Source organism: Chanos chanos, chromosome 6 (assembly GCF_902362185.1).
Source record: "Chanos chanos chromosome 6, fChaCha1.1, whole genome shotgun sequence".
NCBI classification, from domain to species: Eukaryota; Metazoa; Chordata; class Actinopteri; order Gonorynchiformes; family Chanidae; genus Chanos; species Chanos chanos.
The window spans coordinates 43604602-43748780 of NC_044500.1; the positions used below are offsets into that span (position 1 = coordinate 43604602).

Here is a 144179-nt window from a genome sequence, read left to right on the forward strand (position 1 = left end):
ACCCTCCTTTTTACATAAGGAATAGATGGCGCCAAACACATTTTGCATTACCTGAAAGTATAACAAGAAAAAGGCAGCGCCGTTTCTCAGTGTGATGGTATGTCAATGTTAGATATCATACTTACACTGTCAATGGGAGAAACATGAAATCAGTTGATGAATTCCAATTTAGCACAATTTGTTTGCTCACCGTTAAGGGGACAACGCGTCACGTTTGTCGTGCTGACGTCATTTAAGGTTCGCTTATCATTTGCATTCTACTTGGTTTTCAATTTTATTTTCCTCTTGTTCTAAATACAAACATCAAACAAAACACATTATGAGGGGCAAGAAGGTAGAGATGCCCACTGGCTCATGTGCTGACCAGTGACAGGTGCAGACTGTTTGTGAGCCCAAATATGAAAAGGACATCTATCAGGGGCACGGGGGAGGACGCTGCACTGGATTCTGAGAGAGATGAGGTGTGGGGCAGATGTTGCTCCTAGACCACTTTTTAATTTTATCCAGTTGTGTTGTTTTAGTTATCTGGATCATTGAGACACTATTGTTTTTTTTTAATTGTTTTGTTTTACAATTATGGAAAAATAAATATCTGATGTATGACTTGTCTTATGTCCATGGAGCCTCTCTGGCCGTGTCCACTCACCTCACACCAATCAACGACTCACACTGTCCCCCTGAGTGTTGAAACATAAGTAAAAGAGAGAAAGAAATACATGTTCAGACGTGAGGGGAAAAAATACAAGTGGTGAATTGGGGCCACACAAACCATAACTAAACAGAGGGTAGATGACTGACCTCTTTCTTTGGCTTTCCAAATTGAGCCAAGCTGAGGCTTATCTTCTGATTGAAGCGTAACCACCCCAGCAATCAGAGCAGTTCAGTCACAAACACCCCAGCTGCTACCGCTCCCAGAGGACGGAACAGGCTAGCAGCTGGTTTCGGCTGTTGTTATGTTGTTTTTAGTTCCCCAGAGCTGGTTGTGTTGTAATATTTCTGAAGACTTGATGGTCCATTCATGCCGCTCTAAGCATCTGTCATTTTTGTTTTGCTTGTCTCTTAAGTATTTGCTCTGCCAAGTTTTGGACTACAGCTAAATGGTGTGCCACATCCTGGCGGTAATAGCCAGATAAGCCTAGTAAGGAGATGGGAGCTGGGTCAGTGGGTGGATGGAGGGGGGAGGGGGGGGTGTTATCTGGAGAGTGAGTTTTCTCAAAGACAAGGTTTGGAGCAACTTGGTAAACAAAGTGATCCAAAAAAAAAAAGGGTGAGTGGTAAGTCCCGAAAGATGTTTTTTTTTTCAGCTTGTGTACACAGCAGAATAGAATAGAATAAAATAGAATAGAATAGTTACTTTAATAGTTAACAAGTTAATTATCTTACGGGAACAGGTTATTGTCTTATTGGCATAAGATTATGATCTTGTGCGTACAAGATAATGATCTTGTAGGAACAAGTTAATATCTGCATAGTAAAGGCATGATAGGCCTATAAGACCGTGGGGGTGAGTTGCGTTTATAGCTTTTAAGAGTTTAAGTACCGTATGTTTGAAACATGGCGGCGTTCATCGCTTTATTTGAACAGTCGGTTTGCTATGTTTTTCGTGGGTGAGCTGGTTGAAGATAAACGTCTTGTGCGCGCAAGATAATAAGTTGTGCCCACAAGAAAAAATATCAACTTTCGGGACTTAAGGGGCTCCGCGTGAGCTGCAACACTTGTATTGAGTTCAGTTATCAGGATGACTGTATCCCACTAACCGTAAACAGCTCCGCTAAAAGTGGGCAGTGTTCTGCTCGGTAGCTCTCAAGTTTACGTCAGAGTATAAATTTGGCATAAGCAGATGACGTGAATGTAATTTAAAATAACAGAATACTGTCTATTCCTCAAGTCCTCAGGTACTGCCTATTCCTCAAGCTAATGGGTAATAGCTCCTGAAAATATTTCTTTGCCAAATGTAACAAAATGTGACGTAAAATGAGACCAAACTGATTATACAATCAGTTAAAACTTTTTATTGTGGTTTACGTGTGATGGAGAGTGAGTGAAACCGATGGGAAAACATTGCTGTCTATGTCGTTTCCCATAAGAATTTATTTAAATGAAAATGCAAATGTTCTTTTTATCATGCTTTTCCCAAACATTTGCTGGGTGAGACTGGGTGTGCTAAGGGATTTCACAGCCTGACAGTTGAGCTAGAACAGAAGTCAAACCATTTGGCAAATTATAATACTTTATTCACAGTCTTACAAAAAACAAAACAAAAACAAAAAAACCACACACAAACCACATACTCTGTAAACGTCACTGTGGATTTGCATGAGCAGTTAGAGCAGCCTATGATGACACATAGCAAATTCATTATTGTCAGCGTATGATTGAATGCTTATGATAATTCAATACAACACGTTCGCACTGTATGAACTAGGAAATAAATAAAGTCTCTATACTGTCCGTCCTCTTCGAACAATCACAGTGAATTGTTCACACAGTCAACAGTTCAGAAAACAACATATCATTCAAATTTCAAAAGCCGTTGCATCACACTGTGATGAGCACGTATTTTCTGCTGTTTGCTCGGATTGTATAAGCACAGTCCAAACATCTACATAAAAATTCTGTTATTACAAGGTAGTTAAAATTTCCATAGCGTCAGCGTTACATTTTGCACAAACATATGAACCATCAAACATTTCACAAGAGTTTGGGCAGGTCTTTTGTGGGCAACAATGACAGCACAACCACAAGCTCATTAAAAGCATCCACCAATTCACAAGGTCAACCACACAAACACAGCAGAAGAGATTGCCTATTAAAGAAGCGACGTGCTATTTGAGGGCATAATCAGCCTACTTATGTTTTTTTTTGTTTGTGTTTTAGCTTTTTGTTTTTGTTTTCTTCGCGTTGAAACAATCCACGAAGCTCGTGGGTATGTCATTAGAGAGCTGAGGTGTTCGTGCGTGCATGCTGACAGGTTTGTGAGTTTGCGTTCTGGCTCACGTTGTCTGCTCTTTTCACCTAGAGTCCGACAGACTTTTGAAACTCATGTACAATGAACTGACCATCGTAGCCTCTTCTGGGATTGAGTCCTTCATATCGCTCTGGTCCAGGCAGACGAAAGCAACCAATCTTTTGGGCAGTTTTCCGCTGAAGAGAAGGTAGATGCACGGATTGGCGCAACTGTTCAGACTTGCCAAGAGCATGAGGATCGTAAATGTCGCGGCTGAAATACACAAAAGAAAGCATGGCGTTACGAACTGCCCCTTAGCTTCATAAAAGCTACTATGCTACTATAATAATTTAGAAGTAAACTTTCAGTCGCTGTTACAATTGTTGCTTTACGCACGAGGTTACTCACAAATACTTGAGTTTACCCTTTCTCATCGAGTATAAATATATAGGCTCATACCGAGGTCCAGAATTCTTACTTTAAACTATTCTAATGCGTAAAAAGTAATGGACAACTTAGTATTTCAGGAATTTATTTTGATTAATCGTCAAGCTTACTTTCAGTTGGAGCGTTTACATCCCAGACAGACCACAGTTGAACCGTGAAGAATGGAGCCCAGCATATAATGTAGGCGAGTACAATCACCACTGTCATCTTCACTGCTTTAATCCTCGCCTTTGACACCCCGACCACACTGCTTGCCCTGGATGGAAGCGGATGTCTGATTCCTTCTTCTTTGTCTTGGTGCGTTTTCATGTAAAAGTTGATTTGGACTGCTCGACATATGCGCACTTGACACGCTATCACCGTCAAAACAGGCAACACAAATATGACCAGCGTTGTCCAGGTCACATATGCCTTCAGTCCCCAAGGTTCAATGAAGTTAGCCCAACAGTCAAATACTCCAGGGGCAATCTGAACCCGAGAGAAAATGAAAATTTGAGGGAGGCTGCCGGTGAGGGAGATGGCCCATGCGATGCAAACAGGAACGTTCCAGCGCGCCCGCCTTCTCTGGAATGTGACCATGGGGTTGCAAACGGCCTGATACCGGTCAATGGTCATCACTACAATCATATAAGTCGAGGCAAACATGCCAACGACTTGCAAATACTTTACCAGCCGACACACCAAATCGGGACCGATGAACCTGTCCGTTATATCCCACATGAGCTGAGGGCACACCTGAAAGAAAGCAACCATCAGGTCTGCCAAACACAGATGAAAAACAAACACACGCATTCGGGACATCTGTTTTCGCCTTCTCCACAACACCATCAGCAGTCCGAAGTTCAGGATCGCGGCGCTCAGAAAGATGATACTTAGAAGGGCTATTTCAACTTGAGCCAAATGCTCGTCTCGAGGTTGATCTCCAGTTATTTGCATTTCTAAACTTAAATTGCTCAGAGTGATATTAAAGAAAGACATTGCCGCTTTACTTTAAATTTTCCGAGTCTGAGATAAAAATACGATTTTGATATGATACGTTCAATTAATACAACAGTAATTGCCCTAACCATTTCATACTGAGGAACTGAAAACTTCAACTGAAGACCCTCTTAACCTTAAAAGTAGATTCTTAACCTACAGCACAAAAAAATCGCGTTTTAAAGGTAACGTATAGCATGCAAGCTTTCATGACATTTCAAAGTTTCCAAAAGTAAGGAAAATAAGCATTAAACATGTGGCAGTGTTTTGAGAACGGTCGACTGGATTCCACTGACAGGAGGCGGTTAGGGTGGATGGTTTATATTTGGGTCGGTGGGGGAAAAGGGAGGAGCTATCCTTCAGCACCATGCTCATATTTCCGACCCACTGTAACTCAACGTGATGCGCGTTTTTGCCATCCGAACCAGAGGAGCAGTGTTCTACCGATTACCACATGAAGTTAAACCAAAAAACAACATACTTAAATATTTGTGTCGTAATGTTTACAATAAACATTCATCCAGTGGATTCGTGCACAAAATTTACCGTTTGTCTGTATTTACAACAAAATAATTCCAAATGCCAGCGCGCGTGCGCGCACACGCACACACATACACAACCAGTATAAGATCTCTCAGACGACTGAGTATCTTACATCCTTTCTTGTCTTAATTTATTGTACTTAATGGCATTCACCGTTAGACGCGTCTGAGGCTTATGGGGACATAACAGAAAACGTGTGTCCAGGAAAAACTGGCCTTCAATAAATTATGACTATTTTTATTTCAAAATAGCATGTGAATTAAGTTATATAAGCTTCGAAACACACTGTGTAAGTAAATGAAAGAGCTCTATTTATCCAATTTGGAGTCTTGGCAGTCTTCAACCCTGGAGCTACTCAGAAATGACACTCTTCCCATGCCATTCAAAGTGCATCTTCATTTAATGATAACTGCTCATGCTGAATATTTACTAGGGGAAAATATTAACCAAAAAAAAATCACCTCATGAAATTGGATGAACCATTCAAAAAATTAATCTCAGGATTGATATGAATAAAAAATGACTAACATATGCCAACCAGCTGATAACAAGAGAAAGAAAGGGCAAACTTTCCACAGGCACAACATGAACTGAAATGTTAATTTTATCTGTGCTGAAATAAATTACAAATTGGATTCCAAAAACTAGTCAGGCCCAAAACAAACAAATATTTCTACTTGGATTCTGTACATGCTCAAAAACATTCCCAGACCCATATATGTCGTCAAAGACAGCAGAAGAAAACGAAAAAACAAAAACCAAGAGGACCGTAGTCAATTGAACTCTTGGGACACATTCTAAACCCTCCAACACCTGTGTTGCGGGGCATGTTCCCTGTAAGGTTGAAAAGGAGTATATAAGTGCTTTTTACAGATGTCGGTCATACGGGACTCCTGTTGTCTCGCTTAGATGGCCTGCATTATTGCGTAACACTTTTATGTACCGTGAAGTGAGAGGGCTGAGCGCTAGATAACCCTTGAGTTTATGGGTTGCGTATGGATACGCAGAGGCGTCAACGGTTATGACGACTGTCCGACCCCCCCCAGCGTGTGGTCAGGACGTGTTAACGGTCGCTAGCAGCTCCTCTTTGCCCATTTTGTAGTGACTCTTCTTCCAGATGTCCCTGAGGTTCTGCAGGATGGTGCCGATCTCTTTACCAGAGGTGATGCCCATTTTACGTAGGTCATGCCCACTAACGGGGAAACGAGGAATGTGCCATCTGCTCAGCTCTTCCAAGAGCTGCTCCTCACCCTGATACTTCAGCAGTTCACACACTTTGCTCTGGGCATCTGGTTCCCGACACTGCAACGAAAACATCAAGGGTTTTTTTAATTTTTTTTTTTATTTTGGTTATATATTTGTTTTCCTTATTGTAAATAGAAAAGGCCAAGCCTGTGAGAACAGTACTGTTACTCCGAATTATTACCGCAGGGCTTTCGAGGACTTTAAATGGAAAGCCATCATGCGCGGGAAGGACAGGTTTTGGATACCAAGGCCATAAAGATTTGTTCAATACCAGTTCGATTTAATGGATTTTGAAGTTTGTTTAGTCTAGACCTTGACATTAATGTTCCAACTTCTTTCATGCGGAACACTTTTAATCATGTCCTTAACAGCAAAAAAGGTATTTATGGCTCTGACTAATTTTATTATTATTTGTTGAGCAGGAACCCAACATAACCAACCAGTTCCATTCGTAATATTCTAAATGGACGGAAAAAGACTCATAACACCCATCTGTAATTTGGTTTCTTATTAACTCAGAATTTAGGTAATGGGTAAAACCAAATAGGTCACTTACATAATGCTCGAATACTGTGGGAGACAAAGAAAAAAAAAAGAAAAAGTGAACTCACATCGATGATGAAATCTGTGTAGGGTTTCAGGCTGTCCTGTTTGTCGTGATCTTTGATGAGATCCCGTCTGTGCTTGACGAGGAAAATGCCCAGGTTTTTCTCCTCCTTGGAGATCTTCAACCTCAGGTCCAACTTCTCCACGTCGTCGGAGCTGCGGAACAGAGCGGAGAGCACGGTCATGGGCTTAGGAGACCAGTTATGAGCCCGTTGCCAAACCTCCTTCATCTCCTCAACATTGCCTTCTGCTGGCAGCCCTGGGGAAAGACAAGCATGGCTTATCGGTTTAGTAAAAACTTGTCATTTCTGGCACAAATTTGCAAAAAACTCTCAGAGAGGACAAAAGAACAAAACAGAGGATTAACGTGAAAATCATCTACAGGTTGATATCGGTTAGAAGAACTGTTTAAGCAGAGAAAAAAATATAGCATATTTTTAAGTGGTCCCGTGCTACGAATGCAATAAAAAAGATAATTCATTCAACAAAATAGCACTGCTAGCAGTCAAAACTGACACACACTTATCCAACCCAAAATCAACCAACAATTGAAATCGACACTACATTTACATTCATTCATTTAACAGATGCCTTTATGCAAAGCGACTTCCGAAACAAACAGATTACAAACCTAACTCTACGCTATATCTGGGCATAGATTTACATGTCTAATAATACACTGGTAAGACTGACATCCATCTCAACCATCCGTTCACAGAACGAAATATCGATCTCGGAAAGAAACAAAACAGCCCGGATTCCTGGGGTTGAATCTGACCTATGAATGTTGCCAGATCCAGCGTGTAGATGAGCTCCAGCAGGTGAGCAGCGTGGTTCCCCACCAGCATTTTCTTCAGCTCCACCCAGATCCGCTCCCCTGAGATCCCCGCCAGGCCCCTGCCGTTCTCCCTGATGGCCTGCAGGGTTTCCGTGTCATGCTGGTCAGGCTCAGATGCCACTCGTCCGTAGAATCTGTGGCAGTGAGGATGAGACAGCCAGAGAGAAGGGACACAAATGAACAATTCAGAGAAAGCCTGATAAATGGGTAATTAACAGGGAGGAACAGATCTGGAAAAGATCAGCTAAAATCAAGTTCATTATGCTAGACAGTAACACATGCCATGTAGAACTGAGTTGATATTACGTATCGTAAGAGATTCAGGGAACTGAGGTGGAAAGTGTAAAATAATCACGCCATTTATGACAACTGTGGCTTGTTTAAAATAAAAATGTTACATATTAAAACAATGGAACATGGATTCAAAGCATTTTTTCTGAGTCTCTGTCTTTGAATTACCTGAAATATCGCAGAATTCGCAAATAGTCTTCTTGGATCCTGAGTGCAGCGCTGCCTACAAACCGCACCTTCCTGTTCTGGAGGTCCTCATAACCCTTAAAATAATCATAAAGCGTTCCATCCAAACCTGGGGTAGTATGAAAGTCATACAAAGAAGATTTAACCCACAAGATGACTGACATATGAAACATAACACACATCTGCTGGTACAGTACATTAGCATTAGCCCCCTCTAGGACTGTCTAATCCTACGGTAACAGATGGACCTTAAAAACTGTGACTTAATTATTACATTTATGATAGTTGTCCTTTCAGTCCAATGAATAGTAATAGTAAGTGTATTAATGGTAAATACACTTTTTTATTTCCAGATTTTGACAGAAGGGTTTAGCTTTGATTATTTTAGCCGATAAGCTAAACTCATTACAGCAATACCTGTTTTCAGGTAATCGTGAATGAGTATTCAAATGAATTTCAATTTTATCACGTTTTATCACTTCTTTTCTTTTTCAGGAATACGCTGCATCATTTCAGTTAGGATTTTCTTTGCTCTATGTTCAGTCCTTTTCCCATTTTACCAGCATACTTTTACCCACCATGTTCTCTTCATATCCCTTTGGCTATAACCAAAGCATTGCTGCCTACAAGTCCTTCCCCAGTACCATCTCTAAGAAACAGGAGTGACCTTTAATGTAGTACTGAAGCCACCCTATCTGTTTGTAAAGTACACACTCTATGTGTTTGTGTTTTTAATCAATCAATGTGTGTGTGTGTGTGTGCTTTTCTTTCTCTTTCCTCTCCCCCTCTCTGCTATCCTCAGACAGAGTTCTGGATGATAAGACATGCTGCAGAAGGCTACAATGACAAATCCTGCTCTGGGCAGAGAATGATGACAGATTCTCTTGTCTTTGAATTGTGCATTTGTTATTTACCATAACAATGGTAACTCAGATATTTTGGGTCAAACGAACATAATAAACAAGTCTATTGTCATCTGTGCAACTCTACAGATAGCTCTAGAGGGAACCAAGGTGACAGATATATTACCTACCAGGTCATCTTGTACCTCAGCATGTCACACCATGTGACACCATATGTGAAGGTGATGTCTGTTCAGGGGATGTTTTGTGTTACAGTCATGCAATATCCCTGTTTTCTCATATGTACATGCCTTTGTGGATCTGAACTATGAAAGTCTGTGTCAAGGTCTTTGTTAGTTAGGCTGGATATAGCACACGCTCTATCGTGACCCTGTTGCTGTGACAAGTCTTCATCTCATTAAAAACTCACTGTGCTTCTTACAAGCATTCTTGTGTCTGTCTCTCAACTGTCAGCTTTTAATCAATCAACTCGACTGACCTCACACTGGGAAGCTAATAAGTCTTACCTAAAACCTCTACGCCATCCAACATGAGTGTATAAACTTGAGGAGATCAAAGATTTACCAAGAAACATAGAGTTGATGGTGAGGTCTCTGCGTTCAGCGTCCTTCTTCCAGTCAGTGGTGAACTCCACCTCTGCATGTCGTCCATCTGTCACCACGTCCACTCGCAGTGTAGTCACCTCAAAATTCTCATTGTGAAGCTATAGTAAAGGCATAATATTACTCACAGGACCATGTGTGTATTCACACACACACACACACACACACGCATACATAAACACATCCCTTTCACACTGTGGCACATAGCAATATAAACATCACATAATATCTGAATTAAGCCAAATCAAAATAGCTTTCTATGCCAGTTTTTAACTCAAATGCAAAGGCTCATGTCTTTCTCTCTGGCAGTGAAAAGATCTTCGTCATCAGGTCTCACCCGAGCAGTGATGGTCCCGTGTTTCTCGCCTTTGTTGTTAATCATCCTGATTCCCGCTCCGCTGAACATATTCTTCATCTCTTCCGGGGTTGCTGTGGTGGCAAAATCCACATCCTCTGGTCGCTTCCCAGACAAGAGGTCCCTGACCGCACCTCCTGCTATTCTCAGCTCATGACTGTGCTTCTCAAACAACTCTGAGTGGGACATGGATGCATCAAAGATCAGCTACACAAACACAAGGGGTCTCTGACTTCAGTTAACAGTCTTGTGCTCACCGTACGTTATATTTTACTGTATAAGAGTGTCTATTTGAAGTAGTCGAATTCATACAATCACTGCTTCTTCTTTGCTTTAAAAAAACGAATGAAACGAAATATGATGATCAATTCCGAATTATCAAGGTGAAAAAAAACTAACAACAGCTCACGTATACCTGCTATGCCAGTCAGCCCATCCGTGAATAATGACTGAAACTCCGCGGTTTTCAGCTGCATGGTGAATAGCTGCCTCTGACACAATGTTCCGTGAACGTTGTTGATCAATGCAGCGCTCCGAACAATTCGTCCCCACATCTGTTTCTGAAAACAAAGATTAAGTCTGTAGTTTTCTGTAGATCGTTCAGAAAATCGCACACCACCGAGTCAGAGATCGTTAAACAGATGAGACTGTCCATTGACACGAGCAGTACAGTCGCTTAACACAAATGATGTTAATATGATAATCTTGGGGTTACGAACATCTTTACGTCTGTTAGACTGCAAGTGACATTGCTGTCACGTTTTCAGTTTCTCTTTGTCTCAAGACAGCTGAACAAAAACATTTACTGCTGATATGTACGTAACAGAGTGTTCAAACGTTATCATTACATAAGTATGCACTGCATTCTTACGATCTATGTTTAGTTACCTGAAACGGATATTGCAACCGATATATAGCATTAGAGTGCACGCCTGCTTATTTCTATGTCCGCCATGACAGCAAACATTCGTAAGAGGGCGGTAGCATATGTGGTAAATCCTTGATATCCATTGGAAGAAAATGATTTTTTGACCAATGAAATTCTTGCTTGTAGTACACCGGTAAGGCTATTCGAGTCGACCACCTCCAAAAGACTTTTTTCATTGGCTCACTTCAGAAATTCCCGCCTACCATTTCTAAGCATGAGTTTTTTAAAGTCACCAACATCGCATTAGTGATCACTGAACCACAGCAGCAGTTTACAAAAGTTGAACTTTCTTAACAGTTTTTCAACTAATATAAATTATATAAATTTACAAATATTAGCAGAAATGTTGGAGTGTTATAAATGATTCGAGATGAGTAAACTACTAACACATCAGACTATTTTAAAGATAAAAACATGCCTTTCAATGTATTACACATAGGAAATGGCAACCAACAAGCGCAACTGGCAGCAACGGAGTGCCAACAGGTGTTAGGGGATAGTTTTTGCAGTTATTTGACCGTGTCCTTCAGGGCTGCGTCTAAGGTCTTTTGTAAATAAATACAGCGTAAACCCAGAAAGTTTCTCATCTCTGTGATCATTCCAACGTCTAAATCCGCTGAGCTTCTCATCCTCAGAGGCAACGCAGAATGAACTCTGAACAGAACGATGTGGTCTAATTACTCACATTTAATTAAAGTCAATACCTCATTTATCCAGTCAATACCATTAACAGAGATCTTTAAGTGATGGAGCCAACCGTATAGTTCAAAGTTTGTTTGCAACATCAGCTGTCCGCTGGGACCGGATAGGCACATATCGCGAGATTAAACTCCAGCTACACATATTCCCTTCTCCAGTATTATTTTACCGCGAGATTACAGAAATGGAAACAGTTGTACATTGTAATGCCTGCTGTCAAGAAGTTACCGGAGTCGAAAACTAGCTTCACTTTGTAACCAGATGGCCAAAGTAGAGGTAGCACCTTTACGGTCCTGGGATGACTTCTTCCCAGGCACAGAGCGATTTGCAAAACCCGATGTTCGTGATTTACAGAAATGGAACAATAGGGTTCTTTGTAACCTACTCTATTACCAAACAAATTATCTAGCGTTGGCAATAATTGTTTTCCTGCTAGTGGGGTAAGTTGCATTCTCTTGACTACTTACTCTCTTCCCTTTTCGTCCAAACAGTATTGGTACTGACAAAATAAGATTCTCTGTGGTTAATGTCTGTAACTCATCTAGTTGTACACGCACACATATCAGCGTTGTTTTTGGTCGTTTATTTGGTTCAGGGAGTTCAACGCAGCCAGAAATGTCTTTCAGGAAATGCTTTTTTTCCGCTTTACTGCCACGAAGAAACTGAGTATGTCGAAATGTCGGCACATAACGCAAATTAAGCACATTATTATTGGATTTAAAGCAGGTAAGTATCGCGATATTTTTGTGTAACGTCACTGAGGTGTGATGATGGCAGCCACGGCCAGTAAGTAGTTGAGGTTAAATGTCACATTAATATTTTATTCCAAGCTTAAGTAAATCTGAAACATTACTGCAGAATTAGAGCAAAGCCATATGTCCGTAACCGTTGGTGCACGACACAAGATGATCGTACTCAGCAGATAGATGGGGTTTTTTTTCCTTCTGAAAAGTGTTTTGTTATTGCTTCAAACTTTGACACTGTCTCAGAAAAAAAAAACCCACAATGGTTGTAGATTCTTTCTGGTATTATGTTAGTCCATTTTGAATGTATGAAGTCAGTTTTTCTAAATATAGGTTACCACTGGCAGTGTGTTTGACCCTGATCACCCACGGTTGCTATGGGCCTCCAACTCAGTAATCTTTCCTCTTTAATGCTCTCGTCTGGGGGGTATGAGAGTATGATTAAGGAACAGCTGCAATGACACATCACTTTATACAGAGTTTCACCATCGTTTTGTACAGACAGTGAGGAAATGCATATCTCTTTAATTATAAGCGTGTGTTACCTGTTCATCTGTCTAGAAATTCATGCTAAAGTTTCAGATATCCCTTCCATATTATTATCATATAAAAACAGCACTAATTTCTAGTCACGTGGCTCATGTCATTCACACTTGTCATCTGAGGTCCCATGAGGAGTCAGTGCTGTTGAAAAGACAGTTAAAATGCAACATTTGCCCGTTGTGTACCTGGGGAAGTGGTATTTGGCAAGCACTGCTTAAAAAAGAAATTAAGTTGGAATTGATTTCAAACCTTATTATCGATCTATAAATAAAAAGTTTAACTCTCTGCCTTATGATTTTTGTTGTTGTAGTTTGAAGGTCTGACCCCTAGATGTCAGGCTTGCATTTTCCTTCCATAGAAAGACGTGGTCACAGTTTGGTGTGAGTTTGTCCTGGATGACCCGTTTCAGAGTTGTTGACGTGTCTTTTTTTTTTTTTTGTATGTTTGTTTGTTTTTTCCTGCAGACTCACAAATCCACTGGGTATGTTCATGGGTGCCACAGTGGTCACTCTGGTGTTTCTGGGATCTGTGTGGGTAGGAGAGAACAAAGCTGTGATCAAGAACTTCAAGAAACAGTACCCCTCTATGTTTGTGTTTTTGGTGATGACGGCCAGTTACTGTGTCATGTCTATGTTTGGAGGAGTCATGGTCTTCATGTTTGGGATCACCCTCCCTCTTGTCTGTAAGTTTCATGGGAGAAATGCAGTTGTACTGGTCAATAGAGAGGTGGCATCATTTGGCTACTGGCTGCACCTGAATTGTTTATGTATTGCGCATTAATAATATTTATGCTGCCCAAACCAAAGTGGATGGAAAATGAATACTCGATATACTGACAAATATTTATCTACTTAAAAAAAACCCAACCATTTTACATATACAAATGCCTACACTGAAAAATGTCAAGGAACTATGCTTATAAGAATGTATGTAACAGTGAGTGGTTTGAACTCTATAATTTCTTTTTTATGACAGTGATCTTTGCCCATGCTTCATTACGCCTCCGTAACATGAAAAATAAACTGGAGAACAAGATTGAAGGAGCAGGCTTGAAGAAATCTCCCATGGGCCTGATTCTGGAGGCCCTAGGCCAACAAGAGGAGAACCTTAACAAGATCCAGGATTTCCTAGAGAGCAAACTTAAAGAATGAAGTGGACTTGGATGACCCGTATCCCAAAAGATCACCCCTGAGGGCTCATGTGTTTTGTCCACACACTCCAAAGGCACACAGTTGACTCCAAATACACACACACACACACACACACATATACACATACATGCACATACACGCTTACTAACACATACAGAGACTCACATACGCACATTGAATATTTTGAGACAAACAGTTTTGGCTTGGTAACTTATGCTGAAATCCCTCCCCATCTCACCCACTCTGCCCACATGTTTCCTGAGTACACTGATTACAGAAGCGCTCTACTCTTTGCCCTGGATCCCAGGAAAAGAAAAACTGGATGAACGACTATCACCAATTCTGTGTGTCTACTGTACCACCATTCATAACCCAAACATTCTGACATTTCACCTAGCACCATCTAAAATAATATTCTGGCTTAAAATGACAATGTTGCCATTTAATAACTTTCAGCTAGTTTCATCTGGATACCATTTGGGTTAGCAAATGTTGTAGCAACAGAAAACTGGTGGATTAGAGTGCTACGTCCGAATGTTCCAGAACGTTAAACTCATCAGGGTGTTTACTAGAGAGGTGTTTCAGTGTAGTCTTCTCAGTATGTCATGGAAATGATGTGTAATTGTATTTTTGTGTTCTCTTTTGTTCTAAATGTGGAGTTGAGTTGAGTGACAGTTCTGTATTTTATTTGAGTTTTTTTATCATTATTATTATTATTTAATTTCATTTTATTTTATTTTTGGTGGCTGTAGATGACATCAACATCAACAATGACAGTTATTGTCATAATAATGAACACACCCAAGACGCATTGAGGTATTTTCAGGATATTGAAATATGCGTTTTGCTTTTACTGTATTTAACTACTTTTTAAAATGCTGTTTCTCTCCATTGTATTCATCTTCAGAGAGTATTTATGCAGAGGATATTGTAATTAATGTGACATAACATAATGCTGTGATCTGGGGGGTGTTACAGAAAGAGGGTTTAGTGAAAACTCAGAGTTAGTTAACTCAGAAAAAGTAGTAAACCTCCTAATAGAAGAGTGCTATGGCTAACTAACTGTGAGTTTTCACTTAACCTGCTCTCTGAAACACCCCCCCCTGTTCTCTGTCCCTGACTGTGTCTAAATGATCTGGGAATGGAGACAAGCTCATAAAGAAACAAAGCATTGGTTTATTTGTCAAGGTGATGTCATCATGGCTGTAGATCTTGATGAAGGTCATGTCTGAATAGGCTGTTTACCTTTCTGAAATGATCTGTCTTTTCTGTTAATGTTTAATATTATTCTAAAAAAAATAAGAACAAATCTATGCCAAAAAAAGCATTTATCAAGCGAAGCTAGCATTGTTTCGGAAATGATTGGGAGGTTTAATTTGTTTTACAGCGTAATTCCATGGGCTGGTTGCTTTCAAGTGTCGTTTTTGAAGGACTAGCGACTGAACCTTAAACTATGCAAATAAAGAAAGAAAAAAAAAAATGAATCCATCACGCTACGCCTTTTGTGTACGTGAGTGAGATCCATAGCAACGGGGGACTTACGGTAAAGCATTGAACTGTCTCAATGTAAATATTTGAGAAGTCGGATTTTAACAGTCTCAGAGGACTTCAAAGCAAAAAAAACCCCGAATGTGTCAGATTCCAACTTTCCAAATGATTGTTGTGACAGCACCTTAAGAGAGAGCTGGATTCTTTCTATTTCTTATCATTCGTTCCCTGCCCTTCTGTCCTGATCAATAGACACCGGTGGATTAGACCCTGCTCCTGAGTGCCGGGTTTGGGCAGATATATTTGCACTCAGTCACTTTGACTCTTCTGTTGTGTCAGCAACTCCACGCTTTTCATATGCTTTCGTTTAAAAACAGAGTACCAAATCCCTGCTCTGTTGATCTCCCCACCCTGAACTCTTTAAAAGCCCTGTACTGAGTTATAGCCTAGAAGTTTACTTTTTCACGTTTAAATATTACAGCCAATTATTCAACCTCTGAGTGCTTGTTTAGTCAGTTTTTTTGTCAAACGTATTTTTGCGAGTGAAGACGACAAAGATTTAAGAAAAGGAGGGTCTCGGGAGAGTCACGCATGCTCAGTTTTTTGGTATGTCACCCTGAGGTGTAAGAAGGGGGTGCAGAGAGGGGTGAAAACGTACTCAGGTTTGCTCAGGTGCGGAGAGGAGGGGGGGGGGGGTTGCTGAGAGTGGCGTTTTGTTTGCCATCTCAGGCTTACATGTGAAAACGTGATTTATGTCTCCTCCACAGTACTTTTCCTTCAGGGGTTCCTAACACAAACTGTTGTGCAATATGTGTGCGTTTGTGTATGAGCATTCACACACGTGCACACAGGCGCACACACACACGCGCGCGCGCGTACACACACGCGCGTACACTCACACTGGCTGGCTAAAAACTCATTTTGAAAGTAAGTCGTTTGAAAATACAGTGCAGGGCTTTGTGCGCTTCTCTTCGGCAGCTGTCTGGAGGAATCTCTCAAAACAGGCGCCTTAATTTCCACTGTAGCCTTCTGTTCTTGGTGTGGTGTCCCTTGAATAAATGTCTTCTTTACATGTAAAGCTTTCTACCCATGTGTGGCCATTTGGTGTTGTTGCCTCCAGGAGAAATGTCCTCGATCTGATTTGAGTCTGTTGTAATGTAACCATGTAATTGTAGCCACAGTAATTACACACTGAACATTACTTTGATCTGAATCCTATTATTATTACCATGAAAATTTTGATTAATTTTTGCCTCTCAGTGTTCTGTGGCAGACAACAGTAGGGAGAGAAAATATGAGCCCACCAGGTTTGGGCATGCCAACCTCCCCATTTCAGCAGGTTACATAATAAGACAATTAGTAGCTAACAAATACCAAAGCTATGAATCCGTGGCACTAGCTACAGCTCAAAAGGTTTATTAATTAATCTTCATGCCTGTAGGCTCATATCAGGGTTTAGAGCAAAAAAAAAAACAAGTCTTATCTTTTTCTGCAATTTTTGAGGCTCACCAAAAACTAAACAAATACACAAAGAAATATTCATTTTCAGAAGCAGGTTTTAGCTGAAGGCCATGTTTGACTGATAGACATGCTGTGGATGACACGTGCCCCTCTCTGTGTAACCTGACTTGGTGACAGTTGAGTTTTCAAAGGTAAACACGCCATCATTCACTAAACATTTATTACAGAGTACCGTGAGCTGACTCTGGATGGTTTTGGAGCTAATACACAATTAGAGGTTTCTCTGACTTGTCAAACACATAAAAAAAACCAAAAAAAAACCTTTGATGTGCACAGCTTTAGTTGCCCTGTGGCTACACAGCCCTCCCCCAACCTCTAAAGGTTAATGATGACATCATAAGGGATGACCTTCAGGTGTGGCTCATTCTAGCACAGCGTTTCTCACAACGACTTGAAAATGTTCTCTAGGAGTTCAGAGAGACTGTGAAGTCTGGTAACCTAGTTTTAATAGCCCAGCGTGGCCCAGAGGTGGGCCGGACGATGGTAGCATCGTGGTTAACTGAGCTGCTTACGCTGACTTGCTAGGACATTGTTGGGACTCCTAACCCTGAGGTCAGTGGTTTGAGCTTGTGTCAGGGTGGACGTGTTACACCCACAGCCTCTAAAAACAGCCTTGACTGTGTGTAAACTGAGTAAACTACATTTCGCACACGCTCAACGTCTAACCGTGCTTGACTTAAAGGGGAGCGTGCCTGCCATGCGTGTGTGTTGAGAACGCACAAATAGAGGCCCATTGTCTCTGTTAGTCTTGTGTCAGCTGTGGTCAGCCTTCCTGAAATCTTACCACAGCTGCTGTCTACAGGGGAGGTGGAGAGAGACACAAGAGAACAGCTGTAACACGTAGCCCAACCCACTCAGAGAGAGTGTGAGCGAGAGAGAGAGAGAGAGAGAGAGAGAGAGAGGAGAAACTGGACTAGACCAGGGCCAAAGTTCACAAAAATAGAGCCCTCTGTCTCTCTCTGAGGAGCCTTGTGACCCCGGCTGCGTGGGCGTCGGGGTGGAGTTGGGGGCGGTAGGGATGGGCGACAAGAAGCGCTTCAAATGCTCTGTAGAGTGACTTTTAATACTTGGCTAACAAGGAGTGCCGTGATGGAACTTAACTCCCACAAAAGACTAGAGATCAAAAGATAGGGATCAAAGGAATTCTATCTAAGCTTCCTGTGTTCTGGCTTTGCTTATTCCTATGAAATTGAGACCAAATGGATAGTACTTTTTTTTTTTTTTTTTGGGTGTTAACTGACATACTTTGGTGTTAAACGAAAATGATCAAAAAATTACACGTTGATTTCTTTTGACCAGGCAGGTTTGTCTGGGCGCAGGTTTATGCCTCCTCACGACTACAACCAGAAAACCCATATGAATGTTTGCCCACCGGAGGAAGGCGATGTTTATTGGGTAATTGTAAGGCGTGTCATGTTTCTTAAACAGGTTCTCCTGGTGTCGGAGCAGAGGGGGCAGAAACGTGCTACATTTTTGTCACTCTGACAGCAATGAGGAGAAACCTAGGCATGGTAAACAGTTCTTCATGGGTCTGTGACATTTTTGTCTTTCAGAATGAAACAGAAACATTGATTTGGGAACGCGCTGAAGGCACTTTCAACACACAAAAATGTCCCCCATGCATTCATATTGATCATATATCGATTAAAATAGCGTGGATCAATTTTGCAATGAGATTTTACCACTCAGAAACTGTCAGGCAATGTAAGAATACACTAATATCAAATATCCACACGTTACCCACAACCTAACACATGCATATTAATTATTGCTGCGTCAAAGATACAAATCCCTTCATAAATGATCTTTTAAATTCTTAATTTGGGAGACCTTTATGCTGGTTATAACTGACGATCACCTCTTTTGTTTGCAGCTGGAAAGGGGAAAAAAAACCCAACTGAATTGGAAAATATTATGTGGGTAGTTAAAATTAGATTTCTGGCTTCCATTTTTACAATACCTTAATAAATCAATGCATTGTAAGATTAAACTGCTGACTATGATTGATTAGCCCTTCTAACACTCTGCTAAATATGGACTCATGTTCTCAGAGTAACAGAACATTTCACTCTGGATTTATTTGGCTATTCATTTTAAACATCAGAAGAGTTGTGCAATGACAGCTCTAGAAACCAAGTCAGCAGATTTAATTCATTAAAACATTTTTTTTTAACAGGAATTGAAATGAATTTCAGATCAAACTAGGAACACATCTGTCTGTAGAAATTAGCATGCCCTTTTCAACGGGCGTTTCCTGAGTCTACTCAATGTTAAAGTAATCCAGTTTTGTGTAATTCGGCCAAAGAGATTTGTGGATGTTTATTAGCAATAACAAGAGCCTGACCATGACTGGAAACATGGTTCAAACCAGAACCGTTGTTGTCTTTTTTAACATCCTCAAACAGATGTTAACCATCATCTCCATAGATGCTAGCCAAAACATTTCTTCAGTGTTTTAGCAAAGCTTACTCAGCATCATGGCGTAAGTAGGGCTTTAGCATTTACTCTATAGTCTGAAACTTTGGGTAGAAAAACAACTTCAGATGCATTGCACTTAATTTAATGGACTTCTGGAAAAATCCATTAAAACTAATCACATTGGCTCAGAAAGGAGCAAATTAGCTCTGTTGATTAATTAAACTAAATGTATCTTACTTAAATCTTAAGTATCCTGAAAATCTCTGACGGAATCCTTTTCGAACAAACTCACTATGATTCCAACGCTGTTGGAGTAAAAGACCACGGTTGACCACGGTTTACAAAAGCGGTTCTGTCAAATTCAAATAACCTAGTTTGCACAGCGTAGCTGTTTCTGTCCTGCTTCAGATCAAACAGCCTGATAGCTTTAGGATGAAATCAGTTTCCTGGATGTATCCTCTGATGTAACGTTGCCTGTACACGCCACTCTAATGAATGAACACGGAAATATTTATGATTCAGTGTTTATACTTTTTAATTCAAATTCCTCTCAGTGGTACAAATTACTAAGAACCAGCTTAACAAAATCGGTTACTATATATTACACGCTTTTCAAAAACATTAAAAAAAAAAAGAAAAGGGAATTCTCTCTAAAAACGGACAAAGACGTATTAAAAATTCTATGCACAGTATAAACATATACATACAACGTTCTCCTGCGGAGAAAGAGAGAAAGAGCACCAGGCTTGTATTTCCAGCATTTTCAGATGCATTAGGCGTTTTCACTGTCTGGGAATCTGCATCGCTTTCCAGAGCAACAAAAACCAGAGCGCGAGATAAGACTGAGTGCTGAGAATAACTGACAGATAAGCAGGAAGCTTGATGAGAAAGCAGGAGTAGCATGGGGGGGGCGGGCTACTTTGTAGTTATGTACTGACTTGGTTGAATTTAGCAGAATACTGGGTTTCAGAGTTCCGACACTTTGCAACGACTGGTGCAAAGCAACATTAATGTCTCGTTTCCTTAGTCTCTCGGAGCAAGTGCAAAGCAGCGCGTCGTCTTTTAAAATGACTCCAGTCTTTATGAACACATAAAAGAGTGGGGATGGGTAAGAACAATAACAGTTGCTATTGTCTGAAGAGGGGAAGAGGAGACAGTGACTAAGGGACACAATTAGCATTTTGCACAACAGTGTGTTTACCCCAAAAAAAGAGCACTTTGTCTTTTTTTTCTTTTCTTTTTAAGGTGTTGCAAGTGTATACAACATTTGTAAACAAAATGCCAACAACCTTTTTTTGTTGTCCCCAAGAGAAAAGGTATTGAGAAAGTTCAGTAGCTATAAACAACGTTCACAGACAACATGTGAAGCTCTTTAACCTGCTGAAACCAGTTAAGGCCTCACTCCTTCATTCTGTTTATCTCTGTGCAGTGACTGCATTGTTTTGTCTTTTTTTAATCCTTCCATGAGTACTGAAGATTGTTCTGGGTCATTGCATCGACATATAGAGTCACTGTCCCAAATGCACGATGATCTCGGCCCAGTAACAAACCCTCAAAAGGCCACAGGAACTGTGTCCAAGTGCAATTCAGTTCCCAACACAAGTGCTACCATCACACGCACTCGAAAAGTTGGCGATCCAGACCATTCCGGAAGAGTTCCTCTCTCTTGGCAGGAATGTGTTGGGTTTTCTTTTGAAAAAGTTACCAAGCAGGGTTTAAAAAAAATGAATTCCAGTCAGGTAACATTCCTTAGATGTGGCAACTTCTTTCATTCTTTGGAGCCAAACAAAAAACCTTGTTGGTTGAGTAAAAGGCACATGAAAAAGTAGTAGAGAAGCCAAAAACAAAAGGTTGTCACTCCTATACAATAGTTCCTGGTTTAGAGTCCTCATGCCAGTACAGTGTCTGGTCCTCTGAATCAAAACTGTCATTCATTTGGCTGTATGCATCCACCTGGTTAACATCTACATATGACCTGTGAAAGGAAACAAGAGGAGAGGTGTGTCAGCAGTGCATTAAACAAACTGCCCAAAACCTCTTACAGCGTGTGTTATTGAAAAATTACACTCCTCTGAATGTTTTAACCCCCTTGTGTATAAACTAGCCCACCGTGCCAGAGAGGACAGGTTTTGCTAAATCCATCTGCACGGGCGGAGGGTTTTAAACCACACACGGTCACAGACAACCACAGACGGTGACTGGTCGGGGTGTGATGTGTTTTAAGCAACCGTTAAATTCGTAGACAACCATAGACAGTGACTGGTTCAGAAGTGGTCTGTGTGTCATGCCAATCAGTGGATGTGTTTTGAATAAGCTTTCTCACACTCAGAACTGCTATTGAAAGCCATTCATGTCCATGTACCCTTGTGCTACATAAATTATCTTAAGACTGGATAAAATAGATGTAAAATTGCGCGTCCTACACAGATACCTTTGATGTATATTTTCCGTAGTCAAAACACAGTCATTTGTTCAATGGAGGGTTAAAACATTCACACACCTTAAACAGACCACAGAAAAAACAGACGCTCCACCAGTCACAACTTGCACAGCAATCAAAGCAAAGAAGCAGAGTCACATGTCCTTTGTAAAACGAGACACCGATGTTTTTATCACAGACACAGCACCATAACCCCACCACCACAGTGTGCGTAGGCCATTTCAACAACACTACAGAACAGGGCAACCAGAGAGAGAGAGAGAGAAAGAGAGATTGTATGTGTGTGTGTGTGTGTGGAGAGAGACTGTTGTAGCCCACGTAAGAGGTATCCGCCACCATGGGAAGAAATTTAGCATAGACATATTGCAGCTCACCCTCTTCTTTCATGCTGATGAAATCTGTCAATAGTGTTTAAAACTCTCGTGGCCAGTAGCATTGGAAACTGCACCAAACATCTCTAAAGAGCCTGGAGCTCTCTCTCTCCTACCAGAGCAGCTCCACTCATAGTCTGGGGGATATCTGCACACGAGAGGGTCATGGATGAGACACTGTGGAGTTTGGGCTAGTGTGACAGGGAAAGTGGTTGATCAGACATAACAGTGGAATATGTATTTGTGTGTGTGTGTGTGTGTGTGTGTGAGTGTGAGAGTGAGAGAGAGAGTGTGTGTGTTTGTAAAATGCAAAAACCAAACAGACAAAAAACAAAACAGAATAGAAAAATGAAAGCCATGCAATTGTCCACTCACAATAACAAACCACGCAAAGGGAACAGAACACAAAAGCAGACAAACCAGACGGGTTTGGTTTAGATTACTTCAGATAACAAAAAAAAAAAAGCAAAAAGCAGGTCACTAAAAAAAAAAAAAAAAAAAAACACGTCAAAGACGTCAAATGGCAAACCCACACACCGGGAATAGTTACTTACTATCACGGGCTACAATTAGTAAAGGCCAGATCATGAACCCTCTCAGCCTTGCAGCTGTGAGGCCGCTGAGGACCAGAACCCATGTTCTCAACCCGATAGCGAGGAGAAGGGAGAGAGGAGTAGAGGGAGGAAGAGGAGGGGGAGAGAGCAGGAGAGTAGGTGGAGTGATGTCGGCGGATCCAGGTGCACTTTGCGTGCTGGTTGAGGCCGTATCTACGAAGAGAGCGGCCATCGATTACGAGCGTGAGAAGGGTCTTCCTCTGAAACGTTTCTTAATCATTAACCATCAACTCTGCAGAACCCGTAATCCCCGGCAAGCTGCCGTCGTAATTGGCTCGTGCTCTACTGTAAATGCAGCTCTTTGCTGGCCTTTCCAATCCCCTTACCCCCCCCCCCCCCCCCCCAACCCTCTTCCCTTCCCCAGCGCAAATGACTACAAAACAGAAAAAGATCAGGGAAAAACATCGACCCCGGGGGGGTAACAAAGGCTTTTATTGTAAGTGGAAAGAGCGGATCAGACAGAACTGTGATTCGGTTTTCTGAGATGACTCCATTCACTGTAAAGGGGCACCGGCGCTTGACTTGGCGGCTAAGCTGGATCAGGTGCAGTCTAATAAGATCAGGGTTTTAGGAGCAGAGCTTGGCATCTCTCTCACCTGCTGTGGGAGGGGTGGCTGTACTGGACTGAGCTGTAGCCGTACTGCTGGTGCGGATGGTGGTGTTGTGTGGGCAAAGGCATGTCGTATTCCGATAGACCCACTTGCCGCTGACTGTGCCAGTTCCCCGCATGACTGGGTGTGGCAACTGCAACAGAAAGTGAAAGACACAGGCAGTTAGATAAGTAATACCTCCCGACACAAGCTCATTTAAAACTGGTAGATAAGTCAGTGCAAAGTCCACAAGATACACTTTCATTGAAAAAAGGTAAAGACTAGAACCAAAGGCTGAAAAGAACCTCCAACAGATAGAGACAAACCCAAGGATAACTGTAGGGATCACTTACACCTATAAATGAAGCTGTTCTGCACACACATGGGCCAAACGGTACACGTTAAAAAAAATCAGAGAGAAAGGCAAAAACTATAGACTTGTGAGAGCGACGACACTATAAGTCTCCGGATGATATTTACCTGTGGTGTAGGACATGGCGCGGTTGTTGTAGCCGTACTGGGACGGCATTGTCCTGTAACCCATGCTGTACTGGGAACCTCTCTCATAGTCGTAGGACGCCTGTCTCTGGGTGTTCCGGGTGTACCAGCCTCGGAGCTGCTCCACCACCATGGCTTTCTGGACGCTCTTAGGAATGTGCTCATTCCTGGACGGCGGCCGACTCCGCTGTTGCCTAAGAGTGGCGTACGGGTGGTGAGACGTGCCGTCCATCTCGTCGTTGCCATAGCAACTGTAAGCGTCATGTCCACGGTAAGCGGGCGTGTGATAGGACGGATTGACGTTGTAGTGGCCCTCCACCTCGTTCTCGTAAACGTACGATCCGTTGGCGTAGGGCTCCGGCTCGTTGTAGCTGGGATATCCGGTGACGTAATAGGCCGTGCTCCACGCCTGAGGCTGCTGGCCGTGGCAGTGAGTGTTGTTCTGTGCCAGGTTGGGCATGCTGCCCGTGTTGGCGTAAATGTTTCCCTTCCGCCGTCTGTAGCGGTCCCGCGCTCGAGATCCGTGGTTGCCCGGGACGTAGTACTCCGCGCTGGACTGGCTGGTGTACGAGGAACCGTCGTCCAGGACTTCCGTGCTGTTGCTACGGCGGGGTGGAGATATGTGGAAAGCGGGTGCCGTGGGGCCGTTTTCCGCTGGGAGAAGCTGTGACTGGGATTCCAGACTGCCGCTGCGCTGTCGGAAGTGCTGCGGACCGTCATCCGACCTGCACGTGCCAAAAAAAACAAACAAACAAACAAACAAACAAAAAACATATGTGATCTGGTTCAAGTTTTAAAATACTTCGGTCACTTTGCCACTCTCGCTGGCAGGAAAAAAAAAAAAAAAGCATAGTATTTCCCTCCCTGAATTCACTGTGAATTTTGGCCGTTTGAAAGCATTCCAAAATAAGTCTGCTGAGAAAGCCCACTGTGTGGGTGGTGTTGGGTGTTGTACCTTAGCTGGATGCTGCTGTAGGCATTTCGGGTCAATACTGGCGTGGGGGGCATGCTACGGGCGTCTCGCGGCTGTCGGGACGGGGGCCTGGACGGGCTGCTGTGGGTCGATAAGACGTCTCTGGGACCGTGGTAGTGCGATTCCTGGACTTCATAATTTAATCTGAAACACAGATAAGAACAATGGCTTCACAAGGGCTGCTTCCTTTAGGTGGAGCTCTTATCGTTACAGGAACAAAGTCCGAGAGTTGGAAACAAAATAAAAATAGTAGGTTCAGATGCAACGCTTTTTTGGTTTACACCTGGTTGAGTGCCATTTGATCAAGTAACCCTAACCAAACAGGCAAAGCCTTAAATGAAACCAGATTAACTAAATAAACCCTCATCTTTAACTGAACTCCATGAATCTCCCACATCAGAGAGTAAATGGTCATACCGCTAACACCTTTTTTTTTTCTTTAATCTTTCTTTGGATATGATCCAGACCGCTTATCCTGGGCAGGACCATATGTTTTCTTTGGGTCGCTTGGTGGTTATTGTCTACGTCTTTAGCTGTCAAGCAGAAACCTGCTTATTCCTCTCTCTCTCCCTCTCTATTTTTATGGAGGGAGGAGGGAAGGGGCCGGGCTGATAAGGGAGAGATTGTTTAGGCAGCTGAGTGAGGCTGGCAGGAATGTAGCCCTGCTTCTTCTCGACAGGTTCTTACTAGCCGCTCCCCCAAGTTTCCAGAACACGAAAAAAAATGCGAAATAAATAGATAAACAAACAAATAAATACATATACTGCTGCTATATCTGCTGCTCCGGCTCAATGCCGTGGGAGAGGAGGAGCTGCCTGGCTGTTCTTACCTGTTGGAGTCCTGGTACTGTTCCGTGGAGGAGGCTCGCCTACACGCGTTGAAAGGAACCGTGAGGCCGTCTGTAGGATCCGCGTGATTGGAATACTGCACGGAGCGGGAACGTGGCCTCTGAGCTATCTGCGACTCATCTGGAGACGAGGGGAAAAGGGGGAAAAAAAAAAAAAAGTAGTTTAGAGTTAAAAGATTCATAGAGGCAGTTAACGACAGACTCCCAGAAAGGCGGGAGTGTGAGGGTTGATTTGACCAGGCCGACACTCACCGTCCTCCAGACCCAGGCTGTCACAGAGGGAGCTGAGGTCACAATCATCTGAGAACGACATACAAGCGGGATCAGCGTCAACATAAACATTGCTATCATCATCATCATCATCATCATCGTCATCGTTGTTCTCTTTACTAGTCATAGGTAAAGTTGAGTCATGGATAAGACTGTTACGCAAACTGTGTACATTCTGTGTCTGCTGGAGCAGGTTTTAACCAGATTTTAATCTTTCTCTCTACAGAGAGACATCTTATATCAAACAGAGCTTTATCTCCTCAGAGATCAATGTCCTGAAGCAGAATTTCAGACTAGAACAGACACAGTGCAACATAAAAAAAAAAAACTCATTCCTTTCCCTCTATGAGCGAGCCAATAAAATGAAGACCCCATCAGTCTGACTATGATCACACATTCACTGTTATTAAAAAAAAAAAAAAAAGACACATTTAACAAAAGAAATGAAAAACAGGATCGTACCAGCGATGATGAGGGAGGCTCTTTGCGTGGGATTCTTCCCACACTTTGCTCTGTAATGGTTTATCTCATTCTCGATATCCTGGAGTTTCTTCATGGCATCAACCAGTTCCTTCCTTCTCTTCCTCCTTGCCGTCTTGCACAGCTCAGAATCTCCGCCCAGCTTCTTCATCGCCTCAATAATCCCTCGCTGTAAAGTAAATTTACTCTCCAGCTCTCTCAAGTGAGGATCCTGACAGGAATCAACCTTCAAATCAACAAAACACTGGAAGATAAGTGCAAGGGAACCAACCTAGATCTTCCTTTATTTATTATTTTATTTTTTTCTTAACACATAGAACCATGTCCAGTGCACTTCCTAAACAGAGATGATAGACATACAAAACAACATTTAGGGCAGGTTGTAAATGATACTTGAAATTCTTTAATTTGAATAAAGTAGGACATGTATATGGGCTCTACCAACCTCATCATTCGAGAAGCTGTCGTCCAGTTTGAACGTGGTCCCCACGCGTCGGCGAATAGCGGGGGGTTTCTCGCCCGCGGACAGAGGGTACTCTTTAGGTAACTTGCCGGTCAACTCCTGAAGAAGCAAAAACGAAAACATGACGTTGAAGGACACAAGCTTCTACAACAACTGGGTCAACTGGGTATATTTAAAAAAAGAAAAAAAAAAAAGTAAGTCACTCATCACTTACGGCCTCTCTGAGGCAGATGGTTTTCAGCTCGCCTTCTTTCTCGTTTAGAAGCTCTTGAAGGGACTTCATTTTCTTCGTTAACTCCGAAATCTTTTCTTTCTTTTGCTCTTCCATAACTTCGGAATCTAAAGAATCTAAACAAACACAAAAACCTCAACACAAATTTCTTAACAGATCAACAAAGAAACAAACAAACAGTTTCACCGCGGGGTTCAAAAACCTTTAACAACCGGTGACAGTTATGACAAAGTGCAGTTGAATAAAAACAGAGATAGTAAAATACACGTATTTGCACACACCCCTCACCTGCTGAAACTAAACTGCCAGTACTGGCCATTATAACCTGGTCTCTTCTCTCCATGTTGGCTAGCTTACTGATACGAGGGGCCCCTGTGTCTGTCAGGTCAGTAGCAATGTCTCCAAGACTTCTTGTTGTGCTTAATTTAGCCTTTGGAAAGAAAGAGAAGATGTGAAAAAAAGAGAAGGGGGGGGGGGGAGAGACAGGCCTGCGAGGAGAGATCATCATGACTTAATGATCTTACAGTGTCATAAAAGTTCATTTTGTGTGATTCACACTGAGGGCAGAGAGAGAGAGAGATCTCATCAATCAACACTCAGACTAATCCCGACTGAGTGCTGTAAACCCATCTGTTTCTCTGTAGAGAAAACCACGGCTCGCTACAAACCGATTAGCATTCTGAAACACACATTAGGCCTGCCAACACACATACACAAACACAGACTAATATGCCCTTCCAGAGGAAAAAAAAAACCCCTCAATATCACATGCCAAACTATGCACACATGCAGCCACATATCCACAAAAGCAAACACACACGAGGACACACACGCACACGGTCTCTTTCCCTCTCCCTCTCCTCTGCTCAAACAGCCTCGTTCTCTATAGAAGGAATGTACTTCACACAGGAATAAGACAAACACATGTGAAAGCCTCCCTCCTTTTCTCCAACTTCTGCTGACACTTGTCTTTTTTCGAAAACAGGGGGGAGAGCTCGCTTTGTAAGACCCGTGCGATAACAAACAGAAGCTGGAGATCCCGACAGAGACGGAGCAGAGGACAGCGCATGGGCCCTGGGCCAGGAGGGGGAGTGAGGTTAGCGACAACGCTTACAGACTCACTTTACTCTGTTTCCTGTCCAAGTAGAACTGGTGCTGACTGATGGCCATTGCCCAAATGCCCTTGATCAGAGAATGGTTGGCATACCACGTGTGGATGACCAGACCTGTCTGCCCGAATGTGCGTTTGGTCGCTGCCCGCCTGTGGAGACACACATACACACACACACAGATGTTAAAATGGATGTATAATGCACATTAATTATTACTTATTTTTGTATAACTGTGAATTGCTTGAACACCTTCCTAATTCCCTCCCCATATGTATTACTAAACAAAATAAACTTAGTTATTTAACAAAAAAAGAAAATTGGTGTAATGATTAAAAAACATGAGAAAAGCTGAAAGCCGCTGACGACAGTAAAGCAGCGCTGTGGTGAGGTCAGATCACGTCTGTTTGAGTAATGGGACTGAATGAAACAGAGCTGCTGCAGCCTTAAGGTGCTCTGCATCAGTGAGTTTTAATTACGGTGGAGCTAGCCAACAGCATCGTGCTACGCTCCGGCGGCAGTGCGGCGTGAAAAACAGAGGTAATCTGCTGCTACGGCAGTGCCACACGGTACGAGAAATGCCGGCGTGAGAGAGAGAGAGTCAGCTAAACTGCCATTAGCACAAAGGTCTGAAGTCATTAAAGGGTTGTGGGCACTTTTCTCTGGGAGTCAGGTGGATGGAGGTTTTTATCGTGGCACAGTGGTTTTTAGTGGAGGTTAAAATTAGTCCCCCCGTTTTCTTCTCACCTTTGAGGGTCGTTGACCTCGACTGCAAATTTCTTCTCGCGGAAGTACAAGTTCTCGAGCTGCTTCCAGCGGAACAGCTGAGGGACGAGAAAAAAAAAAAAAAGACAGATTCTTTTGAACAGGAACAGTCACAGGGAAAGAGAAAATCCTTCTAGTAAACACGGAGGTTAAACATGACAGGCATGGTTTGATGCACAGGTGACTGCAAAACAAGTAGTGACATCTTATCATAGCTAATTTCAAAGAGTGCAGAGCAATGCAAACCCAGATTCAGGCGACCAAATGGGATGTCAATACTACCAATGCCCCAAGTAAAGGATAAAAAGAATTCACTTTACTTCCTGGTCCACTGAGGCTTACTCAGGTGAGAATTAGACCCAATTTCAATGGAGTGGCAACCAGTCAAATACTCATCAGTCCAGTGGTATTAGAGCGATATGGAGTCAAACAGCACTTGTTACTATAGCAGTGCTACAAATAAAGCCTTGCTTAAAAAAAAACAAACAAAAAAAAACTTTGTCACTCAAGATGTGCGAATGTCTCTGATAACGCACAAAACCCAATCGTTTGCCCGTGTGCTTGCGTGTCGCGCGAAAACAAAGACTTGAATATGAGGCCAATTAAGCAGAGCCATTTCAATAAAAACCGCTGGCGAACACAAAGCCCTTTCCGAAGCATGTTTCTCATGTCAGCTGTGCCCTGGAGGGAACGAGCCCAACAGAGACCGGGAGAGGAAAGCCAGGCTGCACATCTGCTACGGCATGCCAGGCCATTCTTTACAGAGCCTGGCTCCTTTTTTCCTCAGAACTCAGCTTTATTCATTTTCAATGTGAAGGGAAAAGACAAAAAAAAAAAAAACCAAAAAAAAAAAAAACCCAGCATAATATCCACCAGCATTCGCCATGCACGGGAGAGGATTTACTCGGAATGCTCTCACAAGATCCCTTCCAGGTACGAGTGATGAGTGATTCATGGAGCACGGAGCCCTGTCAATATAAACTACATACTATGCCTTCCTGACCGGAAAAGCCGAGAGAATCTCAGTCATAGACCTCACAGCTTATCACACGAGAGCTCAACATCAACCAGCTCAAACCAAACCAAGTCAAAAGAAGCATAAAAACAGCACGTCTTTGTCCTCAGTTACTTCTGTCCACCCAGAGAACGACTGCCCTGTACCATTTAAAAACTGAAAACATCATAGCCTAATTTAACAAACTACAGGTTATTACATTTAGGCATTTGTGAGCGTTAAACACTACTCTATCATGGTGGAAGACAATGAGTAAACATTTACCTGAAACAACTGACACACGTGAATGTTCACAAAATGTTCTTACCACTTGAGATCCTTTGCCTTTAAAATCCCTAGTGAGTGAGATGACTGCTGGTGAATAGTGCGGTAGACTTTCCCACAGGCTAGGAGCTTCACGGAACAATACTCTCTTGTGTACTCTAGGGCAGGGCAACAGCAGCAAGGTGAAAGAGTTTCAGTGAAGTAAGCCACTCCCCTTTCAGGCCACTCCCTCTGATATCACAATCACCTCACAGCACCCTTACCTACCTTGGATATGCCAGACAACTGTCGTCAAAATAACATCTCATTTCTCTCTCTCTCTCCTTCTCACTATGTCTGAACACTGCTCAAACTCTCCTTCACTCGCTCATTCACTAACTCACTCTCTCTCTCTCTCTGTCGTTTTCATTCTTTCTCTCCCCTCTCTTCGTGTTTAATTTCATGATCCCGTCAAACCAGCCAAACAGGTTGTAGTCACACACACACACACACACACACACACACACACACACACGTAGCATATTTGCTCCCTGTTGTCATTCTTGGGAATGAACCATTGGCTTTCACTCAGCTAGTTTCCCATCATTTAAAGTACACCAAAACACCTTTCAATAGCTACTCATTAAGCTTTGTGTTCCACTTCCTCATGCCTCTTTCTTTTTTTTTTTCTCTTCCTGCTACAGTTTAGATGGTGTTCCACCTCCCGCCGATCCACACACTTTCTGCTGTGTCCCCCTCTTCAAGCAGCTCCTTGGCCAACTATGTCAGGAATCTACTACTTCAATTTAATCATTAATAGTACGCAGACCTCTTTACAACACAACTCTTCACCTCCTGGTGAAAACAAACCTCTCCCTCTCCCTCTCACTCTCTTTCTCTCGCCCTCTCTCTGGTGGCCAAGGCCAGTTATCTACCTGACAATGGGGAATCTCTCACCTCCTATCTGAGCCAGTGAAAAATCAGCAGCCTATCTGAAAGGTCTTTATAGATACCGGTTGGAAAAATCAAGGCCACCTCTGGGAATGCAACAATACATGAAGAGACGGGGGAAAACAAAATCTGTTGGTTAATTTTACTTGTATGCAGCTATCTCTAAGCATGGCACAATACAAGGAAACAAAAGCGAGTGTTATCTCATCTTTGCATACCGGTTTGAGATATGGAGAGCAATCTAGGAATTAAATTAACACATTTAACATTAGCTCAAAAGTATGAATGAGTGGGAAAGGACTTTTCTCACTTTTTGTTTTTTTTAAAGTTTCTTATCTTTAACAATAGAGTGACAGACATTAACGGCTTTTCGACGCCTGCTTTTGTCTGTTGCTTTGCCTAATCCATTAGACTTCAGTGCTCACGTTGGACCACTGGACACAGAGCGTACTAATTAATGGACAATGGGAACAGACAACCTCCATGTTCCCCAATGACCCTTGGTCTTTCTGCTCATATGAAAATGTCACATGACCTCTGTGTACAAACAACAAATACACACACATAGACAACCCCCCCCCCACCCCCCCCCCCCCCCGCTCGCTGACTGGTGATGACATACATACCAGGTGTTTTGACACACCTTGAATTGGGGTATGTGAATGGAAATGCTCAGTCAATGAGCGGTGGCTCAGGACAGGAAAAAAACAGTCAACCTGGTGGAAATCTACTCCTTATTTAAGACTTAAAAAAACAGTTGTTTAAACGTACGCGGGGACAGGCTGTACAGTATCAAGCACATTCGGACGTGACCTGTTTAACGATGTCTTAAGGATCAATCTCTAATTAGAATGAAAAGATATGTCAGAGTTAAAAGATATGTCAGAAATGTGTCAAAGCTGAGTCAATTAATTACTAAGAATGGTATGTCGCCCCACCCAACTGATCACACACAAACACACTTCACATATTGACTGAAAGCCATTTAACAGCAGATTTCCATACAAGGTATGCAGACAGAGGACAGTTTTGGCCGAATTCCTGTGGCCAGGCAGACTTCAGCATGTTGATAGGAATTCTGCTAAGCCCCAGGGGGCTTATTATTGGCAAACAGATTAAACTGAAGAGAGAGGAGAGAGGATGTGGTGAATGAGATAACACAAGACTGACATGAGTGGTAACTTGAAGGCATAAATAAAATGACTGTGATAACAGATGGGATTGTGAATGGCTGTAATTAAGCACAGGGTTTAATTAGGTAATCATATTCAAATAGATGGACAGAGAGATAGACAGACATACAGAGATAGACAATTATGCACGCGCGCGCGCGCACACACACACACACACACACGTCTGGGTGTGTGTGTTAATGTGTATGTGTGTGTATACGTGTGTGTGTGTGTGTATATATATATATATTAGTACCAGTCAAAGGTTTGGACACACTTTCCCATTCAAGTGAATGGGAAAGTGTGTCCAAACTTTTGAGTGGTGCTGTGTATATTACACACACCCAGACACAGAGAGAGAAGGAGAAACAGTATCAGGAGAAACACTTAAACTCAGAAATAGGAATCTTCCGCACCCCCACAGATACTGGGTGCCAACAAGCACTCAACACACACCCGACGTGCAGATCCACAAATACTGGGTGTTCCACGGAGTCTAACTTGTGTGTTCACTAACGTAGTATCAACTACTCAGCCACTTAGACAAGGACTGAATGATACAAGCAGTATTGAGAAAGACACTCACTCTTCAACTTACGCTGAAAAGTAGTGAGTCATCAGAAACGTAGGAACTCAAGTATTCTTGGCATGAAATTCAACTACGGTTGCTATGCAACGTCTAAGTCATAGTACACCACATTCATACAATTTCCTGCTGGGAGTATAAACTAAATTTCACCAGACAATCAGTTAACCATTTGAAACTTTAATAAGAGTAAAACAAAAAAAACAAAAAACAACCAACAAATAAAAAAAAAACATAAACGACAAATCACATATTCACCCAGGTTTGCTGAGACATATCTCGTAAGCTCGGCATTGCAGCTCGATTAGAAACGCTTACAGCACAGGGGCTGCTGCGAAGGGCCCCTGGGTCCCTGGGAAAACCACACGTTAAAAAGCTTTTTAATATGAAACCTCCGGGAAGCCTGATGTGATGAGTGCAGCCGTGGGACTGCCCCCCTTCTCTTCCTTCTGCCCCCCCCCCACCCCCCCCCACCCCACCCCTCCACTCTCTGCACCCCCGCCAAGGTAATTGTGTTTTATTGCTTGATCAATTGTTTGGGTTGAGAGAAGCCCTCAGTGACAGGCAGCTTTGCATAATGAGCGAGGCATGCTGGGAGCAGAGGAGGGAAAGGGAAGGGGAGGAGGCGCTCTGTCCGAATACAAAGGCTTTGACAGGAAGAACAGTCAATACACGGACCGTGCCAGGTCTCTCTCTCGCTGCCGAGGGATGCACGCTTTCAAAAAAAAATAAACGTCTTAAAAGCTTGCACATTCACAGCCCTGTAGGACAGAGGCTTTAGGTGAGGGACTTCCATCCTGCGTTGTATTTAAAAAAAAAAAAAAATTCTTTTTTTTGAGACAGGCAGTGCTGGTGCACTTGGCTTTAATTCAGCTGAGGTCTCTCAGGCTCACTCCCCATGGAGTACCATAATTACACGTTTCACTGGGAGGTCTGGGCCCCAGTGTAGAAACCTCAGCCCTGTGGAGTGGGACATGCCCATTAAAACACCCTTTGCTCTGGCAGAAAACGCACACACAGCTGGCACTAACAGGGACCTAATGGATGCCATATTAGAGACAAAAGTAACAAGGGGGTGGTACAGAGACATGTCGGACACCCTTCTCATAAAAAAAAAAAAAAAAAGCCACGAAAACACACAAGCACACACACGCACAAGCACACACAGACACAGACACAGACAGTTTCATACACACAGACACAGATGCGTACGTGCACAGACAGACAGACAAACATGCACACACAGAGCAAACCTTATTTAAATCTCCTAAATGACACTGAAGCTGCAAGTAAAGTGAAATTATATCTGTCTGGATGAAGGACAACTGAGGAGCAGTGTTAATTTCCAAAACAGTTAGTAAACACTCTTAATTTGGTTACACGCGCACACACACACACACACACACACAAAATGCTTAGCAGCATGCCACAATACACATAGCACCATGTGTTGAAATAGTATCACCGAGACTGTATCTACGGGTCATTCACACCATCTTTCCCTCTTTCTCGCCTTCCTTTCCCGTCTTTCCCAACACATGCAGTCTTTGTGGACGTTATTTACAGTCGGGTGAATTATTAACCCGCTGGGGCTTTGGTGGGCAGTACAAAACGTAACAAAAGCTGCGGAAGAGGAATGAAGGCAGACCCACCTTCCGGGGCTTCTGTTTATCCTGTAGATCGTATTGGCCGATGCCTCTGTAACTCACTCCCAACCACCACGGGATCCCCTGCTTGTCCTGTGAGACAGAGAAGGAGAGCTTTCAACACAGTGGCACTTTGACTAAAAACTGTTTGCAAGGTGGAAAAAAACACACACACATACACACACGATGGAGCCAATTATCTCATTAGAGCGTCTGCGTTAGCCAAAAAAGAAAAAAAAGAAAGGAAAAAAAAAAAAAAAGATCAAATGGATCTAAAGCAGCTCAGATATCCCCACAGAGTGGTAGTCGTTTTAACACGCGTGTTTGATGTCCTCAGACACTGTGTTTTAAACGAGCAAGGTAAGCAAAACTTCAACGTGTCTGAGAGGTTAATGCAGAGAGGAATCATTCAGTTGGTGATATCTGTGCCAGTCAACACATGTTTGGTGGTCAAAACCTGGGGGTAGTTTGAAGACGATGTTTTTGTTTTTTTTAACTCTGCACATCCTGTTCATACCTTGACTTCGTAGTAATGAACTCCATATGTGGGTAGGGACTGCACTAACGTCAGATACCTAAGAAAGAAAGGGAGGGTAACCCTTATAAAAACCAAATATTTGTCACATATTAAGCCATTAATATTAAATAAGGTTACAAAGACTCCACAGTAAACCAGCCTATATCAACCAATTTGGTTTCGGTTACATCTCTAGGACAATTGATTACTTCCAAGGCCTTGAGAGAGAGAGAGAGAGAGAGAGAGTGGATTGATCAAGTCAGGAACACATCTCTCACACACCAAGAAGTGACCTTGGTCGATTCCAGTGGTAGAAAAACAAAGCAGGCTACTCTAACACTGGACAGCACGCCCGGGAGTCACGTCCCAGCCAAAGCTCCGCTCTAATCAATTACCCAGTCTGACAGAATGATAGTGGCACCTCTGTCTCGAACAGCTAGACACAACCCTGACAGATAAACCACACTGATTTAGAGTGATGAACTTGGGGTTGAATGCCTCTGGCCACACCATTCAATGCGCTTGACCTATCGCCACATTAGCGGGACCGTAATTCATTTTGGAGACTCCACTTACTGTATGATGGCCTCTCCTCTGGTGAGTCCCTTCAGTTTTCTGTAATGCTCGATCACTCTGTCTTCACTGCGGAGAGAGAGAGAGGAGAGTAAAAATGCCGAAGTTCACGTTGGTAAAGTAAGCGGCGCGGGGAACGCTGGCGCGATGGGTTAACGTGGTATTTAAATGTCGACTTGGGCACACAGGGCGCACGTGCCCATGTGTGAAATGCCATCCGACCAAATGTCCTATCAATCTATCACTCTCTGACTGGCGTCTGCTGTGGTAAACTGCACCACACACACACATGGGTGCACACAGACTCAAAAACATGCGCGTGTGCATACACGAGCACACACACACACGCATGCAGACACACGCACAGGCACCCACACAGACGTGCGCACACACACACACACATACGCCCACACAGACACACATGAACCCAGACATGTGCAGTGGTACAGCTGCCTCCACAGCTGTTTCTGCACAGTCCACATTCTCCCCCTTAGATTCCAGTCAGTTCTCTGCTCTCAATTCACCTGTCTCTGCTCTACGGCCTCTTACACTACACAACCACAGAGACGCTGAATTCGGTCGGTGCAAGAGTCCCCTCAGAAACGTTTGTTTGTTCCAGTCGTCTAGAGAACGGAGGTCCCTCTCTGCAGTGTCCCAGGCAGAACCACCGGGCAGACGTAATTAACGCAGCGCTCTGGTTAATTACAGCCATTTGAGGCTGTCACTGCAGACCAACACACCACGCATCTGGTTATGTGTGTCACTTCATCAGACGTTTAAAAAAGAAACGAGGCCTTTTGCTTCTAGGTGACTCTTTCAAGGCTGTTTGAGGTGGATGACAGTGACGTACCAATACACCTAGGACTGAGTACTTTTTAAAAAATTTTTCTTCTTCTTCTTTTTTTAAGTTCTTACCAGTAGGCTAGAGATGGGTGCTCCTTGAGAACTGCAGTGGGGAACGCTGGCAGCTTCTTAAGGTCGGACCTCGTGGTTTCGTCACTGAAAAAAAAAACATTAGTGGTTCGTTTTAAAGATGGTGGGAATACATTTCATCATAGACACTGTTTAAACAAAAAAAAGTCATCAAGACAACAAGCTACTAGCGAAACAATACATTCCCGCCATGGGTAGTTTATAATTCCTTGATGCTACTCATAAGCCCCGCCATAAAGGATGCGGTGATAATTTTATGCAGGAAGTAGGTCAGGGAAAAACACAGGTGATGTTTGATTTGAAGTAGCATCACAAGACCATTTCTCATGCGTAAAACTCAAACAGAACAGGCAAACTTCCTTCGAATTACGAGTTTGACACACGTGATCGATAAGGGAAGATGGTAAAAGGATATTCATTTTTATTTGTGCCTGTCAATATTGTCTGAACATACTGCTTGATCTTAAAACTCCTCTTCAGACAGAGATAAGATTTTGACTTCAGTCTGTGTTTTTCTTGTGCTCTTGTGTCTAAAACAGGACTTGGTTTACCCTCCCACATTTCAGTCCTCAACACGGTGGCTCTGTTGCTCAGTAACCTATGTTTTAAGTATAAGATTTAAATACAGAGTGCAATCACACCAGAGTCAGGGTTAGAGATAGCTATTTAAGTCCAATCATACCTGATCTTTTCCAAATGAGACGGACACTTGTGCTATCTCTCCACTCTAAAATAGGGTTATGTCTCTGTACCACTATACAGTAATTGACGCTGCTGGTATTTCTCCCCTGTACCAGCAGATTAAAACAAGGGCTTGTAATGATCTAATAGAGCCTGACAATTGCATCCTATCTCAGTGGTCAAAACATGGTATATGTCAGTGTCAAGGTCTATGGCGGGGCTGGCTCTGAGTCATTCAGTACACAGGGCAGAGCAAACTGCCTTTCATTAACAGATCAACAAAGACGAGCATGTCTTGGCATCGCAGGGCTCTGCCAACTTCAACAAAAGACACCCTACAGTTTTGGCACCGGTACTGAGAGTTCCTGTACAACCCATGCGGCGAGCTCCAAAAAAGGAACCGCATCGTTTTTAAACGTCTAACGTAATGAATTTTGTTTAATCATCTTATTTTTAACTTTGGAACAGGCCACGCAGTCTGCAATCAGCAAGCTGAATATGGGAAGAAAGACAAATTTCAAAGCGAAACAATACGCTGTTATACAGTGCGAGTACACACTGACGCTCTTTGATCCAATATGAAATTCTAGGTCATAAATCCATAGCCATATCTGTCCACGTGTCTCTCTCAATATACATATGAGGAAAAAAAAACCCCCACAAACACATACAGCAAAACAAATGGGAAAGGAAATGAGATTTATACTTTTATTAATCCATCCACAGTTTTCCTTATTATGACAGACAGGGAGATTTAACCATGACTCACAGCCCTCGCTTACTTTAAAGTCATAAATGTCCCGGGGTGCTGTGTGTTGATCTAAAGGTAAGTTATCACAGCAGTGTACCCTGCAGCACGATAGTCGCACTCACCTGTAGCAGTCAGCAATTCATTACAATTTCTGTGTTATCAAACGACAGATTGGGGCCGACTGCTCCGCCCATTCAAGTAAGTGTGCGAGAAAAAGTCACGTGTCAGCCATTTCAGCAGATTAGAAACGACCGGCAGAGGAGTGAAAAGGTTGAGGAGAAAAAGTCACGGGTTGACAGAAAAACGTCCCTGTGGGAACAATGTTAAACCTTTACAAACACACCCCAGCTGATTTAAATCACCGTCAGCACTAGGCCAAAGTTAGCTGTTATTTATCTAAACTATACGGTGCTCCGAGGGAATGTAGAAAAACTTGTGAGGCAAACCTCTTTTACAAAACAACGTGACCAGCAGGTCAACACGAAATGGATGACATTTAGGAAGGTAGAAACCCTCTCCTGTCAGTCCACTTAGAGCACTTTTCATAAGTCATGTGTTTGGCATGTTGTGCTACGAATTATTTTATGTGCCCATGGGAAAATATAGCTGGAAGCAGCTGACACATTATTACTGCCTCTCTGACATCTGTAATAATGTTTCACTGAAAACAATTACAATTAGGGTGAGTATTCAGAGGCATGATACTGTCTTAGTCACTGGGTGCAGTGCAGGGAAAACTCTGCTAGTACGTTGAACAAGATATTGGCTTGGAGAGAAGAAAGATGACATCACAAACGAGTACGTCGCCTGACTGTCTGCCAAGCGGAGATGTCTCTGTATGCTGGAGCTCCAAATCCACTCAGCTTACAAGGAGGAGGTGGAAGAGGAGAATGAGGGAGGAAGGTGGTTGGGTGTGGGGAGGGAGAGAGGGAGAGAGAGAGAGAGAGAGAGAGAGAGAGAGAGAGAGAGAGAGAGAGAGAAAGAGAGAGAGAGAGAGAGAGAGATGGGGGGTATCCTTGACTCCTACACGCCTAATCTCTAAACTCAGTGCTCTTTTCCCATGCGTGCCTCCTATGGAACATGTTTTATGAGGGGGGATTTGGGCACTTTTCATCCATGTGGTTACAGCAAAACCCATCTCAGAGAGGCAGAGAGAGAGAGAGAAATTTAAACACATGGTCTTGCTTGAAGCTCTCTTGCCTGGAACAGGGTGTTATCTGCAGTGATATGCTGTTTCCAGAATCAAGTGGTAATGTTGGTTTATGGTGCCCTCAGCAAGCACATAGCACAAATCACCACAATCACAACGGGCTTCTGCATGTAACCAACAGGCTATACTGAGAAGAACACATCATTTCAATAATGCATTCATACTAAACCAGACCCTAAATATCCATAAGTCTTTCCAAGTTTTTGCTTAACTGGTAATAATAAATAAATAAATACTTTCAGCTCACTCAGTCCATAGCCGATAAGACACATGGGCAATATACCAAAGTCATGACACTTCTCTGATAAACCACGGACCCTTTACCACGGAGAGTTCAGGTCAGCTCGGTGCTAGTTCTAGAACACCAGAACTTCCCTCAACAATGTTTTTGAAGGGACAGAGATCTGCACTTGCCCGCAAGGCAAACAAAACCATCAAATGCACTTGCAACGCCGACATTTTTTGACAGTAAAAAGGACCCTTTTTTTCAGCACTGAATATGACTACCTTGCTTTCATGCAATACAAAACTCAGTGGTGCATAGAGCTTTGTGTTGAAATAATGCAGCAGGGGGCCTGTGAGGGGATGAGGGGGGGGGGGGGGGCAGGGAGGGGCCAGTAAACAGGTTCAGTTATAAGCTGCTCATTTGCTTCAATGGTCAGAAAAATATTAACAGATTAACATCTCCCACTTCAGGTGGACTCACTGACTAAACAGCAACCCTCCACATCAAAATAAAATCTAATGCTACTTAATATTTTAAGGGAAACACACACACACCCACACACAATTAGCACACACAATACATTACATGTTAGAAAAAATGTGACAACAGAAAATACTGTCATAGTTTGTCTTGCAACAGTGCAGCAGCGCAAATGCACAACAATAACACCAACTAAAGTCAAATCATTTACATAAACACTCACAAAATACCAGAGTACACAACACAGCAGCACATAATATAAATATAACCTAAGCTTAGATACAACTCTTTGTAAAGGCTCAATAAATGAAAACATTACCAGGTTGAATCACAGCCAAAGATAGCAGGTCTAATCAATAGACTGGCTTGAATTGCCTATGCTAGCTCTGGTGATTGTCACAAGTGCAGCCCTAGGAAATAATCAACAGAGACCAGACCCATCATAAAAGAAAAAGAAAGAAAGAAAGGCACAGTTTGTAAACATTAACTGCTGGGCACATGCTATTCCTCCACAAGGCACAACACTCCACTTTTCTGAATATAACCTGCTAGAAATCAGTGTTTTCCAGTGTTAGTATACAACAGGATGGAAAAAAGTGTGTGAAAAACTAGATTACCGTGGACTTCGTGATTACAGAAATCACAGACTGAATATGCTTATTAACACCACTGTCGTTTTTTGACATGATCGGTCTGGTGGTGTGACTGACTCGGGTTACACCAGATTGAGTGTTTGTTCATGAATAAAGCTGATTTTAGTTATGGACAGCATTTTGGAATCTCCGTTTGGTCTTTGCTGATTCATTCACATTCACAGGCTGTGCTTTTGTAACAAATCACAGACAGCCTGCCTTATCAGGTTTCATAGCCCAACCCCCCCCCCCCCCCCCCCCCCCCCCATGTTCAGAGCGGATGGTCATTACTGAACAGTGGCTGATAAGGCAAAACGCAAAGTGTGAACACTGTGTTTAATCTCCTCTGAACACTCCACAATAATATCTGTATAGGCTTATTCCAAAAAGTCATGGAAAGTGGGTAAAAAAAAAAGTGTTACTGTATTGATATTTAAGGAAAATACAAACCTCCTACATTGTAGCCTCCTCTTACAGTACAGATGAATGAGTAATTTATCTAGAGTTATACAGACCAGAGTTTCCCATTACGGGAGAGTTAATGGACTGTTAAACGAAAGTGGCTTACCTGGCGTAGTCACCTTTGGCCTCCTGCAAGATACATATTAACAAGCATCATATCACACAGTGAACTTCTCTGTTGTAACATGGCAATACAGCAAGGATTTTTAACACAAGCCATGATAACTTAATTCGGTTATGTGCTACTTTATTAATGCACAAAATGACAGAACAAAAAGTATTGTAAACAAATTCCAACATTGTCCACAAACTGAACCTCTACGATACAAAAGGGGTCTACCGTAGGGAACTTAAGGAGCTTAACTCTCACGAGTACATACAATGCCCTCATCAGTTAGTCACACACACTGAAGCCTGTAAAATTTGGTTTCTCAAACAATAATAACCGTGGACTACTTTCGTACCTTGGGACTTTGTCGGGGGAAACGACTTTTGAGACACTTGTTATTCACGAAATGCACAGTGTTGTAGATTTCATATCTAAAAATAATAGCTAAAGTATTTAAACCTTTATGCCTCTGGAAAACACTTTTTTTCACTGAACTTTTCTTAAATATGCATGTTCCAACACTGGACTCGCTGTTTGATTCATTAAAGAAATCGACAGGGTGACGCGCATCGGTAACAGCTACATCAACACGGTGGCGCGCATCGGCAGCTGCTGCAACATGCTTATGTTTTGTTTCTGTCAAACTATGGTAAAAAAAAAAAAAAAGTGCACTTACCTGCAAAATGTAAGCTGCTAACTTGAAAATATTTTCGCTCTCCGCTTCAATGACTCCCTACAACGTTGCAAAAAAAAGATATGCAAGGGAGACATTAAAGTAACTCTGTTGCCACTGAGTTTCAGCCGAGCGTTTCAAAAGTGTTCTCTTCACCCGTACCCACAGTCAGGTTGCACGGTAGACGGAACTATTTCTCTAAAAGCTTGGGTGGCTATACTCAGCGTTATCTATTTTTCCAGTGCACATACGACGGGATCTATAGCAAATACTCTGACAAGTGATTAAAAAAAAAGATTTCTGCATACCAGATCGGTAAAGTTATATATCCATCCAATATCGCTACAGTTTTTAATTTGGACCCCCACACTGATAATGGTACAGTCTCCTGAAGCAGGTTCAACGCTCTTGTTGTTTAGCTGTTGTTTTACAAATCCTTTCACCCCAAATTACGTCACAAAATTATGGAATATCACAATTTTAAATGTCTCCTCCTGTTCGAATTGACGAAACTATAGTGCTACGTCTTCTTCAGTGATAACTGGCCACTGTTAAAAACTATTGCATAGGAGAAGATATTACGTGTGTTGACGTAAAACGATCATAGTGAAGCACTACATCTCCTGCGCCCCTTGACACTATAGTGTCTAGTATAAATCTACTTAAAAAATTATCTACCTTCTTTTGCTCTTTAACTTACACTTACGGACATTATTTAGGTTATCTGATAACTAGAATGGGTTTTGAATGTGCTCTTTGAACACTATCCGATCAAATTTCCAAACGTTTAACGGTCTCTGAGTACTCTCTGACGTCGTCACTGACTGTATGATTCACAATCATCTATGAACTCTCATTCAATATATGCGTGCGTGCGTGTGTGTGACAGAGAATGAGAGAGAGAGTGAGAGAGAGGAAGTATACTTTCTGTTCTGCTTACATACTAATGTCATTCTAAGCAGTGTTAGGTGGAACACCTAAAACCTTTTAATACAAATTCTATTTCTCTCTCTCTCTCTCTCTCTCTCTCTCTCTCTCTCTCTCTCTCTCACACACACACACACACACACACACAAATACTCATGCTTTCCTTTGTCTTGACACACTAAAGTTTCCTTATGAAAGCCCAGAATGTCAAATGGTATTTTTGAGGATTAGGCAATTGTTTGATTCGTCCAAGAAAACTCTGAATGTAGCCATTGTGTAGTGAGGAACAATGACATACTTGGCACAAGATTAAAATACTTAGTAAAGTCACAAAATTTTAGTACAGATAAAGAGATAAAAATTGCCTCAAAAACACAGTAATAGCTCCTAAAGTTAAGAGGGGCTGGAGTGTGGCCAGCCAAACCAAACTCAAACGGCTATCCTCTGCAAATGCTTGTGAACAAAAGAACTTCACGGTAGCCAACTGTGTTTTTGGCCCGACATGCTTCTTTAACACACTGACATCTGGAGGCAAAGTTTCCTAACTTTAAACTTCCAGAAAACACTCCACCCCCTACCCCAAACCCTGCCAAGCCCCCTAACTCCCTTTTTGCTTAGGTGTTCAAAAAGAAATCCCCTTTAAGACACTTAACATGTACGGCTGTCTGGAAATATCAACAAAGCATTCTCCCACAATATTTGATGTCTGAATTGTCCAACACAACAGTATTTTCTTGATCGCGGAAACTGGATTAAAGCACAGAATAGAATAGAATAGAATAGAATAGAATAGAATAGAATAGAATAGAAAAGAATTACTTACATTGCTTATACATGCTTTTGCGTTCAGGAAAAACAGTTCCACAGTGTTGGTTTCTTTGAGGAATGATACATTCTCAATATAAAACCTACATGGAAATTTGAACAAAATGTCACAGAGACTTAATTAGGGCTGTGTTATATTTCTGGAACAGCTTGGCTTCAATATATTTCACCAAACTCACAAAGCATCATTTAAAATGAGTTGATGCCTCATCTTAACAACTGACCAATTGTCACTGAAGCTCCTCCAGAACAGCATGGCTCAATGATTTCAACACTTACACAGTACTGCCCTCTAGAGGACATGCCTGTCCACATCCACAGTGCCAAAAAATAAATGTGTCATGTCTTTGCCCACCTGACAAGGAATTTGAGCTCCAATGGACCACTCTTTTTACAGAAGTTATGCTCTAGTACTCTGCGGTCAAGATGCAGCCAGTTGTTTTGACCCCTAGAGAATAACAACAATGAAAATTTCATTAAATCAAACCACAGCAGTTACAGTTTCAATAAAATCATTCAGCTAAAATCACACGCCTTTTTTTGTCTCTTTACAATGTTTCAGGGCTTGTTAATCACTGTTAAGACCTCATTCACTAGATGTTCCCTTTTTTTATTAAGTCTGATTATTTACATGTAATGATATTGATTTTTTTTAATTGACTGTTTCTGCACTCATGTCAACATCTGTTATTCTTACTCTGCAAAAGCGTAAACTGATTATGCCAATAATTTAAGGCCAAATTATCCCAAGTAATAAAACAGCTGGCAGCTGGTTAACTGCAAACACAACAAACAATTTTAGAGCCAAATAAAACTGGATTAAAAGCTTATAATTACTGTATTCGGACAGGAGGTGGTCATTCATATTTACCGTAAATCATTAGATGACACAGAACTTCAATGCTTAAATTAGCAATGTAATCAAAATACAGAGTGGTTTACTAAGGAATAATTACATGAAAGCCACATGTGTTTTCATACTCCTGTATTTTCAGTGTTTATCGGTCATAACAAAATGCCATTACTATCATAAACAAACAAACAAACAAACAAAAATAAAACAGAAAAGACAATCAATCTTCACTCACTGGAGAGTGGACAATTTCTCTGAAAAAACAAAACACAAAAACGCTGAATTCACTCAGTACTTTGAAACTACTTACGTTTCATCGGTGAAGGCAATGCCAAAGTACTCCTTCTCTTTCAGGTTAAAATGTGAAGCCACCAAATCCAGGAGCTCTCGTGACAACAGCTTCGGCTAATAAAAAAAAAAAAGAGAGAGAAAGTGACCAATGGCATGAACAGTGTTCCGAAATGGAACATATAACTATGCTCCTACGCTTACAGATTTCAGCCTTTACACCACTGTTTTAGCACAACATGAACTGTTCTCTCTCAAACATGCAATCTGCATGTGGCAAAAATGTTTAGGTTTTGTCCTTCTGATCCAGTCTGTTGTATCTGTCATCCATGTACATGTATTGAACTTAAGCCAATGAGATGAGTAAGCAAAGATGAGCAGATCTCTATTAGTAGTGATCAGTGTGTCAGCATGAGCATATGAGACACACTAAAATAGAACAAGTCAGTGGAAAAAAATATATGAACCTGGACCAAGAGTTCCAGCTTCCTGTCATCCAGCAGCAACACCTGGCACAGACGGCCCTCTGTCATCTGTGGAGAGAGAACAGACGGAACGAGTGCTATTAGTAAACATACACACACACACACACACACACACACACACACACACACACACACACACACACAGACACACAAAATACACACTGTGTCTATGGAACGCATACACACACACACACACACACACACACACACAAAATACACACTGTGTCTATGGAACGCATACACACACACACACACACACACACACACACACAAAATACACACTGTGTCTATGGAACGCATACACACACACACACACACACACACACACACACACACACACACACAAAATACACACTGTATCTATAGTACGCATACACACACACACAAAATACACACTGTATCTATGGAATGCATACACACACACACACACACACACACACACACACACACACACACACACACAAAATACACACTGTATCTATAGTGCGCATACACACACACACACACACACACACAGCTTTCCACATATCACATCATAATCCATTTCTGCCATATATTCATAAAGGAAAGATAATCTAATGACAGGAACAGCCTTTCTCATCGTGTGTATACAAAATTGAATGAATAAATTGGATTGTGTTTCCTTTGGGAAATCGGGTTTCTGTTCGTTGTTGTCCTTCAGCAGCGTTGAATCAGCTCATTTCGAACATACATGCCCCCTGGAAGGTGAGTGATCTTTCATGTACGTAATTCAAATAAATTCAATTTTAGTCTCCAAATGTAGAGAAGATGAACAATATAGGATACGCACACAGGAAAGATCATTTGAAAATGACTCTCTGATTCTATTAGTCACCAATTTGCTGAGAAGGAAGCGGAATGGAAGAGCAATAGAAACCCAGTGCTCTCTCTGAGGGTGAAACCTAAAGGAAGTGACATAAAGGACATTCATGTTTGTGACTCTGACTAAAGAAACATGTGGCCAGTAAGTGGTATGTTCTAGCCACAATGGTGGAAAGTGACGCTCAGACTGGGAGGCGCGTGACCGCAATACGTTATGAGAAAATCTGAACTGGTGTAAACTGAGGTCTGTGAAAGACGCGTTGTTCTAAACATCACGACCGAGGCTACAACAATGTTTGTTTATACTCTCTGTACTCTCTCTGTTTTCATGAGTCAATACAAAATTGTTTTTTTTTTCTCCGTAGTCTTGCATGCGCGTCCCAGAGAGGAACTAAATATGATCACAAGCAATTATAGACATGAGAAATTGTTATTTATTGATTAAGAAACGCTTGCGAAAACTTAATGGTTGGAGAGGTGGTTACAGCCATTTAAAATGGACAAGAGATGATTTTACGACAGTTCTGAGTTGATCTGTAACTGCAGTAAATTAAAAGTCGATATTTCCTGGAGCATTTCTTGTATTATTATTATTTTTTTTATTACAGTGATATACAGACATAGGTGAAATGTAGGGCTGTCCACAGCGTAACTGATTGTGAACTTCATTCTCGTGATGGGGTAAAAAAAAAAAATGATGTATTGAACATAGCAGATCAATACAGACAGCAGGGCTGGATGCTTGCTTAATTAACTGCTTCAAAAGTGTATTTCCTCTGCAGACGAAAGATTTATGCACACAGAGAGCTAAAAGGTTTTGATCTATATCCTTCCCATTGGCATTCTAATTCACATCAATCATCACCCATAGGTGTCCATAACATCCATGTACTTATGTGGTAAGTAAAGAATTTGGTACTTGGTTCTTACGTATGTCACTTACAACTATTTATATGAGCAATTATGCTTGTGTACTAATCTAAAATGAGTTTTCGTAACTCATTTTGCAATCAGAACACTGTAACAAAAACTCTGCAGATTACGCTATTAAAGAATGTAACTTGTATGGAAATACCTGTGACTTCATGTGTAACTACTACACACTAATAGCAGTCGGATGAGATGTGTTACTGCATTGTAACATCAGTCTGCAAAAGTGCTCTGACATATAGTCTATTTAAAGTCTAACAATTTTCATTCCAGGTGTTCTGTGTTTTTTCACTTACTAGTGGAAACAGGTTGTTGAGCAAAACAAAACAATTTACTTCTAAGTGAAGGACACGTACAATATTAATTAACTTTGATCATAGTGCAGGTTATTCTGGACACCTAGAGCAAAGTGGAACTTGGAGGGTTTACTCTGTAGCTGTTTGTCAGTTTGTTAATTTATTTTGCTTCAGTCATATGTTAGAAAACAGCCACAAATGATAAAGTATTCATTTATGAAAAAAAAGTTTCAGTGTTCCTATGATACCACAGCTGTCAAATGCCTTAAAACTCCAGGAAAAAAAATGAGGAGGGACAAACTGAGGATTCAGTCTGCGTAAAGCGACACGGGACTGTATGTAAACCGTCTTAATAGAGAGAATCGTTGTAGCTGTTAATTACACAAGCTCCATTGTCTAAACAGGGATTAGTCACTATAGTAACCTTTTAAAGGATTGCGGGATTGCCCTGTGTGATCCAGGCCACAGGACCCTTTTTTTTTTCAAATCAAAGAACCATTGTTACAAAGAAATGACATCAAACCATACTAACAGCACACAATAAAACAATGGTTACACTACACAATGGTGGGACTATTTGAGACTTTTTTTTAGCTATTTCTAATCTGATAAAAATAAAAAAATATTTCCATTAATACACTGAGGTGTGTTTCTATTTGTCCCGTCAGAATTTTTAACCGTCTGTGGAGGAGTTTGGAAAATCACAGGGGTTTGGAAAATTCAACAATGAGTATTTTTAACGGTACAGATTTTTTATACGACACCACACCACAAGAGCCTACGCCTTCACAGGCCTTTCAGCATTCAAACTAGAGAGAGAAAGCTGCAGCCTCAGGTTTAGCGTGAACTTTACCTCAGAGAAAAACAAAGGATTCGAGAGGATCTTTGTACTCTGGCTGCTCCTGTATTATCTAAGCTCTGTGTGACCCTCATCCCTACTCCACTGCTCCTCTCCCTAACCCCCTCCTTAACCTCTACTCATGGCTTTACGGTGGCTCATTATAAATTCACACCATCCAAACGCATCTCTTGTTGTTGTGGCATTGTGTCTGTGTAAGGGGTCAGTGCACTGCCTGGGCTCATGGCGCTAGTATCTCTCTATAGAAACTGCCCATGCAGCTGCAGTGTGGCAGAGTGATGGAGAGAAACATCAAATATTCATGTTCATATTCACAGACAAATCCATAAATATCCACAGAGACGACTCATGTAGAATTAATCTACATATTACGTGATGATACATTTTTTTTTTCGCCCCCCAAAACCCTTTAAAAATGCTGTTTTAAGTCTGGATACTGTCTTAGTCATTCTTGCTAACTCTTAACACATTACGCATAAATGCTACACATGCTAAATTGTACAAAAAAAAGCAAACAAACAAAGAAACAAAAAAACAATATTGTCCAGTAGATAGCATGTCTATAGAGTGTGGTGGGTGAAAATTGTCATCTAGAGTATTGAGTGAAGGGCTGAGCGGTACTCAGTCACACACATGGCTTAGAGAGGTCTTTGGCTGATCTGTGAGGTTAACCATGCAAAACCAGGCAGGTCATGTGATGAAGGAGAGCCATGACATGGAGGTCATTGCCCCAGAGCCCAGTGTGAGGGGCAGGAACTTCAAACAAAGCACACTCACAACCCCCTGCATGTCCAAAGTGTGCCCCCCCTCCCTCCCCACCAGACCCACCCAAGAGCCCTGTTCACCCCATGTTACACACTACTTAACCATTACCCAACATATAAACCCCCACAGGTCAACAGTTACTCCAACTTGTACACGCAATGCTCGGAGCGGAGTTTTTTCATGTTTTTTTTTTTTTTTTTTTAATATCAAACCAACACAGACTCTGAATCATAGGAAGAAAACAGGTTCCAGTGACTCAAAAGTACCAGATTCCAAAAAAAAAAAAAAAGTTCCTGTTGCCAACAACAGCAGCATCTGGAGAGAGCATTTCTATGCATTAAAATAAGAGTCAGTCAGAAAGACAGAGAAGAACCAGCTAACGATGTCATAAAATCTTAATAAAATATATTGAAACAGGGTTTTTATATGACAGACAAACGTTTGATGTTTTACTTCTAATATGTATTCCAGCTTCAGTGTGAAATGTTATGAAACTGGCCTATTTCTTTACTGCTCTCTGCCTGAGAGACCAGATCAAAAGTCTGTCCGTTGGTCAGTTTAATGACTTCCATATGACAGACCGTTTTACCAAACGTCTCCTCTCTGACCGATAGCAGGTACTCTGGCACATTCATTCCCGTTCACAGAGGCCCTGACCTGAAACACTGTGTCAATTTCTGTCAATTCACATCCATGAGGGATTATCAGGGACGACCTGTGTCAACCATATAATGGAGTTCCAGGATGCTTTTACTATGATTTACAACTTTACATCTGAAGTAGAACAGGGAGGCCACTGAGCAGAAACCATTTAAATGGTGCCAGAGACCAGGGGAGAAGATCTCTTCTGACACCTTGAGACCAAGCAGAAGGGAAGCCCCGGAGTGACATAAAAGAAAGAAAAAAAAAAACCCCTCACACACCTTAGCTACTTACTCTCTGTGCTGTATTTTCAATAAACGTTTAGACATGCCACAATTAGATTCAGATACTAAACTTTCTCAATGACACGGCAAGCATTTCCTCCCAGACGAAACAGCAGGTGGGGCTATATTCAGACGTACTGTCTCTAGGAAACATTTCACAAGCTTCTGTCACAAACCAAATGGAGTAACATATACTCTCACAAACATAACTACTTGAAATTTATAATCCACAGTTTAGCTCCTCAATAATATTTCTCACACATTCCTATGCTGCTCAGAAGTTCTTGTTGAAGTCTAAAAAGGCTTTCATCCAGATCATTACCTGATAGACCTCCCCAAGCTGGAACCAGGCTTGCAGGAACCTCCTACAGGGAACCAGACCGTCCGTGTAGCATCTCGTAAGCACCAGCTCAGCCAGGGTCCACACATACTGGCTGCCACTGGCCAAGAGGTCTTCCATGCCACACATAAAGCTTAGAGTCATACCAGTCAAACTGGGAGACAGCACGGGCACCCACAGGCTGATGTAACCTCTGAGGGCTGCTAAGTGGAGACTGGAGACGCATGGGTAGGGCACCAGTGGCTTTGCTCATAGCCCCCAGTGCGGGCCTTGGTCCAAGCCATCCCTCCCATTATGCAAACAGACAATGAGAAAGAGGTAAGGTCCTAGGGCTGGCCCAGTCCAGTTTGGCCCGGCCCAGCTGGGACGGGCCCAATTTACAAAAACCATGGAGTCAGAAATGTGAGCGCGTGTGTGACCACGTAAACAAAAGCAAACACATAAAGACACCCACAAGTATGATGAGTACCCAGCCTTTCTGTTACTCCCACATAAACAAGCCCTGTGGTTTCCATCCCTCTCCATCTTAGCAGTCTGGTTTCTTCACTTTTTTTCGCAGGCTTTTTCCTCTCCTGCAAACTACTTTTTTTATAGAGACAGTTGGGACGTTACCAAGTGCTACAAACAGAAAAGGCCGATTCCGTTCTATCTGAGGCCAGAAAGAGAAATTCTGCGTGTCTAGTGACGCCTAAAGCTTATGTTTTAAGCCCAGTTGAATCAAAACCTAAAAGTTTAGCACTTAACTTTCCTTTTCCTTTTCCTTATTCGTGAAGTAGCGCTTTTGTTTTTTAATAACTGCCAGTGACTCATTCGGGATGTGAAAGGGCACTCTTCTTTTTTCTCCCTGTGTGAGGAGCACTTTCCTCAGGACACTAGTCGTCCTGTCCAGTAAATTCCAGGCAGGAAAACTCTTAAAATAAACGCTTTGATCCTGCCTGGTCACGGCTGACTCAGAGAGACAGTGATTAAGTTATTTGACATCCAAGCATGGTCAGGGCTGGAAGACATCATGCCCCATGAAAAAAGAGCGGGAAGAAATTTCCGTGTACATTTTAAGCGTGTTACTAATCTCTGTGCCTTCATAAAATTTCTTCATTTTCTGTTAACGGATTATCAATAATCCAGGTAACGACGCAGTTTTTGCACAAATGATTTGTTAACATATACACTCCACAGGTAATTCACTTCAGTAGCATTTCACAGACAGGGATTTGATAAATTTCCCCTCAAGTGGACCCTCTGGCAAATGCTTTCAGCCAGAGTGAGCTACGCTGCCATCAGAAGAATGAGGCTATTGAAAAGAAAGAGAGAGAGAGAGAGACAGAGAGAGAGTGAGAGAGAGAGAGAGAGAGAGAGAGAGAGAGAGAGAGAGAGAGAAAGCAGTCATGCACAGCTGTCATATCCAACACTGTCTCTTCTGAAAACAATATCCCGGTGCCGTTTTATATTTATTTAATCATGTTATTTTTGGGGGGGAAGGGGCTTTGATCTCCCTGAAAATGGAGTTTGGCTGTTAAACAGAATACACTGAAAGAGAGAGAGATAAAGAGCAGAGATCAATGTAATTTGGATGAATCGTTCTTGGATCGCCACTATTCAGAGATTGACCACAGATAACTTGTTCCAGAGGGATAATTCTACACTATTAAAAAAATTACTACATCACTTGAACTTGGTATCTCAAGAGGATGAAGAGAGATCTCACAACAAGTTGGGTACAGAAAAAAACCAACAGAAACCACAAACAAATTTGTAAATTCAACTGCAGCATATCTGAACTGTTTAGTCACATCAATGCTATAAAACCTACATTGTGAAAATGGGCCAATCAATACAGACTTGTGTGTACTAGCAGCTGCATAGAGGTCTCACATTCTGAGATTCAGAGCAGAAACCACACCCATTGTTCTGGCTATTCTATAAATGCATGGCAAGCCTATTTGCGCACACAGGAACTGAAAACAAGTCAATGATTTGTAATGACGTAATACACATTGTAATATTTGGCAGCAGGCAAAATATGAAATACACATCAATTCTTCCATCTATCCAGTGGCAGTACACATACATATTTCGTTACAGTAGGAGTCTGAGAAGCTAGTGTATAAATTTCAAAATACAGACCTTGCAAAAGATGGATTTTGCCATTTAAACCAGCTTAGAGCTGGAGTAATATAAGACAAGGGTGTTCGCTGGACTTAACAAAGCACAGATAAGCTAGATTGATGGAGTCAGTGGGGTTTCTGGAGGGGACCTGACTTGGCCTGTGTGATGGTGATTTAAAAGACTGGCTAAAATAGGGCAGACTAGATGTTTAAGCATGCTCTGACGGAGAAGGCCTGCCTCACGATCAATCACTCAATGTACCGAACTCAGTGAGAGGAGTCGATGGCGCTCCCACTGGAGCAGTACGGGGATTTGAGTGGGTCAAATCTATTCATTAAGCTCTCACGTCGTCTGTCTTTGTCCGTCAAACGTGCACATACACACACACACACACACATACACACACACCAAAAACCACGGTTACAGAGACCTAACCGCGAGACTATCATCGGTAGTCATCTATCACGTGAATCTTTACTACAAATTCCAACGGAAAATAAATATTGACCTGAAAAAGGATAAAACTCTTGCCTGGATGAGAGGAGCACTTGAATAAAGTGGCCTTAAACTATCAGTTGTCAAAACATTGATCGCGTTTTAAAACAAGTCATCCACTTTTGGGGTACAACATTGACATACAGACAGTGGTTGGATTCTTGTAGGGGAGAGTGCGCTGAGATTTATGTGCGCTCAGGGAATTCAAAGAGCTGGTATCTACATTAACCACCCTCAAGCGGTAGCGTGTCTGATCGAAGGGGTTATGGCAACAGCTAACCTCACTTACACCATAAACGCCCTCAGGAAATAACCCACTGACCTCCATGGAAAATCTCTTCTGGTGAGGGTCAAAACATACACGCACAAGACAGAGAGAGAGAGAGAGAAAAAAAAAAAAAAGAATCATCCTATTGCATGTATAATGTTTCATTAAGTCAATGAGAATAACAAACGCTGTCATTGTGAAGATGAACTTATGGAATAGGTTTTAGAGACCATAAGGCCCACAGCAAAATGTGCAGCTCTCTGAAAAACCATTCATCATCATGTGTGGGTTTATCAGGCCACCCAGTCACGTTTCATCAAATCCTCTTTATTTGAGTGTCCTTAGCAGACACTGGAGAAAAAACCCAAGATGAACTCAGTTCTCTCTCAGAACACTCCTCTTTTGTTGCTGATTATTTCCACCTGTTACAGTTAGAAAATCTGTTGTAAAATCGATAGAAACATGAGATGGACACTGTAAACGGTGTTAAATCCATTCTACGGGACGTGAACTGGTATTAAAAGAGAGTGATGTAACCGCAGGGTCAGAGTCAGGTCGTTGGATAGACTCGTGAGGAAAACGTACGTTTTTTTTTGTGTTTTTTTTTCCACGTGGGAGACTGGAGTTGATTAGCCATGCGGGGCTGCTGGCATGAAGACTAAGCCTGAGAGGATCTGTTGACATCAATAATAAGGGAGGGTAAAGTGGATATGGCTTTGTCTTACAGTTAAAGACAAAGGAACATCAAGACTGAATTCCAAAAACAAACAGCAGAGCACCAGATCCGGTAGCAGAGAAAGACAATCACACACACACACACACACACACACACACAAACAAACAAACACACACACACACAACTACACATTCCCTGCAGGCAGCTGATTCCCACGTGTTAAAATGAAGACTAAATCAGATACTAATAACAAAGTGAGCACCATCTGAGTGTACTTCTCTCTCTCTGGCTCTCTCTCTCTTTCTCTTTCTCTCTCTCTCTCTCTCTCTCTCACTCACACACACACACGCACACACACTTACATATACACATCTCTCTCTCTCTCTCTCTCTCTCTCTCTCTCTCACACACACACACACACACACACTTACATATACACATCTCTCTCTCTCTGTCACTCTCTCTTGCTCTGCAGAGTAAAGACTAGTTTACAGGCTGTCCAACTAATATCTTCACACACAGTCTGTAAATCTGTATGCTGTTGGGCATTTAAAGATAAACAGAAAAGAGTTCATCATGTAAACTGAACATCCCAACATCCCTGCTGTCTCACTCTTACTGATAGTAGTAATGTCATTCGCGATCAGGTAGCACAGGGAGATGGGTACCACTCTGTCTCCAGCTGGATGCTGGGATGACCTAAGACGCCTGTCCGTCCCTTCTCTGATGTCATTCTGAACACTGCCCACCGCCGAGCCTCCTCAGTGTCATGTGCCTCACAGAGAATACCATTTATTTCATTGGTCAATTACACGGTTTAAGACACCATACCATCTTAGGGGGCTATTGTCTTTCTCACGACAAGAGTACAATTACATGCTGTTCTGGATCAAACACTACATGCTGCTCAGATGCACAGCAGTTTACAGCGTGGCCTGTAGGGGGCGTAGGATGACTCTTAAGCTAAAGGATATAGGCACAATGACGTACAGTGGGGTATGACTCAGTGTGATGATTTATAATGTGGAATTAGCTCCATAATGAAAATGCTAATGGGCTCATTATCACTCCATCACTCAGTCCCATGTCCACAGGAGGTTTTCACTTGTGATTAACCAACAAGCCTCCCCCCTCCTTTTTCTCTCTCTTTAACCTGTTTGTGTGTGTGTGTCTCTTTACTTCTTCTTCTCTCTCCCTCTCTCCCTCTCTCTCTCTCTCTCCCTCTCTGTCTCTCGCATAACAGTATGGGGCGGCTTTTGAAGGCTTTGACAGGCTTTAGTACAAATCTGTGTCATGACTATAACACATGCTTATGTCAGTTTAGAGTACCCCAGGCCAATTCAAATTCAGATCATGAACAGACTCAAGTCTGTGGAGAATACTGGAGAGGACACAGCGGCATAACTGGGCTGCCAAGAACATCATGCGTCTTTATCCCCAAGCACTGTTCTAATATTCAAGCAATTACCATGATGATAAGTGCCAGGTTAATTGGCTAAGAATAAAAGGCATGCCCTAGGCAGGGGCAACACATGCAGGCGTGATGCGTCGACAGCTGTGTGCATGTGCACGGGGGACAGCTGACAGGCTGACACACAAGTATGTGTGTATGGCAGGGAAAGGAATGCACTGTTAGCATTTTCTGTCGTGTCAGAGATGCCACACTAGTCCGTCAGCTTAAAGTGCGCACCGAACATTCCAAAATGGAACTCTTCTGATTCTGATTCTGATTCTGATTCCGATGGGCAGCGGAACAGCTGCACGCACTCGTGTGCTATCACGACGCCATGACAACCCAGTGTCACAGTCATGTCACTTACAGTCTGTAAAGACGTCGTTTTTTTCCCCCATCAAATTTTATTAGTCTCACATTTCTCTAAAATCATGGTTCATTAACGTCATAAATATATCATGTGCTATAATTAATCAAAGCCAGTTATTTTGAGTTGAACCACTGGAAAGTATGACTAATAAGGAATTTATAAAATGTTTCTTGTTTGTTTGGTTTTTGGTTTTGTTTGTTATTTTTTTTACAATTTTTAAATTTCCTTTGTTTCATCATGGGGCCCAAAATAATGCACATGCTGACTGCATGATAAACCTTCAATAGAAACACATGTGTGAAGTGAGGAAACCTTTCTTGCATAATGCTTTATTTTCAAGACACTCCCCCCCCCCAAAAGAAAGCCCTTAACATGTTGTTTTCTCCTTCCCTGAGTGTTCCCGTGAGAACAGCGTGTCCACAATAATCACAACAAAGGAAATTTAGAAATTCCCCTTCCTGTCTCAGCCTCAAACAAAGACATCCAAACCTATCATTATTTGTGTCCTGTTGTCACTACCACCGCATAAAACACACACACACACACACACGATATCTCAATAAAGTCCATGAAAAATGGGTTCAGACCCTCTTGACTAGGGGCAGCGATCAGGGGCTTTTAAAGTACAGTCGTGATTGGCTTTGTGTGTCCTGGCAGGGGGGTTCGGAGGGGGCGCCCGGGGGTCTGGTTTGCCACCCCCCGGCCTTTTGGAGATGTCTGTTGAAGGCTGGGCTTTGGGGTATGTCCCCCCCTCCTCGCCTCTATGGGACATAGCTCTGAACCCTGCTGAAGTCTGTGAAGTGTGACAAACAGTGTGTGAGCATAGCACAGATGCCACAGAGCGGGCGTGGGGTGGCGTGGGGTGGTGTAGAGCAGGGTGGGGCTGGAATGGGGGGTGGGGGGGGGGGGGGGCGGTTTGGGATGAGGGAAGTGGACGCGGTGTCCACCGCATGCTGTCCGTCTGTCTGCTTGCCTGCCTGCCCCCTCTAATAAGCTCCCCAAGGGATAGTGGCCAAAAGGCATTTGCAAAAGGCAAGAGCACGAAAAGGTAAAGATGATCGTCTCATATCGTATGCAAGAACTGAGAAAAAATGAATGGATTTCTTTAAAGGCACCGCAGGGGTCCAAAGGACAGGCACACAGACAAAGACAGAGATGGAGGAACTGAGAGAGAGAGGGGGAGAGAGAGAGAGAGAGAGAGAGAGAGAGAGAGAGGGACAGAGAGAGAGAGAGAGAGAGAGATGGACCAAAAGTGTTGTTTTAAGGCGTTTCCTTACAATGACCCACTGTCTGTCACATTTAACATTAATTAAATGTGTCAGACAGTCCTTGGTCCCTCTGCAGTACAGACAATGAGATCACAAAATGTATGCAATCTAAACAGTCATACGCGTTTCACATTTTAAACCATCATACATGCAGTAATGTGATTTATGAATTTAATTATTTTTTAATTTACTTAAACGACTCACAAAATTAAGTTCCTTTCTCTCAGTTCAAGAAGAATAGCTGGAGCTCTCACACACCCATGTGCTAAACTGCTGGTACAAGTGACTGCAATAAAAGTTGTGTCAAAAACATAAAATGTTATACTTCTGACGTTCCAAATAGAGCTTCAATAGAGTCTTCTTTTGTTTAAGAGTGTACAACACTTGTCAGCGCTCCTCAAAAATCGTTAATTTCAGCATTTGACATAGTGAAAGCACAGATTACAATACCTTTTCTCCGCTCCGATCGCTCGTTTAAATATGCGCATTTTATATCACGTCAGCGCCGAGATGCGAGGCATGTTTATGCAACACGCTCAAATCTCTACACGCTTGCTTGTCCTGATACATTTTTAATGGACTCTACAGCTGTATACATGTCAGGGTATGACTAATCTTCCAATTCCTCTTGTCATTCCTTAACTTGGGTCTGTGCCCTTCTGTGTCCTAATGTTTAATTCACTGGTTCCTCTCACCTTCTATTAAGCAACACGGGGCCTTTGCCTTACTTCCTGCTTGCTGAACGCTTTGGATGAATATTTCTTTGTTTTTTTACTTTAATAAGCGCTGTTAGGCTGTACAGAAGAACATCACTGTCGGACGACATGAGGGAGTCAGGCCTGGGGAACGGTGTGAGACTCTATGTAAGACACTAAATTATTGACTGAGAAAACAAATTTAACGGGATGTTGTAAGCTTTACTTTGGACAAGTGATTACTTTAACTTAGCACAATTCATCTGCAGTCGGATCTCAAAGAAGTAAAGAGCGTAAAGCTCATTGTAATCGAGGGACATCCATACGAATGGTCCTAAATCCCTTCTGAACATAAAAACACATACACAGTCACAATCGACTATCTTCCCAGGCTGTCACTGAGAACGGCATGAGGGATATTAGCCGATGCTCACGGCTGTAAGATTTTTCTCATTCTCACAAGGTCACCACCCTTTGAAAAAATCTCACTGTTGCATCTGCCCACTCTGTGAATGAGGGTGGCAATACTTAGTTCTGGATCACATGTGGCATGTGTTGTCACCTCCTCCAGCTGGGCTGACAGAGTCATGGAGCATTGGAGTTTAAAGCAAACACACACTGACAGCGGATCAGGTCTCAGTCCAACCTAAAGTCATCCTGTCACCGGACAAACTTAGTGTCATGCTATCACCCTTTGTTTTCACTGCCAGCTAAACTCAGTGAATGAACATCTTAGGCCACAAACCGGAACCAAATTCAAAGCTGCCACACAGCTCACGGATAAGACAAGAGCAAGTGTGAGGGAACAAGCGAAAAATCTGTCAGACAGATGTCTAATACTGTTCTCTTAAAAGACGGCCTCATAACCTTTTACGAGACAAAAAGTGAGAGAAATGGAATTTTAGTGCTGCTTTCTCTGATATTTATCGTGGACCTGTGTGTAAACTGACAGATGAAGAGGAGGTTGGCTTTGCATGTAATGGAGGATACATGTGTGAGCTCCCACCCTGTCGTATTGACACAATGCTCGTACAGTGACAGGCACAGAGAGAACTGGGCACTCTACACTGGGGTGACACAGGGACAATACAAACAAACAAACAAAGCAACAAGACAGAGAGACAGAGAGAGAGAGAGAGAGAGAGAGAGAGGGAGAGAGAGAGAGAGAGAGAGAGACCCAACACAGAGTGAGTTTCAACTATGGGCCTCAGGACCATTGAATCAAACAGATGAATCAGGAGGGTGGGGGGGGGGGCGTGGGGGGGGGTTCAGCATCCTACCCCCCACCCCCCTAAAAAAAGCAACCAACAGCAGTTGTGTGAAGCGCTAGCAATGGGGATTTGCACCACGTGGTTGTATTGATTGCTACAGTTTCCAGCCTGTTAGGCATGTCTGTTCCCTGGACGATACTGTTTCCATGCACACATCCCTAATGCCTCTCATGAGAGGAAAATACACAGCAACCAAAGCAGTGGCAATAGGACCGGATGCTCCTTTATCTGCCTAACCCTTCCTGTCTGCCTGCTCCACATCTAATCAAATTCACAATCATTACTATCATCATCATTACCAGAGCCTGCTAAATTACTATCCCAGGTGTGTGTCATTGTGTGTGTGTGTGTGTGTGTGTGTGTGTGTGTGTGTGTGTGTGTGTGTGTGTGTGTGTGGAGGGGAAAACGATGTAGATAGAGTAACTATATGAAAGATCATCTACCCTTTCACCTGCAGTGTGTAGGCAGGAGAGTGTTGGGGATAGCTCTGGCAGACAGATCCTCTTACACCACTGAAAATGTATTTGTTATGGTTCTTTGAGCCCTGCGGTTCTCCTGAGATACTGTTTGATCGCCTCACACAGACACAGTGATAAATATATGGATATCAATATCTGCTGGCAAACACCTCTCGTCCAACAGCACACAAACTGACCTCATACTCCACTGGGTTTTAGAACTAGAGTCAAACCCAGCTGCAGACCTTAAAAAAAAAAAAAAAAAAAAAAAAAAACCTGTATCTTAGCGCTCTGGAAAATCTAAACCCTTTGGCAAACAAACAAAACAAGAAACTGAAAAATACTTTATCCTGCAGACAAAGCACTACACACCAGAGCACAGGAGGGACAGCAGAAATGGCTATGAAATATAGGTATCATTCTGTGGTAGGAGTTTTGTTTTGGGCCAGGATGCTCTTGCAGTGAGCAGATAGATAGATGAGAGATTGTTCAGAGAGGTAAGCAATGATTCTGTGAGACAAACACGTGATAAAGCGGTAAACAAACGGATCTATTAGGTAAATCGTGCGCACGGGAGTCAGACGTGCCAAAAACAATGTCCGGTGACGTTCATAAATAAGCTGTATTTTTTTTTCCTTAGCGGACATTTTTTTCCCCTGAGGAAATTATTTTTGCCAGCTGAGAGTACCTGTCTGCATCTGCCTTCAGTGTAAAATCAAACACAGGCATCCTCTCTCTCTCTCTCTCTCTCTCTCTCTCATGTACACACATACACACTCCTATACTGTATATTAGTATAAAGAAGCTTACATCACAGTGAGTCAGTCCATAACACGCTTTTAAATTAGCATAAAATACTCTACACCAGTTGTAGTAGAACAACAATGAAAAAACTGTCTTACATACTAGTGTTTTTTTTACATACTAGAAGAGATGAGAGACAGAGAGAGAGAGAGACAGACAGAGACAGGGAGAGTGAGAGAAAGAGAGATAAAGATACCCAAAGCTGACCAACAGTTCACCTCAAAGCTCCCATACAGCTAGCAAAGCAAAGATTCCTGTTTACACAACAGACAGTGGCGGCCAAAGCAGGAACATCCTCTTTCCTGAGAGAGAGAGAGAGAGAGAGAGAGAGAGAGAGAGAGAGAGAGAGAGAGAGTGAGAGAGAGAGAGAGAGAGTAAAGTGTACTCACAGCGGACACAGTCGTTCTCACAGGCTGTTTAATCACAAACACTTATGCTTTCTCCCTCTGCTCTCTTTGCCCCGCTCCACTCATGCGACCATAGATCTCTGATGCCAATTACAACTGCTAATAGAAACTGTCCTCTTAGTGTCCGTGTTCGATGATGGAGACGTATATGTTGCGAACCAAAGGTCAGTGATCTGGTCCTGTGTCACATTTGGTCCTTATTGAGTTGGTTTAACTGAATCTTAATTAGAGGTTCCCCTTGGGGACATGGTTCATCCTGTTATTAAGGTTTGTAGAAGCTCCGTATTGATTTTTTTTTTTCCTGTTAAGCTTAAAGATTAATGCTGACCCCAAAATCAGACACTTGCTCTCATACGCTCCGCTCATGTTCAAACCCACATTCACTCCCTGTAGAATGACATGTGTGACTGGAATTTACATTACAGCATGGTTTAATAGGTCTATTTTTAAAATGAAGGAAGTACAATACGAAACAATGTGTTTTTGTTTGCCTTGAGAATTCATGTTCCCATGAAAACATGAGCTTTTTTGTTCTCAGTCGGAGGCTTCGGTACATACTGTCTGACCTGGGGCCTCGATGGAGAAACCTGTATAACAGGACAGAAACGAAACCTCCGTGCTTACTGTTTGAATATATGCCAAGAGCGGACTTGATCTACAACAGTATCAAATGACAGTACTCACTAATCCTCAGCATTTAAGCAAAGGAAGCTGACAAACAACGTGGGGACAAAAACATTTTTGACAACTAACACATCAAAACATGTCCGCTATGATGGAAAACTAAGGGCTTGAGGCAAATTTGACTTCGTATAGACCCTACACTAAGCATACACTGTTTAATGGCTATACGGTAGTGTCTAGACAGTATCTGCCTTTTGTTTCCTATGGTTTTAATACATTAAAAGCCATTGGTTTGTATAGATGTAGCCATTAATGCACTCTGATTGGCCAATGACTCTTATGTGTCCTGGATGAGCACCAGCAATGGAATCTTCTGTGACTGTTAATAGCTTTATTGAATTGGAAACGCTGACCCCATTAAAAACAGCTGAACATCCTAGACTAAAATCAACACAAAGCAGGTCTGTTTTTGTTCTCTCTTCCCCCCTTTCTCTCTCTCTCTCTCTCTCTCTTGCTCTCTCTCTCTCTTTCTCTCGTGTGTGCGCGCGCGCTTTCATGAGGTCTCAATTCAATTTTGGCCTCATTTCAAACTTACTACAAAAACACTGTACAAAGTCACTATCCTCACCAGCAAGTTCACGGTAAGTCCCTGTTAATCAATGTATAAAACGAATAACAGCCACACAACACCACCTGAGAAAAGCAGTTAACTAAATCCCAAGATATTTTAAATCTCTTATCACATGATCATCTGATTCAAAGCACTCAAAAACGCTGAACGTCTGCCACAAATAAAGCATGTACTTAAATCTCTATTCAATTTGCGCAGTTCATTTGATTTGCTCTAAATGTGGACTGCCATGTGTCATTGCCAGCGTTCAGGATATCACATGCTTCTCTCTCCCATTGTTTGTTTTTCCCAGGAAACAGGAAACAAAGATACAGACTCGGCAGGTGGGGAAAGAAGTGGTCTCTAAAAAACATATTCTTCCTTGTCATGTCCTCGGGCATTTAAACTCATCCTCAAGAGACCTGGACTGCGCTTTTAATCAACAGCTACTACATTTGTTTACTGGAAAACAAGAGCACGCATGCCTCTCAATCGGTAACACCACAAACCCTCCCATGAGAGCAACTGCCTTAGGCTTGAGCACGGAATGAAAACTTGTAATGGGCTTTTTTTTTGCACCAGCAAGTTGCTGAACGTATTTAGAATTGAATGTTCCTTAAACTTAAAACGAATTAGATGAGGGAAAAATCTATTTTTTTTGTAAGCTTTTGAAAATACTCAGTGATACCTGGTTCAATGTAAAATGACGACTTTAACGAATTCAAGCTCGGCAGAGCTTTGGGGCTCTATCAGCTTGACAGTAATGTGGTTGATAAGTGATCTACAATTCGCCACACTGAACAAGCGACTGAGCAATTAGTCGCGCTGATGCGGACAACTACAAAAAGGATGCGGTTGTTGTGGATGGATTTGTTATATCTTTCTGTATTACACGCTTTACTGATAAGAGATCTGTAGCCACTGGAACTTGTGACATGTGTTTAAGTTCTGTCATCAATCATGTTTTACGCATAGGCGCAGTAGCCCTAGCGTACTAGCAAAGGGAACCTAAGGTGACACTAGAAATGGTACGTATGCAGTGTGAAAACACTGCCTCATCTGCAGTTGCTTACTTAGTAAAGATCTAAAGTAATGCAAATATGTACATATTTTAATATCTTGGCTGTGTGAAAAGAAGAAACAAAACTCACCTCTTTACTGGCGTTATTGTTTGATTTAACCCCAGGATCCCGAAGTCCAGTTATCCTTTGCTTGAATACGTTTTACTGTTGTTTATAGTTTAGTCTGTTCCTCAAAGTCATTTAGACAAATTTGAACCTCAAGTTCAGTGGGGGATAAAATAAACGGCTATTGTTCTCGTTTGCTTTGTCAGGAAATCGCCTCAGTCGGCAAGTCCTTATCGCTCTCAGTCCCGTCCATTCACACTACGCCTCCTCCGCCCCTACCTTCAGAGCCAATTCACCGAGCAGACGAGTTTCCCACTATCGCGTCCAACGTGACATGAGCACTACGTCTCCCTTCTGAAAGCGTTACGCATCGTACGCACTTTACTCAGTCTGCGCGGTACGACTGACTGAAACAAAAGATTAAAAATGTCTTTTCTTCCATGAAACTATCAGTCAACGGACAGAAGCAGTTATTTAGCTACAGTGTCTTCAATATATAGTAGTTTTACAACTAGACAGGTGAATAAACAATAAATCTTCATAGGTGTGGATTCTGTCATCATGTGCTCCTTACCTCCAGAATTCCACATAATCTTTGTTTGGAGACAATGATGGAAAACTCGGTGTGTGAAAAGATAAATGGGGGCTGGCTGCTGAAAGATGACTAGAAATTCTGTGTAATTATCAGTGGTCCATTTAATAAAGGGTTGAATATCAGTACAGCAATTTCTGTTTCTCAAAACAATTAAATCTGAGACAAAATAATTAACTCTACAAAATTAGACTATTTACAACCCTGTCTTCTCCTCAACACTCTAGACATTATCTTTGGCTTTATTATTGTGTTTAATTCTGTTTCTCATGAGTTGTTCATCAGCACTATACTACTGAGCTATTAACAATTACAGTGTCTAATGGCTGTGAGATGTAAGTCTAAAAACGGTTTCAAATAATACATTTGACACAAAACCATGTCTCAGTATAATAAACAGGTCTACAAGTGTTTAATTTACATCCAGTTTCTTTTAGAATACCACAAAAATACAATAACAATTTAGAAAGTGCTGAGTTTTCCCAAGGCAAAAGAATAGATGTCATAGCCCATCATGCAAAATAAGCACTAAGTTCTTTCTCATACTCTTAATGACACCCATAAACTCCCACAATACTTTCTCTCTCAATATGTGCCGTGCCTTAGGCCGTGACTGATATTAACGGTAATCAATCACCACAAATACTAAATTACTATTGTATCATATTCAGCTGGATGAGTGCAGTGTTCATTAGGGTTTACTTTCTGACAAGTCCCTCTTGTGTTCTGAGAAAACTCCTCTGTGTCCTGCTCAGAGCTGCCTCAGGGGCGAAGGCTCTTCACTTCTCCAAGGTGCAGGAGCTCTGGGGGGAGCTCTGGTTTTCTCCACCTCACCTCCTCCTTCCCACCTGGGCTCTCTCTCTCTCTCTCTCTCTCTCTCCCTCTCTTTGAAGCCCAGTTGTGTGCTCTGATATAGGTTAGAACTGTAGCTCCCTGGTCTTGCTTTGACAAAGTGCTCTGGACGGCAGGAACCTTCCAGCAGCAGCTTTCTCGTTATTACATCTTCACTGTCAGGTTCTTAGAAAAATGTCTAAGCCTTGGATTTTGTTCTTTTTCATCCTCTGTTTTAGGAATGTTGCTGAGGGGCTGAGTAGATTTAAAGTGGCACCGTTGCTCTCGTTGTGATGTTCTGTCAGACGTGAAACTGAAAAGGTGCAGTGTTTCCAGAGGTTTCTTTGATGAACGTCAGACCTGAGCCGTGTAGAGACACAGGAACATACAATTATATCATTACTGCTGTTGTTTCCGGCCAGAGCCAAACATGAAGCTGGAGCCTGTCATTTCGATGACATTAATTCTGCAAAGAATATTCAGTTTAGTAACTAATACAAGCTTTTAATGTAAAAATGCATCGATGCCATCTCTGAACCAGCCCAGCCATGGCTATAAAGACTAGGAGGCTCTACTTTTCTCTCTCTCTCTCCCTCTCTCTCTCTCTCTCTCTCTCTCTCCCTCTCTCACTCTCTCTCTCACTCTCAGAGGGAAAAAAGATTGAAAATCAAAAAAAAAAAATAGGTCATCATTTCACCAAAGTGTGATTTCTTAAACCCCGGTCATACGTTTTTCTATCAGTTTCTTTGCAGAGGCTGAACTCCTCTTGAGAGGAGTCTAATGAGACGAGTGAAGATCTGTCTTGTCCCTGTTCTTTGATTTCACACATGGCTGAATTCAGGACAGAGGTGCTATGCCTGCACTCTTTCGCATTCATCACCATCAGAATGGTTATGTGGGGCAACGACTTTTAATGAGTTTTCTTCACTCACACTGCAGAAAGTTACACCCCCCCCCCCACCTCACTGAACACAGAAAATGAGTGGGCATTTTGCCCCGAATGGAAATATATAAATCCTAACAACAAAACTGTAAGACGACTCACCTTCAGCAAAAAAAAAACAGTGATTCGGAAAATATATCAATGATATTGTAATCATCAATGTCAAACGAACAAAGACTTCATGTTACCGAGAGATTCTTTAGAGATCTGGAACGTTCAAGTTAACTGTTCCGAAAAAAAAAAAAAAGACTTATGAACTTGAAGGAGGAGACATTAAACCGTGTGTTGTTAAACAACGTGTGAGAACAACAAAAGCCAAGGGGTGTTTTTTTGAAGGCGCGTGAAACGATAAGACAGTGTTTTTTGCCCTAAAAGGAGAAGCTGGAGCAGACAGGCCAGGGGATCAGACAGGGAAGGAAGGGAGTGTTTTAACACAGGAGACCCAGCACACAAAACAATGGAACAGCCTACACATGCACAACAATTACAGCAGGAAACATGACGGGGAGAGAGAAAGAAAGAAAGAAAGAAAGAAAGAAAGAAAGAAAGAAAGAAAGAAAGAAAGAAAGAAAGAAAGAGAAGGTTGGCTCTGGTTCGTTTTGACATCGTGAGTTTTTGGAACGGACGTGAAAAAAAAAAAAAAGACCCTTTTCGGCCGTAGAGAATCTGTGAACGCACGTACAGCAACGCATAGAAAATGGGCCTAGTTTCCAATCCAGTGTTGGAGGAGGAGAAGGAGGAGGAGGAGGAGGAGGAGGAGGAGAAAAGCACCTAGGGTTTAAATGATTCTCTTGGGGGGGGGGATCTCCCCCATCCCCCTATTTTAGAGGCTCCCATTCAGAGTCTCATTAGTCCTCTTCAGTGCCATGTGGGCTCTAAACAGATCAGCTCCACCCCCCTTGTCCCCCCCCCCCCCCCCCCCCAAATCTCAGTTTGGCCGCAGGTTCTGTGGAGATTAACAAAGCCGTGGCATCTTCACATTTCCTAAATCTTTGCCACTAAATTATGCATTAATTTACATTTGAACTGATAACATGGAAGAAGCATACCCTCCTTTTTTTTTTAAAGACAAACCTACAAACTGTGTTAGTGTTTCATAACAGAAAAAATGTTTTTTTTTGTTTTGTTTTGTTTTTTTACTAATCTTACATCATGCATGGAGACAGATTGTGTATAACCTTTTGCACATAGCTGACAAAATGTCAATCAAATTCCCCTGAGGAGCAGGACCATATAATAAGTGCATTCATTTGAAAGAGGGGGGAAAAATTGTGAATCTATTTTTAAACAAATGAGACTATAGACAATTTCCACAGCTGTTTGTAAGTACTGCCAAAGGCAGAACATCTATTTATTGCCTCTGGATCCTAACTGGCTTTAAGGAAACTTAACAAACTAATATAGCCAAATCAGAAGGGTAATTAATTATTCTGAACCTCTGTTGATTCTCTTTCTCCTGAATAATATAAAATCTTTTTTCCTCATTACAGTGTATCACTGTAAACTGAGGAAGTGGATGAAAGCATTTATTTGAAAGGGGGTGGGGGGGGGGATTATGACTAATCTATAACAGTCGCGTAACAGATGTCAGTATTAGACATGACCCGACAGCCCTACATTATCATACACAGGGCTAATCTCTCCAGCCTATTGACAATGTGCATCTTGTCTGTCATCATCTCTTTTTTTTTTTTGCTAATCTTTTTTTTTTCCTGACAGTCCTAACACAGTCCTATAGCTGTCAAAAAAGCTGCTCTCCAGTGGTTTGGAATACATTATAGAAACGGGAAAACTGAGCGTGACATCTATGAGTCACTGCGTATGTAGAATACAAATGCATTTTGCTGATTTACGACTGAGTCAATATGTAAAACGCACTCCTTGTCTGACATGTAAGAGAAAAACAGGAAGTGGAAGTAGATTAGTAGTAAATAAAACCACTCAGTTTCCATGAGGATATGATTTCTTTAGCAGAGGTGCGCAACATTAGTCATAGAAATATGAAACTGGAAGTTATTCTGTCAAAATGATTTTTTGTGTGTGTGTGTCAGCCAACTAAAACACTCTTTTCATTTCTGTTTTTGGCTTTGCAGTGTTACTATTGCAATAATCTATAGAACTGTAAAATGTTTTTACTCACAGTATTTTTTTTAATGATTTTTTACGCTGTGCTGACTAATGATATGTATAGATGGGTAGATATGTAGAATCTGCGATTTTTTTCTAAACTTACAAGTCTTATTTAACCCACAGTGAGTCTGTATCAGCACTAAACATTGGCGGTGGGTGTAATTTTTCTATGCCCAGCATGGGCAGGTCCATTACCCTTTTCTATACTGCCATCTAGCGGATATTAGTTAGACCACCATGCGGTTGCCGAACATCGCATATTTAGCTCCATCTAGTCGTGTGAAACGGAACAGACAAAGCAAGTTATTTAAACAATTTTTAATTAACAGTGGAAAAGATGCAGACCGAATCGGGAATAGTAGTCGATATAGAATCCGAAGAAGAACACGAGCCTAAAACGTTCCACGAACTGAAAAACCAGCCTCTGAAAAACAGGTTAGTATGCTGTTGGTCAGATGCTAGTGATTTGCCAACTACTGAATATATAATTTTATTGCCGATGTATGGTCTTAATGACCAGAGACGAGTTCCAGAGGTTTAGTGATTTTAAAAAGTGTAATATTAAGAATTGGGAAAAAAGGAAGAAAAAAAAAACGTAGACGGTTTAGTTTAGAACTGTAATATTATACTGTATCGTGTCTTTTTCACGTATAATGCACCTTTGGCAGTCGTTCAGTAAATAGCGATTCCATTTAATTGAAACTCACACACACACACAGGGAGAAAGAGAGAGAGAGAGAGAGAGATTAGTTTCAAATTTCAAGTTCAAGTTTAAGTTTATTTAAAGCCCAATATCACTGTTTACAGTCTCAAAGGGCTTTACGTGCCCACAGGGTTACAACAACCAGAGCAGGGTGGCACCCCCTGACTTGATCCTCATAGCGGGCAAGAAAAACTCCTCAAAAAACCCAGATGCTAGGGAAAAATAGGAGAAATCTCGAGAAGGACCACAGAGAGAGGAGACCCCTTCTAGGCCAGCCAGGTGTGCAGAAGGTGCCAACCCAGTGTGCAAATTACAAACAAATGAAAATGAAAACAAAACTAGAAGACAATATAAAGAATGACAAGACAGCATGGGGCTCAGCTGGGGTGGACAACACAGCCACAGCAGCGCAGGAAGCCACGAAGCCACAGCAGCCATCAGGATGACGACAAAAAGAGAAATGACAGGGAGGGGGGGTACACCTAAGAAAAAAGTAGCCACATTCAAACCAGACACTCATGCTCAAACAGATGAGCCACAGCCATGCAGGAGATGAGAGAGGGAAGGAGAGCATCACTGGACTATCAGCACTTAACAAGTGAAATAAGGAAAATAATTTTATAGAAGCATGAATGTTGCAAGACTAGTGGCTGTGGAGGGCGCAGGAGGAGCAGGGCCACGCAGGGGGAGCAGGGCCAGGGACAGAAGGGCACGAAGTCAGTCAGCCGGCCAAGGGAAGGCGCCACATCCAGGAAGTAGGCGCAGACATCGACCACTCACACAAAGAGAAGAGAGCAGGTTAGTAACAGAAACTGACAAGGTTAATATAAAAGCAGAGGAGAGGGAGGAGAGAGAGAAGATGAGAGGTATCTAAGCCGGCAGCTACTAAGCTAAACTATGCCAGGAGAGACTACAGCAGAGACTGAGCCTCACTGGATGGTCAGATTGAGATTATGCTATCCATACGATACAGAGAATAAATGAGTCTTAAGTTTGGTTTTAAAGGTATCAAGAGAGTTTGCCTCTTTAATTTCTATAGGTAGGCTGTTCCAGTGAAAGGGTGCGCGGTAGGCAAAGGCGCGATGACCAGTGGACTTCTTTTTAACTCTTGGAACAACTAATAATTTAGCATCCTGAGAGCGCAGGGTGCGGGGGGGGGGGGGGGGTGTCATAGGGTGTAATTAGTTCGGATAGATAGGCCAGTGCAAGCCCATGGAGAATTTTAAATGTTAACAGGAGGACTTTAAAATCAGTCCTCATGTGAATTGGGAGCCAGTGAAGGGAGGCCAGGATGGGAGTGATACGATCGAACTTCCTAGTTCGGGTCAGGATTCTGGCAGCAGCATTCTGGACGAGCTGAAGACTTCTGGTACTGGAGGCAGGCAGACCAGAGTGCAGAACATTGCAGTAGTCAAGGCGAGACGTGACAAATGCATGAACAATGGTTTGTGCATCAGCTAAACATAGTGGGAGCCTAATTTTGGCGATATTGTGGAGATGATAAAAGGCTGTTTTGGTAGTGTTCTTGATATGAGTGACAAGCGAGAGACTAGAGTCAAAAATCACACTAAGGTTTTTAGCTGTGGGATTTCGTCAGAGAATGCAGTTGTCAAAATTTAATGTAAGTTTAAAAAGATGCTTATGTGCAGGGGGGCCAATGACTAGCATTTCCGTCTTACCTGCGTTAAGCATCAGGAAGTTTGAAGACATCCAATTTTTGATGGCACAGAGACACACTTCAAGGTTGGCCAATTCAGAGCAGTCACTGTGCTTGATCGGTAAGTAGATCTGAGTGTCATCAACAGTGGAAGCTAATGTTATAGCTGCGAATAATGTCTCCAAGAGGGAGCATGTAAATAGAGAATAGGAGAGGGCCAAGGACCGACCCCTGAGGGACACCATAGTTAAGCTCTCGGTACTCAGTGGTCACATTACTGTAGTGGACACACTGCTTTCTCTCTGAGAGATAAGATTTGAACCAGGAGAGCGCCAGGCCACGGATGCCAGTTTGATTTTCGAGGCGCTTTAACAGTATGGTGTGATCGACTGTGTCGAATGCTGCACACAGATCGAGAAGGATAAGCATTGAGGTATTACTGGCATCCATGGCTAGTAATAGATCATTAGTCACTCTAGTTAGTGCGGTTTCAGTGGAATTAGTGATGGTTTTGAAATGTGGATTGACTAGACAAGGAAGTATGGGAATTTATATGCATTTCATCTGCAGTTTGTGGCAGCAGGACATCTTCAAGTTTCACTGGAACCCTTGAGTCTTCTTTTGTCTCTATACTATGTGGAACAATACGATATGTACAATTTAAATTTAGTGGACAAAGTGGAAATGGAGGGAAGAATATTTCTTTTTCTTTTTGTTTGACATAGAGCAGGTATTCTATTAAAAATCACTCTGTCTCCATTACTCCTAGTGTGCCTTGGACAGCACAGCCTGTCTACTTTGCTTATTTTGTCACTGTAAATTTCTCTCTCTTTCTCTCTCTCTCTCTCTCTCTCCCCCCTCTCTCTCTCTCCCTCCCTCTCCCTCCCTCCCTCTCCCTCTCTCTCTCTCGCACACACACACACTAATTCCAAGAATTCCCTGTGTCACACTGATCACCCTTAAGGAAAGCCTTAAGGACTTAAATACTAGAACAACAGTGACTCTAAATCCAGCTGACAGTGATAAACTTGGTTACTGTCGGTGAGACAACAGTGAGAAACATACCAAGCTAACTGGGGACTGTGCTGAGCAAACTGGACAAAACATGTGACTCAATCGTTCAATGTTGTTCCCTTTGGAATGAGAAGAGAATAAGAACTCCACCCGTGGGCTCATCCAATTCAAGTTTTTTTTTTTGCAAGGATGTTCAGACTAACATCCAGTGATATTTATGAATTTGTGAATCATGAAGGAAGAAACGCACTCAGTTTATGACAATACACAGTGGGAAACCCCAGACTGAATCAGAGGAAGATGTCTACCCCAAACTTCATATCAAGAATAGTGAGAAAATAGTGAGAATTTCTTTAGTGAACAAACAGAAGAAAGAGTAGCCCGCTGTAATGGCTGCTTATTTCACTCCAAGCTTCCATGGGCCGAGTCAATAAGTCAACACATTCAGTTTGACCCTCATAACTCATACACGTGCTTATTGCACAGTCCACAGAGGGGTTTTTTTTTTTTTTTTTTTTTTTTGTGGATGTCACATTCTTGAGGTGAAGAAAGAATGAATGTAAGTGAGATAAGATCAGATGACTGAGAAAATTTCAAAATGTTCAAAATATTTGACATTTTACAGTACAGTAAGACTTTCATGTAACTGGTTTTCGAGTGGAGCGCTGTTTATAGGTTTGATTTGGAGTGGAACTGGAGTTTCGCCGTTTATTTTTTTTTTTTCATTCATGTCCTTTTATATTTCAGATGTACATTTTTGACACTGGATGTGTGTCACCAAGAACTTCCATTTCGTGAAAGAAAATGTATTTTGACATTTATACTAAACAAATTAACCGAATTTTGGAATCTTCCAAATATTAGATTTGCATCACTGGAAAAATGAAGAAATAATGAATGCTATTAAATACTACCTAACAATGGTATTTCATAACACAATAAAAAGGGGGTATTTCATAACACAATATTTCATAACACAATAAAAAGGGGGTACGTTACTGAAGAAATGTCACAGAATCGCAGCTTAGAAGATGTTTCAACAGAAGTTAAGAAGGATTTATTTAAAATGACACAAAAGTGTCATGTTTTAAATTGTAATATTCTGTACAATAATGTATTAAATTTGAAATACCCTCAGAAAAACACAAGGGGGCAGACCAATACCAGTAACTTATACCCCATCAATCAGTTCTGTGCTCAGTTCAAAATTTTGTGATTGTGTCCAACCTGGTGACTGACTGTCTGTCATGTTGATTTGGGGAGAATTGGGAATTGTTTAATTTGCACTGAATTCAGATTACTTCCTGTGATTCGGACACAGTTTGAATTGCGCATTGCGCTCTCCCTTCCTCTGGAATGGTTTACCTACAGAAGGGAGGCAAACTCTCTCCATACCTTTAAAACCAGACTAAAGACTTATCTATTTAATCTAACTTATGGATAATATCATTTTGATTTGACTTTGTTACAGACATCTAAAGCCCTTTGAGACTATAAACAGTGATACTGAGCTCTATATAAACTTATATTATTATTATTATTATTATTATTATTATTATTATTATTATTATTACTTGTGAGTGTGACTCAACCTATGAACTGAATGGGAGTTATAAGTATTCTGGCACATTTCCGTCACCAGAAGAGCCAGAAACAACTGCCAGTATATAATAACCAAATAAAGCAAACAAAACAAAGAGACCAACTACAATCCTCTCAGTTTACAATAATTATGAGCTCAGAGGTTCTATGAGAATTTGAATACGGTTGCTTACTCTTTGTGAGATCCTGTGAGCAAGGCGAGGCAGTTTTGTTGAGGACTCCATCCCCAGCTGTCATCACACTCCAACGGCACAGTTAATGAGACGTCACTCAGTGAGCAATGCAGTGAAAGGTGTACACTGATTTGTCTTGTAAAACACAGCCCATAAATGCCTTTTTAAAGTTCAGCTGTTCATGCTTTACTTCACATAGTAATGGAAAAGCATGAACAAAGAGAAGTTTTGACATTTCTTGTGGTAGGTATATTATGTCACTTTTAACTCTTACTTATACCAGTATGTGGATGTTGGAACTGTTGTTAGTTCCTGTAGAATGGGCTATACAGCTCATACAGCATTTGAAAAAAAAACCCCAAACATTCTAGGCGCCACAGTAAAGCTTTACATGGAAGATTTGATAGAAAGTATTACTGTAGACTCTGCACTCACAACCCAGACGGATGCCAGACGAATGTTAAGACGTTTCATAATATGAACTCAGAGCCCTGAGATGACTGGTGCGCAGGGGGGCAGGGGGGGGATTTTTTTCTTCTCCATGAGAGAGAAGTGAAACCCTCAGCTGGCTACTAAAGCTCACATTTCTTTGTTTTGCCCAAAGCCAATTCAGGTTTTATTGACTGGTCTAAGTTGGCACATTTTTTTTCTTTTTTTTTTTTTTTTTGATGAAACTTTTAAGCTCCACCCTAGCTCAGAGCTATAGACGCAGATGTCAGTATGCTATGCTGGTATGCAGAATATGACTCCTCATGAATGGGGCCTGAATTTACACTTCGTTTTCTCATGTACACTAAATTCTATTAAGTGAGGAGAGTGGTTATGGAGGAATGCGCCTTTAGCGTTTGTAACATTGCTGTTAAGTTAAACGACGTCTCACGTGTCCACGCTACAGGTGACCGTGAACATTCGCCAAACTCAAACACAAAATTACTGGTTTCATAATTCGATGGAAAATTGATAAGCTACGCCGATGATTATCAGCAGGTGGTTCATAGCAGACCAGACATGTTCAGTTTTGCCCATGATATTTAGTCTATGGGAGCCTTTTGCTAATCACGCACGAGTGGAAAACAGGTCTAACCAACAGCCACTTGACGGAAGCAGATACAGTATGTCATTTTTTTTTATCTGTGTTTTTTTTTTTTTTTTTTTTTATGGCAGCAGCTGATCAGTTGTGTAAAACCTCATAGCAGGAACAGGGGGAGGTTGCTGGTTTGAATCCCAGTTGGGGCAATAATGATTTTTGCCTGACCGTTAGAAGACCGCTGGTTCTAGTGTCTCTGTTTTGCCCTCTGCCTGCTGCCACAAGACATGAGACGCCCTGAGGTGTTCCAGAGTTACTGCAACGTGGCACCGCTGTCTTCCTTATCTCTCATACCAGCACAACGCAGCCATGATCATGAGCACGTATCCCCGGTGACCCTGTTGGCCTGAAAGGAAAGTTTTGGAAAAAAAAGCAAATAAACAAACATTTCACATCCTCAAGAGCAGTTACAATGACTTGATGTCATCATTTTGTCACGTAGGTTGTTTTGATTGTGATAGGGGATTGGTAGCCTATGAGTTACGATGCTGTGGGTTCTCTTGGAACCATGGTAATATAATAACCACAGATTTCATTGGATTTTTGTTGTGTGGATTAAGAGTGATCACCAGGTTAAACCTAAAAGGGTCCCTTTTGTAGTGTCAATACACGTTTCGTATGCTTATTAATTTTGTTTATCGGAATTTTAAGTATGTATCTCAAACACAAGATGAGGCTTTACCTAATCTGGAGATCAATAGTACCTCAATTATTGTTATTATTATTATTCTTTTTTTTTTTATACATACAGTCTGAAGATCCATATGTGGAAGATTCCAGTTATTAAATGACTGACAACGGTCAGTATTGTATTTGTCCAGTTCATGTTTTTATTCGATTCGAGTTTTTCAGTGTGTTTGTTTTTAACATTAGTAATATATTACGTTTCTGCAGAGAGCACAGATGTAGTTTGGAGTCTATGGAATTTATGGAGTTGAGGAGACATGCTATGGCCTGTCATTCACGGAGTCATATTTTTACACCTAATTACAGCCTGGAAACACTTATGTCACACCTCATCCTTCCTGTTTTAAAACAGCCGCTAACACTGAGACTGACACAGGGAGACACAGGCCTCACAGCAGCTTTAGGATGAGTGGAAACTTCCACAGCTGAGTCAAATTCAGGTGGCTCTCTAAAAATATTACTGGCCTAATTCAAGAAAACGGCTAAGCTTGCTAATGTAGCTAGCCATTTCACACACATACACACACACACACATGCTCACGCTCACACACGCACACGCACACGCAGACACACACACACACAAACACACGCTCACGCGCACACACACACACACAAACACAAGGGCCGAAAAAAATGGCTTGACACAGGTATCTCAAGGTTATTTATGAGGCCAAAATAATGTTTTGGCCTTCATTTTATGCTTCAGTCAAACATGTAATTGGAACAGGAGACACTACAGTAGTGCGTTTGAAGTCATGTTTTCTACTCTGGGCAGTATTCAATGTGTCCTGGTAATAGGAATTATCTGTGGCTGTGTTTGTTCTGCCTGTAATATTTTAGCTCTAAATTTTGAATCATATTCTTGTAAGACAGTTTGAAATGGTTGTGCTCCCCCCCCCCTCCACCCATGCTATAATTGTATTCTCCATGTGTTGGTCACAGATTCACAGTCAGAGGCCAAATGGGGCCTTACCCTTTTTAAGGCCAAATCCCGATTACTCATCATTATAGCTCTAAGTTCTGCATTTATGCCTGTCCAGGACTTAAAGGAGGAATATGACGATTTCTAAGCTCAGACACAGAGAGTTTGTTACAGTATTTTGTCTCATTAGCTGGAAGCCCCCAGCAGAGCTTTGAGCTTTAGAAAAAGCACAGTTTTTACAAGTCAGAATCAGAAACTGAATATAAGATGGACACTAACTATTAAAGGTAGGACAGTTTTTCGAGAATTTCTCTTTTTCTGCCGCTCGTAAGGATCCTTGAAACATTAATTCACCTTATTTAAAAAAAAAAAAAAACCCTGCAAAAACAGCATGTCTGTATACTCAGCCTGTGCGCTCGTAGAAGACGGGCAGGAGGCTTCTTTGAAAGAATAGCATTATAGTGCAGGAAAACTCTTAACCATCACTCATCCGCCGAATTTGAAACACTTAGACACTGTGTCAAAGTCTCAAACATAGAAGGAAATTGTTTACCATGGCTTTGGTTCAGGTTAGTGTGGAAAACACTCTGTGTTTCTTCAGATACGCCTGTATGTTGGTCTATTAAAAAAAAAAAAAAAAGGATATTTTGTGGGTGTTGAGAGTTTGGATTACTGCCATGTGCTTGGCATGTTCGTTTTGTGTTGTGTCTTGTTGATGAAGTTGTTATTGTTTAGGTTTTAGTTTTGTATGCATGCTTTCATTCATATTTAAAATGCAATTCATTGTTTAACCATTATATGTTTTGTTTTGTACTAGGTGATGTAATGTGTCTATATGAATTCTCACTCATTTTTTATTTGAAATGAACTAGTCATACTCGCCTTGATTGTACGTTAAATATCCTTTTACTTGAATTACAGGGAAGAACAATGTTCGTTGTGGTTGTTTTTCAGATCATGTGCTTCGACTAGTAATTGCTATTCAGCCTAAGGGGAAGCCTTTGGACAGAAATACTCTCTGAAGGTTAAAACACATCAAACAAATGTCCTATAAATTTCCCATTTCAATTTTTTTCCCCCTTAGTTTTGTCTGACTTTATGTCTCGGTAGGCCACCATCATGTAAAATTTACCTCATTAGTTGGAGTGATTTTTAATCCCAATCTACATTAATTTATTTTCAACTGAAGAGTCTATGGGGCTCTGTATGGCATTCAAGTCTGCATAAAAGTCAATGTTTGTGATGTATTTGTTTGAGCTAAAACTGATACGTTGTTCAATACAGTATAGCGCACTGTACTCTGGCTCCAGGGATAACTGTAAAACACACACACACACACACACACACACACACGTGTGTTTGCCATGGGGTCCCTGCTTGTTTGACATGTTTGAACCGAAACCGTGCGTGCATGTTTTACCTCAGAGCTTTCACTGAGTCTCTTTCTACAGTGGGAAAAGCTATGCAAAGTCTTCAGCATAGATGTCACACACACTCACAGTATATCATTACCCACGTGTCTTACCTGACTGGTTACTTTCAAGCATGTCTTCCCAATCTCGACCAACGCTGTGTTAGTATAAGGAGTTATGTCACGGTTCCACATAATGACACCCACGCGTGCGTGCGTGTGTGTATGTGTGTGTGTGTGTGTGTGCGCATGTGTATGCACACCCACACATGCTGACAGAAAAAATACTGTTACAGTGCAAAGAAAGCCCCCCTCTGTTTGCTCTCTGTGATCTGATTCCTGGAATTACGCTGCCTATAATGTCACTCTTTGCCTTTTCGTTTGAAGCCAAAAGCTGTAATGCTTGCTCTGTTTCAGAGCGTTCACTCATGTTTCTTCTCTACACTATCAGTTACCTTTATATGTGTACTTCTACATTACTGTTATGTACTGTTTTATCACCATGACGTGAGAGCAGAATATCCATACATACGCACAGAAAAGGGGGTAATGTAACAAAGTCTATTACATTAGGCAAAAAGCAGTCACATTTAAAATCGATGGGTAGCAAGGTACACATCTTTGCTTTAACTTTATGACATCTGTGAGAAGCCAGATATTAATTAATAAAGTTTTTGTTTTTTGACAACACTGATATCTTGTATAGTATTACAATACTGTTCTTTGTGTGTCTAAATTGTAATATTTATATAGAACACTACACACAGTGACTTGATTGGTAGTTGGCTGTTTTACAAGCCATTTTGATTCGTATGAGAAGACAAAGGGTTAATTGTAGAGAGCAGTGTCCCTAAATAGTCCCTTAGTTTAAGTCACCCGACGATAAGGGTGAGGCTTTGTGAGGACTTAAACATTTCAGATGCAAGTGCTTGATGAGACGGATTTGTCTTTTCCAGATACTGCTGTAGTTTTCCGTCGATTCAAAGGTTAGAAAGCTCTGAGCGTGATGTTAACTGCTCGGACCACTCCGATTGCCCCGCTAGTAGTCAAAGAGATCCGGAGAGTTTGACAATGGTGCAGTTTTCTTGTTTGTTTGTTCTCCTCAACAACAACCAGTTGATTGATTTGTTGGTGTTTGGACTGGTTTACTGGAGAGACTTCATATATTTGTTCAGACAGGTTTTGCATGCAAAAGAGTGCAAACATGTTTAGGCATGCCTGCATAGGCATGTCTTTTGACTGCACACCTGTTTAAATACAAGCAACAATCAACAGTCAACAAGAAACAAACAAACAGGCTCATTACCCTTTTATTTTCAATCTTTGACTTCATTTTTTCATGCCTGATTAGTGGAGTCAGGCTGTGATCTTTATCAGATTCGATGAGCTGTTCAGCTATTCAGTTCATGTTGTAAAGATATGGATAGCCATATGGAATATCGTAGTTTGGCCTTGATTGAATTTTTGATTTTTGATTTTTCCAGATCTGTGTATGGTGAACCTGCACCATAGTGAGCATGTGGCCATGGCAAGCCCGATGGAAATCTAACAGAAAGAAATTCCTTCAGTCTGATCAACTGTCCCACTCAACTGTCCCATAGTTCTCTCTCCTGTCTAATCGCTGTAGTCTCTTTTTTTTTGGTGGGGGGGGGTGGGGGGGGGGGTGGTCTCTAACACCTCTTATCCTTCAGTTTCTGCCAATAAGCTGTGAAAGAGGGTCTTATAAATGGACTTTGTTTCAGATATGCCAGTCAGTGTGTTGAATAAGCTGCTCTTGGCTAGCCTTTATGCACATAGTGCCAGGAATACAGTTCCGAGAGCCTCCGGTTATGGCCCTCACATGCAATACACACACACGCGCACAGACACATAAACACAAACACACACACACACACATTCACACACTCACTCACTCACTCACTCACGCACACACACATACACAGACAACAAACAAACACAGACAGACACACACACATACACACAAACACACACTCTCTCTCTCTCTTGAGTTAACCAAAGTCTATATCAGCGTTCTCCAGCAGTGGTTTCCATCTGTGTTACTCATTTTCCAACAAAAGTCTACTCCAGTTCTTTTCATTTCTGTGACATTTTTTTCCATTCTCTCTCTCTCTCTCTCTCTCTCTCTCTTCCTCTGCATCTCTCTCATTCTCTCTCAATCTATCTTTCTGTTGCACTCATTTTCACCATTTTAGATATAGTTGTCTCATAGTGAAATAAGGCACTTTGCTTGGTCTCTATCTTTAGCTGCTTCGCTTTCCTCTGTTTCTCTCTCTCTCTCTCTCCCCCTCTGTCTCACTGTCTGTCTGTCATTGCATCCGTCTACCTCTCTATTCGTCTTGTTCTCGATCTTTTAGTTATAGCTCCAAAAGAAAGGAAATTGGCTATTTTGCAGTGTCTTTATGCTAATGTATTCTGGTTCTCTCTCTCTCTCTCTCTCTCTCTCTCTCTCTCAGCAATGCTCCAGACCAGCATGGCATCCACAGTCCTACTGTTGAGTCTGTGGCTGTGAGGTCCTGTGTTTTTCTCCGTCAGCAGCTGATGCGTGAGCAGCTCCTGGAGGAGGAAGAGCGTGAGCGACAAAGAAGCCTTACTGCGTCACCCCATTAGCAAACTCCTGCCCTTGACATCAGCAAGCCCCCCCCCACCCTCACCAAACGCACACGCATACCTGTGGAAGTGCTCAAGGTAAGAGATCTAACTGGTTGAAGACCATCAGTATGGGAGAGTGCATTACTAATGAAGGCCTATTTGGTTACGCTGGACTGGTAGTCAACATTTCTACTCCACCACATGAAAGAGTTAGGACTGGTTTGTTTTTTAATCCCATTGCCATCCTCATTCTAAAGGGATAGTAGAATGTTTAAAGGACAAGCTCACCATCTCTTTAAATTGTTCCGTATCATATTATTCTCTTTAAATTACTCTGCTGATGAGTATTTACTAGCTGTGAAAGGCTGATTTCAAGGGGTGGTAATGGCATATTGGCCTAGTAACTGGAGGGTTGCGTGTTCAAACCCCAGGCTTGACAGCTGGTATCGCTGATGTGCCCCTGAGAATGATAGTCAATCCTGAAGGTTGCTCTATGGGTGTGTGTCTTCTCATGTAGAAAAAGGTATATCTGTAAATGGCTCTGGATCAGAGCATCAGGTCAATTAACAAAACTATAACTGGTAAGTCTGTGACACCTGACATTTTTTGGCAGAAATCAGCCGATAGCAGTATATGAGACCAATGATCGGCTAGTTCAAATTTTGGGCATTACATAAGGATTAAAGCATTGAGATATTTAAACTCAGTTCTAACAGTCAGTGAAATGCAATCAGTGGAATTGTTTAAGGTCAGATAATTTGGTAAAAAAGACATAATAAATATATAACTATTTGCATTCATCCATATATACATGAATAGAGAACCTATGCTGTAATTTCTGATGGCCATTTCATATTTTGGGATCTCATATCTAAAACCCTAAGGATATTCCACTGCCTATGTGTGTATCCAGTTAAGGACCTTGGCTCTTTTAGACTAAACTGTGTTAAACCTATAGGGGGGATTATCTCTCCTGGAGAATTCCTTCCTAATTCCCTCTGTGTTTCCAGACTTTTGGCATTCATCATGTTTAATCCTATTTGGTCCACTACTTTGACGTATTTCCATTGCTTTGATTTCTGGGTTGGTCTGACTGGGCCGACTGGACCGAGGATGAAAATCTTTCTGTGTTGAGGCTTAGAAATGTAGTTATTTTCCATAAAATGGTCCCACTAGCAGGACCACAGAGACTACGACCTATGGGATCTGGTAAGACAGCTTTTCCTGTGAGTAAATGTTTGTTCTTCTATCTGGAATGAAATCGTGGAACTAATGTCACTGAAATAGCCTACTGTAATTACTGCAAGCATGATAATTACGGCTTATATGAGGGTCTTTTATGTTTCTGTTGCTGAGAGCAGGTGGCATCGTGAAGTTCAGAACTGCCCATGTGTCAGATTGCGTTGAGTTTGAAGGTTGATGATTATACCTGCTGGTATGTTTCTCATTCTGCTCCTGCAAGGACCGCCATCCTAAACATTTCTTTTGGTAGCTAATTCTTTTCAAATATTCTGTTATGATCAGTTGATTAATGATTTTTTTTGCAAGGTAAAAGCAAATGGGTCTATTCAGGCAAAAACTGACCATGTGACCTAAACAAAATATGTTATACCTCCTTCTTCCTTTGGATCTCTCTTTTCACCCTGATGATTTGTAGACACCTACATATGTGCGCCTTAATTTTTCGGTGCATCTTCATGATGTCAGTATTTAGCCATGAGTTCCTTTATGATGGAGGGATGTTTATGTGAGCATGTTTAGTGGAATGTCTTTGCACTCAATGCCCTTTTAAAGTTAGAGCTATATTAAGATTGAAAAAAAAAAGTATAGACACCCAGGCGGCTGAGTTTTGTGCCTCATTTTTTATGCCTCTATCTATCTATCTATCTATCTATCTATCTATCTATCTATCTATCTATCTATCTATCTAATTGCCTGTCCATCTGTCTGTCGGTCTGTTTATAAGTCTGCTTGTTTGTCTTTCTGTCTATCTGTCTGTCTATCGATCTGATCCATTTTGTCTGAAGATAAGCTCATGCGTGTGTGGTTCTTTGGGTCTGTTAACTGGTAATGCTGTTATGCATATCTAATTGTCATGCTGGCTGAAACAGAATTGGCCATGGTTGCAGCCCTGCTTGGAAGGATTTGTGAAACGCTTCCTGGCGGGTATTTAAGCAGGTTAAGTGATGTTACTTGTTACTTTATCTTTTTAGTTTGTTGTCTTGTCTTTCTCATTTCCATTAAGTACACTTTTAGCATTTTGATTTGCATTCTAATTATTCAATGTAATGTTCTATTTTCCAGTACTCCAACTCAATTTTTCCCCTTGGTCTATAAACTTACAATTTCAAGTTCAGAGCAAATGTAGCTTGTTTGACACAGGTATTTGTGGAAAAACAAAAGAAGCAGAAAGGATATAAGCTGTGTTCTGACAAGGCGGGAGCAACTTGATTTTACAGTAGTTACTCAACACTCATAACAGAAACATCAGTGAGATTAAATCTTTTGGCATCCAACTCCAAACTGTTATGTCAACCTGTCATTCAACAGGTGCTTAAAAGCATTTTTTTCTTTGACCTAAGATATTTCTGAAAAGGAGCAGTTTCTGGCAAACCCTTTAAGGCAGCTTGAGTTAGCTTGTCCACATGTCGCTTAACCCAGTCCACACAAAGCAGGTGAAATTAGCTTAGAGGTACCAGGCACGGGCATTGGAGCAGAAACGTGAAAACATTAAGCTCAGCTGAGTTTGTCTAAAGACTCTCTGAACCTTTAATTAGGCAAGCTACCTCTGACCTGCCAAGAAATAAGTAAAAAATGAGTATGAAGGATGAAGACCAAAGCGAGCATGGCCTTACCACACACATAACTCTAATTCAGCGAAGAATGCTGGTAATTAGCCCTCTGGTCTCATTCTTTAGCATATTTACAGAAAGAAATATCCTCACTGCTTTGAAATAATGACAACAAGATCATTTCCAAGAACTTAAACATTACTTTAATTGTCAGGAGAACAGATGGTAACGGATTACATCAAAATGTGCAAAAAAAAAAAATCAGAGACTTTTTGCACCTGTAACATTGACATGTTCTAGGTTAACTGCCGTAACTCTTTTTTTTCTTTTGTTATCATGTGTAAAGTTCCTATGTTTTTTAACATGAGATTTGAATGCTTGTCCAGACCGCATGTTGATGGTTGACTGCTGATAGCCTCACATCACATGAAAAGGAAACCTCTTGGCATTGATCATTCAGGATACATGCTGAGTTCAAAAAGACACTGAGTGAATAGTACTTTTTAATAATGCACAGTGCAACAGTGGACGTTACCCCAGGCAAGACTGAAAAAAATAAATAAATAAAAGAGTGATCAGATCAAACCAATATTTGAAGATGAATTTGGAAATTGTATCAAGAAAGTTGTCCCTTTACCATTTTGTTGGTGATGAGAAGTGATATTTAAACTTCTGACAATTCTGAATGACTCAAAGCAGTTACAACTTAAAGTTCATTTTGAATCTGGATAATGAGTCTCTCAATGATCCAGTTTATTTCATTCCACATGAACAAAGGCTAGGAAGTGAAACCTCTCAGAATTTTTGAACGTCTCTGCGATACACGTCCACCTTATCCTCAAATGCTACTGTTTCACGTTAGCTCTGTACTTCGGGTTCGTTTACTTGGCGTCCAAGTCGTCTGTTTCTAATAACCGCACGTGAAAGCAGAGAAGCACTAAGCTGGCAGGCAGCGGGATGCTGCAGTATGTCATCGCTTCAGCAGATAGCCACACAAACTGTCTCTAAACAGATGACTTTTCTGTTTTAGAAATACCATCAGATTCTTTTTCCGCATGCGGCTGGGTTACTGTTGTGTGTTTGCTGGATTGGCGGTCGGGCTGACCTTTTGAATCTCTGTCCTCCAGGCTTCACCCCCAGTGTGAACACAGCTCCCGTATTGTGCTCTCCGTTTGGAAAGCCAAAGGCTTCGGGGTCTCAGACACTGCCAAAACCAGGATATAAGAAAAAGCCTTTTGTTCTGGACTTGTCTGAAACGGACCACATTGCTCTGGCTTTCTGAGAACTTTGAGTTTTTAAGTCTGATAGTTAAAAGTTTCTCTAAAGACTGGGTTACAAGCCACAAAATTATTCCTGATGAAAATGTTGAGTAAAAAGCCTGGGAAAGGGATAAGGCATTTTTTAACGTGCAGGAAGTGTTCAGTAGTATCTCCAGATAAATAAAAACAGCAACATTTACTCTTTATTTACACAGTCATTCTTTGACTTTCGGCAGTGAGACTGATTCAGCGCTCATGTCTACTGAAAGCCTGTTTAAAGGTTTGATGTAACGTCCTCCAAATTTTCAGCTAAGCATAAAACTTAACGCCCACACTGAACTTCAGACTCAACTTGGTCAATGTGTTGTCTGCTCGATTTGGTCAGCGTGTTGTCTCATTTAGAAAGTGGTAGAATTGTCAGTCCTTCGATGCCAGTTTGCGATCAGTGCAGCAATTTCCACAGTATTTTCCTTTTAAAGCAGTTATTCATTACTTTCTTTCAAATGCCTCACTGGTCTCCTTGACACTGTGACAAATCCTCATATTTTCAACCCCATGCCAGGGCACACAGTGTGTCAGCTGTATATTTCAGCAGAGACCCCCACTGTCATAACACAGCTATCTTAGACTTGGCCTGAACTCAGAACAGACATCCTAACTGCGCTCCGATAGTTTTTTTGTTTTTTTTTCTTTGCTGTTGTACACATAAGCGCTATTGTCCAACAGTTAAGCAAGTGTGTTTGGTTAATTTCTCATAAGCTGGACAATGTTTCCCATTCTGGAACGATGCTGGTACGTTCTCGTTAATATCTCTTGCCACAGGCAGTAAAGCACATTGCATGAATGCGAGCGAAAGAGAGAAAGCAAGGCTTTTGTATGTGATCACTCCTCCTCCCTTAGCATCCTGTGTCATTAGAGAGCCTTTTGCTACTTAATGTCAATGCATCTTCACTTTTTCTTTACAGCCTTAGGCTTGCAATGAAACACACACACACAGACACACATACACATACAAACACACACACACACACACACATACACACCAATACACAAATTGTCTCTTGTTGCTATGCAGAATGCGGGATTCACTGATGTGTTTTCTGCATTGGGTTTAAAGTTCATGTATTTTTCTCTAGAATGACTAATTGTGGGCTTATAGCTGTCTGCATTGTGACCACTGTTTGTTCCTCTATGACAGCTGTTGTAAATGTGCAGAACTGAAGTGTAAACAGTGTAAGTGTGAAGTGAGTAGCAACTCGGTATGTAATGCAATATACTATCATGGTTTTCTAGAATTTCATAATTGTACTATATTTTGCCTATTGCCGGGTCAATATGACAAGCATTCCGGCACCGATTCTGACTTCAGCGCAGTTCTAACCGTCTGATAACATCTCCATTTAAATCATCTTGATAAACCTACCTCATCCTGCCATAAACATACCTCAAAAGCCTTTTCATAAAGCTGCTATGACTCTTAAGGAGGCAGAACAGTGTTTTAATATCTATGGTAATGTTTACGGCTTGTTTATCCGTAAAGAAAGATACACAAAATAAGATTGTGTACAGAGATAATAACTTAGATATTCTGAGAGAGACTGTGACACGTTCGTGCACATACTTAGTGTGAGGTGCAGTGTTTGTCGACATTTTCTTGCCCAGAACATATTTACATTGTACAATATACTGTATTATGTAATAATATAGTTAATGGTTTATCATAATGGTGGTTCTACTGAAGCAGTGCAATCAAACTGATGTGTTTTTTTTACTATGCTATGGTAGTGAACTCTAGGTTTTTCCCAAAGAAAACAGAACTCAGTAACCCCCTCCTCACACGTTTATCGATCTGACCATTGACCGGTCTGGAAAATGATTGACCGCTGCATGTGCTGAAGGTTTTGTTTGATATATTCCAGAATAAAAAGTCGACCTATGGCCTTTTTCTTTATCTGCCATCATACCGTCCACAAATCCGTCCAACAGTTCAGTAAGGACCATGCTGGCAACAGTGACCCTTCTATAGCATTATATAACATTATGAATACTCATACAAAAAGTGTGTCAGACAATGAAACCAGTAATATGTTAAATCTATTCCATTAATAACATAGTCTATAGACCCATGATCACCAGTATTTAGGGCTGCACTGGAGTATTGTGTATGTTCGTATACAGTAACTAAGACTTCCCGTAACGTGTGTATTTGTGGAACAGTAAAGGCAGAGAAAATCAGGTAATAGTTGAATAAAAAAATTAGCAAGTAAATAAGTGAATGGTAAGAATAAAACAGATTTTGTGAGAACCTATAAAGCTATGATGAACCGATCTCTGACGTAGCTTTGCTGTGAGCCTCACTGTCTCCAAAGTAGTCGCCCAAAGTGACCTGTAACCTTGATTTGTTGTTTCTTTGGTGTCATAGATGCAGTGTTCCTACACAACTATTTCCACAGAAGTTCTTCTGCCCTTCAGGGAAGTTGCGTGACAAAGGGAACTTTAATGATGTTTTAGGGTACAGCAGAGGCCGGTTCAATCTTTTTGGAGAACAGGACGATTCAACAGGATCGCCTGAAGTTTTTCACTAATATCACTGTCACCTCAAAGACACAATTCACGATCTCTCTGTTCCACGTGTCTCCCGTGGGTAGGTGATAAACGTCTTGAGAAAAGCATAGAATTTATGAATAAAAGGCAAAGATGCAGCTTTAGGCTGCTGAGGAATAACTGCTTCTCTTCATCGCTTTTCCATTTTATTTTTTTTATTTTTTTTTTTTTGTAGCTCAAAGCTTTTGGCTGATGGAAGATGCCATAAACTGAGAAGGAAACAAAGACTTGCACTTACACGGCAAGAACAGGGAGACTGTTCTGGGCTTCTTTTTTTTTTTTTTTCTCCAGCTAAGGTTCTTACTGGCCGGAGGCTAACGTTGGCGCTTCACCTCTCTGTGTCTGTGTCTGTACGAGTCCACAACTGCATTCTCCCACGTCACAGACTACGCTCCCCGTCACTCGCATCACGCACAGGCTTTGTGGTCGCGATTGGTAGAATACCATACTGATTCTGCCAGTCCGGTGACATCTGTTTGACCCCCTTTTTTCTGGGACGGACACGATGCGTTAAGAGCTTCAAGGAAAACAGTCAGGTCCTGTAAACAGGTTGTTGCCGTGCCAAGCATTTATGACAGGCAGAAATCTAATTTAACGAGACGTATGAATAATGACTGGCCTTCATAATAACTTTGAAAACTTTGGAGGTCCTAAAAATTCATTATTTATTAGTGATATTTAGGGAGTACTCTGAAAAGTGTGTCACGTTATCTAATAATAAAATGAATTCTTTTTCACCACCTACTGCCACAAACAGCATTTGCACATATAGACAAACTATTTATAAACATTATAAACATAATATTAGATGTCATAAGAAGTAATTAGAGGCAATATCCATATTGTAGTATTTCATTTCAGACTGAATGTGTTTGTTAGTATATGATGTAGGTTTATGTTTTACAGGTTTAAGTATGTTTTATATTACTTGAAAAGTTAAATATCATATCTGTGTTTGTGTGTTTAATACTGCAGTCCAATCATAGTTTTCATCTGGTCGAGAGACATTTTCTCTCTTCTCTCTCTTTTGCCAAGTCTGCTTGTTTGAAAATAGACCTGGCATGATCTGCTTGACACTGGATACTACCACAGTAGCATTATTTGAACTGAACTGGATTTAGCAGAGTCAGTCAACTTTTATGGCCCATGCACATGGGATATTGTAAAGGAAGTTGGGACATTTGGATAGTCTACAATAAAATTCCCAAGGAACTGCTCTTCACTCTTGAGTTTTGCTGTTCTTTTATTTATTTCCACTCAGAAGAATACAGAGTATTTTGTTAATCTTCTCCATCTTGTCACCTTTTATTACAATGAACTTTGAAATGAAAAGAGGGCATTTAAAAAAAGAAAAAAGCTTTTCCTTAAACTTGATCAGACAGCTTTCCTCAAGGCCAAGCACTCACGGATGGTGTTCACTGGCTTTTCAACTGCAGCAACAGAAACAATTCTCAGTATGTCACCCAAACCTTTGAGTATCCTTCCATGTCCTAGACAAGCAATTATAACTGATTATTCAGCTATTTCAGATATTTGTGGGGAAATTGTTTGGCGCGTTGTTACTGTTTGTAACAACTCCTTAGACAATTATTAGAGAAGCCGTGCTTAATTAAAGTGTACATGAAATGTTTTTGTTTATATCTGGGGCTTGAGCAGGCCTATGCAGGAATATCTGCTTCACACGTGTTGAATGTGGCCACGCCCCATGCCTGAGGTCCTAACAGTTACTGACTCTGAATCACTGCTCTGTGCAAAAAGAACAACAGGTTAGCTTTGTTTAGAATGCCAAACAGTCGTGGAAGCATTTTTGAGGGTGATGGTCCTGCAAAATGTCAAAAAAAGAGGGATATTTATGTGAGATTGGTCATGAGTCTGTGTTTTTTTAATGGATCTCTTTGATGAACACATAAAATGATTCGACTGACTGATTGACTATGGAGTTGAATTATGAAAATAAGCTGAGGAAGGTGACCAGAGGCATTTCTAGGAAATGAAAGCTAAACTTTAACCATGTACATTCCAGTGATATTAAAAGAACTGTGTTAAAGGCCTGAGTCAGCAGCAGTTGCATTTAATCTGTGAGAAACACAGTGTTTGTGTAGACACACACATATACATACACTATATATGTATATATAGATATAGATATAGACATATGCGTTAAGAGAGAGAGAGAGAAAAAAAAATTACCACTGATATGCAAAAAAGCTTCAGACATAAATGAATTTAATGGAACATGAAGGCAGTGTTTTGTGGAAATAATTAATTTTTGTGTTCAGCATATTTGTTTGTTATTGCAGACATAGTTTGCCTATGTTGAACTTTTAAGCTCTTTTTCAATAACTCTCTCTGTAGAAACTACATAGCCACATAACAAACCATAGCTTTTCAAGGAACGTGTGTGTGTGTGTGTGTGTGTGTGTGTGAGTGAGTGTTCCTCCATAAAACTAATTCTACAAAGTGGTTTGACTTACACACACACAAGTATTTAGGCTGTGCTTTTTTTTTTTTTTTTTTTTCCTGGCGGCCTTCGACATGTTAGTTTATTTTTTCCTATTTTGCCTTGTGTTTAGACAAACAGTAGTAATGATTGTATTCTGGGTTGTTCAGAACAAATAATGTTTTATGCTGGAAGAGCGGAACTAAAGATGAAACGTTAGTTAGCCTTAAGCCAGTTTCACTTTAGAGATGAGTAAAAGGACTCTTTTGTCAGATAAAAATGGTGACGTCAAATGAACTCTATAAAGGCATAAATTCATTTTGTGTAGAACAACACAACATGAGGGACACAACTTTACCTCCCTTTACTTAAGTAGAACTAACTAAGATTATCTGGGCAGTAGAAGGACCAGCTGGCCCTTCAGTGCGCATCGATCGGAGGCGACAGTTCAGGCCACCAGACCTTCCAAAAGGGATTATCCACACCTTTGTTTTTTCTCCATTAACCATCATCATGCTCGAGATGCTTGAGTATAGTCATTACCAGGTGAGCTGTGAAATGTTTGGTTCTGATGTTTAACTAAGGTAATTCATGGTTTGAAGGTGTTTCTGTCTCATAGAAGATGCTATTAAAAGGTGAATTCTTGTTGCTGTAGTTTTTAGCTACGTCAGAAACTCCGCTTAAGTTTTTTTTTCATGTTGTTTGAATAGTTGTCCATCATGTTAAAGGTTTAAACTGAACTGGGCTGGTTAACTGTCTTTTTTTTTTGCCGTGTCATCGTAGAACAACATATTGAAAGGATGGCAAATGAAATAGATGGAATGGCAGTTGTATGGCTCACATGTTGTATCTTTTCTTTCAGCGTATTGTGACTTCTTTCAACGTACTGTAACTCTCAGCATATCGTGACTTTCATCATATCTGAACTTTCAGCGTATTGTAACTTTTGGCGTATCGTATCTTTCAGCGCGTCGCAACCGTCATCACGTTGTACCTTTCGCCATATCATTTCTCATTGCTCTCCCGTACACAGGTGCAAAGTCACTTGGAGAACCCCACTAAGTACCACATCCAGCAGGCCCAGAGGCAGCAGGTTAAGCAATACCTCTCCAGCACTTTGGGAGCCAAACTGGGTGGCCCAGCCGGCAGTGTGTCCTGCCCCAACCAGCCTCCGGAACACAGCATGCCCCCTGGCCCAGTCACCAGTGCCCCCAACAGCCCTATGGCCCTGCTCACCCTCAGCTCCAACTGCGAGAAGGAGGTAGAAATTGCTACAGCTCACACAAATACATCACCATCTTACCATATCCATTCTATGAAATCGACGCATTTGTCGGCATGTGAGCTTGACACACTCAAATATGTTTTAAAAAAATTGTACATACATACAGTGATGACTGAGCTGTTGAATATATGTAACGTAGTTATCTGCGCAAGGATTGTGAATGTTTGCAAGTGATTTGGAAAAAAGAAAATAGTATTTTGCGGATTCCTCAAGCATTTGCGTTTCTTTGATTCTTTGGTTTTGTTTTTTGTTTTTCAGTTTTTTTGAGTGTTTTGTTTGTATTTACTTATTTATTTAGTTGGTTGTATATAAATCATACATTTTAGAAAGATATTTTCGGTCTTTTTGTCACTAGATATTAACTGTGATTATCATTCAGTTTGATGTAACATGTGCGTAATCAGTTTAGATATACGGGAGACTTATGCTATACTTACGCTATATATTGTTCGATGTAGTTTAACTTTTTAAAATATTTTTAAGAAGTTTGATATATTAGTAAATTAACTCGTTTTCATTTTCAGAGTTTAAATCATCCGTCTATCATCCATGAGTCATTATTCTATCACTCAGAAATTGTTTTAGCATTTTGTGTGTACAGTAATGTAATAGAAGCTTAGGACAGTATTACCACACAGAATATTTAAATCTTCTACCTGTCATCTCCTGGAATACTGAATACCTGTCATTTGCCTTTTGACTTATTTAGTGTGACCAGTTAAGTGTTGAAATTTGTTTGGGTTTTTTTCTTACTTCAGATGGATGATGTAATTGAAGACATAATTAGCTTGGAATCAAGTTACAGCGATGATATTCTTGGACTTATGGATGCAGGACTTCAAATGACCAATTCGGTATTTTTATACACACACGAACATACATATGCACATGCTCACGCACACGCACACGCATGCACACACACACGCGCGCACACGCACGCACAATCATACTCACACACAGTTTACTGCATAATCATTTGATCATTTAAATGTGGAGTAAACACTGTAGCATTGAGACCTGACAATCTGCTTACTTTTTCTCAACCACTTTAAGATTCCTGTCTCTGCAAACCTCCTGGACATGTACAATAACCACACACTCCCTCCACCTGGAGTCGCTATGGGCAACCCCTGTCCCTCCAGCCTGCCCAGTGTCAAAAGGGAATATTCAGGTAAAAATCCTACTTTTTTCAGCAACTCCGTTAAAAACCCTAGAACTTAAAAGCGTGGTGCAGGCAGGTTACCAACGCTCACTTCATATTTTTGTTCAGTGTTTATTTGAACAGATTAGTGTTTAAGCTGCAGCAAAAAGAACGAATTCCACGCCCGCATTGGGAATATGTGGAATTTTGGCTAAACTCAATGATTAAGTCCAACAGATGTCCACTTGCTGAAACAATGTATTTTCAGTCACTCGCTCATACTTTAAAAATGTGGATCCAAATGGCCATAGCATGTTTTACCAGCATCCCAAAGTATGAATCACATAGATAAATCATATAGATACCCATATTGTGTGCAATTTGAAATGCACAATAAACTGTAAATTATGAATAAAACATATATTGTACCGAATAGTTACCCCACCTCCTGCCATGATGCACGTTATGGACAAGCCAGGACCATGTGGCAAATCTGAAAATTATCAAAGACAGGAAGGCTGTCCAGTAGGTATGTTTTCCTCATTTTTCCCTAAGAATCATCCAACAACAACAACAACAAAAAAACAAATAAAATAAAACACATCCTGTGATATGAATTTCATGATTATACAATTAAGATACATATTACAACAAATAAATAAATAAAAACAGAAAGCAAAACACATCTCAAAAAGTCCACCACATATGTAAAAAAAAACAAACCAAAAAACTGTTGATATGCCTTTTAATATTGTAAAATTGCACACAATATGGACAATATATATTGACAAAAAACATATTTCTCACATAGTCATTCATCCAAATTCATCTTTAGATAGATCGCACGATATCTTGAACTGCATCTTTTCATAGCAGTCGCAGTAACATTCTCAACAACATTCTGTTTTAATGTGAGTGCTCCAAGACAGTAACTAAGGATTGGTAATTACTGACATGACATACATTAGATTTTTAAAAGATGTGTGTACAGTGAAAATTGCACTTTTGCACGTGTTAACGTATAATTTGGCGTGTGTCTGCTCCAGAGGCTGAGGTCAGAGCTCTAGCAAAGGAGAGACAAAAGAAGGACAATCACAACTTGAGTAAGAGAATCTTTCTATTTTCATTAGTCACGTTATCAAAATGTATAGCTATACACCATAAACCAGTGTAAACTGTAAACAATATACAGTACATTCAATGTGATATCTGCCTAGTCACTATTTTTCCTCAGTATTTATTAACTTTTTATGTGAGAATAGTCAGAAGATGACGGATTTTGGGATACTGTGCCATCAAAAAAGACCTCTGACGTGTCGTGTTTTCTTACCCAGTTGAACGAAGAAGACGGTTTAACATCAACGATCGCATCAAAGAGCTCGGTACTTTAATTCCCAAGTCAAACGACCCGTAAGTATCAAAAATAGCTCCTGATAGAATGGCTGTCTCTTCCTCTCTCCGCAGAGATTAAACCTATTGTTTTATGAGTAGCCTAGAGTTTTACTAATTGGTGATAACTGGTATCTGTGATGGCTTGGGACGCTTAGGGACATGAGGTGGAATAAGGGGACGATTCTGAAAGCCTCTGTGGACTACATCAGAAAACTGCAGAGGGAACAGCAGAGAGCCAAAGAACTAGAGAACAGACAGAAGAGACTGGAGCATGCTAACCGACATCTGCTGTTACGCGTACAGGTAACCAACCAAAACTGCACACGACATCCTCAAAACCTCAACACACTTTATATCCTCAAGTCCTAAATGAAAGAGCACAGTCCTTCATCTAGGGATGTTTCATTTCAAATTAAAATGAAGAAAACTTTAGTGAAAAACTTTTGTTATTTTTGATGTCCATATAAATGATTTACTTCATTAACAAAAGACTAAAAATATAACAGTGAAATGTGTGTGCGTGTGTGTGTGTGTGTGTGTGTGTGTGTGTGTTTGTGGTGTGGTGTGTGTATGTACATACGATTGTGTTGTCTGTGTGTGTATGTGTGTGTGTGTGTGTGTGTGTGTGTGTGACATTCGGCACACAGGAACTGGAGATGCAGGCCCGTGCCCATGGACTAGCAGTGGTAGGATCTTCCTCTCTCTGTTCGTCAGAGCTGATGGCCAGGGCTATCAAACAGGAGCCCCTCATGGGAGACTGCTCCTCTGAACTGTACTCTCACCAGCACCTGCCTAGCCCTGACCTCTCCCGGCCCACCACCCTGGACCTTAACGATGGCACCATCAGCTACAACGACAGCCCCTCAGAGGCAGGAGACCCAGGGGTTTACGGTAGTCCCTCCAAAACCTCCTCCACCAAGCTAGAGGACATGCTCATGGAAAACACCTTGTCGCAGGTAGCAAGCGGCGACCCCATGCTCTCCTCTGTCTCCCCCGGTGCCTCCAACACCAGTAGCCGCCGAAGCAGCACCAGCATGGATGAGAACGAGAAAGGCTGTTAGCACCGTGAGTCCTGAAAGAAAAAAAAAAAAAAAAACGGAAATGAACCAAAAGTTATTCGGTGTAGCGGTTCACAAAAGCAGCTGGTGGGTGGTGTGATCTGTATCATAAGTTTAAAGAAATTGTTGTAAATTATTTTTCATGGAGATATTTTCCAGCCTCCAAAGTTATGGGTAACAACACATCACTATTTTTTTTTTTTATTTCATTTTATACTGTTATTATATTACACTTCATACTGGTATTATGTAGCTACAATTTGAAAATCAAACCCCGTTCTTATTATGCTCAGGATGAGAATTTTAATGACCAAATATTTGCCAAACTCCACACTGTAGGAGTCTAGAATTCCTATGTTTGATGTTCTAGGAAGTCATCAAGATTCTAAGAAAACAATGCATATTTAGTTCAGCTCTAATTTCAAGCAAAAATAACTGCATCGTTTTTATCAGATAGGAGCAAGTATGACTTATTCATTTGAGTTCAGCAAGGTGGTGACAAGTTTGCCTCAAAACACTAATGAATCTTTGCTGTACTAACAATTTGTATTCCACACCATTAGAAACTTAGACTGCTGATTACAACACAACAATAAGATGCTAATTTATACATGATATGACTGTACTGGAAGGCTTCATAATGTCTGGTTTTGCCTGCACGAGACGAAAAAGAAAATCAAGATTATGTCTTGTATTCATCATAGTTCTGAATCTATAGCTGATGATGGCTGAGTCTTTTCAGACTGATGACTTATTGAAAAAAAAATGTTATCTGTGCACTTTTTGGGTTGATTGAAACATAGAGAGACACACTGAAAATGAGGCAGAATTTGATACAGTTCCATGCTTCGAATTTTAATCTCGACTTTCGATGATTCCTGTTTATGTGAAAGTCTGTTTTTGTCAACACTGAACATATGTAAAGCACATGTATGAATTTGAAACAGCTGTTTATACCTTCCTGTCATTGTTGGTTATTGGACAAAGTGAGTTTGAGGCATAGAATGTTCATACTCTTCAACAATTGTTCCCAAATAGGGGCCCAGGTTTACTGAATGATTCCACCAATGCAAATTAAGAAACTGTCATTTTTCCCCATAATGTTATGGATCTATATATTTTTAATATTTTGGATTAGCAAAATAGTGCCTAGATGTTAGCATTAATACCCTAAAAACAGATATAACTGATACATTAAGAGAGAATAACGCATCCCCCTTTTTAATAATCTACATTTTAATCCATTATTAAATGTAATTAGCAATTATGTGTGATGGAACAGTGTTGATTTTACTGAGTGTGAACAGGTGCTTGTCAAACCAAACTCACTGAGATGTCAATTTTGATGCTTCAATCTATCCGAAAATGAAAAAAAAAAAAAAAAAAGCTTTCCCAAGGAATTAAGAGGAAAAAATTAGTGTGTGAATGAAGTTTTGTGCATGAGTTGGGTATGGTAATTCAGAAGGAAATGTCATGCGGTCTATGTATTTCCTGGGTTTGTTGTCCATTTGAAACATTAAGCTCCGCGTTCGATGAGCAAGACATGGGGAAAATGACATGTACGCACAAAAAACGTCCGCTTTACGCGATGCTTTCCACAGACGCATGGGAGGAACGGCTCGGCTCTGGTAACTGCACAGCACCGAAGAGTGAGACAGTCGGGTGTGTGGCAGTGAGGGGGATATGATACATAATCTCTTAGATAAATGGGTTTATGTTTACAGATCCATTCACTTCACTCATTGCTTTATGGTACTTGTTGGCAGATAACAAATAACAGAGAATTACCTCTTAAGACTGATATTGATACAATCCTCAAATCAGCTGGGAGGCAGCAGGTAAAGATTGGAGAGTAGTTTCAATGATAAGGAGGTGCCAGTTGATGGTGTATTACAGTCTTTGCTGAGATGAAGCTTCCATGTCTTGCTATTTTTTATGATTTTTAGCATGACTCACTGCAAGTCTGGCAGACAGCTGAAGATATTTTTTTTTTTTTTTGGCAAGCAAGACAATCTCGTTGCTGTTTTCTTAGGCAATCAAATGAACCTCAGAGGCTAATTTTAGTATTTAGTATAAACTGTTCAGGCTCTGTGCTTACCCTGCTTATTAATGTTAGGGTTTTTTCTCTTTCTTTTTTTTCTCTTTTTAAAGTTTTAGATCATATTGCATGATAGGGTTATAACATCTCAGCCAATGCACTGAAATTCAAGACTCAATATTCCATTATTTCTTCATTTTCTTCCTCTTCCTCGTGTGCCCGACATCTTAAATGCATTTCCTCCTACAGGTTTGAAGCAAGACACATGAAACTTGGCACGCTCCTCTGGGCCAAACAGATGCTGATTAATATTACTTTTAGAAGCGATACTCCAAACTAGCTTTGAGTGTTAGATACTTTTACAAAGAAAAAAAAAACCACATTGACCCCAATGGCGGAATGATTCAGAAGCCAAGACTTCCATTCTGGAGTGTTATCACAGTAACGATACTGTGATGTCTATAATAGTAATTGTTGTATCAAAGCTTATACACTCTCTTCACAGTAATGAGCGCTAGTTTTTCCCACCTACACAACGTACACAGTCAAACACTATACACACCCTGAAAACCAAACACACCCTCTCAAAGCCAACACAAACATACAGACACACTGCACACACCAAACAAGCACATGCAGAGACAATATATATACTCCTTTAAACTGGTAACACTTTCACTAGTAATGTTTAGTCTCCACAACTACAACTCTTACCAAGACCATAAACAGCTTGAATTTGAAGGCTTCAAACACAGCTAAAGCCGTTACTGGCTCAGGGTTTTCAAGCCAACATTAGGTGTGTTCTCAAACCTTCCTTTCAAGTTAGGGTGTGATCCATCATGCCTCTGCCAGTCAAACCCCACTATAAACCTTGCAGTGGAGGATACAAATACAGACTTTAAAAAAATGAATGGGCACATCTATGGTTATGCTATGTAATGGATGCAGTATTTTTGGTAGGGATGTTTGATGATTGTGTCTGTTTCTGGGGAACATAGGAATGTGTTTATCTTCATGTGTACTTATGGCTGATTCGGTTGACATGATTAAACTTGATAGTGGTATGGATCAAAACGAAATTGTGACACGTCTCAGCCAGTTCTAGGAAACCGTGGTTATCTGCGAGATAAACCTGAAGGCACATTTTAATCCAAAACAGGACATTTGCATTGATAATGATGGCGTTCAAAGGTGGAGAACCTTGAACCACTGCAGGTCTCCTCAAACGTGCCTAGACATAGGCTATCAAGATCAAAACGTAGAAGATGAAATGGGATGGTTGTCGAGATGTGGGTTCAGATACCGTAATAAGGGTTTTTTTTCACTTGTCACTTGCTCAGTACATTAATGGCCATGTTATGTAAAATTTTGCATGCATGGTGCTAATTTTTGAGACTTAGAAAATGATAAGTTTTCATTTCATTCTGAGGACTGAGTAGTCTGTTATTTTGTTTGTTTGTTTTTTGTTTTGTTTTTTTAATGAGCTGGTATGTGACAGTTCAGCAGATGTAGATGTAGGATCAAGAAGCAGTGAATTTTTTTTTTCATTCAACTCCACAATACTAACAACACAAAAAGTTCAATTAAAGTATTAGATAAGGTCAAATTTTCTTTTCCTTTTTTTTTTCTGCTTGCGTTTGCTGGTGCCTTGCACTTATCACCATGCATTCCTGCATTGTAGAAAGACTGGATCATAACCTATCCAGTTTAAGATTGTGACGAATCACATCAAAGAAACTTTAATGTCCAGATCAAGGGCCTTTGAAAGAAAAACAATCGCTGCCGAAGTAGTGCACTGCAGTCATTTCTTTAGTGAAAACTGTTTGTTTTTCTCCCTTTTTTTGTGAATTACCTGAACTGAATTTAAGTGTTAACTGAAGTGTGCCTGATACCCTCCTGCTCCTATTCTATCAAACCATCTGTCATACTCCTATCTGCACTATGTATGTACCGTGAAGGGTTAAACTCTACAGAGTAGACAATGTTCTTATAACCATGAATGATTTGAACACACTGACTTGGTTTTTTTCCTCAATCATTTAATATGAACATGCATAATACATCACACCAAGAAAGTGTTACAAAAATGATAAAATACATTTCAAACTTTGGCAGTTATTTTTAAATGACCCTGAAAGAGCCAAAGAAAGACTGATTCTTTTTGGAGAGAATCCTGTTCCCTACACTGGAGTCTTTACACAGAAAGACAATATTTTATAGATGTCTAAACCATTTAAGCTACCATCACAGAAAAGTCTATTGTCTAGTGTGTTACACTTAACACGTGCTTAAATTTAGCTTGTTTCATCACAAAAAAGAACAATTCTAAATGTAGAACAGTAATGTGTTCACACAACGGGTAAAACACACAACACAGATCCCCATAAGTAAACAATTCTATGAAGGTAAAAATCGTTACTGTTCAAGAGACCTTGAACAGGGTCACCGCTGCATTCTTCTACCAAGGTGACCCCGAACTAAGTTCATCACACCATCTCTCATATGCTCTGTATAGAGTTTCGTCACTTGTGTCATTGAAGATTTCTAGAAGAAAAAGATTAGAAATATATATTTTAGGAAAGAGACAAAAAAAAAAAAGCAAATTGGTACATAGTCCAGAAATAGTCGAAAATGTGCATCAAGAGTTCAAACTATTTTTCATATAATCCTGTCAAGTATACTTTTAACTTTTTGTTTTGTTTCAGTCTGTGCTCAGTGAGGTAGATTGTTCACCCAAAGTGTCCCAGGTCTTACCTGCGTGTCCCAGACCAGTAGGCAGAGGCATTCTGACCAGTCCACCTGAGTGCTGCAGTCTGTCACAGAGAGACTTCTGCACCAGCGCTAGGGTGCAGTCCTGGTGCCATACGGGCAGCTCCAGGTTCAGCATGCACCTGATAATACGGAATTTCTCCTCCTCTGTCAGCAGACCCCTCTCACAGGCCACGTAAACCATGAAGGACATGTCAATATTCACTGCCTCTCCATGTAGCAGAGATGGCAGAACTTTCTGGAGAGGGAAAACATACAGACAGGCAAGAAGGTTTCAACACAGTTTACAGTGTGAAATTTACAATATGATTGGAGGGTGCTGTCAGACAACTCTTTAAAAAAACTGACAAGTGAAGGTGAAGAAACTTGTGTAAAACCTGGGGCTAATTTCTTTTTGTAATACGATCCTAAACTGTTCAACCAGTTCATCATCAGTAACTTTACGAAAGCCTTGAGGCTAATCAGATAAATAGACTGTGAGTTAGATTGATTTATAAGGTTTTTTTTTTATTTCTGTTCGCCAAGCCCCAGGGAAGCCATTGTGCATGCATTCCAATATTCTGAGTTATCTCTGTCTGAAAGGTCTTTAGGTTTGTTTGCAGTGAACCAGCTCTTCGATTACCATTTCAAGCTCTGGACTGATAAGATGGCCAAAATCAACCAGTCTGTCTAGATCATCCTCCCACAGGTTCGGAGCCAGTTCCTCTAGCATGGTTTCTATGGCGACCCGTGTAGACACTGAGGCTGGGTCTATGTGGTCTCCTTGCACTCCGATGGCAGACTGGAACCTGGTGTCCAGGAGAAACTGTCCCTGTGTTTCAAGTAGCTCAAACAAACCTCTGTGTTTCATAAGAGCCATCTGCAGAAATGTAGGAGAACCACGTTGGTGTTTAAAACATGAATGAAGTATGTGTGTGTAAAGATAAAGCACATTTCTTTACTTCACTGTACCTTCAGCATTTCTGCAAGCCCGTTGGATATGTGCCGACGGGGAACAGTTTGAATGAAAGACCTGTCGAGGAAGGCGGCGATGGGAGGAATATAAGCACCAAGCTTATTCTTGCAGTTGGCGAAATTGACCCCGGTCTTGGCCCCAACACTGGCATCGATGTAAGAAAGCAAGGTTGTTGGGACACGTATGTATGGGGTGCGTCGCCTGTAGAGAGAAGCAGCCAAACCCACAATATCCAGACACACCCCTCCACCGATAGCAATGATAGGCTCTGTGCGTCTGTCGATACCAAACTTATGGACCTCCTCCAGGATCTTCATGGCCATCTCCATAGACTTGTTCTCCTCTGTGGTGGGCAGTGGCAGGATCCTATACAGAACATTTCTGGCCTCAAAGTAGTCGGTGACCTTACTACCGTAAAGGTTGTACACAATTTCATCCATGACTACAAACCGCTTGAGGGGTTTGGTGTTGCTACGGATGATGGCCAGCTGCTGTGGTTCTCTGATGTGTCCAGTCAACAAGGTGTCGTTTTTGGGATCCAGCAGGTTCTGAGTTTGGGTGACCATGTAGGTGAAGACAATGGGGCTGACCACTGTCCAAGTGGTACCATTACTGTTTGTACTTTCATATCTGTGACAAAGGGAACACACAGAAGAATGTGCATGTGACTATGATTTGACAAAAGAATGAGGATGTGTAGAGACAACAAAGTCACCTCACTTTTTGTGGTTTAGGGTGTAAAGCTGCTTTGAGACAATTTTTACTTGTAAAAAGCACTATACAAATAAACTTGAACTTGAAATCTGCGATTGAATAAGAACGTATTCATAAATTTTAAATACATCCTGATCATGAGGCATGTGTAAAATATTTTGAATTCTTTTAAAAATGAATACAAAGAGGAAAAGGAAAAAAAATCATTGCAAGATACAGAAATGCTGTGACAGTTTGGAGACAAGTTTGCAGCTGTAGTAATATATCAAAATCAGAGTTAGGCTATTCAAGGCTACCCAGAATAGTGCTGATTATAGGGCAAAAATGAGCCTACTGCAAACATACATATGCAAACGTTTCAATGGCCATTGTTTGCAGGAACTTCTTGACTGTAAAGGTAAATTGTTCACTAAATGATGTACTTTTGATCTGGTCCGGGAATTAACAGACACTGAATGATCAAAGTCGTTCTATTCCAACTTTCGTAAACCTCAAGTACAAACAAAAAAGCAACTGTTTAAAAAAAAATGAACCGTCGCAATCTTAAACGTTACTTACATTTTGGCAGCCGATACTCGCCCTTTTTTGATCTGATTGATGTTTTGTACCGATTTGCGCTTCCATGTTGATTTCACTTGGACTAAACTGAATTCGGTTCCCTTCTGTTTACCGTAGTGCTGAGTTTCGTCCAGCTGGTGATTTGCAGTGGTGGTGTATGACATCTCGGATGTTCTTGAGAGATTTGAATCTGACTCCACAAAGTTTGTCACTTCGTGCTCACCATCTTTAGGAGCGCAAATATATACTCTCATGAGATGCAAGAGCAAGATTTTGGGAGGAGTCTCTACATAATGCTTATGAAAGTAGTCCAAAAAAAAAAAAAAAAAAAAAAAAAGGTGAGGAGATGTGTTACATAGGTCTAATCGTCACCTTACACAACCTAGTTAAATGATAGTTTGGTGGACACACGTGCAAGCTAAATTATGAAATCACTAGTTGTTGAGCACACGGGAATAAAGCAGAGCTTAAGTTTTGGCTTGGGTATTTGCGTAGTATTCCAGTGTGTTTGTGAGGTGAAAAAAAAGAAGTGTACTGATGCCCAAATTAATAAGTGACTGAATGAAGTACCTTTTATTGCGACCAGAAAAAAACACAGCCCCTTTTTCCCTCTTTTTTTTCTTTAATATTTTCATTATTTTTTTTTTCATTTCTATTTACTTTTTGAAAGTGTCAACTTGAGTGCAAATAGTTTTTCTAATAGTTTAACTATTCTTCAAACAGGAAAAGGGTGTAATCAATATCAAATGATCCTGGACTATGTTCCTAAAACTAGATTTACATATAGCTACCTTTAGACTGAAGTCTGTGCAAAACTCATTTCAAATCATTTCAGACCAAACTGTGAGATACATTTTCAACCTGCGCTCAAACAGGGATAACCTACGCGAGATGTAAATGTGGAAATTACATCGATAGTATTTTCAGCTTTGCTCTTCAGTCCAGGTCTAAAGCAATACGGCTATCATTGCCTGCTCATTGTCGGACAAGTTTGTTTGAGATCACAGTCCGTACCTGCAGGTCAATACGGCCTGACTTTTTCCGTGCTTAAAGAGTCACAGGTTCAAAGTGAGCCAGGTATATGGTTTAAACCAAAGTGACCGGTCTATTAGTGCTACTTGGCAGTTAAACGTGTTAAACTTGTTTTACTATTGGTAGAAAATAGAAAATTGCTACTTTAAATACAATTCTAAGTTATATTAATGAATTAATCAGATGGAAAAAGAACTCTCAGTTTTGTTGTGAACATGTGATGTTAAAATAAGGTCATTGTAATCTGAGGAGCAAGATAAACAAATCTGATTATTTGTGCAGTAATTCCAAAATAAATTCCAGTGGTGTGTCTGATAAACAAGACATGATTACTTATCATTTTTTATTTGAACCAATCAATATAACCGCAGCTTACCAAAGTGCAATGTTCAGAACTGTCAGCTTTGCAATTTAAAGAAATACTTTGTTGCCTGTACAACAATGAAAGTTTATGACGAGTTTTATCCAAAGGTAGCCTAAGAACAGATGATGAGGAGGAGGAGGATGACGATGATGATTCTATTATTATTATTATTATTATTATTATTATGTACCGGCCACGTGCTGGTATGTACTGCAAGGTATGCTGTAGAGAACAGTTCACGAAACTAAATTTGATTCTTTGAATTAGGACGACACTAGACACTTTGCGAGTTTCATTTCTCGTGGCAAAGGTAATAAAGAGGCACAATGTTGTGCTGACAGCAGCGAACTCGACTATCAAAGCTACGTATTGTGCTGACAGCAACCTTGACTATCAAAGCTACTTCAAGATTTATCTCATCCGTAGTGGTCAGTCCATCACATTATTCAACATCATCCATCAGCTGTTAAACAAGGGATAATTCAGTTGTTAACTTAAAAACGTCACCGAATGAGCGGCGAACTATAACGTCTTAGTTTTGCAACAGCACTGCCATCTGCCAAGGACATGGGTCCACACGTGCGCTGAAAATTCTCGCACCGGACAAGCAAGAGCTGTCACTTAGTCCACATTAAATTCAGCAGCTGTGTAACTTGTGTAAGTTTGTGACGTGCTATTCGTAACCGTTTGCGTAACATTTCACTGAAGTCCCTACAGCCCCGCACACTACTTTTGCTGCACAGCAAAATAGAGCGTTCCACCTCAGATTTATGAGACCACAGAAAGCAGGGTACCGGGACCATGCAGACTGCTAAAGGTGAGATAATCGTCTTTCATTTCCTTTTACGATTTGTATCACATGGATTTACAATAGTTACGTTTACATCACAGCGCATGTTACTGATTCACAGCTGGCGTTGGCCGCATACATTTGATAATGTGTCTAACAAACATTTCATTCCTTGACTCGTCGAATCAACGATTCCAAAACTTTTGTGTGTGTGTGTGAAAGTCGTTTAAGACAGACAATAGCTTTCTTCGCCCGAAGTAACTGTCGGCGCTGAACACGTTATGTTGCTCTTCTGAATGACACGCTGAACCCTTGTGATTAGGTCGCATTTCAGCACCTGTTAAAGTTCCGCGTGTATGTAGTTTATCGGCAACAACGCACGAAAATAGAGAGTAAGTGAATGAAAGGAGTCGAATAGTAGCGAGCAGCATGTGGGCTTTGAGAAAACTGTTCAATGACTGTCCCCCTAGCGGCGGAGTGTTTCGGGTGGAAATTTAAGACCAGGGTGTTGGAAATAAGTGAAATAAGGACAAATTGATACATTGTGAAAGTATGCACACAAACAACAGAGGCCTGAAAGTGTAACACTATTTTTTTTCTTATTTCTTCATGTTCTTAGTGCTCATTTAGAAGAACACACGTACTACTACTACTACTTCTACTACTACTAATGTAGCTGATTGTTCATAGAAATGATTAAAACGAGGGTTTTGTTCCTTGCTGTTAACGTTATCCACACTACCTATAATGCAATCAGGCAATTGACAGAGTAGAACGTTTTAATCATTCAGTGCTCTGATCCTGGAATGAAATCTTTGGCAGTGTGATAGCGTCAGAAGCTAAAAGCATGCTGGATTACAAAAGTTCGTTGTTCACTGGTTTAACCCTCAGCTTTATAGTTAAATGACAGTGAAATAACAAGTAATACATACGGCTTGTTAGTAAGGATCCCTTGTGAGTTGCAATCACTCTGAACTGCGTGTAAGCTGTGCAGCTAACACACTGTGTCTGTATGACCATAAAAACACAGGGTCACAAGTGGAGAATATTGACCCTTCACAATGAATTGAGTGACACGTGAATGCCTGAGAAAAGAGGCAGTGGAGGTTATTGAGTCTTTGAAGTTTTTTTTTTCTGTGTAACAGTCAATAATATGATAAACACCACAACAAACTGGTATGTTAAAGACACAGAGGGCTGTCTAATGTTGATTTGATGAAAGGTCTGGAGTTCTGTTGTGTACCTTATGATTAATGTTGATGTCAGATTAGCAGAGAAAGTAACAAAAAGAAATTAAAAAAAAAATATTTCCAACATGTCTGTGCACAGTTTTTATGATGTGAGATTTCCAGGGTTTCGTAGAGTTTGTATTTTAATTTTAAACCTACCTGACGAATCTACTCGGATCGAGCATTCAATCAGAGAAGTTTATTTTAGTTAAACAAATTCAACAAAATTTGAGGAGATCAGTTTCAGACTAAGCCTCTAGAGTGCAGCAGAGAGCCTTGGCGGCTGTCAAACAGGTGTCTTAGAAATACATATCTTTCATTTCTCCGTAATTTAAAGAAAACCGGTTAGTGACTCGATCTGTAAAATCGCTCGCGCAATGACAACCGCGTCATGTGCACCTAATACAAAGCCCTGTGTTTCCGCATTTAATAATTTACCTCACATTTAATTCAAAATTTAGTTCACGTTTATATTTCAGTCTGTCTATCTGTGTAATCTGTTTCTCCTGTTTTTATCTGTAGTATCAGACACTCCCTTGGAGTTCATTGTGGAGTACCTCCATAAAGCCAAGGAGATAGCTGATGGCAATGCCAGTGTGCCAGAGGAGCTGCGCATTAACTTGCAGAAGGCTGTGGATATAGCCAGTGGCTTAGACCCTTACCTGGAGAAGATGAGTAGCCAAGAGAGTGAACCTCTAGCTGAACTCTTTAGGTATCAGTAATCACATGACTTCCACAGGTCATGCAATCACTCTGTATACATGTTGATGCATGTGCACATGGTTAACAAATGTACTGCTTTATACTGGGCTAAAACAACACAATGGTTTTTTTTCTCTCTTTTTTGAAGAAAAACAATGAGTCATGACTGGGAGAAAGTCTACGAAGATGGGAAGACATTATTTAAGCTTCCAAAAGAGTGTATAACAGGCCAAGTCGAAGGTGACTGTCACAACTGTCTCTTATTGACATCTACCAATCAGTTCACTGAATACCAATGAACTCAAGTGTTCTTGAAAATTTTTGTGTCCAAAATAACTGTGTGGTGAACAGTTTCGTTTAAAAGCCGGTCATTATTTGGGGGGGGGGGGTATATCCTTAATATTCTGAATTCTTATTCAACCATCATTTCACCATGAAGTGAAGAAAATTGTCTCTTTGCTAAACATGAATCTTGGAAATTAAAAAAAAAAAGTAAATCGTTTCCATCTTATAGGTCAGGTTTTAAAAATGCTGGTACACATGAGCAAGGCGAGGAGGATCCTGGAAATCGGGATGTTCACAGGGTACGGAGCCCTGTCCATGGCGGAGGCTTTACCGGAAGACGGAGAGCTGATCGCCTGCGAGTTGGAGCCTTACCTGAAAGAGTTTGTCCAGCCCGTATTCGACAAGTCTCCGCACGGTAGGAAGATCAATGTGAAGATTGGCCCAGCGATGGATGCCCTGAAGGTGACCGAAACACATTTCACAAGCTCCCAGTCCAAACAACAACAACAACAACCCTGTCAACGAACCAGTTATTTGTAATATTTTATTGATACGTTGTTATTGTTGTATCAGTTATAATTCATATATTATAGCTCCACAACTTTTGTGACTTTTTAACATTACAAAAAGTAGAGTTTAATTTCAATTTAGTTTCTGAATCTTAAGATTTTATTGAAATATCTTAATTATTTTATGTGACGTTTTGACACAAAAACTCCAGTCATTGAGGTGTGGAGCAGAGATCAGGAAAGTTATCTTTGCAGAGGCAGATGGATTTGCTTAACTCTTCAGCTGATTAACAAAGAGCAGAAGAAACTATTCACAAGCTAATCTTTACCTTTAAAGAGTCATACAACCACCACGGATTAGTAAAAGACTAGTCTTGCATCAGTTTTGCCAGCAGGACTTTGGGCAGCCCTGGTCACATGTGTAGATTTTGTCTGTAACTTTTTACTGGTCATTGATTCGGCGCTCTTAAATGAACTGTGAAACACTGCTGTCAGTTAGACCTGAGCAAACATTGCATCATTTGACAGCTAGCTGAAGACCTCAAAGTACAGTTTAAATAGAATGACTTTAGTTTTTCATCATTTTGTTAATTTTCCCTTTTTTTTCTTTGTTTCTTTCTTTCTTTCTTTGTTTCTTTCTTTTTTTTCAGGAATTAGCTGCCACGGGGGAGCAGTTTGACATGGTGTTTATTGATGCAGACAAAGTCAACTACATCAACTATTATAAGTTCATCATGGACAACAACCTTTTGCGCATAGATGGAGTCATATGTGTAGACAATTCTCTATTTAAGGGTAGAGTGTACTTACAAGATACAACAGATGAAATGGGACTTGCCCTTCGAGCGTTTAACCAGTTTGTCACCAGTGATCCTCGAGTTGAGCAGGTGGGTAAGGTCTCGTATGTGACAGAACTGAGAGAAATATCTTTTTTTTTTTGGCCACATGTACTGAGCTCTGCTGACTTTTGCCCTGACAGGTAATCATTCCCTTAAGAGATGGACTGAGTGTCATTCGTAGAGTTCCTCACATACCTGGACCAGACACACAGGTAAGGATTACACAACCGGCATGTAAGTAACGCGGCACGTTTTCAGTTCAGGCGTACCACGCGGCAGATCTGGACGAGAATGTCTTTGGCGCGTTTAAACAGTTAGGTGCTGTCCCAGTACTCTTACATAGCTCCTTCCCCCACGGCCTTTACGACTGCTTTACCACTCAGAGCCTTGAAAAGCTGCATGAAAACCATGAAAGCAGAGAGATGGACAGTTTAGCGCTGGTTTGGAAAACATCTCTATGAATTTGCTCTTGAACGTTTTGTGTCTCTGCCTTGGGCTGACAGAACGGGGTGACCTTTGATGAGGTGTTTCGCGGGGTCCAGGGGAAGGCGGTGCTAGATCGGCTGCGTCTGGATAAGAAAGTGGCTTACGTGACCGGAGGGGGTCAGGGTATCGGCCGGGCCTTTGCTCACGCTCTCGGGGAGGCAGGTGCCAAGGTGGCGATTATTGACGTGGACAAAGACAAGGCAGAGAAGGTCGCAGAGGAGCTCCGGCTGAAAGGTCAGCATCGCTTTTACTCTCAGGTCATGTGACCAGTTGATCCAGTAAAATCAGGAGGCAAGCAAAGTCAATAAGACTCGTTAATGAGTAGGTGTTGATCGTATATGCACTTCTCCTGTATGCCACCAGATGGCGGTCTGCTACCACAATTCAGACGCATACCCTGGCATTGACGTCTCGCAGTTATTTCATGGGTTGGGTTACACTTTCTTTGCAAATCAGTTTCAGGACTTTAATGCTTTTTGGACAAGATATTTAAAACAATGACCCGTGTTATGTTTAGTTAACAGAAAATAAATTAAATAAATTCCACAAGGTTGTGGACTCCGAAAGAACTTCCTTGTTTTCGAACATTGTTGAATGTTCCTTGAATGTTGTCATATTTTTCTCATATGGAATAAATTTAGAGTTACACAGTGAAAAAGGATAAGTTTCACTACAGCACTTTGTAGTTACTCATTTTCCACAGTGCATTTGTTAAGGTAATACTCAGTGCATTCAATACAATATATGATAATTGGAGTATTCAATTTACAGAGGCACATATCCACATCATTTAGCTGTTCAGAATACGCCTATTAATTTTATATACTTATTAATTGTATTCAAAATACTAGTAATTTCCATTTCAGGGATTCAGAGTCTGGCCCTGACAGCTGATATCAGCAAACCAGAGGATGTTCAGAGGATGATTGACAGCATCGTCTCCAAATGGGGAGCCATTCACATAGCGTGTAACAACGCTGGCATCAATAAGAACTCAGCCAGTGAGGACACTAGCCTAGAGGAGTGGGACCAGACCTTTAATGTCAACCTCAGAGGAACATTCATGTGTTGTCAGGTACAGTTTTTTTTTTTTTTAACTCCGTTATCCTTTTGCCATCAGTGACAAGTTCCAGTTAGGTCTTAAGTACTCCACGTACATGTCTATAAAGGGCACATGAATTACTGACATCTCCAGAAACAGTAACTTGGCTTATGATGAGTGTTTGGGGAACATGTTGATCAATGGCTAACGGTGCGACTGGTTAATAAGCTCTAATTACAGCGGCCGCTTAGAACTTTAGCAAAACATACACTCATAAGGATTTACTTTCACTTGTTTGTTCGGCGTTTGTTACAATTAACATGAGCTGGGCTTGCAGACAAACAGAACATATGATACTGTGGATTTAAAGTCGTTGTGCCAGTTTGGCCTTGATAGAACTATTGGAGAAAGAGATAGGAGAGTGTGAGTGTGTGTGTGTGTGGGGGGGGGGGGGGGGGGGTCGTCTTTTTTGCCAATATCATTAGTAGTCATTAAATCTTTGTGTCCATCAGACAGTGAGACAGAGAGAGAGAGAAAGAGAGAGAGAGAAAAAAAGCTGTTTTGTGCAGGGTTTGAATAGCGATAGACATGTCACACGGACATCAAAATGAAAAGCTCCTTTTTTTTTTTTTTTTTTTGACACATCTCCTCCTCTTTCAGGAAATATATTCCTTTCTAACCTAGCTCTCAGGTGTGATTAGTGAAAACGTCAATACTGTCACGTCTCTGAAAGCTCATTTCTCTCTCTCTCTTCTTCTTTTTTTTTTCTCTTTCCGTTGAATGGTCTCCCCAGGCGGTCGGCCGTGTTATGCTGAAGCAAGGGTACGGGAAGATCATAAATACAGCCTCTATGGCCAGTTTAATAGGTGAGTGAGACAGTGTCTTCAGATATTATTCTCTGTGTCCTCTTGGATTTAATTCACCACTTTTATACAGGTAGTGTGATTTTGTGCTTTTGTGTGAAGTGATGAGATGACAATGGGAAAAGGCAGAGGCGTAAGATTATTGAAACAGGACATTTTTCACACAGATTTTCGGCGTCCTCTGTAACGTTACCTTGGATAATCACTGTTTACTGTTTCATATAGTAAACAACCAGCTCTAAACAACCTGTTCTCACCCCCACCCTCCCCCCAGTGAACTCACTCTGAACTCACTGAGGGAGACCCCCCCCCCCACCAGGAACTTTACAAACTGTAATTAAACACCATCAAACGGACAGATGAACAGACACACACACACACACGTTCATATGACGTCTCTCGTGCATCATCTCACACGTTACACTGAATATATTTTATAATATGTTATCATTTTGAGAGAAATCCATTTTGTGGCGTTGTAATTTCATTTGTAGTCGCACTGCAGGATTAGATGTTCTGTCTCTTACGTGGGCCCGGCCGGATCCATAGGCTTTGTTTTTATTTGTGTGCTGTATAACCAGGCTTTCCTATTGCCTCTCACAGGGGCATTTTTGCATCATAATAAACATGAGAACAGCGCGATGCTTCGGAGAGGAGGTACACGATAGCTTGTGGTACAGGGGGCGTAAAGGGAATTCCTGCCGAACTGGATTCTGGGCCCGTGCCAGAGGGGCCGGGCCGGAGCGACGGAAGACGGGGTTTGATTTAACGCTGCGCGCTGTAAAAATCGAGAGTTATTCACGACGCGGCGCCCACGCCTCTAACAGGTCTCTACAGCAGAATAGAGGCACTTCATCAACAGTGTAGTCAAGTAGCCAATAAACTTGTGTACCATATGGGCAGGAGTCCCAACTGTAGGGCCAATCTGTTAAACAGTAGCGAGCTGGTAAATAGAGGCCAACACAGAGGGAAAAAAAAAACGTGATCAATTACTCACATTACCCATCGTCCTGCAGGAATTTGCTTTATTGGTCCAGACATCTGTTATAGCATTGTCATAATGTATAATCAGATGGGGACTGTTCTGGCCACGGCAAAGTAAGAAAATTCAGCCATGAAAGCCCAATTAAAATGCGCAATGACAATACTTCGTCCATCTGCGTGCCGTTTTTTTTTTTTTCTTTTTTTTTTTTTTTCCCTTTCCCTGTTCCTTTCCTTCTGGCCTTTCTGGGGAGAACGGAAGTGCGCGGGGAAGCAGTTGCATGTGAAGATGCGACGACATTAAATCCCTCTTTAGACGATTAAAAACTGAAACGCCGTAGGTGCGGTGGCGTGTGTGTTTTGCGTATTTTGTTTTTTGTTCTGTTTGGATCCACGGACGGCGGATGAAGTGTTTGACCTCACCGGGGAGAGAAGGATACGTCCGTGTGTCTGATACACGGGGAAAAAACGGTACCTGAGAAAAGCCTTCCAGGTGCTCAGAGGGCCATTCGAAGAGAACTGTAAAGACTGAATCTCATTGGCCTTTAAAAGGAAATGAGCATCGATGACATCAGTGTGACCTTCACATCTGTGGACTTAAGAGATCACAAGCCGCTCTGATATGGAACGCTTGTTCCCCCAATACTTAAAGCAAGGAATTAATAGCTGGATGGATGTTAAAGAGGCTTTTAGACATCTCTCCCTCTCCCTGTCTTTCTCTGTCTCTTTCTTCACGTGTCTCTCAGGCTTACTGCTCTTAAAGAGTTGATGATCAATGGAGGTTTATTTGAAGGATAAAGGCAGTTTTTGAGCAGACTAGTGCAGGCTCTATCGTAGCTTCTTCACTGAGGATTAGTTCTGTTTGGCTTTTGTAGTTGCATTTCGCTAGCCTGATAAGATGGATTTTAGGTCCTCTGTGGAGCTCTGCATGAGTGTGTGTGTGTGTGTGTGTGTGTGTGTGTGTGTGTGAGTGTGGGGGTGTGTGGGTGAGGCAGAAAGAGAATGAATGTTTTAGGCTTTGTGTGTTCATTCGTTTGTGTGTAGCTATGTTCATGCATGTGTATGTGGGTGAATTTGTTCCTATGTCAATGTGCCCATCTGTGCTTATGTGTTTGTTGTGTTTTTGGAAAGAGTGTGTGTGTGTGTGTGTGTATGTGTGTGAGTTGTCTCCACATGTGTGTGTATGTGTGAATGTACTCGTGTATACACACGTGTGCCTGTACTCCTGTTTAGGTGTGTCTTTGCCCGTATGTGTTTTTATTAACCCCCGAGTTGTTCTCCAACCTGGAACAGCACTCCCTTGGCCTTACACTCATGTTCATACACACACACACACACACACACACACACACACACACATACACCCCCCCCCCCGACATTAGTCGTTTTCCTTTTAAACAAACGAGGGCCAGAAAACAAGAGCCCATCTCCCTGTCTCCCCCCCACCTCTCTCTCTCTCTCTCTCTCTCTCTCTCTCTCGCTCTCTCTCTCTCTCTGTGTCCCTCCCCAGCAGTGGCAGCCCCTGTCTCTGCACAGCTGTGTCTTATTTATCATCAGCTTTCCAAGCCCAGCCATTTGGCAGTGAGATCACCAGGTGACGAGGTTAACTACTGAAGTTGTATGTAACTTGGAGCCTGCCTTGTGATGATTAATCAGCCAGTGGAAAATGAGACTGGTTTGCACCGTCGCATGCAGCGTGCAGCATCTGTGATGGTCAAGGCAAACAAATGGTGTGTTGCCTTTGTTGCCGAAGACGGCGCACAAGCGAACATCCCCCAGTAATTAATTTTACATCGCCTCATCGGCGGGGTCCCCAAAGCTAATGAAAGTGTTTTGGTGTCGCGTTCGGTTCAGGATGACCAGCTGAAATATGATGAAAGTGCAGTAATGGGCCAATTGAATTACACGTTCAAAGTCCTCACAAAAGACTTAATCGATTTTAATGTGTGTTTCAGGATTAATATAATAACAGCAGTAAGTGAGTGGGAAAAAAAAAAAAAACCCAAAAAACGGATGCATTAGAAGCAAAAAAAAAAAAAAATAGTCATCAGCACTTTTATTGAAGATAAAACAAATCAAGGGACTAGGCTTTTGAAAATTGTGTCATTTGTTAAATGAATCATCTTGGGATAGAGAACAGTGTTGTGGACGAATATTAATAAGTCAGCCATTTTGTGTGCTCTCTCTCTCTTTCTCTCTCTCTCTCTTTCTCTCTTCTCTGTCCTTGCTACAGTACCTCATCCACAAAAACAGCTGTCTTACAACACCTCTAAAGCTGGAGTGGTGAAGCTCACTCAAACCCTTGGTACTGAGTGGGTTGAAAGAGGAGTCAGAGTCAACTGTATTTCTCCGTGAGTATTGACACCGCACCATCCTCCACTCTGTCAACCCTAATCAGCGTCTTAAGAACCGACCTCACACACTAACCGTATTTCTCTGTGAGTATTGACACCGCACCATCCTCCACTCTGTCAACCCTAATCAGCGTCTTAAGAACCGACCTCACACACTAACCGTATTTCTCTGTGAGTATTGACACCGCACCATCCTCCACTCTGTCAACGCTAATCAGCGTCTTAAGAACCGACCTCACACACTAACCGTATTTCTCTGTGAGTATTGACACCGCACCATCCTCCACTCTGTCAACCCTAATCAGCGTCTTAAGAACCGACTCCACACTAACCGTATTTCTCTGTGAGTATTGACACTGCACCATCCTCCACTCTGTCAACCCTAATCAGCGTCTTATCAACCGACCTCACACAAATGGCCAGTGATGATGCTATCAGTGCAGTGGTAAAGGAGGCCAGTCACAGGGTTAAAGACTCTGTGTTTCTGTGCTACTGACTCAAGAACTTCAACCCACAGGTTTGTGGCCTCTGACAAACAAATTAAATACTGTGAATCGCTCTGGATAAAAGCATCTGATAAATTGAATTTTTTTTTTTTTTTTGGTAGCTAATCGCCGTTACGTTAAGCAGATTTATTTATTTTTTTGTGAAAAACAAACGACATGCTTAAGCAATAAGTCTGAGCAGAACTGCAACGATGAAAAATATCGAGCGCTTCGTTTTTGACATCCAGACGCTGATAATTCAAACCAGTACCGACCCAGTCTGTGTCTGAGGGAAGATGACTGTTTACTGGGCATTTTTCCTTCTGTGGGTGAGCTTTGTTCTCTCTGATGATTTGGGCATGTGATTTCATGCTTGTGACTATTCACAAAGCGGGAGGGGGGGGCGGCCCAGTTAAGGTTATGTACAGATGTTGCCCCCCCCCCCCCCCAGTACACACACACACACACACACGCACATGCTTAGGTATTGCAGGCCTTCATGCCATATGGCTGTGAGCTTGGTTTTCAGTTTTACCTCAGTGCCTTCTGCTTGCCAGCATATGTAAAAGGATTCATACACACGCACAGACTCTGAGATGAATCAACGCTTATGCAGACTTTCCATTCTAATATGCTGTGTGGTCTCCATGACATTTAAATGAGATTTTAATGTTGTTTTGAGAGAGGCATTAGTAGTTATGATGAAACACCCCCCCCCCCTCCCCACCCCACCCTAAAAAAATGGTATTGTTCTCCAGTCTCGAAGAAGCATGCTGGTGAGGCTGTGTCAGTAATTTACAATTCGAAACAACGCAGTTGTTCTTAATTGGATGACGTCTAGAGGGATAAGTTAACCAAACAGATTTTTATTTTCTTAATTGTTATATTCAATTAGGGAATGAAATTAGCCTCTTCAGCAGAAGTGTCAACATAACAACGGGGCTTGTGGTTCTATATCTAGTTGCCTGGTCAAAGTCCTGTGAGGAAAGGACGGAAAAAGAACAGAGAGCGTGCGTCTCGCGTGGAGCGGAGCATCCACGCGACCCGTGTGATCCCACGAGCACAAACGTCTGGCCTACGAAACCACACACTCCCTCCCCACAACCCCCCCCCCCCTTCCCTCCCCCATTCCCCTCCAACGCTTCAGTGTTAGAACAAAGCACCTCGGTCCCGTGTGCCGCTTAGATTTATTTATCGCTGGCTTGTTTGCTAATTTTAATTTGTAAAGAGACCATTGTCTCCTCTCTCTCTCTCTCTCTCTCTCTCTCTCTCTCCTCGCTCTCCCGTGCCCACTAACTGGTTGTCTCAATGGGCTGCTGATTTCTTTGAAGTGACAGTCGGTAAATATGCATAAAAAAGGGGGACACAATTAGCGCGTGTGAGGTTGACTGCAGCCTGATTTCATTGGCAACTTTAGCTGCTGTGGTGATAAGCTGCATTATCTAGAAAATTGGCTGGGGGAAAACAGCACCTCTGATTGCCAGGAAAGGTTCCAGATAACAGGGCCACTGAAGAGAAATATAATTGAGGTGGAATATGTTAACCAAGGTGTCACATGCTCCTTTGAAGACACTAATTTATCAGAATGTTGGAATTCAGGCTAAGTAGAAGAGATGGCTGTCCTACTTTTAGGCCCAGCCATTGCCAATTGCGTGAACATTCTAGAAGGTTCTAGAACATTATAGAGAAATAGCCTTGATGCCATACTGTTGGTGGCAGTTCCACTTCTAGACATTACTTTATTGGACTATAACAGAAGTCCACCGAACCTGTCAGAGACTTTGCTTAGTTCCAGTTTCAGATCCTTTTTGCATTAGTGTAAATCCCAAGTTCATGCCATATTCAGTGATATATAGTTATTGAGGAAGACACTGATCTAGTTATGTCCCTGCTTCATAGTGGCTGGAACTGTTAGACAGAATGAAAACCTGTTTACGTGAACTCTCCACTTGCCTCTTAGTCTTTCTCCAGATATCACTGTAAGAAAGTGAACCTGCTGTAGGAGCAGTGCGTGCATGCATGTGTGTGTGTGTGTGTGTGTGTGTGTACCATGTATTTGTAACTTTCTGGGGACTGAAAGTCCCCAGTAAGATAACATAATCTGACAAAATTGCCTTGTGGTGACCAAAATGCTGGTCCCCACTGGGATAACAAGGTTTTTCTAAACTATATTGTTGTTATTGACAAGACAAATGTCAAAACATTTCTTTGGTTAGGGTTAGGTTAGTATTCTTCAGTTACAGGATAATGGGAGTCAATGGGAAGTCCCCACTAGGATATGAAAAAGGCTTGTGTGTGTTTGGGAACGTAAAGTCCCATTCCACCATGAAGGCTCCCGTACAGTGCTGGCGTGTCCAATGATTGAGTAAGACTGTTGTCAAATGCCAGGCATCCCACAGTAAACATGGTCACAGACAATGTTCAGACAGACACTGTGACCCGGTCTCTCCCTGAAAGATAATTGGTTTTATTTTTGTCACTCAAACCACATTGTCAGTCTCTGACTCTGATGTTTCTGGTTTCTCTTGTTGTCATACTCCCTCCCCTCTCTCTCTCTTTCTCTCTCTCTCTCTCTCTCTCTCTCCCTCTCTTTCTTTTCAGGGGGATTGTTGACACCCCTCTCATTCATTCGGAGAGTCTGGAGCCACTGGTGAAGCGCTGGCTGTCAGATATCCCCGCTGGACGACTGGCGCAGGTGACAGACCTGCAAGCCGCCATCGTCTACTTGGCGTCTGAAGCTTCCGACTACATGACAGGGCATAACTTAGTCATAGAGGGTGGTCAGAGTCTATGGTAGAGAAACTTTCTTCTGCTCCACTGGAATCAAAACAGGCAGGTTCTCTTCGTCAGGAGAGAACTGTTCTGATAGGAGAAATGATGCCACATTTATTACTTGAAGGCAAACGCAGTGTTTGTGAACGTTAATTTTTGAAGCGGAGTGAAATCAATAGTAAGCTAAGGGACCAGTAAAGAAAACAGGTGTGTAATGCACTGTTGCTTACTTTTAATGTTTTTGCAAGTTTGTATACAAGGTTTTTGCACAGATGTTTGAACTTCTTAGGAATAAACACTGTTTTTCTCAGTTTGTAAAAAAAAAGTCTCTTCAGTTTTTTTTGTTGTTTAAATTTGAAGTTATATCCTCTTCACTTGCACTTTAAATTTACTGTCTTCATCTCATCTCATTTGCACTCTTGTGTGTGAAATATAAACAGTAGTAACCAAAAAAGGGAATATACTTCAACTGTCCTCGCCTCTCTCTCTCTCTCACTCTCTCTCTTTCAGTTCAGTAGTGTTTCTCTTTCACTCATTCCTCTCCTGAGTGACCTGGAAGGGACCCCTGATAAGTGCCTTCTTAATTGTTCTCTACTCTGTTTATATGCTGAAAAACAAAGCTTGAACAAAAAAAAAAAAGGTTGGCTGAGAACTTGACCTTGGTCACTGCAATTATTCCAAAGAAGTGGCCAATTAGCTGTATTAGTAATGCAGGGGGACAGTGGCTATGCATGTGAGCATCTCCAATTTCATGCCATCAGCGCAGATACTTACAATAGATATTTACATAATTAGGACAGGCAAATGATGAGGTCTGGGTTAGCACATCTCATTGTCATGTGAGCTAAATCAGAAAATCTCTTTGATTCAAAAGCCTATCATAGCAACCGATGGTCAGCTGCCTCGTATAATGAATATTCATTTCAAAAGGCGTGCCCTGGGGCTCCATTCACAAAGCCATCCAGTGAGAGATGGCAGTTATGCCAAAAAAAAAAAGTTGTGTATAAAACAAAGTTCATTCTTTATTATCTCAGTCAGGACAGATATTGTTTGATGGAAAAAAAAGACAAACTATTTTTACTCTGGACCAAAGAAGAATGTACCAGAGTTTGAAATGTCAGTGGTTAGTCACTGACTATGTAACTGACAGATTTAGGCCTAAGATCTTGAAGCAGGCGCGTGGCAGGGTAGTTCTCAGGATGGCCACACAGGGGCAGTGTGGAGACAGGGAGGTACCGAAGCCAAATTGCTTTCCCTTGTGGGGAATTCACTCTCAGTATGGAGTTATCAAACATATAATTTGCCAGTTTTCACTGATTGAGAGAAACTCATGCTTCTGGAAAGTGTTGAGAGATTTGCAATCAGATACATAGATGTAGGTGAGTATACATAATTACACTCATTACTGTCACAAAAATGGAAAAAATCTAGACATTTTTCCCTGAGATAATGTGAATAAAATGCAAAATGTAAGTTCTTAGACATAGTAATAACGCTATCAGTACTCTTGCCTTGTATGTGAAACGGCTGAATGAGTTTTGCTGACACAGAACTGATAAATTTATCCAGAATAATCATTACAGGGGGAAAAAATTGAACAATTTCCCAAGTATCTTGTTTAAAATGATCTTTATCCAAGCCTTGAGCAACACCAAACATGATAAAGACCACTATAACATCTACTAAAAAAAAAAAACAAGGCAGTGCAATTCAATAAGTGAGTATTTCCAAAATAATTGTTTAACCACTGTTTTGATGTTATTATGTTTTCCTATTGCTTTAAACTGTTTCAAAACCCTCTTTGAAGGTCTTGTTTTCCCTCGAAAGTGTACACATGAGAGCCAAATCAGTATTTTGAGCCTAAAAATGAGATCTCTTTTCAAACCTATGGCAGACTTCATGAGGTGTAAGTGATCTTGAATACATTATTTATGACCTCCTTGTGCTGCAATTACCGTCAGAACCGTGGGCCGGGTGCAGAGCCATGTTGTGCTAAACAGTTCTTCAGCGGAAAGCACTTGTGTTCACCCACTCCAAATCAGCTTTGATTAATGTGAGCGCCCGTCCTCGTGAACAGCATTTTAGAGCGGGAAAGGTTTGTGGCCTGAGCCAGGCCCATGGTAGCCCAAGTCCATCAATGCAAGTAATGTGTGGTTTAAAAATGTATAGATCTCTCACCAGTTCCTCCAGTATTCATGCATGGAGTTCCTGTCCTTAGTCTGAGTTGGTGAGAGCGTTAATATTTAATTTTACACTAATAATCACTACTTCATGGAGAATCCAGATCTTCCTTTCAATGTGTGTGTAATCTTAGGTTCTCAGCTGTCAAACAGCATTGAAATGTTCAAAAGGAGTACGGTCTATGAATTTAACGTAAGATACACAACTGAACATATTAGTATGTATTTTTCTTTTGAGTTTCTTAATATAGTTTCAATGAGAATTTGCCTCTGCAAATTAACATTGTATTTTGAAATTTTAACTCGCAGCATAACTATCCCAATTTTTGAATTTCGGCCTAATTCTATAATAGAGGTCTGTCTCCCTCATTTCAAGTTATGTTTTGCAACCAAGGACTTTGTCCTTGAAAGTTAAACCCAAACCTCGAAAGGCAAAAAAAAAAAAAAAAAACAGGCTAAACTAATGTGGCATAGAAACAGATGTAGCGTAACCTTTTCTAAACTGCTGGGGAGTTGACATTTGAGGGATCTTGATTTAAACTTGGGAATAATAGTGGATTTTAATTATATGCATGTTTAAAAGACCAATTATTGATAAACGCTGGTAGCCAAGACTCAGGGGATAGCATTGAGTCCCTGAAAGTGTTTTTTTTTTTTTCTTCTTCCTTTTTTTTGGACTCATTTTCTTGAAGCTGTTTCAGGTATATTTCATTTTCAGCAAGGGAGAATACCATGTTTGGTGGTGGGTGGATGGGTGGGGGGGGGAGGGGGGGGTTCTCCCATTGAGCAGGCTACATGGGATCTCAGGTTAGGGTTCTCTTGGTTCAGCTATGCGATCCGTCAGATATGAACATTTTGACTTTTGTTTATGCCCTGTTGTGATCTTATGTCTTATTGATGACAAGCAGGTTGTGCTGTTTGCTTGGATCAGGTTCACCTGCTGACTTACACGGCTTAAACACATATAATCATGGGAATAAAAGCAGCTACTGCACTAAATTATGGAAAGGTTAACATTCAGCTTGCAATGCATTGCTGTATTATATTCAAATAGACGCAGGAAACTGGACACACACATACATTATTCATGTAAGTACCTCCACTCAGGCAATTCTATTAAGTTTTTTTTTCCCCCCTTTTCCTCGATTCACGTTGTCTGTTTTGGTATCGATGGCTTGAACGGTATACCTCATGAATTCCTGAGTTCTCGAATTCTCAGCAGTTCTCTAGACACACCACCCATGTTCATATACACCATCTAAACAATCCAAAATCGTTTCAAATACTTAACTGCGTGTAAAAAAAAATCTAAATTTATAGGGAGCGTTCTTCAGACCGATTGCCGCTGTTTATTAACGTTGTTGATTTATCTCCGACATTTAGTTTAACAGACTGTTAAGTAGGGAATGTATGCAGAGGAATCAAATAGAGATGACAGAATCAGTAGATCTATGGGCAGCGCTATAATGTTTTCCTCCTTAAACTAGAACAGATCCACTCAAAGCTGACACTTCAGAGAATAAGCGATCGCCTTTGGTCTTCGTCTCTTATTTCAGCCTCCTTCCCCTTCACAATTACTCACAACTTTTCAATTAAAATGCGTTTTTTGTTTGTGACTCCCACAGTACAAGCCCCACATTAAATCTGACTGAGGAGGGGCATTGATCATAACCTTGATAGCGCCATTCGAACTTTGATTCAATTTGCAATGCCATTAATATCCATGAGATGTCTGATTGTCGTTCTGGGTATATTGATGGTACTGTAAGCCTTGCTTTCATATAATATCACCCAGAGGCAATGGGGAAAATGTTAGGAGGAATTAGACCAAGAGGCAGGCACAGCAGAGATGACACTTCACTGGGAAATTCATTATCCTAATAAATAAAGGGAAATAAGGCCGGATCTAAGAGAAATATTCTTTTCCCCAAACACTCAGGCTTTGGTTATGAGAAGATGCGTCAGATTCATACAAACTCCCATCGCTGGATCTCGGACACCCAAGGGTGCTTTGTCATCTCTGCGTTAAGTTAAATAAAGCCGAGCAGATGTAGCAGGCTCGTGTGAGAGGCAGTGCGTCTCTGGAATGAATTCTCCACATGATTATGTACCTTTTATGTACTTTTTTTTTATTTTTACAGTTAATGAGCAATGCTGTCATAAATGTTTTATTTCCAAAATTTTCAACCAAGTTTTTTTTTTTCTTTCTCTCTCTCTCTCTCTCTCTCTCTCTCTCTTTTTTTTTTTTGCATTTTCTTGCTGGCACTGTGGTGATTTGAGACAAAGTTCTGAGACTTTCTGATGCGCAATTGCTTAAGAAATTCCAGAGGATGATTATTCATTGTGATTAATGAGCCAGTCGGATTATCTAACGCACTGTTGGTATACTTGCTTTCCTTTTTTTTTTTTTTTTTGACGCGTTGTCCTCGGGGAAAGAGTCCAGTTGGGAACAGGGATGCATGTGTTATGCCATGTTGATGGATGAAAAAAGCCATCTCATGCTATTAGTGTTGAGCAGGATGAGAATCTGTTGTTATTGGAAGTTAAAGCTAATCTGAGAGAAAGTCCCTTTGGGCTGCGTTATGGGGAAGTCCTAGGAGGAATGCTTAGAGGCAAATTAAGGAGTCCAAACGCAGAGATGTAGGGCAGCTCTACACAGTGGGTTCAAACTGTGATTTTAACATACCCAAGGTTCAAGGCAAACCTTCTCTATTATAGCCCAGTACTATTCCAGAAAATTACAGGGAATTCTATGTAGAGATCACAGTATAATTACAAGTCGTATGTAGTAATTATACATCTACCTCTTATGTTTCACATGAACATTACCGGGTGAACAAATAAATATGTTGTTTTGGTTTTTTTTTCAGTGATGGCTTCATTCACTTCTGTGTACATTTGTGCTGAGTATTAAGCAGTGAGAAAAAGAATGAAGTGCTGCTCTTGGTTCAGATTTGCTCAAATGAAGATGAAGAGTTTTCCCATGTTATCATAGGCTTCCAGCGTTAAGGCACTTGTGAAATTCTGCGAACAGTGTCTCCTCTGGACGGACTTCGTTTGATTGCCAACGTCTAATCGTTAAATTTATGCATGTCTGAAGGAGATCTCATTAACATTCTGCTGAGAGACACTCCTCTGTCTAGCAGCGTCGTATCAAAGGCAAATTCAGTCTGAGACTGAACATATTTATTTGGGCCACAGAATCCGGACAGTCAGTCCACTCCACACCTCCCAGTCTCTCAATGGCATTTTGTGCTCTTACACTCTCTCTTAAATCAAATCAGAAGTTCCATTCGCTGACAGAAATTTTTAATAGAACCTACCATTAAATATTCTAAAAATGTAAGCCAGAGCATAATAAACCATTTGCAAATTTTGGTTCACAGTATAACCAAAAAAATCCAAAAGCAGGAACTGAATAAAGCCATTTAAAATCTGTTCTTTACATATATTTTAAATTCAGTAGGACAGAAAACAAGCCACCAACGTACAGTCCTCCACAAAACAGATGTGTTTGCAGAAATACTAAATGGCTTTGTATATGTAAACGAGCTATGTATCAGCTGGTCGTTTTACAAGCAGTATCTCTCTCTCATTTATAAACTTTACACAGGGTTTGGAGATGTGTGCTCACGTCTGTGCGCGATAGAGAATTGGTACAGCATTTGTGGCAGAAACCCAATAAGAATTAGAGCAGACTTCTGACAGCTGCTTTGTTCCATGGTCAAACTTCATTCTCAAGACTATGCCAAGGTGCCCAACGTGATGCGTAAGAAGAAAACCTTGGCCTTCTCTCTGAGTCATGGGTCTGAATATTTTTTTTTTTTTTTGCTGAATGTATAAAAGCACCGCTTTTTTTTGTGAGAGTTTAAATGGGCGTGTGTTTTCACTTTTAGCATGTCACATAATAAACGCGCGAAAAACGGCATCACTACTGCAACAAATGATCAAATATATTAGAGATTATTGTTAATTTCACGCAGACCCTCTAAAACTTGCATTTTTTAAAAGTTCTTTACAAGTCCATGCTGTTCCTGATTATTAGCCTAGATTGACCCCTTCCATTATCAAGCATTGGTTTTTGTAGCTGATGTATTATTTGGACAAATAGGCCACTTTACTCTAATTTTTACTGACTGTATCAGGGCTTCCCAGAGCCTGGCCTGCAAATGTGCATTTATACAGGCTGAAAGGTGCACCCGAGAAGCCAGAGTGTTTTCATCAACGGGGGTCAGAAATGGGATCGATCCGAAGCTAATGCAGCTCGCCTTACTTCCCCGAATAAATTCTCCTAACTAGGGGACACGCACTCACACGCTGGAAGAACCCGGCGTAACAGGTCAAGATTCCAGGGCCGGAGTTCAGACACACACACACACAGACTACCCAAACTGTTCTGTGCTGTGCTGCAAATTGACGACTGAAAAGGGAAAAAAGGGGGGAGAAAGCTCCATCTCTCTTGTATGGATGTATCCAGCATTTTGATGTCTCTAACAAGAACACAATAAATTGTACCTCATTATGCAGTAATTAACTCCAATGCTCTCCATCCCCATCCCCCCCCCTGCTCTATGCTTTAAATCACCCCCCCCCTTCCTCATCCTGCTCCACGGCTCTTTAATTTCCTTTTCACTGTGGGGGGTAGGGGCAGGGGGTGGGGCAGACAGATAACTTGATGTACTCCATCATTCCCTGCCATATGTGCCACCCCCAATCGGCTACGCCCTTTCCCCCAACCTTGCCTCATGGGGGAGACCCAGACCCCCTCGCTGGGGAGCACCTGGGATAGCATCGGGGTCATAAGACCTGGGACGATGAGAATTGGTCTTGTGTTTCATTTTGGTTGAATGGGACACGATGCAAGGCAGGGTTGTCTTTACTAACAGGCTTGTACCATATCCCTCAGGGCACAGCTGCCTACTAGACTGTCATTCCTTTCCCACTGTTAATTGTTCAAATGAGGTTGTTAATTGGATGCAGAGGCAAATCACCTGTCATTTCAGATGGGGATCCAGGCCTGATTGAAAGGTATCTCTGAAAAGAACCCACAGGATGAAGAAAAGTCATCCGCTGGGGCCAGCTCACTGTTCCGCTCGCCCAAGGCACAAAGTCTACCTCACTCACTGGGAGTAGTGGGTTTGATGGTGCTTATAACTGACACACATCCACACCAATGGCTCACTTACTGTGTGGGTGTGATGTGATCCCTTGATATGTGAGTAACCAGGGTTGTAGTCAGTTCTTTTTTTTTTTTTTTTTTTAAATCGTTCATCTCTGAAATTGATCTGAGATTCAATATTTATAGCAAATGATGAATTGGGTGGTAGTTAACAAAGTTAACTCCCTGAATTGACAACATGGAAAATAGAGCTGACCCCAGCTCTGCAACTGACCTTAGCAGTGCTACAAATCAATATTTCTATAATCAGAGGTCTACGCGCACGGTTGTTTATTACGGTTGCATATCCGTTACATCATATCCAAATACATTTCAATAATTACTGTGTTTTGGAGATGTGACTTGCATGCTAAGCTGAAAACTGAAACTGTGTTTAGAGTAACATGAATATTAAAGAAAACAAGTTACACAACTCATGCTGTGAGAGAATAGTTTAATGAGTTATATAGAACACTATTCATTTTTGCATGTAGGGTATAAGAAGAGAAGTTATACTACAGTATTGTAGTACACAGCTATACGTACAGATATGGCATCATTTTCCCAAACAAAAATCGGGAGATTTAATTGGAGTACATTTTCTGAAATTCTGCGCTGTATGTTTGTACTGTAAATGGATTAGACAAAGGACAGGATGGCACAATTTGTGTCAAAGAAGAACGTAAATCTAACTTCAAACATTTTGAACATTCAACATCCTGCACATCACATTCAAACATTTTACAGTGAAAACAATTTTTTTCACTCTTGTGGATGGTTTAGGTTTAAAACATCGGGGCACGGCTACGACTGCAACTTTACCTCGCTTTGCTAACACCACAGGATCTCTAGCGTCCCCGTTTGTTCTTTAAAATCAGTGAAAACAAAGCCGATATTAACACAGAAAGACCATTAGAAAAACACGCCTGTATAATCCCACAGACAAGGAAGAGACACAAAGCACTGAGAAGGCACCTCCGTGTGGACCTGGTCTTCGGGAACACAGCCTGAGATGCTGACACTAGTTTTCTCTTTTTTTAATTGAAAAAAAAAAAGGGAAGAAGAAGCTCTAAACACATGAAATGAATATTTTATAATGGTGCTCCCACAGGAGGCTGCTCTTGGCTGGGTAAAAGACTCGCTGATGAGAGATCATATTAGCACTGTGTGCTTTAGAGGCAGAGCAGCTTCTCTCATTAATGAGACCATTGAGACTTGAGCAACAAAGGAAATTCACACATTGGGGTTAGATATGACTAAATAAATAAACAAATAAATAATGTAAACTTGACAATGCTGCACAAAGCGAGATCGGTTTGTTTTGTAACCAAAAATAAAAACTAATGAGACCTTTCTTCAAGAAGGGTTAAGTCAAGGGCAACTGGACTTGGTTACAGACTCTGGAAGACGTTTCACCCCTCATCCAAGAGGCCTCCTCAGTTCAGAACCTTTCACCTCTCATCCAAGAGGCTTCCTCTTGGATGAGCGTTGAAACATCTTCAAGAATCTACAACCAAGTCCAGTTGCCCTTGACTTAGCCCTTCTTGGATAACTATGACCTGGATGACTGAGAATCTTCGCGGACGAAGAGACCTTCTGTATTGCATGTCACATACCTCTCAGGACAGGCCAAAATATTACACCATAAGCGTCAGTTTTTCAAACATTATTTAAAAGCGAAACAGGTGAGGAGTGAACTAAGGGGAGGACGAATGACGGACATAGCTCTTAGCGCAACAGTCATGCATTTTACTATGGCCACTCACTGTCCTTACTGGGACAAAGAGAGAGAGAGAGAGAGAGAGTAAAGAGGTTGTCTAATGTATGGGGCATTTGTACCATACGCAATGTCATTAGAGAGCCTATACAACCCATGCAAGTCCCAGAGCTATAAGGTAATTTGACAGACATCCAAAAAGTTTAAGACATGCAGATGTTTTTGGTTTAACCAGGCATCTGGTTATGCAGGCATGATGGACACTAAAAACCACAATGGGCCTCCAATAGCTTTTTATAGTGCGGTATTAGCGAAGCTTTGTAATTACACTCTAGTAGGGTAATAAGCAAATTGGTCACAAACTGGGTTTCCTCTTGATGCAGCCAAAGATCTTAATGTTGCTCATGCTATTACACTCAGTCTTCAAGTAGGCCCTTCTCAGATACTTCTGCTATATTAAGACACAGAATTAGACAATTACTTGGATCCTGAAAATTACCTGAATATTTTCTCATGATTAACATTAAAAAGCTGTTTGTACTGAAATTCCAGAGAGAAGTTATTTTTTATCACAGCATCTATTTAACATGCTGTTTTTCCTTACAGCATCAGTAAGGGATTGTCATTATACTCCTAATCTAGAACATTCTTTAATGTTGCTGTGTTTTATAAAGCACTCCAAACCCTACACAGAAATTTCTGTTACGAGATTCAGAACGGAATATCTCATTGTGCTTTTCAACAGCGGTGTGACATTTCTGTTGTTTGGACTGCGAGATTACTCTGTTAGTCTTTACATCAGATAGCAGAAAACAAATGTTTAGCAAGCCGAGATAACACAACACCACTCCAGAGCAGTGTGTGAGTGAGTAAGCCTTCCCCTCAAACTGACCTCTTTCTAAAACAGACGCTGAATTACTCTGCCAAAGCGCACACTCCTCTTTCTCCTCCATCCTGGATGATACAAACGCAGCACTCTGGTGTCACTTTCTCATTTTATGATGAGGACCAATCTCAGCTGGTCCTAATACACAATGACAGCCTGTACTCGAGAGAACGGCCTTCCTGAATAGCGAACAAAGGTTGATGGATTCCTACAAGGACAAGTGTCCTACAAACACTGTCTCCAACTGCTTCGGTGTTAACAACCACACTTGAACTGAAATAGACTAGCTAGGCAAGGAGCTTTGAGGTGTTTCGTTCTGTCTTTGTGAGATAAAACAAACATAAGTTGGCTTAAGTGCTGGCGATTGTTTCGGGCCCTGTACACAATGCGATAGTGAGAAAACCCACTTAACTAATGGCGAGCTCCTCATCGTTTGAATCAAAATACAAACTGGGTCTCGGATGTAATAGTTCTGTTCACCTGATCTGTGATATGTTCATGTTATCTTTAACAGGTGAGTTGCTCATATTTGTTTTACTATCAAAGTATAGTAATATCTGAATTATGAGTATAAGGAGCGCTACAACCGTTCACTTTGGATGTGCTGATGTTGGTACAGTTTTTCAGCTAAGATGCCCACCAAAATGAGGCAGTGCCACTTGACTTACAGACTTTTTGGCAACATTTTTTGTTCCACAGTCTTTTGAAACTGAAACACAGAGTCATATTTCAATCAAAGGTCGCTGCGAAACCCAGAGATCATCTTCTTTGCTGCATGCTAGCAAGTTAGCACATTAGCGATAACACACCTCCGAGATCTCCATGGCGAGTTCAAGACACTCTCCGGTCTCGTGGCAGGCATCAAACAGGCCACAGTCAAAGTCACAGTGACAGTTCCAGTCACTGCTGTGGACAGGTTCCACCGTCTCAGAAAAGTGTTTGTAGGAGGGACAGATGCGGTTAGCCGCTCTCTCGCACGAATTGGGCAACATGACGAAGAGGTCGTAATATCTGCAGAAGAGGCAGAACAGCACTATCCCGGCACAGTCCTCTAAACAACAGAGGGAGAAGTCAAACGTGATTCAGCGGGCAGAAAAAAATGATGCTCTTTATCTGTATGCAACGGCTATCTCAATCAAACAGGGTTGTTTAAATGACAAATAAAATTCCTTAATGGGGAACTATGTTGATTTGTGATTTATCAGTTAAGTCAGCTAGGGGCATTTACTGTTGTCTGAGTGTTATGGACACAGATGCTAATTGCCTATGCTGTGAAACGGAATGAGGTTGGTTCAAAAACGACAAATAAAACGTTTTTATTTACGCGACAGACCGTTAGGAGTTTCACAGCGTGCAACTGTAAAGCCACAGATGGTCCCATGTGAAAGTGCTTGAGAAAACTGGCGAGGAGAGAGAATAAATGCCGTTACGTGATGTCTCTCCATCCTTTACAGGACAGTTTAAAAAGCAGCAACGCTCCAATAAAAAGGCGAGAGGTTTTACAAGAGAAATTGAGAATTGTTAGGCCTATATTTACCATAGCTCTCAAAATTCAGCTGTGCACTTATTGTCAAATCTATACATCCATCCATCCCTCCATCCATCTGTCTGTCTAATATTTGTTTTACTCTTATTTGATGATCTGAAGAATGGTCATCAACATTATTGTAACTTAATGGTTGGCATGGTTTAAAAAAGTTAACTGGGACACAGAGGAGGCTCAGACTTCAAAACTTCATGGGCCAAGTTCACGTGTAATGAATTCTATGAGCATCCTGCCACGGGATTAAGAGAGAGATCCTGTGTGCCCCTTAAAGACCAGTTATCTGTCCTCGCTTATACTTTACAACACTTTAAAAGCTTGCAGTCCCTCCCATGGTATCTCTTTAAGCATACATAATTTAAGGAATCGGCTCTCGTTCCCTCTGAGAGAGACAACAGGGGAAGCTGTTTGGAGATGTAATCAATCGCCATCAACGTTTATTGTTTTTTTTCTTTTTTTCTTTTCTTTTCTTTCGGAGAAGGACTTTCATATTGCTGCGCAGGGAGTTTCCTGTCCATCACGCATTAGAGAAAATGGAGCCTCATGGGTAAAATTTAGCATAAGCTCATAGCTAAAATGATGGCCAAAAAGGCTTTCAGAACTGAACTTCTCCAAACCATTCAGGGCAATGTGTCATTAAAACTGAATACCAGTTAGGAACAGTCATGGGTTTTTGTCGTTATCTCTCCGCCTTCACCACTCGCTAGCTGTTTACAAGCTCGTCAGACACAGTCATATAAGCAACTGTAAACACTACACATGGACAGTCAGACTTAAATTAAGATGCTTCACTAGGTATTTCACTGCCTGAACAACATTATTGGCTTAACTCAAGTTGACCAAGACATGACTTTCAAGAGAAAGGCTTTAACTGTGCATGTGAGTTCTGTTAAGACTACACTGAGAATCAGTTTATTTAGTAAAAAAAAAAAAAAAGAAAAGACATGACTCTAATACAAAAACAAAATATGATAAAAAAAAAAACAAAAAACACTGCACTTGAGCGCTAAAGCCAGCATCTTGACGATTACAATTGCTGCTCCATCATTGTATCAATGTAGAGCAATGCCCCCTGTCCGTTTTCTGTTGAATAATTAATATCCTTCAGTGTGTAAGTATAATCTAATGTGTAGCTTAATTTACTTAAAAGTTTTTCCACTGATGTGGCCAAATCTAAAATTATATTATTTTTTTTTCAATTCCCAGCATTAAATAATGTATAAGTTTTAATAATTTACACAATAAAAATGCATAAATGCACGCTCATGGCAAGATATAAAGCTCGTCATTTGCTGCTTTTTGAAATTTTTAATAACAAGATAAAGATGATTAAAAAACAGAAAAAAAAATAATTCAACAGGAAAAAAAAAATAGTGCTTACTGAAAATACATTATAAATCATACTTCTTCACAATGTGTTCAGAGATACAACTCTAATATGAGACTAAACGCTAAACATCGGTGACAACCGGTGCACAGTCATAAAACGTAAGAACATTTTCTGAAAATCTATGAAATATAGGCACTCTGGAATGTTCTAAAATCTGGTGCTTTCTGTATATACCAGCCTGAAATAGTCTCACCAACTGAAGTTCTCAAGAACTTGAACTGTAAGCTTGTGAAGGTGTGAAGGTCAACTGGGGACACTAACCTCCATTGTCAGGCTCGGATGTGGTCAGTGAGCCAGCGGAAGTGGATGTGCTGCTGTACTTGTCCACTGAAGAGAGGGAGCTGGAGGATGCAGGAGGGCTTGATCCTGCCTTGCTCTGGCCTGGTTCATACTCAGGGATGGTGCTGAGCTTCTGCAGAGCTTTCCCTGGTGCTTCATGGATAACCTTCCCTGTCAAAAAGAAGGGCAGATCAACACTGTGTGCTCAGCGAGGAGTAAGAAAGATCCTGGTGTTTAAAGCCTGTGTCTGAATAAACAAAGGCTAAGGTACTGAATTAATTGAGAAAAGCTCGAATGAGATGGTTTCTGCATTCCTCTGCCAAATCTGACTGTTTCTAGTCCAATAGAAATGTCCCAGTCTTAAACAACATCAGCCTGGCTTTTCAAACTGAAAGATGACATAACATTGCAATACACAATTTCATTTTAATGGTACTCTTTAGAACAGACATCATAACAAACATTACAGAACCTTAAGACTGAGATCTGAATCATTACTTCCCAAATAGCCTCCTAGGACCCCAGTACGGAGAGTCCTGTGTACAGCTGTGCTGGTAACTGGAATGTAAGATCAAACATGCACATATCTTTGGCCCAAAATAAACATAATAACTGATGTTTGTTGGTTTTGCGGTTGTTTTTTCCCCCTTCTTTTTGGTTTTAGGAATCAGTTCATCCCAAGATGGATGTTTCTCAAAACAACAGGACTTGCTAAGACTGGCTTGCCAAGCTTTATGGGTCTCACAGTGAGTCCAGAAATTGTTCAATAATGAATTTACCTTTCACGAACACATCTGAATGCAAACTATTAATGAATTATTGCTTTTGCTGTGCAACGCTGTTTATTTTTCCAGCACCTATCCTAAATGAATAATTTACCACCCTTTTCTCTCTTTTATTTAACATTTAATGTCTCATGATTAATTAACACACAGGACATATTTTGCGAACAGGAATTCGCATTGTTAGTCCAGAATAAAAAGAGAGTGAGGAAGAAAAATGAAAATGGCTTTGGGCTGTATTGGCATTTTAAATTTTTTTTTTTATTATTTTTTATTTTATTTTTTTTAAACTATTAAATAATTTAGAAAAGTGAGTAAAAAGTACTGTTTCTTCCAAAACTTCTCAAGCATCTGTTTGGGTAATGAACACATTCTGCACTTGCATACTTGAGAGATGTCTCTCGTTTTTTTTTTCTTTTTTTTTTTTTCTTAATCATCAGAAGTGTGTGTAGTCAAACAAAATCACAGTATTCAAACCACACACAGCCACTGCACATGACTGAGCAGGCTGAATAGCAGGACGGATCACTTGGACGTTGTCTATGGACTGAGGTGTTAAAAGTCAATAAAGAGGGTCTGTCAGGTGAATCCATCTTGGTGCCCATGGTTGACTGCTACGGATAGAAATATAGCATTAGGTCTTTCCGGCACAAACATGTACATGCCTTTGCTGAGCTCCAAGAGAATCCTATCGTGGGTAGCAACATGGCTTACCAGAGCACCAAAATGGACATTTTTCCAGGAGAAATAATGCCGTCATTGAAACACTCAGATGGGAATCGTTTAGGATCAATTTTGGCATTTCTGAAGACTGAGCAGCAACCAGTGGATAGTGGAGTCCCAAACAACCAAGGCAGCTTTTTATTACAGATTACTCAGAGATACTCCATTGAAATGTACATGTCAACTTCATGTAATCTACCATATTCTGGCCCAGTTTGGCGAGGAAATAGAGGGAGTATTCATGCAGTTACTAATTCATTTTCCTGTCTTTGATACATCATTGATCATAAAGACATAAAAGCAGAGCAACAAACATATTAATGAGACATATTTTGCCTTAACTGTTAGTCCAGTCCATCAAAACATCCTAGCCGACATGACTCGAACTAAAATGACCAAGAAAGCTTACTTGTTGAACAACTTACCATCTTTAACCAAAGAGTTTTTCTCCTCGGGTTTACTGATGATAAGGAGTCCCTTTTCCAATTTTGTTTTAGACTTTGGGTCATCCATCTATTCCGTTGTAACATAAATAAACGGAAAAGTGTATCAATTAAATGAGTTTCAGACGATCTGCAGACAAATAATAAAAAAAGACATCAACAACAGATTTCAGTTACGTCACAGAAAAGAATTTGAGTGCACTAAAGACCTCAAATTAGATCATTTTCAAGCTAATCGCACAGACATGGCACGAACAGTTTGAGCGATGTGATTTTCTCCCCAGCCCTTGTGTCCACTGCGGTGCTGAAAGGCAAACACAGACACACATACAAGGGAAGATGGGGAGAGATCCATATAGCGCAAGTGAATGCGCTGGACTCGTTCCAAAATTGTGTTTTTGGTCTAATTGTGCAGACAGGGTTAAATTCTAGATACTTTACCGCAGTAAATTACCAGGCCTATCTGTTAATCATCGTTTACACCCGCAAACGAATTCGATTACAATATAGTCACTGAATCTTATTTCTCTTCACGTCCCCACCCTGCGTTTCTGATGACGTTTAGACATGTGATTCTTAAACACTGGGAAAGTACATGAATTTAAAATTGGCACATGCAAACATTTGACGAGCCTTACCATTTCTTTCTGCTTTCATGGGACAGGAAACGGACCTCAAATTTCGCGACTAATTAACGTTAGAAGTTTGGCTTGGTGGGCAGAGACGGAATTTAACATTTGATCATTACATGGAAATGATGTCTTCATCAGGAAAGATACCTCATCCGTGACTTATAAATCATGTCCGAAGATTATGGCATTTAATAGCATCTATAATTCATACTCCGTCAACGGCCGAAGTCCCGCGTGAGGAACATAGAGTTCTGTGTTTTGAAGTCGCTTTCGATAGTTGGATTTTTTTTTTCTTTGTTTTGTGTTGTTTTTAACCTACACCTGTTGTGAATTACGATTCGCACAGTTCAGTTTAAAAGAACCCGCTTGATTTATGATGTTTACAAACAGCAATTCTGAAATATACACTGACCATATGAGCTTGGTATGAAACATAACGTAGCAGAGACGGATTGATACTGAGCTGTATTCAAATTTCTCTGAGTTTACAAGCCAGCCAATTTAGTCTAATTAGCCTTCACATTAGAGTCGCATTTTAAAAGATGCCCTGCTGTGTTTGCATATGTTTAGAGAACAAGAGGTTTGCTAATTGAAAAAATTAAGATGTGAGAGTATTTGTCTGCGTGGAAAACAAAAGCAGATGCCTGGTTCATAGGGAAAAGCCTCATAAAAAAAATCCTCAGCAGAGCTTGTTATGTATTGCAACTGATAAAAATATAAAGGAGATATCTGATCTAGGCTAATCAAACCAAGACCGTGGTTTGTGGTAAACAATGAGACAGATTATGAAGAAGAATGATGGATATTTGTACCACACACAGACCCATTAAGAGTGACAGTATGTCTCATTAATAGTTGATCAAGGGGTTAAAAGAAAGGGTATTGACTTGTTCAAAAGATGTGTCTCCTCCAATCAACTGCAATCTTACTCCAAGTACTATCTCTTGGCTGTATTTGGTCGTTGGTTCTGCTTAACTCACCAATAGCCGATATGTTATGTTCCTAACTGCTGATCTAAGGTCCATAACAGTGTGTTGTTTGTAATGACAAGGGCTGAGAAAAGGGTGGAGAGACTGATCCTAGACCTGCCACAAGAAGGAGGGAATATGTGGTGCTGTATTGCCATGTGGAGGGTAGTATGTTTCTAAGTTTTTTTTTATGACCATATGTTTTTTTATCTTTACGTTGCATGATGTCAGATACCCACAGTTACCATGACAATTCGAGCGTCATGGTAACTGTAACTTTTGGAACTTCCCCTAAAGTGACTGGTTTCATGTAGGGGCATGCCCTGCAATGCATTTTAAATTCCACACATTACACATCAGCAAAGTCAAAAAGTATGCTTTCAATAGATACAGACTTTATTATTCCCTGTGAAACATGCCCTGCCCACCCCCCCCCCCTTTTTTTTATTGTGTTCTTGCCTTTGATGCCTTTCCGTTAAGATGGCCTTAGGGTTTGCTCAGATACTAAATATTGCACACACAAACATTACCGACACAAGTTTGTCTACATTATTAGTTCAAATTGTATTTTTGTACGTACTTATGTGTGTGTGTGTGCGTGTGTGCATGTGTGCGGGGTTTTAGTTGCATATGTAGGTTTGAAGGGTACTATACTGTAGAGAGACAGCTCAGCCATGTTGTGTCAGTACAGTTACTGTCATGGTTTGTGTTAAACAGTGATTTTCACTGACAGTTCTGGTGAATCTAAGAGCTTCTCTTTCACCTTGAGACAAAGACAAAGATAAAATGAGCTTCCGCAGTGTCATATTCCTAATCCAGTTGATAATTAATTATATTGCAATTGGATTCCTCTTCCTCTAAATTATTTATGGTTTAACCCCACTTTTACCCTGCAGTAATGAAATATATTATGAGTAATGACAAAAATTAATTAATACATTTGTGTAAAAAGACTGAAAATAATCATGCAACACTAAATTGAATTGTAACTATTTTTCACCTCCTCATAAATGATAATCTGAATATGAGGCCCTGTGATTGTTATAAATGGATATAGGAGCTGAAAATGGACAGCTAGACACAGACAAAGGAAGGGTGTGTATTCAAAAGAAAATGAAGTCCATGAGGAGAAATCACGCTGTTTGTAACCTGATATATTTTTGTACGACAGTCCTGTATGTTCATCTTTCTGAAAGGACGTTTGAGTTTATTCCATGTGTCGGAGGAACACAACGAACCATGAAATTACATGGTTTACTGATAACAGAGTGTATTAGTGTAAAGGAAGCAGCAGTAGTTTGTTGAACCAGACTAAAACAATTCAAGATTTCTATTTTGTTTCTATGAATTAACACCTCTTTCTTTTTTTAGGATTAGATTACGACGCACAAAGAAAGAAGAGTACGACTCTGACTTAATGAACGAGTTGAAGAGAATGAACTGAGAGTGATTAAGGTAAGAAGGACGGGGGAAAAAAACAGATTCTTATAGTGTTGGAGATAAAGAGGTTTCAGACTCTGTGTAATTTCCCTTCACTGGAAAAACTCCACAAATACCAGTTCATCACTTAAACTGGGCCCCAGTTGCCCTTGGCCACATTTGAGGCTCTTGTCCTGATCCACTTACACCTGTTTTCATCTAGACCTCTCTCTCTCTCTCTCTCTCTCTCTCTCTCTTTCTGTGTGTGTGCTTGAGGGAGTATGTGACTGCTCAACTCATTAAACCAGCCATAATACCTTTCCACTCTAATTGAGCTGCTCTGTGGCCATTCAATTTCTTCCGCTACTTCAACATGTTGGAGGACACCTGCCTGAATGCCTCTATGCCAGCCCACGTCTGGTCGAACAACACCGCAAAGACGGAGAAGAAAAAAACTACGCGCTGACAACAGAAACAGATATCAGCGCTTCAGATTAAGACCACAGATAAATGACCTTACAATAGAAACCATATCAAAGAAATATGAGAAAAGGGGGAAATGAGATTCTGTAAAGTTAAACAGTATATGACTGGAGTCTACTGGGGAATCTTTATATAGCAAAGACAGCGTGAGTTTCCTTAGGCGGTGTCTCCACCTGGGACTCTGTGCTGATCCGTGGAGGCCCTGTAAAACCCTTGAAGTTATTCAACCCAGTAAAGTCCTAAATAGATTTCTTTTCTTTTTTTTTTTTTTTTCTTTTTTCTTTTTTCTATTAACTTTCTGATTTGCTATTGTGCTTCATGCTCGTAAGTCCCGTTTTGGTTTCAGGCGGTCGATTTTACCATATAGTCTTTATTTAATTAGTTGTCAAGGCTGGGATGATTATCTTGATGAATATTTTAAAATATCTTGAATTGCAATATTTTCTGGGCAGTTGAGCAGCAGAAGTCCCAAATCTGAACCACAGTATTGGCCTTTTTTTTTTTTTTTTTTTTTTTATTAAATCACATTTTGACCTTTTGTGTGTGTGTGTGTGTGTGTGTGTGTGTGTGTGTGTGCGCGCCAAGTGTGTATTGTGTGCTTTTCTCTTCTATGTGCCTTTCTAATGTAAACAGACTCTTTATCCTAAATACCTTATAACCTAAATACCATTTTTATTACATCTGTAAGATTCTGAATCCCTCTGTAGACAGCAGCAGCGTTAAAAGTGTGTCAATGTACTTGCTAACACCATATAACAATATTAGTGGAACGTTTGAATAGATTCTTTGATTCTTTCTGCAGGAAGGCGGTTTAACATGACTAATTGGGGTGGCTTTAAAAACACTTTGGCTTTTACCATTAGAGTAATTATGAAATGACATCAGCCATTTCCACTAAAGAATTGTCTTGTTGTTATTGCGTAAGACGGATTATGATTGGCTTTGAGCTGTTGTACATTAGGAGATGCTCTTTAGTGTAAGAGTAGTGTGTTCATAAGGAAAACCTCTTTGCTTCAGTGTCAGACGGATAATAAGAGCTTTGATTCATATGTACTTTAAGAGAGCCAAGGGTAACCGAATGCTAGACTCTCTCTTTTCTTGTATTCGTCCTTGCCCGGTAAAGATGTCGGGAGTTCTTTTGTCCTGCGTATCTGAGAAAAGCTGTAGCAGCATAGCTACCAGAGGCTCATTTACATGCAAAATCAGTTTTTTTTTTTTTTAATACATTGTCAATTTATCTTTCTCATTACCATCATTAATAAGGCTTTTGATACATCTCATTACAAGGTTAATTGGGACATCTCCAAATCCTTCCCACCCACTCTTTAAATATGATATCTCTCAAATACCCATTGCTCAAGGTAGATATTAGACAGTGATGGCAAAAAAAAAATGGAATGAACAAAACATCTGTGCGACATAAAGATCTCTGACAGCTGGTATGATGTTCCAACGATGAACAATTTTATTGGCTTCCACTTCCCTTTGATGTTTGACTCTCGACTGCGGTACCAGGATGTGGTTTTTAATGCTGTTGCGTGTTAGCCAAATTGCGCACAAAAATGATTTTACGGCCGTGATGCGTCTGTCCGACTGTCCGTTCTCGGTTTTGACTCTTGAAAATCGGGACAAATGCAACTGTTTAGGGGAGCATTTGCGGGGATATTACTCATAAAGCGTCTAGGCGATAATACACGGCGCCTACTCTCTTTTGTCCTCTTTAAAACATGTATTTATTTTTAATATATAATGGGTAGTGTCTGTATTAGCCAGTTGATAAGTTGACTGCTTTACAGACAGTTTGAAGACTATGAAAGAAAAGAAGTTATGTCATGCGCACAGATATAGTTTTCATCCAAAAACCCAGGAGACGGCCCACCAAATATGAAGAAGTACCCCTTAGATATTCATGAAGTCTTTTTGGTTTTTTTTTCTCTGCCCGTAACTATTGTCAGTCAAATATTGACTTTAGGATCTGATTATTAAGCAGTTTCCACAAAACTTCAAATTATCAGCTGAACAATTATTTTAAGGACGTTTTGGGACACAGTGGACCCTCAAGGTCTTGAAACTGATTATGCAAAGAGATAATTGCTGTTAAGATTTCAAAGGAATTAAATTGGTTTGACAAACCTGTAAGTTTTTTTTTTTTAACTACTCTTCAATGTTGAAGAATACATTTGCTGACAAGGCCACATAGAGTTGGGGCTTTTTCTTCTCTTTCTCTTTCTTTCTTTCTTTTTCTTTTTTTTTTTTTTTTTAAAAAAAGCTTTTCTGTGCTCTCACGTGGACAGTGGGGTATCAGTCCCCTTATTATCAGAGCTAATGGTTTTCCGGATCTTTCTTCAATTATGAAGGATGAGATGAACAATTAATTAATAATTCTTCTGACAGGTACATTTCTGCCTTCTTCAGCAAATGTATGTTCCACAGAAGAGAAAGAGCAGAAATACGGATATTGACTAACTTTAATGCTGTCTTTTTTTTTCTCACCGATACAGTTTGTTTAATTCTTTTCACATACCCTTCAAATACTGGTCTGCTCACTGCGGTGTGTTATAACTGATGGAGCACTTTCTGATGCGTCGCAGCTTTACTGTTATAAAGGTTGCATAAACAGGGTTAATGACACTTTGCACTTGAAGAATATTTTTCCCTCTCTCGCTGTCATTTTTTTTTTTTTTTTTTGTGGTACTTTGGGTTAAATGTTCATTCCCTGAAAAAAGGAAGCATTAACAAAGTCCTTCAGAGCAAAGCCTGGGATTGTATAATTTTCCCATAAAACGGGAACGTTTAAGTGTGGAAAGGAGGAATTATTCGTCAATGAATGGCCTCGCTAATAGTGATATCACTTCTCTGGACAAAAGAGAGAGAGAGAGAGAGAGTGAGAGAGCGAGAGAGAGAGAGGGAGAAAGCGGACAGGAGTGGAGGCAGAGCCCCGGTCAACTCCACCTCCTACCCATGGGTCATGTACTGTCCCACCAGGCGAAAGCGTTACGGCGCTGACAATACCAGCTAGAAAAATGGGAGCTCTCCAGCACAAACCTCGTTAAGACCGAATACAGGGGGGAAAATAATCGTTATTAAATTAATTGCGACCATAATCTCGTAAAATATGTGTCGAAAAATTATACGTGGTTCGATTAACACATAACATGGGTGTCAAATCTGTAATAAAACCCTGATCAATAAAACCGTAACCATGTTGTTAAAAGCAGTCAAGGAAAGGTGTGGCTGTCAGTGTGTTTCAGGGGTGAGCAACCCTTTTAAAATAAACGGATTTCATCTTTCCACTGTGTCACCTAAATCACCACAATGTTTGTGTATACAATTATAATAAGATAATAAATTGCAGCAATGGATGGATTACGAACACTCTCCCTGACCTCATATATCAAGGCTTTTGTCATAGGCCCAGAAAATGCATGTCTAACAATCTGTTGATTACGGTGTGCGGTGAGGAAAGCTAGGGCACAGGCAGGTTGACGACTGTTGCGGGATACATTATTTTAACATACTGCAGTGTTGAAATCGATAAGTGTTAATGACTTCAATTAATGGGACTTTTTGAAAAGAAAAAAAAAAAAAAGACTTTGCTTAAAAAAGCAATCGGATGTACCCCGGGTGGATGCACTCTGATGGACTAGTTGTTTTATTTTACAGACTGTATAATTTCAAAGTTTTTTTTTTTTTTTTTAATAATTTATTGATCTTTTGTCTTTGAAAAGAAGCAAGTATAACGGTAATGAAGTGTATCTAATGCTCTGGTGTATTCCAAATGACCACAGTGCCGGCACATGATATCAGAGATGTAATCTGAGTTCATTCCAGTGTATTAGCTCTGCCGTCAGCTTCTCAATGAAAATATTCAGAGCTGTAAATTGCCAGCTTCCTTCCATGTAGAGTGTTTGTTGGTGAGAGCTTCAGTAAAGGAAGCACTTCCAATATATGAAGTGATTTCACTTCCCACAGGAGAAAATTAAAATCATTTTCATGCTATATTAATTTCCAAAAAAATATTGGTGTATTTATCTGTATTTCTATGAAATTATTGTAGAGGAAGCTGCTAATTTTAAAATGATTCTTGCGAGCGACATATTTGAGTGAATTAATCTTGTGGCAATTAAAACTCGAGTATTTGGTAACAATTATGATAATGGTTGTAGCTGGAGGTATGAATTTTGTAAGGAAGGTAATTAACATCGGTAACGGATTTCCAATGAACCCGTCATTTGCAATTTAGCTGTGTCAGAATGAAAATAAGACTCCAGCAAATTATTCAGGAAATATATAAGCCAGCCAAAACTAAATCCACTCAGGCTGCCTCTCACCCCTTACACCACTCTGTGTGACATTGAGGAGTCACACTGAATGAAGAGCAGTGTGTGAAAATATGAGTCACACCAAATGACATTGACACCTCATTGGGTTCGATTGTTTTTTCACCAATCATAAAACTTTGGTCTTAGGAAACTCATTGATATTGTACTCCTGTTTTATCCTGTGCAAAAGAAAATTCTGGAAGTAAGCCAGTCAGCAAATTTGATACCATATCCCCCTCATAAAGGAGATTAGAAGGAGTTTACTTGCAGATTAAGATATTTATACAGGATCCAGTCGCACTAGTCCAAATTTCACCAAGGCACAATGACTATGTCCATACATTCAAATACCTGTCGATGCATGTGTGCTGCATTCATAATGATATTATTCATGGATAAATCCACTTCACTGTGATGTACTTACTACATTACCGAGTAGATTAAACTGTACTAGAGTCTTAGAGTGGAGAAAATCACACATCAAGGTGCCGACAGACACAGTGGTCAATAATTGAATGAGTGCAGCCCATTGTCCAATTACACGCATTATCGGTGGGCATACCCCCCCCCCCCCACACCCCCCTCCCCCCCTCCCCCCCTCATTAACGGCCAGAGGAGGAGGACTAATTAAAAAAGATTGGCCGTGAGGGTACTTAATGAACACTCCTGCTTTCTCCTGATCTACAGCTCACCCACAGTGGCCTTCAGACATAGATAACCTGCTGATTCTCCTAATGCCTCTCATCTGCCAAAAATATGGTTGCTCCCGGAGACGGCAGAAGCCACGCTCCGCGCCTGAGTCCGGTTAAGGGGGAATTAGGTCTGTGGTCGGAATTGTTGAGCCACAGAAAGGCCTACACTGAGTGGCTGATTGTCTGGCTCCCTAGGCTATTGGCAGCCTGTGCGCATAGCTGTGGTGGGAAGGCTGAAGTCAGGTAGAGATTTTTTGCATCATTAAGCGTGTAAGTGCTCCAAGACACACTTTCGCCTTCCTCAGTGTGAAGTGAGGGTTTAATTAGTGCAATCCTGAATGACTAAAACAAGTGTAATTTAGTGCAGGTCTGGAACTAAAGAGGCCTGTTTTCAAACTATCAGTCTCTGATCACTAGCCTTTGTTCTTCGGCGTACTCCTAAAATATGCAAAGACGCACTGTATTATTGTAAACAAATGTTAGCGTTGCGCACGAAACCACAGTTAAGGCTTATTTCTAATGGGTGGCATCCAAAAAAGCAGTCAAGTGTTGCCATGACGATAAAACTCATGATGAGAAATCTTTACCTGATTAGAGTTTTTAATAAGCAGGATTTTACCGCTTCTTTTGATGTTTTGGTTTGTTCGGAAACTCCTACGTTACAGTTAATATTAGCTGACTGGCTCCGCTGGCTTGGGTCCAGCGCCAGTTTCTATGAAAGGAGTCTGTTTTGGATGAAGAAGTGTGCTGAGTTTGTCAGTACCAGGGGTTAGACCAGGCCAGTGCCTGAAGCTGACAGACTAAGAGCGGTCAGAAAAAAACAGACACTGTGCACCTGAAGTGCACATGTGCAGTACAGGACACTGAACCAGCATAAACTAAAACTTCTCAACGTCAGAAGTAAGTGGGTTACGTGTTGAGAAAACAGCCGTTATTCAATATCAGCACTGATTTCACACGGTTTCATCTGCTGAGCAGTATGGATTCAAACAGGAAAGCGGTTTTGTATATGTGTATATTTTCAGAAACATCAATCCTGACTTGCCTATCTGCTTTTCTTTTCACACATTGTTCGGTGTGTTTCATTTACCAAAAAAAAAAAAAATCTTCTGTTTCAAGTTAAAAAAAATTTGAAGCCTTTTATCTTTGTTTATCCTCTTCAAAGAGGCTGTTCATTGTAGTCTGACACCAAATATATGTTTTGTAGAACTGGAAGGTACTACCTGGGTTTAATTTTCCAGCAATTAGAGCTGCATCTGGTAACTGTGCAGTAATATGTGAGAAATTGCTCTCTGATGTGTAGTATTTATACCGCATTGCGTTCTGTTTCATCTGTTTCATACCACTCCGTAATGACAACAGAACACAAATCCAAAATAGGCTTTATTAACTGTTCGCTTGACTCCATGAGGGGATCTTTAGCGTAAATGGAAATGCCATCAACAGCCTTTCATAACACCAAGAGGTGGAAATAAATCTCATTTTCTATGGTTGAAACCTTGGCCGCTTTCTTTCGCACAAAAGAAAAGAACTCCCAAAACTTTTCAAAAGATTTTTTTTTTTTCCCCTCAGAGTTGCGTCTGAAAGTTTAGAAGCTCAGGCCAAGGATTTTCCTTAACCTCATATGAGGAATGTGGACTACTGTGTATGTGTGTGTGTGTGTGTGTGTGTGTGGATGGGGGGGGGGGTGAATTCATAAAGTAGCAGGCTGTTGAACAATTTGCCTTTTGACAGGAGGGGGACATTGGCAGCCTCCGGGGGCTGGTCAGTCGCACAGAGCGACACGTTCCTGCCTGGGGCGTTACCTGCAGGTCTGAGTGCGTCCTGATTGGCTCATGATAGCATAGGTAGCTGTAGTCGGCACCCGCCACCATCTGGACACGGTGAGGGAATTGGCGGGCGCAGGCGGCCGGGCAGTGTCAGATCGGTGCGGTCGGAGGCTGGTTTTTTTTTTCGAACAGATGTTCTGGGGTGTGTTCACACTGAATCCACTCTGGAGGGAGGACGTGTCTATCAGCGGCTGCAGCGTTTCATGGGAGCTGCAGACTTTGACCTTGAAGAGGGAGCATGTCAATGTCAGCCTCCCAGGACAAAAAAAAAAAAAAAAAAGAGAAAGAGAAAGAGCGACAATAGACCTGGGAGATTTTTTTGTTTTAAACCAACTCTGTATTTATGTCATAGAGAGAACCATGCCACTTAACCTCCAGTTCTACTTCGTTTTTAAAAAAGTTGGAATGTAGTCACTAAGACATTTTTTTTTTTATTTTTTTTTTTAGTTTGGTGGATTTCGAGAGAAAAATGACAGGACTATTTTTCCACTTTAACAGATTTTCAGAAAACCAGATAACAGTCAGGGTTGGTTCATTGTTAAATCTGGTGATCTAAGCATGTTTTAAGTGGGTTTCCCTATCATGAAACTTCTCCCCTGTGTCACAGTCCATCTTGCTGCCTGCTGGACAGAGAGGAGAGTCCCCCCCCCAAAAAAAAAAAAAAGCGAGGGAATTGGCCCTTTAAACGCTAGGATGAAAGTGCTCCTTTCCTATATCTTCATCACCATGGTCTCAGCAATCAATATGCATTTAATCAGTCAATGATATGCTATTAATTTAACACCCTCCATGTAGAAGAATCCCCCGCGCTCTCCTCCGTGGAAGTACATGCTATAGAAAATTTATCTATTGGAAAACGTCGACCCAGACAATTATGTTTTCAAGCCAAGGATGTAAAAATCGACAAGCCATCCAATGGGGAAACCGAAATAGAGAGCCCGGAATCCGCTGGCCAACTTCTCATCGTCTTTGTAAACCAGGACCTGGTATCAGGATAGATTGAGGTTAAGAGAGAGAGAGAGAGAGAGGTTTACAGTGTATTGTGGGAAAGCTGGACTAATTTTTCAACTAAAACGGTGGTCTGTCTACATGTCGTAGTTTGCGGCCTGTGTTTTGGCTACGTTCTGCCGTCTGCAAAAACATCACAAGCGCGGAGCGGAGGCGGATAAGGCTTAAAAGATAATCGAACGCTTCTTTATGTACAGGCAGGCCCGTGACTGGTCTGACTGGTTTTACAGTCTTCAGCAGACGCTTTCGCCCTCCAGTTTCCCGTTAACGGGGAAATTTCATTTTCAATCATTCATCAATTCACGCTTTAGATAACGTTGATTAAAATCTCTTCACAGCTTCGCAAGAAGAGTGTGTCACGAGATTGACTTTAACATACATGACTTCACACAAGTCTAAAGATGCTGAAGTCAGCAGTGAAGTTTACACACGTTTGGAAGACAGATCTGTGCTTTGATGTTCAGCCGTCTGAAATTGTTGACAGATCTTTTACCTTTTTTTTTCCCTCTCCCCTCCTTTTTTTCTTTTTTTTTTTGTTGTTTGTTTTACAATGAGCTTTATTTTCTCTCTTTCCCCTCCATTCACCTCCTCATAATTTATTCAACGAAATTTGCTTTTGCTTTCTTGCTGACAGCGGTCCCATTTGTAAAAATGAACCCTGCTCCGCAAAAATGTTTATCACTTTATAAACTATAGGCTTATGTTTTATTTATTTGATATGATGGGAGAAAACAGTGTTGAATTGATGTTTGCCCAATAGGCTGTGAAAAAAAAAAAAAATACGGAGCTAGACATAATAGGAGAGTCCGCTGGCGGCCAAAGCTTGTAATTTCTCCTGTCAATATTTGAATTGCAGAGGGAATGATTGCAGATAAGGCACATATCCGAGTGCAGTTTTTTACTCCTCATCTATAAAAAAAAAAAAAAAACTAGCATCTGTTGAAGCATACATTATGTTTAAAAATAACTGAAGAGAGATCACCCAGTAAAGTACAGTTAACCAGATGTCGTTTTAAAGTGCCAGATGGAACTATGAAACCAGGATTGGAAATTAAAAAGCGCAGTGAAAGGTCAGCTCAGTTATGGAACCTGCGCTGGTTCCCATATGACAATTAAAGCAAGTGTAAAGCGTTTGAGCGATGGGCAGCCGAGGTGGCTGTCGCCGTGGCGGGCAGATTTCTCGTCTTGGGGGCATAAAAGGCAGTGTGTGTGTGTGTGTGTGTGGGTGTGTGTGTGTGTGTGCGTGCGTGTGTGCGTGCGCGCGCGTTTGGACGCCTCTCAAACTCAAGTGCATTTTCACCGGGTCAAGGTTAATGACCCTCGCTGAAAAAGCTTAGACGCTACAAGCACACGGCTCAGACGGAGTTCTCTAGCTGTCTGTGGAAAGAGAGCCATACATTACTACTGTGACTTTAAGTGACATTGAGATTTACTCATAGCCTTTTTTTTGTATGGGGGGGGGGGGGGGGTTGTCTTTCAGAAGCCAGTTGTGACTGAATTGATAAGTTTACTCGGTTGCCTTTCGTTCATGTAGGATTTGATACTACTGTGCTTACATCCATTACAAGGATGTGGATCTTCCATCACTTCATGCCGAAGTGAAACAGTAATAATTGCTACTACTCAATAGTAAAAGTATGGCATTATGACACCCTAAACTCTGTTCTGTGCTATTGTTTCATGTCGCGTATTTGGATATTACACTGAACAGGTCTGTATTCCGATACTTTTCAGTGTCAAAGTATTCCAGGGGCGCAATACGAAGGGGCAAATTGACGCTCAGTCTTATTGTGATCTCTGCTCATGAGGTATTAGAAATCCGACTGATGCACTGATTGTAAGTCGCTTTGGCTAAAAGCGTCTGCCAAATAACAAAATTGCAAATTGTAATTCAGATGACAATATGTACAAAGCACAATTAGCCCCTTTTTAGAGAAAAAAGTCAGATTAATAGTGTAAAATGTGAATGTGTAATGTAAAAAAAAAATGTGATGAGATGAAAATGAAAATGAAAATGAAAAATATATAAAAAGTAGGGACACAATAAATATTGGAAAGGCTTTACCAGACAGTATGAAACTGGAGGAGCAGGGGATGGTTCAGAGGCTCCACCGTCATCACTAACCAGTGCATTTTTAAACAGATGTGTGGAAAATGATTTGATTGGACCAGCTGAGAGTTGTTAGTCGTATCCTATTGCAATGGTGCCAAAAAAAAAAAAATAGACCAGAAATTGTAAAAGAAAATTCAGGATTCAGAGAATATAAGTGGTTAGTTTTGTCTCCTCCAATCTTGTGTGTCAGACTATATTTGAATGGTGTTCATCTAATCCTCTATGGCAGGTGCTGTCCAATAATTCTTATGAAAAAAAAAATCAAAGTATGATTTACGCTCTGGTCTATAGCCAGTTTCACATCCCTTCGAGAGAAATAGAGAGAGAGAAATAGAGAGAGAGAAATAGAGAGAGAGAGACAGAGAGACAGAGAGAGAGAGAGAGAGAGAGAGAAAGAAGTACTCCCACTGTGGTGCTAGTGACAACAGTGGAACCACAAGAGGGCAACATTTGCATTGTTTTTCTAGTGTCTCCCAAGGTACTGTCATTTACATCTTCTCTGTGTATTTGCATGTGCAGATCAAAAAACAGTTTAGTTAGTTCATTTACATCATAACATGCAAACAGTATGTTAACAGAAAAGTCAGATAAGCTTCTTTTTTTTTTTTTTTTTTTTTTTTTTCTCTCTCCTCCGCAAGC

The 144179-nt window shown here is 41.0% G+C and overlaps 8 protein-coding genes across 13 annotated transcripts in view; 3 read left to right on the forward strand and 5 right to left on the reverse strand.

Annotated features, from left to right (window-relative positions):
- Positions 1-3011: 3011 nt before the first annotated feature.
- Positions 3012-4372, reverse strand: avpr2b.1 (arginine vasopressin receptor 2b, tandem duplicate, 1). Its single transcript, XM_030776366.1, has 2 exons — positions 3505-4372; positions 3012-3220 (listed from the first exon to the last, which is right to left on the reverse strand). Exons 1-2 carry the CDS (start codon positions 4370-4372, stop codon positions 3012-3014), a joined length of 1077 nt encoding a protein of 358 aa, XP_030632226.1.
- A 1352-nt stretch (positions 4373-5724) lies between these two features.
- On the reverse strand, positions 5725-10866 carry trnt1 (tRNA nucleotidyl transferase, CCA-adding, 1). The gene is made up of 8 exons (XM_030776365.1): positions 10790-10866; positions 10317-10461; positions 9884-10077; positions 9509-9647; positions 8064-8190; positions 7545-7738; positions 6772-7025; positions 5725-6217 (listed from the first exon to the last, which is right to left on the reverse strand). The coding sequence occupies exons 2-8, from the start codon at positions 10453-10455 to the stop codon at positions 5969-5971; spliced, it is 1296 nt and encodes a 431-aa protein (XP_030632225.1). The 5' UTR covers positions 10456-10461; positions 10790-10866; the 3' UTR covers positions 5725-5968.
- Positions 10867-11753: 887 nt separating this feature from the next.
- arl6ip5a (ADP-ribosylation factor-like 6 interacting protein 5a) lies at positions 11754-14623 on the forward strand. The gene is made up of 3 exons (XM_030777442.1): positions 11754-11968; positions 13279-13496; positions 13790-14623. Exons 1-3 carry the CDS (start codon positions 11790-11792, stop codon positions 13963-13965), a joined length of 573 nt encoding a protein of 190 aa, XP_030633302.1. The 5' UTR covers positions 11754-11789; the 3' UTR covers positions 13966-14623.
- A 5323-nt stretch (positions 14624-19946) lies between these two features.
- frmd4ba (FERM domain containing 4Ba) lies at positions 19947-62978 on the reverse strand. Of its 3 annotated transcripts, none has more exons than XM_030777129.1 (23): positions 50224-50385; positions 45265-45330; positions 44820-44914; positions 44012-44104; positions 43655-43739; positions 41908-41964; positions 41229-41251; positions 36663-36746; positions 35751-35816; positions 35175-35232; positions 34664-34750; positions 29027-29103; positions 28293-28431; positions 27459-27600; positions 27153-27286; positions 26921-27037; positions 26458-26686; positions 25978-26025; positions 25708-25846; positions 24861-24980; positions 23888-24630; positions 23414-23561; positions 19947-21367 (listed from the first exon to the last, which is right to left on the reverse strand). In XM_030777129.1, exons 1-23 carry the CDS (start codon positions 50383-50385, stop codon positions 21253-21255), a joined length of 3027 nt encoding a protein of 1008 aa, XP_030632989.1. In that variant the 3' UTR covers positions 19947-21252. The 3 variants fall into 3 exon arrangements, with proteins under 3 accessions (XP_030632989.1, XP_030632988.1, XP_030632990.1); XM_030777128.1 differs by having other exon boundaries at positions 24861-25022; XM_030777130.1 differs by lacking the exons at positions 19947-21367; positions 50224-50385 and adding exons at positions 21756-22351; positions 62898-62978 and having other exon boundaries at positions 24861-25022; positions 26458-26701.
- A 25865-nt stretch (positions 62979-88843) lies between these two features.
- Positions 88844-93209, forward strand: mitfa (melanocyte inducing transcription factor a). 4 transcript variants are annotated; one of them, XM_030776308.1, is made up of 9 exons: positions 88844-88876; positions 89364-89591; positions 90374-90469; positions 90669-90787; positions 91203-91285; positions 91803-91859; positions 92091-92166; positions 92304-92451; positions 92796-93209. In XM_030776308.1, the coding sequence occupies exons 1-9, from the start codon at positions 88844-88846 to the stop codon at positions 93207-93209; spliced, it is 1254 nt and encodes a 417-aa protein (XP_030632168.1). The 4 variants fall into 4 exon arrangements, with proteins under 4 accessions (XP_030632168.1, XP_030632165.1, XP_030632167.1 ...); XM_030776305.1 differs by having other exon boundaries at positions 90669-90786; positions 91193-91285; XM_030776307.1 differs by lacking the exon at positions 91203-91285 and having other exon boundaries at positions 89364-89658; positions 90369-90469; positions 90669-90786.
- Positions 93210-97279: 4070 nt separating this feature from the next.
- eevs (2-epi-5-epi-valiolone synthase) lies at positions 97280-100534 on the reverse strand. The gene is made up of 5 exons (XM_030777199.1): positions 100241-100534; positions 98965-99598; positions 98636-98872; positions 97999-98251; positions 97280-97788 (listed from the first exon to the last, which is right to left on the reverse strand). Exons 1-5 carry the CDS (start codon positions 100492-100494, stop codon positions 97703-97705), a joined length of 1464 nt encoding a protein of 487 aa, XP_030633059.1. The 5' UTR covers positions 100495-100534; the 3' UTR covers positions 97280-97702.
- A 1798-nt stretch (positions 100535-102332) lies between these two features.
- On the forward strand, positions 102333-115298 carry zgc:113054 (2,4-dienoyl-CoA reductase, mitochondrial). Its single transcript, XM_030777254.1, has 11 exons — positions 102333-102453; positions 104178-104367; positions 104506-104597; positions 104872-105104; positions 105802-106038; positions 106131-106202; positions 106494-106710; positions 107343-107551; positions 108312-108384; positions 111596-111713; positions 114803-115298. Exons 1-11 carry the CDS (start codon positions 102438-102440, stop codon positions 114996-114998), a joined length of 1653 nt encoding a protein of 550 aa, XP_030633114.1. The 5' UTR covers positions 102333-102437; the 3' UTR covers positions 114999-115298.
- A 10410-nt stretch (positions 115299-125708) lies between these two features.
- Positions 125709-144179, reverse strand: part of mdfic2 (MyoD family inhibitor domain containing 2) — a 21093-nt gene continuing 2622 nt past the window's right edge. The window contains exons 2-3 of the mRNA XM_030778393.1: positions 128109-128297; positions 125709-125965 (exon numbers count right to left, since the gene is read on the reverse strand). Of these exons, the coding sequence (XP_030634253.1) occupies positions 125709-125965; positions 128109-128297 (446 nt within the window). The remainder of the gene's footprint in view (positions 125966-128108; positions 128298-144179) is intronic.

Bases quoted from the DNA above. Each gene is read 5' to 3' on its own strand.
- avpr2b.1 (XM_030776366.1), bottom strand. From the start codon at position 4,372: ATGTCTTTCTTTAATATCACTCTGAGCAATTTAAGTTTAGAAATGCAA. The intron at 3,221-3,504 runs GTAAGCTTGACG...TGTGTATTTCAG, and splicing joins TGTAAACGCTCCAACTGAAA to CCGCGACATTTACGATCCTC.
- trnt1 (XM_030776365.1), bottom strand. From the start codon at position 10,455: ATGTGGGGACGAATTGTTCGGAGCGCTGCATTGATCAACAACGTTCAC. The intron at 7,026-7,544 runs GTCAGATTCAAC...GTCTTTCCCCAG, and splicing joins GGATCTGGCAACATTCATAG to GGCTGCCAGCAGAAGGCAAT. The intron at 6,218-6,771 runs GTGAGTTCACTT...TTTTCGTTGCAG, and splicing joins ACACAGATTTCATCATCGAT to TGTCGGGAACCAGATGCCCA.
- arl6ip5a (XM_030777442.1), top strand. From the start codon at position 11,790: ATGGCCAAAGTAGAGGTAGCACCTTTACGGTCCTGGGATGACTTCTTC. The intron at 11,969-13,278 runs GTAAGTTGCATT...TTTTTCCTGCAG, and splicing joins ATTGTTTTCCTGCTAGTGGG to ACTCACAAATCCACTGGGTA. The intron at 13,497-13,789 runs GTAAGTTTCATG...TTTTTATGACAG, and splicing joins GATCACCCTCCCTCTTGTCT to TGATCTTTGCCCATGCTTCA.
- frmd4ba (XM_030777128.1), bottom strand. From the start codon at position 50,385: ATGACTCTAAGCTTTATGTGTGGCATGGAAGACCTCTTGGCCAGTGGC. The intron at 45,331-50,223 runs GTAATGATCTGG...CTCTCTCCACAG, and splicing joins AGCTTGGGGAGGTCTATCAG to ATGACAGAGGGCCGTCTGTG. The intron at 29,104-34,663 runs GTGGGTCTGCCT...CTCGTCCCTCAG, and splicing joins ATAAACAGAAGCCCCGGAAG to CTGTTCCGCTGGAAGCAGCT.
- mitfa (XM_030776305.1), top strand. From the start codon at position 88,844: ATGCTCGAGATGCTTGAGTATAGTCATTACCAG. The intron at 89,592-90,373 runs GTAGAAATTGCT...TTCTTACTTCAG, and splicing joins GCTCCAACTGCGAGAAGGAG to ATGGATGATGTAATTGAAGA. The intron at 92,167-92,303 runs GTAAGTATCAAA...TGGGACGCTTAG, and splicing joins ATTCCCAAGTCAAACGACCC to GGACATGAGGTGGAATAAGG.
- eevs (XM_030777199.1), bottom strand. From the start codon at position 100,494: ATGAGAGTATATATTTGCGCTCCTAAAGATGGTGAGCACGAAGTGACA. The intron at 98,873-98,964 runs GTACAGTGAAGT...ACATTTCTGCAG, and splicing joins GGCTTGCAGAAATGCTGAAG to ATGGCTCTTATGAAACACAG. The intron at 98,252-98,635 runs GTAATCGAAGAG...TTCCCTCTCCAG, and splicing joins TCAGTCCAGAGCTTGAAATG to AAAGTTCTGCCATCTCTGCT.
- zgc:113054 (XM_030777254.1), top strand. The intron at 106,039-106,130 runs GTGGGTAAGGTC...TTGCCCTGACAG, and splicing joins GTGATCCTCGAGTTGAGCAG to GTAATCATTCCCTTAAGAGA. The intron at 106,711-107,342 runs GTCAGCATCGCT...TTTCCATTTCAG, and splicing joins AGAGGAGCTCCGGCTGAAAG to GGATTCAGAGTCTGGCCCTG.